Genomic DNA, 121,896 nt, shown 5'->3' with positions numbered 1-121,896 from the left:
GCTGGGATTAAAGGCGTGCACCACCGCCGCCGCCTGGCTATATAGAGGATTCTAATCAGCACATGAGAGGATGCTCAACATCTCTGCTCAGAAAAAAACAAATAACACCAACAACAGTGGAGCCTGGCATGACGGCACATAGGAAACTGAGGCAGAAGGATTGTGAATTCAAAGATATTCTGAACTCCCAAGACAAGCCCTATTTCATAAACTAAACAAACCGGAGCCCCTGGGAGCCACCGTAATAAGGTCCTGTAGAGCCTGCCTGGGCTGCCTTCCTGCATCAGAAAGACAATCCTTCCCTTTCTTCTTCTTCTCCTCTGCCTTTCTCTTTGTTTGCTGCTGTGGTTTGAGACAGGGTCTCTGTGTGTAGTCCTGAGTGTCCTGGAGCTCTCTCCGTAGCCCAGACTGGCCTCGAACTCACAGAGATCCGCCTGCCTCTGCCTCCCAAATGCTCGGATTGAAAGCAAGTGCCACCACATCCGGCTTCTACCATTTTCTTTGAGGGGCTGGCCAGCGCTTAAGTATGACTTCTCTGGTACTTCCAGCCTTTCCACTTCCTCTAAAGCGCCTCTCTCTGCCGTATGGCTGTTTGTCCACCCTGTGGCTGTCCTCCACGCCAGCTTAACTCAAAGGGCAAGGCTTCTTCTTTATCTTCTCTACCTCCCTCCTCCTGGCAGCTGCTGACATTTACAGTTGCCTGCTCTAATGAAGCTGTCCCCTGTTGTACCCCAACACCACAAGGAATTTATTGGCTTCTGTACAGAAGGGCAAACTCTGCTCCTAAGAGCAAGAGCTGCATCTTACTGCAGCCCCATGAGGGCTTTTAAAGGAAAACCCCACAAAAGCCATAAGATTACAATTCCCATACATTTCATTTCACAAGATCATGGTCTGGTCACAGAGTGATCACAGAGGGGGTACAGTTACATCAGTGTGCACGTTTTTCCTGAAACCTCAAGGGGGGTATCAGGGCGGGAGTCGAGTTTACACAAAAGTCACAGTGGTCCTTCCTGGAACACTTGCAACTATCCCAGTCACAGTTGAGCACATCTCTTAACAGAAATCTTTTTACATTGTTATATTGTTACAGGGGTGATTGAGTAGTGGCTGAGTCAGGTGGCCCTTGGAACTAGATTTTTAGTTTCTCATTTCCTGGTGCTTGAAGTTTCTCTCTTCCTGAGGCTTGGGGGTGTAAGCCTGAAGGGCTAGGGTCTTTCATCCCCAACATGAAAAAAAGAAAGAAAGAAAAGTGAAAATCTCAACAACAATGAATGAAATATTAAGTTGTGAATTCCAGTGCTGGAGAGATGGCTCAGTGGTTAAGAGCACTGGCTGCTCTTCCACAGGACCTGGGTTCAATTCCCAGCACCTACATGGCAGCTCACAACTGTCTGTCACTCCTGTTCCAGGACTTTGGATGCCCTCTTCTGGCCTCTGTGGGCACCAGGCATACAAGTGGTGCATGGATGGATACACATGCCAACAAAGCATCTATACACAAAATTAAAATAGCCTCACTGAGATGTAATTAATGCGTGGTAAACTGCACACAGGAGCTAGGCCTGCAGATAGAGTCATCCCCAATACTCAGGAGACGGAGGCTGTGCATTTGCCAGCTCAAAGCCTACCTGGGGTAGACAGAGAGAGTCATAAGGCCAGCCTGTCCCAAAAATACAACGTAAAAGGCTGTGCATGTAGCCTGGTTGACAGACTGTTTCCCAGCATGCCCCAAATCCTGGGTGCGTTCTCTGACGACACACAGACCTGCTGCGGCATTACGAACTTGTAATCCCAGCATTCTGAAGGTAGGAGCCAATATGAGACGTCCAAGGCTATCCTGAGTTACACCAGTCGAGAGCAGACTGGTCCATACGATACCGTCGCTCACTCACTCATCAATCAATCAAAAAAAAAAAAAAAAAAAAAGAAACAAAACCAGGACTAGGAACGGATAGATGAATGGCAGAGTGCTCTCTAGCCTGCCTGCACAAGGCCTTAGGTTCAGTCTCCAGCACTAAGAAAAAGAAAAACACTGATAAGCAAGCAAAACCCAAACCGAACCGCACAGATGTCATTTGTGGAATTTGATGAGTTTAACCACGTGTGAGCATCCAGGAACCCACGAGCACCACCGGGCTCCATGCACGTTCCCTAACTACTTCTCTGTGACCTACCCCTCCCTTCCCTGTCACCACCATCTTCCCAGGTAGCTGCTCTTTTCCTTTCAGAAAATACAAAGGAGTCTGCATTTTCTAGAATTTTCTATCAAACAAGGGATCAAGAGATCTCCCAAGATGGCACAGGCTAGACTCAAACTATCAGGCCTCCTGCCTCAGCCTCCTAACTGCTGGATGCTGTGGGATGTCTTTCTGTATGCTGTAAATATGTGTTACTCCCATTGGCTAGTAAATGACGTTCTTTTGGCCTATGGCAAGGCAGCTTAGAGGCAGGCAAGAAATCAAGCAGAGAGATAGGAAGAAGGTGGAGAAAGACGCCATCCTGCTGTCCAGAGAGCAGCATGTAATGGCACACAGGTAAAGCCACAGAACACATGGCGACATATAGATGAATAGAAATGGACTGAGTTTAGTTATAAGAGCTACCAAGCAAGAAAATTGATTCAAAGGCCATGGCCATACAATTTGTAATTAATATAAGCCTCTGTATGTTTATTTGGGCTAAGCGGCTGTACAGCCCATGCAATCCTTTTTGTCATTGAAGATTCACCAATATTAGCCACGTGTCAGAGCATTTTTTTTTCATGCTGAGTAGTAGTCCACTGTATGACAAACCACGGTTTGTTTATCCATTCATATATCATAGAAATATTTCTGGTTTGTACTTATTACTAATAAAGTGTCTATATATGTTTGAGTACAAGTCCCTCTCTCTCTCTCTCTCTCTCTCTCTCTCTCTCTCTCACACACACACACACACACACACACACACACACACACACAACATCACATTCTTGAATAGCAAATAGCTCCCAGAGAGAGTAGCTTTACCTTCTTTAGGCTTTTGAAGACTCTGAAGATTCTAGTGTAGATGTCACTGGACGTCAGCGACATCAGATCTCACTGGTGCTGTAGTTGCAGGTGATTGTGAGCTGCTAGACATAAATGCTAGGAACCAAACACCGAACTACCACAAGAGCAGCACACACTTTTAATCACTGAGCCATCTCTTCAGTTCCCCAAAAGATAGCCCTCTTCTAAATCAAATTGTAGATTAGTATGCAGCTCTAAGAACCAATAAAAAGAAATCCTGAGTATTCTTTTTGTTTGCTTGGTTTTGTTTCGTTTTGTTTTTGTTTTTGTTTTTTTTTTTTTGGTTTTTCGAGACAGGGTTTCTCTGTGTAGCTTTGCGCCTTTCCTGGAACTCGCTCTGTAGACCAGGCTGGCCTCGAACTCACAAAGATCCTCCTGGGTCTGCCTCCCGCGTGCTGGGATTAAAGGCGTGCTCCACCACCGCCCGGCTTGTTTTGTTTTTGATATAAAGTCTTGCTAATTAGCTGTGGTGGTTTGAAAGAAAATGGCCCCCGAGGGAGTGGCACTAGTAGGAGGTGTGGCTTTGTTGGAGTGGATGTGGTCTTGTTGGAGGAAGTGTCATTGTGCAGGCGGGCTTTGAGGTCTCATATATGCTCAAGCCACACCCAGTGTCACAGTCCACTTCCTGTTACCTACAAGTCAATATGTAGGACACCTGGCTACATCTTTCCAACACCATGTCTGCCTGCACACCACCACATTGCGACATGATGATAATGGACTATACGTCTCAAACTGTAAGCCACCCCAGTGAAATGTTCTTCCTTTATAACAGTTGCAGTGGTCATGGTGTCTCTTCACAGCAATAGAAACCCTAACTGAGACAGTAGCCCTGGCTATGCCTGAGCTCCAGGCCATCCTCTTTCCTCAGTCTAGGACATAGATAGGCATGCACCACCATACATGTCTTATGTGTCCTTTACCATTTCCCCCAATTGGAATCTCGAAAAACTTCTAAAAAACTACAATAAGACAAGAGAATGACACCAATGTAATGATCTGATTTTGCCAAATTTTTGCACATAATCAATTATTGTGGTTTGAGACGGAGTCTCTCTCCCCTATGTTACGTGGGCTGGCCTTCAACTCACTATGTAGCCTGAGGAAGCCTTGAATTGGGGCAATCCTCCTACTTCACCCTCTCAGGTGCTAGGATTATAGATGACATGCACTCATTTGTGTGTTTGTACATTTGACAGTCAGGACCTCTTTCTAAAATGAGAATGGTTTGCTTTGCTCCTACTGTGTGCCATTCAGCAGGATTCTGCTCCTACTGTGTGCTATTCAGCTGGATTCTGTTTCTATTTTTGTGTTTGAGACAGGGTCTCACTGCATAGACATGACTGGCCTGGAACTTGCTATGTAGACCAGGCTGGCCCGGATCTCACAAAGACTCCGGGGTGTGGAGATTAAAGGTATGGGCCCACCACATCTGGCTCAGCTGAATTCTGGAAGCACAGTTTAAGACAAAGTTCTGGGCTGGAGAGATGGCTCAGTGGTTAAGAGTACTGACTACTCTTGCATGAGATCCAAGTGGTGGTTGGAAACCATCTGTAACTCCAGTTCCAGAGGATTTGATACCCTCTTCTGACCTCCATGGGCACCAAAGCATGCATATGGTGTACATACATACATACATACATACATACATGCAGCCCAAACACTCACTTATAAAATAGAATGAGCCTGGGAGGTGGTGGTGCACGCCTTTAATCCCAGCACTCGGGAGGCAGAGGCAGGAGGATCTCTTTAAGTTCAAGGCCAGCCTGGTCTACACAGCAAGATCCAGGACAGGCACCAAAACTACACAGAGAAACGCTGTCTCAGAAAAACCAAAATAAATAAATAAATAGATAGATAGATAGATAAATAAATAAATAGATAGATAGATAAATAAATAAATAAATAAATAAATAAATAAATAAATAAATAAATAAAATAGAATGAGTAGATCTGGGGGGGGGAAAGCAAAAGTTCTTAAGTCACAATCTCTTTGGGGAATAGACCTTTTTAAAGCAGTGTGGCTGAGCCAGTTAATTGAAATATTTAAAGTATTGTGGGAACTTGGAGGTACCATTTTTTTTATAACTTATTTATTTTATATACATAGATGTTTTGCCTGCAAGTATGTCTGTATGGGAGAATCAGATCCCTTGGAAGAGGAGTTATAGGCAGTTGTGAGCAGCCATGTGGGTGCTGGGAATTGAGCCCAAGCCCTCCGGAAGAGCAGCCAGTGCTCTTAACTGCTGAGCCATCTCTCCAGCCCCCAGTAGTTTTTTTTTTTTTTTAAATGTGTGTGATCATATGTGTGTTTGTACACGCGAGAGTGTGGCTGTCAGAGGACACCTCAGGGATGCACCTGTTTCTCTTGTGCTGGTACAACACGATTGTGCCACCACCCTGGACTGTACCTTGGTTTTGGGATCCAAGCAGAGGTTCCTGCTTGGCAAACACTTTACCGACTCAGCTATGGCTACAGCCATTAATCCACTTTATTTATTTATTTACTTATTTGTTTTGGTGGATCTAAATCTACGGGGAAGGTTGTCTGGCTAGACCTTAGTTTAGATTTGCTATTAGCCAATGTTCCATAAATATGTGAAATTGAAAGCTAGATCCATCCCACTCTCCACTGTATTCTCATGCAAATCCTCACGTCCCTGAGGGCTCTATTATTTTCATGTTCATTTGGCAGGTGGAAAGTGTTCTTTTCAGTTCCCTAATATGCTTGGCCTAGGATCACGCGGCTAGAAAGTGACAGGAGCGAAGGCTGCCCAAGCTCTCTGACTCCAAGTTCAAAATTCTCTCTCCTTTCCGATGGGACCTGGAGCGCCTAAGCCTTCTGCCTACTTGGAATTTTGCCTCCAATTCTCATTTTTCTTGGCTGCCTTGCCCGAGAGGCTTTCCACGTGGCGACAGGGGAGAGAAGCAAGCCCTGTACAACAGCGGTCACTCCGGAGCGCCACCGCCCCTGCAGTTGCCGGCCACGCGCTCAACACTTGTCCGACCGGTGCGCAGGGAGCCACACACGCGCATGTGCACACTGGGTAGGCTCGCCTAGGATCCTAACACCGCCCGGGGGAGGGGAGGGACCGGAAGTCAAACTTTGTCTCTGGGTTGCTAAGAGACGGGGCCGCCACAAACTAGGCGGAGGTTCTCTCCAGCCTCTTTCCTTTTCTGGATCCGCTTCAGAATCTCCAAAAGTCAGATGACCATGTCCGATGGCGAAGCTGATACCTTGCGAAGCACCTTTCCCTCCTACATGGCAGAGGGCGAGAGGTTGTATCTGTGCGGAGACTATGTTAAGGCCGCCCAGAGCTTTAGCAATGTGAGTCGCTCTTGAACCTATCACTGCTTCGCCTCCCTCCTTCTCCCTCCTTCCCCCTCCTCCCCTTCTTCTCTCCCTTTTTTCTGCCTCCTTCTGCCACTCCTCCTCCAGCTCCTCCCTTTTTTCCTCTTCTTCCCTCCTCCCTCCCTCCCTCCCTCTCCTCCTCTTTTGAGATAGGGTCTTGTTCTGTAGTCCAGGGTGGTCTCAAACTTGCAACAGCCTGAGTGATGACTGCCGGTGTGTGACACCTTTGGAAGTTGGTCTCCTTATGTACTCTGGAGGCCAACTCCCTATAGTTGAACTTGGGCGTGCTGCAACTCCACTTCCTGGCTCAACACATTTTTTTTTTAAAGATTTTGTGTGTGTGTGTGTGTGTGTGTGTGTGTGTGTGTGTGTGTGTGTGTGCGCGCGCCGCGCGCACTTGTGTATGAGCAAGTGCCTGTATGTATGCATATATGTTTGTACATATGTATAGCACATGCATACATGCATGCCTGGTGCCTGTGGAAGCCAGGAGAGGGCATTGGATCCCTTGGAACTGGAGTTACAGACAGTTATGTGCCACCACGTGAGTGCTGGAATCCATACCTGGGTCCTCTGCAAGAGTCGTAAGTGCTGTTAACCAATGAATCATCTCTATTTTAAAAATAGCCCCCATCACCATTTTAAACATATTTTTATGTGTTTTGCCTACGTGTATTGTTGGACCCCAAAGTTTAGGGTCTCAAGTGGGCGCCCCAAGAACCCAGACTCCAGTCCAGTTGATGCAACAGCACAAGGAATTTATTGGCTTCTGTACAGAAGGGCAAACTCTGCTCCTAAGAGCAAGAGCCACATCTTACTGCAGCCCCATGAGGACTTTTAAAGGAAAACCCCACAAAAGCCATAAGATTACAATTCTCATACAATTTCATTTCACAAGATCATGGTCTGGTCACAGAGTGATCACAGAGGGGGGACAGTTACATCAGTGTGCACATTTTTCCTGAAACCTCAAGGTGGGTATCAGGGCGGGAGTCGAGTTTACAAAGGTCACAGTGGTCCTTCCTGGAACACTTGCAACTATCCCAGTCACAGTTGAGCACATCTCTTAACAGAAATCTTTTTACATTGTTATATTGTTACAGGGGTGATTGAGTAGTGGCTGAGTCAGGTGGCCCTTGGAACTAGATTTTTAGTTTCTCATTTCCTGGTGCTTGAAGTTTCTCTCTTCCTGAGGCTTGGGGGTATAAGCCTGAAGGGCTAGGGTCTTTCAGTATATGCATGCAACCACATCGTGCTTTGCTCTTGGAGGGCAGAAGAGGACTTCAGATCCTCTGGAACTGGAGTTACTGGGGGTTGTGAGCTGCTATATGAATGCTGGGACTTGAACCCAGGTCCTCTGTAAGAGCAGACAGTGCTCTTAATTGCTGAAACATCTCCAGCCCCACGCCATCACTAGCAATGTGAGGTCCTGATGATGCCTGATAATCTCTTTTGTGTCTAATATTACTGGTTCCCGTGATACACCGCTGTCACAGAAGTCCTGGCCTTTTCTCCCATTTGTCATTTATGTCTGCCAGTTGGTGGCATTTAAATGTTTCACGATTACCTTTCTCTTGATAAACTCAGTTTCCCATTATTAGCTGCAGATTGCCTGAGAGGCTAAATGTGGAAGCCACAGAGTCTCTGGCGCAGGCTTGCGTGTAAGAAATTGGTCATTAGTGAAGTTAGTGTCTTGTAGGAACCTTGCTAAAGATTGCACCATTGCATCCTAAAGGGGTTGGGAGTTGTTTTAGGATACTAGACAAACCGCCAAGCACAGTGCATGCCTATGAGGGAGTTACTATTGCACTCCACTTTATAGATGAGGAAGTGGATATAGAAGTTAGGTAACACGCCCAAGGTCACTGCACTGAACTAGCAGGTGGGGGAGGAAGATCCTCCAAGCCAAACATTCAGACTCCAGTTGCCTGAGGTGCCAACCTCCACACTGTAAAGTGTTCTTACAACCTTTTCCTTTTGCTGGAAACGTAGTTTAGTTGGTAGAGTGTTTGCTTCCTATGCATGAAGCCCTTGATCCTGCTTAAAACTGAGCACCTGGCAGGTAGAGAAAGGAGGAAGAGAGATTTAAGATCATCCATGCTACTTTGCAAGTTCAAGGCCAACCTGGGATACTGGAGACCCTGCCTCTAAAAGAAAATAACAATTTCCTTTGCTAGAAAGCACATACTGTATTTTCCTGCTGTGGTACTGGGACGCAGACCCTCCCACATGCTAGGCAATTGCTCTTCTACTGAGGAACATGACCAGCCCATAGCCTGCATCTAACTTCTTTTTGTTTGTTTTTCAAGACAGGGTTTCTCTGTTTAGCCCTGGCCATCCTGGAACTTGCTCTGTAGACCAGGCTACCTCAAACTCAGAAATCCACCTGCCTCTGCCTCCAGAGTGCTAGGATTAAAGGTGGGCGCTACCATACCCAACTCTCCTTATTTCAAATGGCATAGCAACAGGGCATGGGGGTACTTGTAAGCTCAGTACTCAGAAGACTGAGACAGGAGGATTTCGAGTTTGAGGCCAGCCTGGTCTACAAAGCGAGTTCTAGGACATCCAGAGCTGTTACACAGAGAAACCCTGTCTCGAAAAACCAGAAAAACAAACGAACAAAAATTCTTAAATGGGAGCTGAAAAGATGACTGCTCTTCCAGAGGACCAGGGTTCAAATCCCAGTACCCACAACTGTCTGTAACTCCAGTTCCAGGGGATCTGGCATCCTCACACAGACATGCATGCAGGCAAAACACCAATGCACATAAAATAAATTTTAAAAATTAATTAAATTAAAAAAACCCTTAAATGAAGTGTCAACCTACTAACTGAACCCAAGATTTCCACAAAGTTGAGCTTCTCAGCTGTTCCCAGTCTTCTGCCTCTTCTCCCTAGTCACACCCTTCAAGAGAAATGATGACCAGATAGGCAGATTGAGTTCAGGAGCCCTGCCCCTGCCCATTCCCCTCTTGCCCTAGAGCTGTCTGGTCCTGGAGCAGCTGAAACAGAAAGCGGAGTTGACCCCACGGGCAGGTAGCTGTGGGAGAGAAGCCCTCCCATTCTAGGAAAGATAATAGCTGCTTCCTCTTCATAGAAAAGAAGGAAGGTCCCAGAGAGGGCAGACCCAGTCTGAAGCCCAGGGACGCCTGTCTGGTGCCTACCTTTCCTAGAATGGGAGGCCACCTCATACACAGCCACCTTCCCTCAGGGCAATGTTCTCTTTCTGTCCTGGCGACTCCAGGACCAGGACAGACATTCATTGCAGCTGTTATGGTCTCAATCAGAAGGTGACAGGACATAGCTGGGTGTGATCTCTCTCTCTCTCTCTCTCTCTCTCTCTCTCTCTCTCTCTCTCTCTCTCTCACACACACACACACACACACACACACACACACACACACACACACACACACACACACTTGTAGTCCTAGCACTTGAGGGAGGCTGAAACAGATCTAGAGTGCAGGGGCAGCCTCGGCTACATAATGAGTTTGGAACAAGCCTGGACTGTGTGAGGCCCTGCCTCAAGAAAACAAACTGGGAGGGGGAGAAAGGCACTTTTGGCCAAGCCCGAGGAGCTGAGTTTGATCCCACACCCACCTGGTGGACGGAGAGGACCATGTCTTGCAGGTTGTTCCCTGACCTCCACGTGCACATTGTTGCATGCACACGGGCAGACGCACACAAAATTAATTAAAAAATAAAATTAAAAAAAAAAAAAACAACAAAGATGGCAGGACACAGGGAGCGAGGGGCGTGCCCATCCTTACACTCGGGACCCCAGACAGCTTCTGTCTTCCTCATGTTTCCATCTTAGTCCCCCCAGATAGTGATAGTTTCACTTTGCCACATTGAAAAAAAAAGGTGGGGGGGCTCAAGCCAGGTGTGATGGCACACATCTATAATCCCTGCTACTGGCGAGAGACTGCAGAAATGAGAGAAGGAAGGGCTGGGTATGGGGGCGCATCCTGTAACTCCAGCACCCACAAGGGTAGAAGCAGGAAAGACGGCAGAGTGCTTGAGGCCAGCCTGGTCCATCTACACAGCTCCAGGCCAGTCAAGACTACAGTGTGAGATCACCTCTTAAAACCAAACCAAACAACAACCACAAAACAACTAATGTGGGGGTGGGGGGTGGCAGTGAGGGGGAGAGACTTGGGCTAGGGGGGTAGAACTCAAAGGTAGAGAACTGGCCGCAATATTCATGAAGTCCTGGGTTCTAATCCTTGCACACAAAAGCTAGTGGGTGAAGTTTTTAGATGGTCCTAAAATCTACTTCGTTTGCGTTAGACTTTGCCATTTTCATTGCCCATGGTATGCAGCCAACTGAGGTTTGCTATTGAGCTTGGTATACACAAACCATCTTGAAGTTGTATTGCTGGAATGAACTAGAAGGATTTGGCAGAAAATCAGATATCTACAGCATAGCCGATTCCCACGTCTCAACCAGTGGCTTCCTTAGTAGCCGAGATTCAGCTTTCTCCAAGATCAGCCAACATAGATGTTCGTGTTCACTGAGCAAAGATTGGGTTGGACTGCTTGCGACTGATGAGACTCGGAGGCCAGTGTACTGACAAACTGCAGGAGCTGTGGGCTGCCCTTTGGGGCCAGGATGCTGCCTTGCTCTTCCTGGCATCTGCCCATCAGAGCGCTTCCTTTGCCAGGCTCTTCACCTTCAAAGCGGAGATAAGAACTGCCTGGTTGCCCGCTCCAAGTGCTACCTGAAGATGGGAGACTTGGAGAAATCCTTGAATGATGCCGAGGCCTCACTTCAGAGTGACCCAACTTTCTGCAAGGTGACTGCTGGGTGGGAGGACTCAGCCTTGCTTTCGCCATTTCCATTACAGCAGACTCTGGCTACTGGTAGTTGAAGAACCAGCTGGATCACTTAGTGTCTGATGCCCTTTTCTCTTCAGTACTTGCTCCCTGCCTCTTGTATTCCAACCTTGACCTCCAATCTAGGACTCTTTCATTCTACCATCCAAGCCCTTTGAGGTCTTGTCTCTCCACCTGGATTTGACTTGTCTTTCATTCCAGGGGATTTTACAGAAGGCTGAGACCCTGTACACCATGGGAGACTTTGAGTTTGCCTTGGTGTTCTATCATCGGGGCTACAAACTGAGACCTGATCGGGAATTCAAAGTTGGAATTCAGAAAGCCCAGGAAGCCATCAACAACTCAGTGGGAAGTGAGTGAGCATGGGGCTGTGTCCTACCCAGGAAGGTGTGGGGAAGGTCTGGGGTGCAGAGTGCAAGCAGCTACCACCAGGGAGTCTCACACTTGGATCTGGCTGTTGCTGAGGTCACAGGTTAAATTCTGTCCATGGAGTGACCTCTTAGTCATGCTAGGAGGGCTGCTCTGAAGTTGTCCTTTCTAGAGTCTGAAGTCATACATAGACTTGAATAGGATCCTGAGTGCAGCTTTTCTGAGGCTGGCTCCTCCCTCACTGTACAAGTACCAAGGGCTGGCTTTACCCATCAGCCCTACGGCAGAGGGAGGAGGTAGATGAGCGAGACTTTGTCCCTGTGGATAGCAGAACATGGAAATGGCATGTGACAGTGTCTTCCTCAATCCCAGATCTCCCTTTATTTGCAAATCTGGCTGCCATGGCCTTGGGCTAGTGGGACTGTCTAGTGTCCAAGAGACACCTTCTGTGTGTGAGGGTGGCTCAGAGCCAGCTCTGCTACAGCCTCCGCCGTCTCCTTGCCAAAGGTAGCCATTTCCACATCAAAGTATGTGCTAGGTCAAGCCTGAGAGGTTTGGCCCAGCTGAGTTCCGCCTCTGTCCTCCAGGTCCTTCTTCAATTAAGCTAGAGAATAAAGGAGACCTCTCCTTCTTAAGCAAACAAGCTGAGGTAAGGGGCCTGGTTCTGAGGCCACGTGTACCTTCCAAACCCTACAGCCTGGGAGCATTCCACTTCCTCCCGTCATGGGCTGCCATGAGATTCTGCCGCAGCTCCAGAGGTATCTTGGGAATCCGGCTGTGCCCATCCACGCATATTTCATGGTTCTCAGCCCATAGAGAGTCCTGGAGGAGCAGGACGGCGGAGTCTCAGACTCTCAGTCCATACTGCATACTCTCCGCTCCCTGTTGAGACTCCATTGGCTGTTGCTCCGTTTTCCAGAGTAAGAAAGCCCAACAGAAGCCTCCACCCGTGAAGCAACTCTCCTACAACACCAAGCACGAAACCAAGCGAAAGGGCTCTCTCAAGAGTGAGAAGACCGTCCGGCAGCTGCTCGGGGAGCTGTACGTGGACAAGGAATACCTGGAGAAGCTCCTTCTGGATGAAGGTCTCAGACCCATTGTGGCCAGCGGGCCTGGGGCAGTTGAAATCCTGGGTGGATGCTTAAGGCACAGCCTGTCTCGGAATGCAACTGACACGGACCTGTGCCTAGGTCGGTCTTAGGGTGTTCTCACCTGACTCAAGTCACATGAGACTAGGCAACAACACGACCGCTCATATCTGAGCCCAAGAAGTCCACATTCAGGGTCACTGCTTTTAATTACATGGGCTCCTTTGCCAACTTTCTATCACTGTGACAGAGCACCTGAGATAGTCAACCTGTAAGAATGAAAGATGGCGGTCTGACAGGGTGGCCCATACCTTTAATTGCAGCAGAAGCAGGTGGGTCTCTGTGAGTTTTAGGCCAGCCTGGTCTATGCAGCAAGTTCTAGGACAATCAGGGATACATAGTGAGACCCTGTTTCCAAAAAAAAAAAAAAAAAAAAAAAAAAGAAAGAAAGAAAGAAAGAAAGAAAGAAAGAAAGAAAGAAAAAGAAAATACTTATTTTCGCTTAAGTTTCAGAGATTTCATAGTCGGGAATTCAGGTAACTCTGTTGTTTTGGGGTCTGAGGTGAGGCAGAACATTGTAGTGGGGAGCACCTGGTAGGATAGAGGTGGCCAGGAAGTAATGACAGAGGAAGGAGCAGAGATTCCAATATCCCCTGTTCAAAGGCATGCCTCCCAACAGCCTAACTTTTTTCCAGTAGGTTCCACCTCCTAAACGTTCTTCTACCATGTCCCTTAGTACACGGGCTAGGAACCAAGCCAATACACGAGGTCGAGGGAGGGACATTCGAGATGCAAATCATAACCACCGCCATACGCTGTGCATGGGTAAAGGAACCTGACGGGCAGGTGCTGGGATCTGAGCACATTAGTACTACATGTTCTGAAACGTCACCTGGTCCATCCCCCGCATTTCATAGATAAGGAAATAGAATTCACTGAATGTCCAAGGTGACAAGCAAGCTTGTGGTGATGTCATCACTAGAATCCAATCCAATACCCTTCCCATCACACTGTGCTGACAGAGCCCTAAAACATATAGTCCCCACTAACCTGGGGTGGGGGCATTGCTGTGAACTGATAAGCCTGGGTAGGGGTCACCTTGGAAACAAATCCCTTCTCTCCAGAATTAGTTTTTTCCTAAGATCATCTGTAGGGTTCTCTGCGGGGTTGTGGCACACAGCTTTCCTGCTGGCACATCTCCTTGGTAACAGGCCTGAAGGCTTCCTGCTCTCCAGAGGACCTGCTGTGGAGGGCAGGAGTGGCCTGAGCAGTGGCCTTGCATCATTGCTATTGGCTCTAACCTCTGGCCACACAGTAGATAGAATGAAGGCACTCCCCAACAGCTCCCAGCATGCACTTGGCTAGCTTACTTGGCTCCTGACTACTTGGTGAGGACTGGCAAGTTTTACATTCAGACTCCCCTTTTTTTTCCTGAGGACACAGCTTCTCAGAGAGTTGTCCAGGTGACCCTTCTTGTCCCTCCTATTTTGCAGGGAAAGGCTTGTCCCAAGAATGTGCCTTTGACCTCCTCCGGGATCAATTAGACCCTTTCCGCCCCACTCGCAAACTCCCTCCTTTCCTCACTGTTACCGCGACTGCAGGCAAAAGTCCTCCCGGGGCCCTACAGCAGGGACTCCCACCCTTACATGTGTGATCTCAGCGATGCCCCCCCTCAAACCCCTTCCCCCACAGACCTCATCAAAGGCACCATCAAGAATGGCCTGACCGTGGAGGACCTCATCATGACCGGCATCAACTACCTGGACACCCGTAGCAACTTCTGGAGGCAGCAGAAGCCCATCTATGCCAGGGAGCGAGACCGGAAGCTGATGCAAGAAAAGTGGCTAAGGGACCGGAAACGCAGCCCCTCGCAGACAGCCCACTACATCCTCAAGAGCCTAGAGGACATTGACATGTGTGGGTAGTGTTCTCAGGGCCGGGGAGGAAGCAACAATGATAGCCTGAGCTCTGGGGCTCCGCTGACCCGTGGATGGAAATTATCTGGGAGGAGAGGGGTCAGCCCATCAACAGCGAGGAGGCTGCCCTCACCTCCATGTCGCCTCTCTCTCTTCCCAGTGTTGACCAGCGGCAGTGCTGAAGGGAGCCTTCAAAAGGCAGAGAAAGTACTTAAGAAGGTTCTGGAATGGAACAAAGACGAGGTGCCAAACAAGGACGAACTGGTTGGGAACTTGTACAGCTGCATCGGCAACGCCCAGATTGAGCTGGGGCAGATGGTGGCCGCCTTGCAGAGCCACAGAAAGGACCTGGAGATCGCCAAGGAATAGTGAGTGGCCAAGGTCCCTAGGCCTCCGAGAACCTTTGCCAGGGCTGCTCAGAGCTTCGTTCCTGTTTTCTGTCCTGCAGGGCAGGCCTGAGGTGGAGCCCAGTGGAAATAGGAGTCCAGTACTCAGGACTAAAAGTAGAAAGCTAACCTACACTGGTAGCTTTTTTTTTTTTTTCTATACACTGGAGCACAATGGCTCAAAGTTCCAATGAGTCCCCAGGGGTCTAGTTCTTGGGGATTTCTTTTTTCTTTTTAATTCTTGTATCAGGCCGCAGACATACCCGATGTTTCTAGCATTGGGAATATAGCAATGACTAGATATAGGTTTGGATATCTGACAAAAAAAAATGGCCTAGCCATTTAATTTGTAATTGTGACCATATTAAAAAACACATTGATCGCTTCTCGGCCTTTTGGCTAAGATCAAGTGTAGTATCTGTTCTTATCAGTTTAATATCTGATACGTCCTCTATCCGAGGACAACATATTAAATGGATTTTTGGATTTGGGAGTTGGCCTAGGAGCTTGCTCCGTCCACTCCACGCATCGACCTGGTATTGCAGTGTCTCCGGGAACGGTGCACCCCTGGGGGGAGGGGAGTAAAAAAAAAAAAAACACATTGGAGGATTCTAGGGCAGGGGTGTTAGTGCAGCATATTGGCCCTATGGGAAAGGCTGAGGCTGGAGGAAGCTTCAGGATGGAGTGTGAGACGGGCCAAGAGGAAGCTGGGTCAAGTCAAGCGGAGCTTTGTGGACCATGTGGTGACCCGGAGGATAAGGCTGCAGGCCAGTAGATCTGGCTGGGCAGTGGGATCTTAGGCAAGTCCTTCAGCGGCTCCGCCTCAGTGTTTCCACTCAGTGGAGTGGGCGAGGCTGTTCCTGACCTGGTGTGGAGGAGAGGACAGATGTAAAGGTACAGGCCAAGGACTTGAGACAATAGGGCTGGGGACGTAGCACAGTGGTAGAGCAACTGCTTGGCATGTTCAAGGCCCTGGGTTCAGTCAGTTCCAGTTGACACACAGACACACACACACAGAGACACACACAGATATACCATACACATGCACAGACACACACATACACACCACACACACGGACACACCATACATATGCACAGAACTACACATAAGAAAAGAAGAACAGAAACCTGACACTGTACCTAGTATTCATTTAACAGTGTTGTCAAGTCTTGCTGAAATAAGACGTTCTCAACCTGAAACTTCCTGACAGGGCCATCACTTTCCGGGCATCCTGGGGTTGTTGTTGTTTAATTTGTTATATATTTATTTATGTATTTATTCATTGTATATGTGCACTCATGTGCACATGCGTGCCAGAGAATTCGTGCAATCAGAGGACCAGTTGTTGGAAATCAGTTCTCTTCTCCTACCATATGGTCCAACAATCAACCTCAGGCCATCAGACCAGCAAGCGCCTCCACCCACTGAGCATCTCCCTAGCCCTGAGCATCCCAGTTCTGCGTCTTGTGGGGTCATTCACGGCTACGGTGTCCACTCACCCCACAGTTCTGAACTCGTCTCAGTCTCCTGTCACGCTGTGCACCCTGCGTGCTGTTCAGTTGTCCTTCACTGTGACAGAACACCGGAGATAGCTTAAGGGTAAGGACTTATTTTGCTCCTGGTGTTGGAGGTTTCCATCCATTGAAGACCGGCTCCATTGCTCTTGGGCCAGGCTAAAACATCAGTGTGGAGAGACATGGAAAGCCTCTCTCTTAACAGCATGCAGCCAGTGAGCAAAGAGAGAAAGGATAAGAGACTCAAAGGGATGTTCCTAGTGGCCTCCTTCCTCTGGTCAGGTTCCACCTCTCAGCAGCCATTCCGGAAGAACCCATCAGTGATTGTTGGCGCTCTGATCTAATCTTTTCTCTAGAGTGCCATCAAGTGGTGACCAAGCTTTAACGCCTGAGCCTTTTGGGGAAACACTTCATGTTCAAGTAGGACCACCGCATTTTTACTCAGTGTCTCAGGTCTTAGCCACAGCTGCTGCTGCTCTCTGTTTTGGTGTCTCTCTCTTGCTGTCCCCACAGATTTCCAAAGTCCTTTGTCTGAGGACTCTCCTTCCATGCTGACCCACAGGGAAGTACCTAGCATGCCTCGTAACAGTACTGTCAACATTCCCAGAGATGGGCTCTTTCCAAGAGCCATCACTTCCTGGGACATAGCCCCCAGTGGCCTGTGGTGCCACTCCCAACCTTGGGCACAATGGCTCCTGCCCTCTCCTCGCTTAGGCACACCCTCAGTGCCATCCACTCCTGGGCAATGTCTTGTGTGTCCCTAAGGGCTAAGGAGGAGGATCACATATTAGCCATTCTGTAATGGAGCGAGGGGTGGGATAGACCCAGAGCTGGAGATAGCTGTGTCCTTGACTCCCGGCTCTGTCACTCAGAGCTGTGTGGATTTAAGTTGCTCCTCCCTTGCTCCTCCCCTCAATTTCTTCGCCTATACCGAAGGTCTGATAATACCACCTGACAGGGGTCACGGAGGGTAAATAAGGCTTGTGTGTTCTGAATGTCTTAATCCCAGCGCTCAGAAGGCAGGTGGATCTCTGTGAGTTCTAGGTCACTCAGGACTGCTTAGTCAGGGTCCGTCTCCAAAAGAGAAAAGGGCGTGTGAGTAACACCTTGGATGCAGCCATCTCCCAGAGGTCTTTTTACTTCTTCCCTCACAAGTCCCAGACCTGTATGTTTAACAGCCTCCAAGGCATTCCTCTTGGAATGTCCTGGAGCAACCCCACATTTAACCAGCCCCTTCGTTCTCTCCCACACATCTTGCTCCCGGAGTCCCGAAGCCTCAGGCGGCCACTCCCTTGAGGAAGTCCAGGAGGCTCCTGGTATCTCCCTCTGTCCTGTTCATGTCCTGGCCACCTGCCCTGGGCTTCCTGAGCTGGCCTCCCCATGAAGGAACAGCCCAGTGCTCAGAGGCTGCTCTTCCTCACTTCACTGTCACTCGACCCGGCTTTCTGGCCTGAAGCCCTTGGAAGGACCCTAGCTGTGAGCTCTGCTTTTGCCTCCTTTGGCAGGGTGTCCCTTTCCTCAGAGCTCACTCTGCCAAGCCACTACCACTCACTCTTCAGCTTTTAAATTAGGGTCTCACTCTAGGGTAGGGGTAGCCATGGGGGATGGGTATAGAAATCCCACCCCAGTGCCTCCCTGTCGGCTAGTATCATTTATTTATTTGTTTGGTTGGTTGGTTTTGTTTTTTCGAGACAGGGTTTCTCTGTGTAGCTCTGGCTGTCCTGGATCTCACTCTGTAGACCAGGCTGGCCTTGAACTCACAGAGATCTGCCTGCCTCTGCCTCCTGAGAGCTGGGATTAAAGACATGTGCCACCACCGCCTGGCATCCGCTGCTATCCTATCGGCTCTCTGAGACATTGGACTTTGGGAAGAGGGCCATTCTCTTGCTATCAGCCCTCACATAACAAGAGTGCTAAGTGAGGGGTACACAGCAGTGTTCTTGACTATGTCCCTTCCTTTTTTATTCCTGTTTATTTTGAGACAGGATTTCACTTTGTAGCTCAGGCTGGCCTCCACCTCCTGATCCTCCTACCTCTCTCTCCCAGGAGCTGGGATTACAATTACAAGCACAGACCGCTTGGCCTGGCTAGTTCCTGCCTTTTCAGCATCTACAAACAGGGCCTTACCTGGCAACTCTAGTCTAGGTGAGTTCTATGTGCCCCTCCCTCATTCTAGCCTCTCACCAGCTACCAAGTGACTTGTCCAAGAGGCTTTTCAGTACTCCAGTCCTCGTTTCTTTCTTGGGTGGATGAAGACTTAACCTATGTGCCTTCTTTTTTTTTTTTTTTTTTTTTTTTTTAGGTTTTTCGAGACAGGGTTTCTCTGTGCAGCTTTGCACCTTTCCTGGATCTCGCTCTCTAGACCAGGCTGGCCTCGAACTCACAAAGATCCGCCTGCCTCTGCCTCCCAAGTGCTGGGATTAAAGGCGTGCGCCACCACTGCCCGGCCTATGTGCCTTCTGGATGCTGGTAGTTTATTGTTATTCTTGTGGTTTTTTTTAAATTTTTTTTAATTGAGATAGGATTTCTTTTTTCTTTTCTTTCTTTCTTTTTTTTTTTTTTTTTGGTTTTTCGAGACAGGGTTTCTCTGTGTAGCTTTGCGCCTTTCCTGGATCTCACTCTGTAGACTAGGCTGGCCTTGAACTCACAAAGATCTGCCTGCCTCTGCCTCCCGAGTGCTGGGATTAAAGGTGTGCGCCACCACCGCCCGGCCAAGATATGATTTCAAGCAGCCCAGGTTAGCTTGAACTCACCGTATAGCTGAGGATGATTGTGAGCTCCTTAATCTCCTGACTGTTGGGGTTATAGGTGTGTATCGTCATACCAGGTTTATGCGGTGGCTGGGGATCAAACGCCAGGCCTTGTGTATGTCCCCAGCCCTTGCTATTAGTTTTTTTTTTTTTTTTTGGTTTTTCGAGACAGGGTTTCTCTGTGTAGCTTTGCGCCTTTTCTGGGACTCACTTGGTAGCCCAGGCTGGCCTCGAACTCACAGAGATCCGCCTGGCTCTGCCTCCCGAGTGCTGGGATTAAAGGCGTGCGCCACCACCGCCCGGCTTAGTTTTTATTACTTAAAAAAAAATTTTTTTCCGAGACAGGGTTTCTCTGTGTAGTTTTGGTGCCTGTCCTGGATCTCACTCTGTAGACCAGGCTGGTCTTGAACTCATAGAAATCTGCCTGGCTCTGCCTCCCGAGTGCTGGGATTAAAGGCGTGCGCCGCCGCCATCCAGCTCCTCTTTTTTTTTTTTTTTTTTGGTTTTTCGAGACAGGGTTTCTCTGTGCTCTTTTTTTTTTTAAACAGCGTCTCACTATGTAGCCTTGGCTGACCTGGAACTCACTGTATAGACCGATCTGGCTTCACACTTAGAGCTCCACCTGCCTCTGCCTCTGTAGTTCTGGAATTAAAGACATAAAGCTATGTACCACCACTCTTGGCAGCTCTCATTAATATCAATAATAAATTAAGAAAGCACAATGTGTTTACCTGTCACACCACAGCAGAGTACCCACTCTTTTAACTTTTTGGTGGCACTGGAGATCTGACTGGGGCCCTGTGTATTCGAGGCAGGCTCTAGCACTGAGCCATACTCCCTAGCCCCTAGGGGACCCACTCTGGAAGGGGAAACCTATCTTAGACAGACTGTGAGAGCAGCTAGTGAAAAGTGTTCTTGTTACATTATCGTGAGGTAAATTCTAGATGGGAAAATTGTTGGACCAAAGGGACATCTTTATAGGCTGTCAACTCTGGAAAGATCCTTATGATGTCCATCTCAGGCTACCGGCACAGATGGGCCTGTGTGCCACAGCCCTGCCGGCCTGGAGATCTTCTGCCTGGAGCCCTGAGTTCCTGAAGCCAGGATCCCGGTGTTTGCATTTTTCACCATAATACCTGATTTCTACTTAATGGCTGTTTTTGCTGCTTCCCCTCAGTGATCTTCCAGATGCAAAATCGAGAGCCCTTGACAATATTGGCAGAGTTTTTGCCAGAGTTGGGAAATTCCAGCAAGCCATTGACACGTGAGTAGCATAGACTGCTCCTTCCCCACCCGGGGCTGGGACTTCCCTCCCTCACACTGGGATTCCAGTTTGGGATCATAAAGCCAGGCAAAGGGGCATTAGTAGCCTGGGAGTTGATGATGCCAGTAATCCTAGTTACTTAGGAGCCTGAAGTAGGAGTATTGCCAGGAGTTCTGTGTCAGATAGAGCTACATAGCAAAATCCTATCTCAAGGTGGGGCGGTGGTGGCGCACCTCTTTAATCCCAGCACTTGGGAGACAGAGGCAGGCGGATCTCTGTGAGTTTGAGGCCAGCCTGGTCTACAGAGTGAGTTCCAGGACAGCTGTTACACAGAGAAACCCTGTCTCAGAAAAAAAATCCTATCTCAAAAAGAAGAAAGAACGAGGGAGAGAAAGAGGAAGAAAAAGAGGAAGAGGAGGAAGGGGAAGAAGGAGGAGGAGGAGGAGGAGGAGGAGGAGGAGGAGAAGAAGAAGAAGAAGAAGAAGAAGAAGAAGAAGAAGAAGAAGAAGAAGAAGAAGAAGAAGAAGAAGAAGAAGAAGAAGAAGGTGATGATGACCAGAAGCAGGACCAGACTCCTGGCTCTGCTGGGTGACAGTTGACGTCCTAGTCTTTGGTCCTTTCAGTGCTGGGAATCAAACCCATGGCATATGGAACACCAGTACTCATCCAGCATGTCAACCTGAACAAGTTCTTTTTTCCCCACCCCTGAGCCACCCCCTGAAATGACCGGCCACTTGAAAACATTTCTTCTTTTAAACTGTCTTAGGTCTGTAGGTGTTTTGCTTGTGTGTCTGTCTGCACATGCACGTGGTGCCCTGGAAGGCCAAAGGAGGTCATAAGATCGCCTGGGACTGGGGACAAATGTGAGCCGCCATGTGGGTGCTGGGAACTGAGTCTGGGTCCTCTGGAAGAGCAGACAGTATTCTTAACCACGGAGACGTCTCTCCATCTCTCACTAACCACTTTTAAACTCTAGATTTAAACTCTTCTCATTTTTTTCTTTTTATTAATGGAATTTTTTCATTTATTTTACATCCCTACCACAAGTTTCCCCTCCATCCTCTCTTCCTGGGTTGTCCTAACCTTCCCCAAGCCCCACCCCGTGGATCTTCTCATTTAAATGAGTCAGTGGAAGAGAACCAGAATTTTCTCAGCATTTCCAAGCTATCAGAAGTGCCCTGAGTTCTTCTCAAGCATGAGAATTACTCGGCCTTGGGTGGATGAGATAAGATAGGTCAGAGGGTAAAAGGTACCTGCCACCGAGCTTAACAACTCCAGTTTGATCCCTGGCATCCACGTGGAGGGAGGGAAGAACCAGCTTTTATCCTCTTAGCTCCACATCAAGCCATGGCATCTATGTGTGTGTACACACACACACATACACACACACGCACACACACACACACACACACACACACACACACACACACACACAGTAACAATGTGAAAAATAAATAAAATTAAAGCTAAGAAGGTAATTCCTTGGTCTTGCCCCTGAAAATTCTAATTCTTTTGTTTGTTTGTTTTGTTTTGTTTTTTGAGATAGGGTTTCTCTGTGTAGCCTTGGCTATCCTGGTACTTGCTCTGTAGACCAGGCTGGCCTCAAACTCACAAAGATCCACCTGCCTCTGCTTCCTGAGTGCTGGGATTAAAGATGTGCACCACTATTACCCAACTGGAAATCCTAATTCTAAGGTGAAGGTCAGGACTCAAGAACTCACTTTTTTTTTTTTCCGAGGCAGGGTTTCTCTGTGTAGCTTTGCGCCTTTTTTGGATCTCGCTCTGTAGACCAGGCTGGCCTCAAACTCACAAAGATCCGCCTGCCTCTGCCTCCCAAGTGCTGGGATTAAAGGCGTGTGCCACCACCGCCTGGCTAAGAACTCACTTTTTAAAAATACTTATTTAGTATTATTTATTGTGTGTGTGTGTGTGTGTGTGTGTGTGTGTGTGTGTGTGTGTGATATGCATCTCGTGGGGCTGGGGAGAAGGCATGTGTGTCCCACTAAGTACATGCGTGGCCAGAGGACAACTTTGTGGGGTCAGATCTCTCCTTCCATATTTACACTGGTTCTAGGATCAGACTCAGGTCACCAGGCTTGTGTGGCAAGCTCCTTTCCCATGGAGCCGAGTCAGCAGCTGGGAACTCATTTCTAGGTGACTCTTAAGTTTGGAGCTGTAGTAGACCAAGCAACCTTGGACACTTCCTTAGAGGCTCTTCCGTGACTCTTTGTGACTGTGTCGCGTCTCTGGGAACAGTATCTCAACTCTCCAGATGAGGTCTAACCTGGGGTTGGTTATCTACTCAGTGGGGTGGGCGTGCATAGCCCTAGGGAGCCTCAGATGTGGCCCAGACACAGAGCCAGCTCGCTGGGCGCAGCTACTCTTTCTGGAGAGACTCTGTCCTTCAGACCTCTGACACTTGGTCACCAAACATCCTTCCACATCACTTGACTTGGTCTCTTGGTGCCTTGGGTGTCTGTGTGCTGAAAGAGGAGTATGAGAGCCCACCTACCTTCAGTGTTTTCTTTAATAGTGTGTTTCATAATAAATGCACGCTTACTGTTAAAATCCTAGTTTGGAAAAAAAAGGTAGAGGGAAAAAATTAGAACCGCCATCCAAAGATAAATATCTGTTTTATTTATTTACTGTGATTGAAGTCTCTTGTAGCCCGGGCTGGCTTTGAAGTCTCTTTGTAGTGAAGGATGACCTTGAACTTTGGATTCTCTTGCTTCTACTATCAGATTGTGCCGCCACTCCGGCTTTCTGTGGTCGTGAGGCTGTACGCAGGGCTTCATGTGTTCTAGACAGGCATTCTACCAACTGGGCCACAGCTCCAGCACCGTGGCTTTGGAGACAGGCTCTCACTATGCAACCCATGCTGGTCTTGAACTCGCCTTGAGGCTGAGGCGGCCTCAAGTACTGGGGTTATAGGCGTGAGCTACCACCTGACCATTACTTCTTTTCCTTCCAATCTTTTTTTTTCTGTGTTGCTTTTTCTCTCACAAGATTTTTTTTTTTTTTTTTTGGTTTTTCGAGACAGGGTTTCTCTGTGTAGCTTTGCGCCTTCCCTGGGACTCACTTGGTAGCCCAGGCTGGCCTCGAACTCACAGAGATCTGCCTGCCTCTGCCTCCCGAGTGCTGGGATTAAAGGTGTGCGCCACCACTGCCCGGCCTCTCATAGGATTTTATTTAGCTTTTTTCTCTCCAGTACTGGAGAGCTTGAACTTAGGTCCTTCCACATGCTAGGCAAGTGCTATGCCGCTCACTCAGATCCCCAGCCTTCTTTTTCCTTTTGATTTTGAAATACGTCTGCCCTGGGATTCATATTCTCTTACCTTCTCACCCTCAGTACTTGGATTACAGGTCTGGACCACTGTGCCTAACCTAGTAATTCTGAAACATTATTTTTGTGTTATTTCAGTTGCTTTAATTGTTTTGTTTTAATATGTATTATGTATACAATGTTCTGCCTGCATGTACACCTGCACACTGGAAGAAGGCACCAGATCTCATTATAGATGGTTGTGAGTCACCATGTGGGTGCTGGGAACTGAACTCAGGCCCTCTTAGTCTTCTCTCCAGCCCTGGTTGTTTTCTTTCTTTCTTTCTTTTTTTTTTTTTTTTTTTTGGTTTTTCGAGACAGGGTTTCTCTGTGTAGCTTTGGAGCCTGTCCTGGACTAGCTCTGTAGACCAGGCTGGACTCGAACTCACAGATCTGCCTGCCTCTGCCGCTCCAGTGCTGGGATTAAAGGTGTGCACCACCACCACCCGGCCTGGTTGTTTTCTTACTGTTTGTTTTTTGTGGCTCTGGAATTAGTCTAGGGTCTCATGTGTACTAGGCAATTGCTCTACCGCTAAGCTACATCCCCAGCCCTCGGGTACTCTTTTCAAACATTATTTTTCAGTGGGCCAAATTTGATCCCACACATGTTACCAAAATAGCTTTGGAATTTGGAAATAGGTTGGTATTCACTGATTCCACTCTGGACAAGAAAGAATGAGTTTTGTTCTGCGCCCACAGGAAGCCCGGACTTGCGGTGGCCGAGCACAGAGTTGGGCGGGAACTAACCCTGCTTCTTCTCTCCCCAGGTGGGAGGAGAAGATCCCTCTGGCCAAGACCACGCTAGAGAAGACCTGGCTGTTCCACGAGATTGGACGCTGCTACCTGGAGCTGGACCAGGCGTGGCAGGCCCAGAGCTACGGTGAAAAGTCCCAGCAGTACGCCGAGGAGGAAGGGGACCTCGAGTGGCAGCTGAACGCTAGTGTTCTGGTGGCTCAAGCCCAAGGTACGGACTCCGAGGCTACCGGCTCAGAGACTCCCATCCTCCGTGTCACGCCTAGCTACTGCCTGTGGAGGAGAGTCCTGAGGGCCGAGCCTGCCGCCTGCATTTCCATTCTTACCTTCATTTTGAGAAGGAGGCCAAGCCACTCCATTTTTTGTTTGTTTGCTTCTCTATTTGCTTGCTTTAATGAATTAATTAATTTCCTTTTCCAAGGCAGGGTTTCTCTGTGTGGCCCTGTTTGTCCTGGAACTCACTCTGTAGACCAGGCTGGCCTCAAACTCACAGAGATCCACCTGCCTCTGCCTCCCGAGTGCTGGGATTAAAGGAGTGCGCCACCACTGCCAGACTTTGTTTTAATTTTTTTTTGTTTTGTTTTTTGTTTTTCGAGACAGGGTTTCTCTGTGTAGCTTTGCGCCTTTCCTGGAACTCACTTGGTAGCCCAGGCTGGCCTCGAACTCGCAGAGATCCGCCTGGTCTGCCTCCCAAATGCTGGGATTAAAGGCGTGCGCCACCACCGCCCGGCTTGTTTTAATTTTTAAATAATATTTTTATTAGTTCTTTCAAGATTTCACACATATATTTTTACCCCCCCCTCCTCCAGTTCCTCACAGATCCAATGCCATTTCACTCCCTATCCAGCTGTGTGTTGTCTTTTTATTCTTAACCCACTGACTCCAGTCTGTGCTGCCCAGCTACCTCCCGCGTAGGGCCTGCCCTAGAGTGTGACCCACCCACCAGGGGCTCACACCTTTAAAGAGAACTGACTTTCCAGTTCCCAACAGCTATCACATGCCAGTAGCTCCCCAGCTAGGGATGGGACTTCATGCCACCTCTCTCCCTCCACGCTGGGGTTTTGTGTGGCTTGTGCATGCTGTCTTAGCTGCTGTGACTTTATCTGTACGACTGTGAGTGCCTGTGCTTACTTACCAGTCACCTGATATGGCCGCGAGGAGTGAAATCAGGTCAGGTTGGTGGGACCACTGCACAGCTGAGGCTGTGACCATTTTATTGAGAGCAATCAAGACTTTTTATACCTTTATCAGAAACAGAATGTAATGCCAATTGCCAGGATCCATACAGCTGTAGTTGCCAAGAAGCAGTGAAGTCCACAAGCTGTACAGGGTGCACAAGATGAATGTCGAAAACCAATTATCCTGTCAAGCCTTCACGCTTCCCAGACTACTAAGGGAACACACAGAGAAACACAAAACAGCCTGAACACTTCACTGCCTGGGGGACTGCATCGGTCTCTCAGGAACTGGAAGGCACATTGCCCCAGGAGCCATGGACTCTACCCTGAAAAAACTATGACGTACGCCTCCCAAGGCAGCTAGGTCAAGCCAACTCCATGGTTCCCTGCATGCAACTACCCTGTTGTATCTAGAAAACACTGTTTTCTTGAAGTCACCCATCTGGCTCCTACAGCCTTTCTTCTCCCTCTTCTGTGAATATCCTTGAGACGTGGGATGATAGAGACGACTCCCATTTAGGCTGAGCACCAGTTATCTGTAACCTATTATTCTGAGCACAGGTCATCTGCAACCTGTTGTTCTGAGCACAAGTCCTGTGCAATCTGTTGCCCTCGTCACGTTGACCAGTTGTGGGTCTCTGTGTTAACTGCCATTTGCCTCAGGAGGAGGCGTCTCTAATGAGAGTCGAGAGACATGCTGAGCCATTAGGAGTCAGTTGAAAGCTGCGCCCATTTAGGTGCCCTCCTAGGGTGCTGTGGTCTTTCTGGATACAGGTTCCTGGCCCCATTAACAATGCCAGGTGTTTGATCCATCTTGTAGACTGGGCCTTAAATGCCCACCCCTTTGAAGAAGTGGTTGGTTACTCCCGTAACGGCCCTGCCACTACTGCAGCAGCGGGCATGTCTTACCAAGTCAGTCAGGATTGTTGCTTTTGGGGTTTACAGCTGGGTAAAAGTGACGATTACTTTGTTCCTCTGGTAGTGGGCGTCTCTGCTGAGCCATCTCTCCAGGACCCCAAAATGGAGCTCTTTTTAAGGGCACAGATCTTTCCCTCTGTCATTCAGTGAATCAGTCCAGTCTCAGCTCCAGCGCTAGCTGGCTGGGCGAGCTCTGAAGAGGCACTGTTCTCCATTCTATCAGAGGAGGGAAACGGAGGCTCCAGCAGCTGTCCGCAGCACACACCCACCTCTCCACGTCACCCTTCTTTCCAGTGGTTGTTTATTATTATTATTATTATTATTATTATTATTATTATTATTATGTTGTTGTTGTTGTTGTTGTTGTTGTTGTTGTTGTTGTGTGCACATGCACCTATGCACAAATATGCAGAGGCCAGAGGAAGATATATATTGTCTTCCCCTCAGGGTACTCAAGCCGAATTTCTCCATTTAGGCTAGGTTGACCAGTGAATGAGCCCCTGGGATCTACCTGTATCTGCCTCCCATGCTGAGGCTACCGGCATGTGTAGCACCTTTTTCATGGGTACTGAGGATTCGAACTCAGGTCCTTGTGCTTACATAGCAAGTGCTTTCCCCTTGAGCCGTCTCTGCATCTCCTCATCTTGTTTTGTTTGTATTTAAACAAACAAACAAACAAACAAACAAACCAGGTTCTTTTGTGTCCCAGGCTGGTCTTGAACTTGACATAGGCAATAAGGACCTTACGCTTCCTCTGCCTCAACCTCCCCAAGTGCAGTGCTAGGAGTCAAACCCAGGGCTTCGTGCATGATGGGTAGGTACTCTACCAACTGAGCCATGTCCCCAGCCCTGTGTAGTGTTTTCAGAAAACTTAAAAACTATCTAAAAAGTGTGGATTGCCTCTTCGGGAACCATCTCCAGATGCGGTTATATTCCCTACCCTGGAGATACATGTTGTGTGCATCGATCTCTCCCCTTACCCACCCTTTTTTCGGGGCCTGGGATCTACAGTGTTGGCCTGTGTGTCCCCAGTCCTTAGTGCCACGCAGACCAGGAGTATGCTTCAGAGATGGGACAGAGCAGCTCAGTGGTCACCTAGGGCTGATTCCAGCTCACACACAAACTTCTAATGGGTCCCGGGAGTGGTCTGGCTGACCAGGGACTCTGTCAAGCTCCCTGGAGCGTCTCAGTTTGTCCTCTACCTTCTCCCCGGCTTTCCAGTGAAGCTGAGAGACTTCGAGTCAGCTGTGAACAACTTTGAGAAGGCCCTGGAGAGAGCCAAGCTGGTCCACAACAACGAGGCACAGCAGGCCATCATCAGTGTGAGCCTTTGTCACCTGTTGGACTGGGGGGACGTGGAGTGGGAGTGGGTGGTTGGGCCCTCGGCTCCCCTCAGCCTTTCCAGCTGCTTATTACCCACCTGTCACAGGACACGTGCTGGCAGGGCACTGGTTTTGACCTTTGCCTCCGCTGTCCATCTGTATAGCAGCCCATCTGAGTGGTTGTACTTGAAACAAAGAAACAAAACTTTTTCCAGATGTATTCACCTCTTCCATGTACTATGCACCCTGATACTTAACTATTTGCTTATGAGTTCTTAATTAATTAATATGAGCGCTCTTTACATCGCCCAGACTGACCTCAACCTCGTAGACTCAAATGGTCCTCCTGCCTCAGGCTCCAGAGTAGCTGGGACTGTCAGACTATAAGCGTATGCCTCTGCACTTTGCACGTGGCTTTCCATTTCCTTTTGTTTAATGCTGATTGACATTTCCTCCTCCTTCTTTTTCTATTTTCCGTGTATGTGTGTGTTGTGGGAGGCCAGTTCCCCACCTTTTAAAGGGGTCCTGTGAGGAGGAGAGGGGGATAAGAAACTTTTAGATAGAAAGATAGCAGAGGTGAGACAGACAGACAGACAGACAGACAGAAACACAGGATAGCTTTGGGAGGACCTGGGTCAAAACCCAGCGGCCCCTTCTGCCTCTTCAAAAGAGCTTTTTATAACAATGCCAAGGGGCAGGGCAAAAGACCTCTCCATTGCTAGATCAGAGCACACTGTACAGCCAAGTGTAGACCCTTCCAAGCACCTGGTAACCTCGCCCGTGTTCAAATCATCCCCTTATGCAGCCCTGCTGGGTAAAGCAAGCTCAGATTCTCGGACCCTGAGTAAGTTCTCACTAGGAAACCTCTGTGGGTCTCTACAGTATATGTGTGTGCATGCATGTGTGTGCATGTATGTCTGTGTGCACACGTGTGCATGTGGCGGCCCAAGGTTGACACTGGGAATCATCCTTGAAGGCTCTTCCCCGTAATCATCGAGGCAAGGTCTCTCCAGCAAACCCAGAGCTCGCTGCCATGACTAGTCTCACTAGCTGGGAGTCTCACTCGCTAGGATCCCCTGTCTTTGCCTGTTGAGACTAGAATTACAGAAGGGTGCCACACCCACCTGGAATCTCGGGTTCTGGAATCCAAACTAGTTCCCAGGATTGTGCAGTAAGCGCACACACACGTGTCCTCCGCACTGTGTCCCCAGCCCTGACTGAGACATTCCAAACTGATTTTAGGACGTGCAGTTTGAAAACTACTACCTCCTCCAGGGGCAGCTGGAAGCACTCTGATTCCCTTTCTCTTGCATCAACCCTGGTGTCTGGGAGAAGGCTCTGTGGGGCCATGAAGGCCTTTGGTAACCTCCCCGTGGGGCTCTCCAACCTTCCCATACTCCAGCCAAAGCCTCTGCCTTTTCCTGAGCAGACTGTCCTGTGCTTTCATCTCTTGTGTAGAATTTTCTAAGTTCTCCTGGGTTTGCCTCCTCCAGGAGGTTCTCAGCCAGCCCTTAAGTTTTGGCTTGGAAACCCATTTTAAAAGGACCTTCTCAGGGCTGGAGAGATGGCTCAGAGGTTAAGAGCACTGGCTGCTCTTCCAGAGGTCCTGGGTTCAATTTCCATCAACCACATTGAAGTCCTCTTCTGGCCTGCAGCCATACCTGGAGGCAGAATGTTGTATACGTAAATAAATCTTTAAAAAAAAAAAAAAAAAAAGACCTCACTGTGCGGTGGGGGCACACACGTTTAATCCCAGCACTCAAGAGGCAGAAGCAGGAGGATCTCTTCGAGTCTGAGGCCAGCCTGGTCTACAGAGTGAGATCCAGGACAGCCAGGACTACACAAAAATGAAAATAAACAAAAAAGGACCTTCTCTGACCCCTCGGTTTGGGAATCGCCTAGCCTGCTCAGGAGGCAGCTGCTAACCTACTTAGGTTAAAGTGAGTTAAAAGTAGTGAGATGTAGAGTTCAGTTTCTCAGTCATTGGCCATGTTTTCAGTGCCCAGGAGCCCCATGCAGGTGATTGGACCACACTGCGCAGATCTAGAATCTTCCCATCGTTGCAGACATTCCTGTTGGGCAGTGCTAGCCTAGACTGAAAGTGCCAGGGGCAGAAGTGGAATGAGGGAAAGCCAGGAGGTATTTCAAGCTCACGTAGCCCACCCCAGTCTCCCCTCCGAGGTCTTGCTCCAGGTGAATGTAGGACTTCAGTCAAGTCAAATGCTGCCCACCTCAGGAATCCCCCCCCAGTCATCTGCCTCCTACTGGCCGCCAGACTCCTCAGGCACTTCCCATCGTGAAATCCTGAGGGCACACAGGTACAGGCCTACCCCCACTAATCATCTGCTAGAGTGGAGAATCTCAACGCGGGCTCCTCTCCTCTGAAGCAGGGCCCTGGCTGGGAGGCCAGAGCACACAACCCAGCAGCATTGGTATAGCAATTCAGGGGCCAGACTGGAGATGCATGTAGCCGGAGCTCGAGGAAGGTACAGGGCACCTGGGCAGTGGCACCCTTGTACTGAGCTTTGGAGGACAACCATGCAGGACTGGTCAGGAATAGCAGGGCTCTTCCTGCCCCGAAACAACCATACCAGAGAAGATACCAGAGAAGAGGCTTCGGGGAGGAAAGTTTGTGGTGATAGTGAGGCCAGTACTTCCCTATGGCAGTGGGAAAATCCCTCCCAAGAGACCCCAGTGAGGGCCCCTGCTTCCATATTTCTCCTCCGGGCAGCTTAGGCCTGCCCTATTGATGCCCAGTTCTTGTTGAGGGGCAGCCCTTGTGATTACACATCTCGCCCCTGCCTCTGTCCTGCGGGAGGGGAGTGCCTGCCTTCCCTCCAGCCCTGCTATGTACTTCAGGTTTTCTGTCAGGGCCTCTCAGATCTGATCCTTTCCCACGTGTCCCCGCTACGGAAAGCACAAGTATTTATGAGCACAGTTAGTGTGGACAGCCGAGTCCACATGCGGCTGGCTGTGGTCCTGGTCCATAAGCAGCTCGGTGTCTGTGGGGAAACTGAGACAAAAGCATAAGCCTTGGTTTGTAACCAACATCATAAAGGACCAGGGAGGTTCAGAGTGAGAGCCCTGGTCTCCTCAGAGTCAGGGCTGGAGGCTATCCCAGAGGCAGGGTTGAAGTTACCCCAAGGCTAGGCAGTGTTTCATTAATTGGTCCTCAGTGGCTCTTTGTGGGACCAGGTCTGAAGCCGCTCACTGTAGCTGGAAGGTTTCCCCAGTCCCGCCCGGCCCCGAGGTCCTGCCGCCGCGTATGAAATGATCACTCAGAGGCTTAATATTATTTACAAACTGTATGGTCTATGGCAGGCCTCTTGCTAGCTAGCTCTTGTATCTTAAATTAACCCATTTCTATTAATCTGTGTTTTGCCACATGTTCTGTGGCTTACCGGTCTGCTGGCATGTTGCTCCTTGGACGGCAGGCTGGCGTCTCCTCTGCCTCTGCCTTTCTTCTTCCTGTCTTTCTCTTGGATTTCCTGCCTGGCTATAACCTGACTCGCCATAGGCCAGAGCAGCTTCTTTATTAACCTTCACAGCAACACATATTCACAGTATACAGAAAGACATCCCACAGGGCCTCACCCTCCCACATTGCCATCTCCAGACACAAAAGCTCACAGGGGTCCTAAAACCATGCTGCAGAATAGCCATGCCCACCCGGCATCCGGTGCACACATCCTAAAGCTGCAGTGCTGTGCCCGGTGACAGCCTCTGAGACGACTATGACAAAGATAGACCCTCCACAAGACCCCACAGAAAGCAGGGTCTGGGGGATGCTTGTCATCCCAGCTGAGGCAGAAGATTGTGAACTGCAGGATGACCATGATTTTGAGACCAGCTTAGACTACATAATGAGAACCTATTTCAAAACAAACCAACCAGCCAGGTATAATGGTGCATGCTTGAAACCCCAGCACTTGGAAAGTAGAGACAGGAGGATCAGGAATTTTGTTTGTTTGTTTGTTTTTGTTTTTGTTTTTTGAGACAGGGTTTCTCTGTAGCTTTGGAGCCTGTTCTGGAACTCACTCTGTAGACCAGGCTGGCCTCAAACTCACAGAGATCCACCTGTTTCTGTCTTCCGAGTGCTGGGATTAAAGGTGTGTGTCACCACCGCCTGGCTGAGGGTCGGGGATTTGAAGCCAGCCAGGGGGATAGAGATTGAGACCCTGTCTCAAAAAGAAAAAAAAAAAAAAGATTCACCAGCTCCTCTGCCCTTCACAGGCCTTGGACGACGCCAATAAGGGCATCATCGAAGAACTTAAGAAAACTAACTACAGGGAGATACTCAGGGAAAAGGCGGAGAAACGTGAGTCACCATGACCCCAGTCCCTCCTCTGCGCTTCTTGCCTGGTAGTCCTGCCAGTCACTCCCAAGGCCAGGCTGGCACTGCTCTCCCAGCATGCTCACTGAGTTGCCAGCAGCAGCTGCATCCTCTCCCAGGCCAGGCCAGGGTGAGGATTTAGTTCACCTTGGCCTGCCTTTGCCTCCAGTCCAGCTGCCCCATGAATCCATTCAGCTCTGTCCTCAGGTTATTCATGGACTTGAATCAAGCACTCGCCACAGGCCAGGTCAGAGTTAGATTCTCTGAAGACTGGGGCTCTGCTCTGCAGGAACCCACAGGCCGGCAGGAAGGCAACAGAGTGGCCAGCACTGGCTTCTACCAGGCAGGGCTCAGCAGAGTGGGCGTGCGCTGTGTGAACACACAGGCTCGGGGTGACCCTGGGGAGCCAGGGGGAGCCTCTAGGGGTAAAGGGTCTGCCTCTAGTTCCCAAAGAAGCCCAGCAGTTTTCCAGGCAAGAGGTCGAGGGGGGAGGAGGACCATTTCCAGCAGGACACAGCAAGGGCAGACACTGGCCAGATGACAGGTCACATCCAGGGCCACTACTGCCGGTCAGGTACAGGGTGACATACCTGTCCGGCTCTTTCTGTCCCTTGTACAAGATGGGAAGCTGTGCGAGGTTGGTGACTGCCAGGTCCCATGCTAGGGAGAGTGCCTCCTAGCCACTCTCCCAGCTGGGCCGTCTGGTGTTGCTCATCTGGGACTTCTGCACTGCTTAGCAGCTTCACTCTAGACCTCCAGGGAGCAAAAGGGACTTTGACCCTTCAGGCTCTGCCTGTCCACAGAGAAGGCCTGAGGGAAAAAGAGTCAAATTATGGGCAAGCTCAGAAGAGCTGGTTTGAGAAGAGCGGCGGCTGGTCTCCATTGGTGCCCAGCTGCTGGACATTCTAGGGGTGCGGTAGGCACCATTGCCCCTTTCCGGGGACACTGTCAAGGTACTCAGTTTTACTAAGAAGTGCACTAAGGTGGAGGACTTAGAAATCCACAGTGGTTTTCAGTATGGCCATCTAGCTTTAGATCGGGGGCCTCAAACGTGATTCCATACTGGTTTTGGTGACAAATGGCCTTTGTCTATCTCCCTCTGTAGGACCCTGGCCTCAGTCATGATGCAGTGGGTGGGGTCCAGGAGCACAGAGCTCAGTGTGGACTCCTAGCTAATGCCCTCCAAGATTCAAGGTCAAGTCCTCTCTAGCAGAGCAGCCAGATGACAGTCCCCTTTTTGCATGTGTATGTGGATAATGTGTGTAGTATGTATGTGGGTTGATACACAGGTGTACACATGTATGTGACCTCTGACCCAGGCCTGTCTGGCTAGTCACATTTGCACTCCAGGGATCACCTGATTCAACCTCCTGAGAGCTGGGATGACCGGCAGGCCTCCATAACTGCTCAGTTTTTTTTGTTTTTTTTTTTAAAAAAGGCAGCGTCTCTTGTTTCCCAGGCTGGCCTCAGATTTACTCTGTAGCTGAGCATGGTCATCAGCTCCTGATCCTTTAGCCTCTACCTCCCAAATCCTGGTGTGGCCTTCACTCCCAGGGATCAGGAATCCGGCTTATCTGCTGAACCGTCTCAGTAGCCCACAGCCCTTTCTTTTCTTTTTCTCTTTTTTATTGGGGGGGGGGGGTCGTTTTGTTTTGTTTTTCGAGACAAGGTTTCTCTGTGCAACAGCCCTGACTGTCCTGGAATTCGCTTTGTAGACCAGGCTGGCCTCGAACTCACAGAAATCTGCCTGCCTCTGCCTCCCGAGTGCTTAAAGGGATTAAAGACGTGTGCCCGGTCAGCCCTTTTTTATGAAGTGCCTACTATAAAGTAGCTGATTCCCCCAAAGAGAGGCCAAGTCGCTGGTTGTACATGGCATGGAGCAGTGAAAAAGCCACTGGACTGGAGTGTCAGGTGTGAAAAAATATGGCGGGGGGGGGGAGTGCAGCTGCTCCAAGCAGCCCCACCCCACCCCCCCCCCACCCCCCCACCCCGCCGCCAGCCCCCCCTCCTCTGGGCCGGCCACATGCTGGGCAAAGATTCCTTCTGCCTTCTCGTGGGGCCACTTCCTTCTCTGGACAGTAGATGGCAGTGTTGTTCATCTTTTTCCCTTGGGATGGCCGTGAACCTGTTAAGCCCCGATTGACTTCTACAGGAACAGCTTCCGGGAAGAGCATGAAGGAGATCCAGGAGGTGATAGTGACTTTTCTGTGATTACCAGAGACAAGGAGCAAGAATCCCCTTGGTCATAAACAGCAGCCCTCCCGCAGCGCCTCTTGCTTACTACAGCCTGCTCACATGTCTACAAGAGAACTCAATGCTGCCTGTCTCCGAGTGGAATGGGGACACTGGAGAAAAGAACCCTGTCACTTCCCAACACCTAGGCCGTTTTTGTTGAGGGAGGAAGGATTGCCTTTTGCATCCGGCGTGTTTGCGGGAGCAGAGCGGCATGCAGCAGCAGGGGCCTGTGGCGGGGACTGCCCAGGCGGCATGGACCAAGAAACAAGCGCCTTTCCTGCAGGGAAAAGCACCTGTGCTTTTGGGCCACACTATCTTGGGTTCAAATTCTGGCTTCGCTCTTGCTTGGAGGGGATTGTGGTGTAATATCCTTTGTGTCAGTCCTGGGTTCCTGTGCGATCTCACGATAATCAAGTGGTAGGATGCCTGCAGCATCCCACTGGATGCCAGAGCAGGGCTGACCTCAGGCCCTGAGGAGTGACCAGCTCCCAGCTCCATCCCTTTGGAAGCGTATGCTGTCACACCCTGTGAGAGAGCTTGTCAGGGCTCTGCTCTCAGAAGCACAGGCCTCCAGAGGCCGAGTCAGGGTAGATTTTCACCCCGCCCCCGCCCGCCCCGTTCTGTCTTTCAGAGGAGGTCACTGCCCTGATGGAGTTGTCAGGAACATCATCAGAGAAGGAAGCAGCGAGACGCGCTCGCGAAGAATCCGAGAAGGGTGGAAAGGAGCCGATGGAGAGCGAGAGAGACACCACAGACGAGGAGAGTTCGAAGCAGAGAACGGAGGACCAAGACACTAAAGACTCGGGAGGACTTACCAGGAAACTGTTAGGGGACAGTAGGGCGTCCAATGAATTGAGCAGGAGGGAGTCGAAGGAAAGTTACAGGAGGCTCTCAGAAGACTCCAACCACACAGTCTCAGAAAGTTTAAGCCTAAAGGATCTAAAACAAGAGAAGAAAATGGCAGAAGTAGCCAGAGGGGAGGTTGAAAGGTTGGAGAAAACAGAGGGAGAAGACAAAGAGAAAGACTGAGGTGCTTAGCAAACGGCAAAGGACTGGAGACTTGCTTAGTAGGCATTAGGTTCAGGAGGACAGTGTTCCCAGGCCAGACGTTTTTGACAGGAAAAACTGGGAGTCCGGCTCCTACCAGTCACCTCATGTGCCCCGTTTTCTCATTAAATGTCTTAATTTTTACAGATCCTGAGTGAGTCATTGTGCCTCGTCTGTCCCCCTCGTTCTCAGTAGGGAGCTAGTGGAAGAAATGAGAGGGGTGGGTGGAGAGGCGGGCGGAGCCCAGAATGCTCGAAGAAGAGGTAAAGAAAGCCCTGAAAAGAGGTGTTTCTACTTGCTTCTCGGCCATTCGCTCACTTCCCCCAGGACGTACTAAGTGGAGGGTACTGGGATCGGGGTGGTGTCGGGGTACACAGAAACCACGCCCTAAGCTTTTCTCAGGGTGGACGACTTCTAAGCAGAAAAAACCCACCTCAGCCGGAAGCAGAACTACAGACGCCAAAAAGCAAGGTCAGTACATTTAGGGACTTTTCCAGAACTACGGACTTGGATGGATTAGGTCTTTGTTTTTGTTTGGGCAGGTGGTGCTGCCTAGCTGCCTGGTTTCATTAAGAGTTACATTTTTCTCCTCGAGAAGTGGCCCACATCTTTAATCCCGGCACTCTGGGAGCCAGAGACAGGCAGATCTCTGTGAGTACCAGGCCAGCTCGGTCTACATAGTGAGTCCCTGTGTCAGAGAGAGAGAGAAAAAAAAGAGTTAATCTTCAACTTTGGCACAGAGAGGCCAGGTGTGCCTTTGCGCTCAACCAAGGCTCAGACCGCTGCTTCCCAGCACCCTGGTTTCGATTTCCCGGGAGCGCGTGCGCAGAGGCCCGGGCTGACCCCGCCCCGTCCGCGCGCCCCGCCCCCGGGCTATGAAAGGCGCCCTGCGTGTGGTCCTGACACCCCAAGACGCCGGTGTCCCTCGCGCAGGCGGGCGGTCCCGGAGACAGTGCCCGCAAAGGCGGCGACGGCGGTGCGCCCACTCATCATGGTGAGCGCAGCGCACGCGTGGGGGCCGGGCGGGAGAGAGACTAACAGAAAGCGAGAGTCTTGGGAACGCTTGGGCAGAAGTGGCTTGCAAATTGGGGGCGCCAGGTTCTGGAGTTGAAGTCCAACATCGGGGCCCTCCAAGGCAGCTCAAAGGCAAGGGGAGCGGGGAAGGTTTTGTTTTTGTTTTTGTTTGGGGGTGTGTGTGTCTCAAAGCCGCTGGAGAAGGAAATCCCTGAAAGATGAAGTTGATGCTTCCTGGGGACACCAGCTGGCAAGTGGGTCTGGGCCCCGGGCAGCACCAGAGCTTAGGGGTGTTTGGGAGCTGGCGCTAGGAGTGGGTTCCCAACCACCGCCTCCTGCACAGGCCATAAAGAAGCCAGAAGCCAGCTAAATTCTCTGCGTGCACACCAAAGGCGGAAGCCAGTGTGGCTGACAGTTGAAACTGCCATTGCTTGTTGCTTTTGTTAGAGAGGTACTGCTAACACGCAGCAAAGTAGGGGGCAGAAATTCCTGAATACAGGTGCCCTGTGCCGCCTAGTCCTACAGACCAGGGAGGGGGGAATGAGAGGGCAGAGGAGGAGGTGGCTCTGAATGAGGCCCTTTGTCCAATGCTCTCCTGCCCTGCCCCCCACCAGCCCTCTGTGGGACCATTGTCCCCCCACACCCAGACAAGAGAGTATTATCTGCTGATGCCATTGTTGGGTGGAGGGAGGCGGTCTTTGGGTCACCCTCCTCTGCCCTCACCCTCCTCTGCACACCCAGAGAGCCAGGGCAGCTGTGGCTTTGCCCATACATAGCGCCTCAGGCCTACAAATAGGGACATCCTTAAGAGGTGCCAAGAATATATAAGTTGGGGCTGACAGGGAGCAACAGGCATTCGCTTCCCTTGCATTCACTGCCACTGAAGGGCAGCAGAGAGTGATCCTCGGAGGCAGGAGAATAAGAGGTTAGGTGGTGTCACCGCCGAGGTTCCCTCTACCCACCACAGCCCTGCTGTTGAAGATACTGAAGGACCTATTGGGAGAAAAAAAGCCACCGCTCCCTGCTGAGGAGAGCACCCGCCACCCAAGGGTGCTTTAAGTTCAGCCTGGGGGTTCCTGAGCTGGCAGCCGGTCCTCCGCCGGGAGAAGCAGGCCAAAGACTAGGGTTTGGTGCTTGTGGGCTGACATCTCTCCCCTCCTTACGCAGAACACAAGCTTTTCCCGAAAGAGTCACACGTTCCTGCCCAAGATCTTCAAAAAAATGTCATCCTCGGGAGCCAAGGACAAGCCCGAGCTGCAGTTCCCCTTCCTCCAGGACGAGGACACGGTGGCCACGCTGCACGAGTGCAAGACGCTGTTCATCCTGCGTGGCCTGCCAGGCAGCGGCAAGTCCACGCTGGCTCGGCACATCGTGGATAAATATCACAACGGCACCAAGATGGTATCTGCCGACGCTTACAAGATCAACCCTGGCTCTCGAGCAGACTTCTCCGAGGAGTACAAGCGGCTGGACGAGGACCTGGCCGCCTACTGCCGCCGGGACATCAGGGTTCTGGTGCTTGATGACACCAACCACGAGCGGGAGCGACTGGATCAGCTCTTTGAAATGGCCGATCAGTACCAGTACCAGGTGGTGCTGGTGGAGCCCAAGACAGCATGGCGACTAGACTGTGCCCAGCTCAAGGAGAAGAACCAGTGGCAGCTGTCAGCCGAGGACCTGAAGAAGCTGAAGCCCGGCTTGGAGAAGGACTTCCTGCCACTCTACTTTGGCTGGTTCCTGACCAAAAAGAGTTCCGAGACCCTCCGCAAAGCTGGCCAGGCCTTTCTGGAAGAGCTGGGAAATCACAAGGCTTTCAAGAAGGAGCTTCGACACTGTAGGTGGCTGTGGGGAGGGAGCAGGGCAGCTAAATCCTTGTTGGCCTGTGTCAGAGAGCCCACTTTGCCAGGCATCCAAGGATGGGGTTGGAGGGGTGGAGGATACAGGCGGGGCAGCTGCCACGCATAGCCAAAGGCAAGGCTTTAGGGTAGAAGCAGGTGGCACTATGGGGGGGTACCCACAGCACCTCTCTTGCAGCCTCCCTCTTCTCCCGGGCACCACTCTCCCAGCCTGGATGTAGACCACCATCCGAGTCTGGGAGGTGGGAAAACTAAGGGACTCAGCAGAGGAAATGTCACTATAACCTTGGAGGGAGACCCTGGCCCAAGGCTGTCAAACTCATTTTTAGCAGCAGAAAACATTTTTTTTCCCCAAGCAAAAGATAAGATGCCTCAGCTACAAAAAGTACTAAGATCAAGCCTATTGTGACCTCCCCGGGGATGGTTCGCAGGCCTTCGGCTCCCCCTGGTGCTACCATGGCATTCCCAGGGCTAGAGAACTCAGCTTCATGCCTTCCAGAACATTCCACACAAGGAACATGCTCAGAGAGGCTATGAGTTGCTACCTGTACTTAGGTAGGATCCAGCAGCGTTCCCTCCTGGCAAGGGCTGTTGGCTGGAGTAAACAGGTAGCTTTGGGGTAGGGAAGGGTCCTAACCCCTCAGTGTCCCACAGGCTGTCATCCCCTAGCTCATCTATGCCTTTGAGTCTTTGTTTTTTTGAGACAGAGTCTCACTATGTAGCCTCCCATGGCTGGCCTCTGACTTGCAGTAATCCTCCTGACCTGCCTTCTCTTTACCATGCCTGGTCTCTTTAAACTCGTTTTTTAGTCTCTCGATTCTAGCTGGTCTGCAAACTTGAAATAACTTCATTCTGTTGTTAAATCACTCAGAGGCCAGCAGGTCCTTTATGCCCGTGTGAGTTCTCAGAAAACTTGTTTCCGGGCTCCTGAGGCTCCTTCTACAAGGAAGATGCTGGCAGGGAGCCAGCCCACTTCTTGTACAGAGTGAGGGGCAACCCCTAGAGCCAGGGTTTCGGGCCAGAGCTGGGGGTCCTGGCTTGGGCACGATCGCTGCTTGATGCTGGCTTTGACCACAAACAGCAGAATGCTTTTCTGCTCAGGGTGTGGCAGGAGACATCAGAGACTCATAAGGCACACTCAGAATAGAAGATCCCTGGAACAGTTAGTCTTCGGGGACAAACAGGGAGGAGCCAGACTGAATACAGCCACAAAGCCTGGAGTCTGGAAGATCGGCTTTGACATTCTCGTCCTCAGCCCCTTGTCCCACTGTCAGGACCCTTCCTGTTCCAGGCTCTTGGTATGCTCTCCCCCAAGCATGCCAGCAGGGCACTGGAAGGTATGGTCACCCCTGGGTGAAATGGTTGCTGTAATCTCAGGCCCTGAGGTACCTGGAGGGTATGGCACCTGGAACTGTGGCAGTGTTTGCAGTGGACTGGCAACAGTCAACCACGTATCTGTCCCACGTGGCTAGTAAGTGGCAAGATGTGTTCCATTTTCCCCCGTACCACCTTCTCATCCTGCTTTCCCTTTCCAGGTATGACGCCGCTGCTGGCGGCCTTTGGCTAGAATTGCCTAGCGCTATTACATATGCCTTAGAAGTCAGAGATGTAAAGATCTATACGCTGTGAAACCAGCATGGTTAGAGTGTTTAAATTGTTCCCCGCCCAGCATTGAACCCAGGACCCTATGCATGCTAGGCAAGCACCCCCGCCCCCCAGAACTCCTGGTCCTCTTGCATCTACTATCCCAGATGCTAGGGACTCAACCCAGGGCGATGTGCACGCTAGGTCAGCACTCTGCCAACTCAGCTGCATCTCCAGCTAGCAAATGAGCCAAGCTCAGTGGGGGCCGTTTCCCCCCTCGGGGCCTGCAGTTTCTGTGGTAGGTGTTGGTAGCCCAGCTCACTGCCTCACTGCCATGACTGGATCTTCTCTTCTGCAGTTATTTCTGGGGATGAACCCAAGGAGAAGCTTGAGCTGGTCAGCTACTTTGGGAAGAGACCCCCAGGCGTTCTGCACTGTACAACCAAATTCTGTGACTACGGGAAGGCCACCGGGGCAGAAGAATATGCCCAGCAGGATGTGAGTTCTCCCCAGGGAAACCCTGGTGAAGGAGGGGAGGGTGAGTGGGTTCAAGTATCTTCTGGAGCTGCGGCATGGGGCAGAGATACCACACAATGGCTGGAGAAGCGTGGCCTCCTGTCTGTGGCTTAGTCTCTGCTCTTGTGTTACCCTCTTAGGGACTTACTAGTCCATCTGTCCCCAGAACCTGCTCAAGGGCCTTTTCCCTCAAGTAGATTAGTGGAGAATGCCAGGCAGCAACAGGCTCCTTCTCTGGCCTCTTGAACCCATGTTAAGTCCCGGAGTCCCCAATGCTAAGATTCCTGGGTTCCAGAGAGCCTGCTGCACTGGGGCTCCAGTCTACTGAGGGAAGGAGTGACTCAGGAGAGTGAAACACCCATTCCTGAACGGACGGACAGCACACAGTCCATAGCCAGATGCAACCGTCCTTAACTCCAGGCATGCCCAATTCCTAACCTCCTTCACCACTGCCTTCCCAGCCACCATTGCCGCTTCTGTACGGGCCAAGCCTCACTGAAGTGGCAGCTCCCTAGGACCCAGGTGTTCGTAGCTTCGGGTGACCTCAAAGCCTAGTCCAGTGGAGTGGCTGAATATAGACCCTTGCTCCTTTCTGTGGTCCAGTTAGCAATGCTAACCAAGCACCTGTCCCACGCCATCAGGTATGGCCAGTGGTGTAAGCAGATGTCAACCACAGTGCGTTGAGTGAGTGGAGGGAGCTGTGAAGAACAGTAGTAGCTGATCCAGGCTCTTCACCACCGTTAATCCTGTCTCCTCGGAGGTAGACTCTAGGGTTACCCCTCTCTCACAAGTGAATAACCAAGGCCTAGAGAGGCTAGCACACTTAGCACCTTGGGCCTGGTAAGTGGGGCTTGTGTCTGGTGCCTGAGAGCCTTTTCCCAACATTAGCTTGAGTGGCTGGTGTCTATTTGATCTGTCTTTTAAAAAGACCCCCGCACAGGCGCACTCACTGTCTCCTCTGGGGGTGGCCCTCCCTTGTCAGCTGTCCCTCTAACTTGGGCCCCCCCTCTCTCCCCAGGTGGTGAAGAGATCTTATAGCAAGGCCTTCAAACTGTCCATCTCGGCCCTTTTTGTGACACCCAAGACGGCTGGGGCCCAGGTGGTGTTGAATGAGCAGCAGCTGCTGTTGTGGCCGAGCGACGTGGACAAGCCCTCTTCCTCCGAGAGCCTGCCCCCAGGGAGCCGAGCTCACATCACCCTCGGCTGTGCTGCCGATGTGCAGCCTGTGCAGACAGGCCTTGACCTCTTAGAGATTTTGCAGCAGCAGAAGGGGGGCAGCCGAGGTGAGGAGGTGGGGGAGCTCTCCCGGGGCAAGCTCTTTTCCCTGGGCAAAGGGCGCTGGATGCTGAGCTTGACTAAGAAGATGGAGGTCAAGGCCATCTTCACGGGGTACTATGGGAAGGGCAAACCTGTGCCCATACATGGCAGCCGGAAGGGGGGTGCCATGCAGATTTGCACCATCATCTGAGGGTTCACGCCACTCTACCCCTTCTCTCTTTAGAAGGCAGGGGGTAGACAGGGCAACATGCCTTCCATTTGATTTTTAAGATTTTTTTTTTTTTACTGGAAGCTAACTTACCTGTAACTTTTTAAGAGTCTGTAAAGTAACTGCCAGTCTCTTCCTGCCCACCCTCTTCCCCTTAACACGTGAGCTCTCAACACAGGCGGGTGGGTAGAGGAAGACACCATTCAGGAACCCGTGATATCAGTGGTGATAAAAGACTGGGCTATTGGGCCTGGAGCCACATCTGCCCCACGTCCAGGAGCTGGTTAACCCTCCCTTGACCCCTGCCTGATGCCCATCTAGAGCTGGGCACACCTCAGAGCTGCACACATCATGCTAAGGACAGTGCTACTGCCACAGGAAAACAGTGGTAGCTTTGAGAGGGGTCAGATCCCTGGGTACCAGTCTTATTTTTAATCACTATAGTGCCTAAGAAGGCCTGGGCTATTTCCTGGTGAGTAAAGGGGTTTACCTCCCACCTTTGGTCATTCCTAAGTCCCTGCCACCTCCTTCACACTGTGACTAGGTGAAGAGTGTGATCACTAGGGGAGAAAGTGGAATCACCAGAAGCCACATCTCTGGCCTCCCACTGGCCACCCACCCTTCACAGTAGCGTGCCACTGCTGTGTGGACGGGCACTGAGGTCAGACAGACATGGCCTGAGAAGCTCCAGCTTTGCTTTCTGCCCATCCCATCCTGCCTCCATGGTGCCTCTGGGCCTCCTCTAAAGGAGGGTGGTGGGTACCAAGAGCCAATGGAGGGGGCCCTGAGCTGGCCAGAGTGTGCTCCATCTCCTGCTCTGGGGAAGTTGAACAAGATCATGTGTGTGGTTCCTGGAACACCTCACTCTGCCTTTGCTCAGTAACAGGACCCTGCTAATTGGGTTGTCACCCAAGAATCTGGGATTTATGTTCCTACCCTGGTTTTGCCCACCTCAGCAACTTCTAAGACATACTGAAATAAATCATGTTAATCCTAGCTGTGTGTAGTCACTCTTGGCCTTCTATGTCCAGCTCAGTATTCCCTGGGGGCCAGGGCTGGGTACATTAAGACTAGCTTTGTCCCACAGCTTGGGGCCATCGGTCCTGTCTCCCTTCTGCTGGCTGGGCACAGCTGTGATGAGGCTGGGCAGCTGAACAGTGTTGGCTTTCATGAAGCAGAAAGGAGAGGCTGGCTTCAGACTCATGCAGAAGGTGGGGGTTGGCTGGGAGCCAGGAACTTGGAGCACAAAGCCTTTATCTGACAGCTAAGGCGACCACATGCAGGTGTCCTTGGCCCAGTCAAAGACCTCTCAGCAAGGCCTAGAGTTTCCAGCGTGGGCTTTGCAGGGTCTCTGGGGAAGGCCACCTTAAGTCAGTGTTCTTCAAACATAAGAGAGGACCTGCAACAGCTCCCCCAGGCTCACAGGGCCCGGCCTGACCATCTGGCCACTCTGGTTCAAGGCCTCTCTCCGTGGCTGTCTGCACTGTCGGCACCTGCAGTCTACCTCAAAGCCTCACGCGTCTGCCCGGAACAGTAACCTGACTGAGCAGTGTGGCAAGGCTACAGGGCCCTTCTCCACTTTGCCTATCTCAAGCAGGAAACGAGACCAGTCATGTATTCGCAGCTTCCAATAACACGAGCCTTTAGAGCCAGCAACGGCCTGAGCTCTGGAGTTGCCTGGCAAACTTTAAAAGAGCCTGGAGGTCAGGAGCAGAATTTTGTTTTCCTGTCCACGTCCCTCGAGCCTACAGTGACAGTAAGAACAATCCGAGCACGACAGTGTCGTCGCTCATATTGTAATCCCAGCACTGGAAAGGGCTGAGGCAGGAGGACTGCCCTGCTCCAGAGCAGCCCAAGACCATCTAAACCAAACAAAAGCAGAGCGCGCGCATGCATGCGCACGCGCGCGCGCGCGCGCGCACACACACACACACACACACACACACACATGCATACCAGGCACCTGTGCTCGTGGATGAACTTCCGGTACAGAGAAGCTACCAAAGCTAAGGACCAAAAAAATGGTCAAAACATTTTATTTTCTTTTTTAATAAAGTTAAACAATACAACAAAAATTCACAAGCTGCCTCCCTGTCTACCCCTGGCTTCCCTCCCCTCCCCAGTCCTCAGCGCTGGCTCCCTTTCCTTCACCCCACTCATACAGACAAAGGGCACCCAACTGAGAAAACGAAACTGCTCTAAGTACACGGGGACATGATGGAGGAGGTGAACCGTCCACATTCATGGTTAAACTGAGCAAGTCTGCATTTTCTGGGTTCTGAGTAGTTGCCCTTCATTAGCCAAACTGAAAGAAGAAATTCCCTGGGCCAGATGCTGAAAGGGAAAAGAAAGGCTTGTTAGTTGCTCTGTGGATTTCCTTAGGAAAACCATAGTTGTTACAGAAGTCTTCAAGGGCAGCTTAATCCAAACACAGAGACTCCAAGGGTACCAAATAGTCTGAGCCATGAGTGCAAGGGCCAGCATGCAAGGCACACCCTACCACTGGGCTGGAGGTGCATTCTGTGTGTAGCTTCTGAACACATTTGCTCTAGTGAACAAGGCTGGATACTCAGGGCCTTGGTGATGCTTCTCTGACCCTCTGGCCAAGTGCACTGAGAAAGGTTCCAAGCAAGACAAGCCTAGGAGTCTCCTCAGCCACACTAGAGTGCATCCATGTTCTGGTGACCAAGGATCCAGCTGTCTCCACTCAGACTGAGGGAGGGGTCACTGTTGGCTTAGCGCCTGGGAGCTCTCAAGAGCAGCAGGTATACCCACCTTCAAAGCTGAAGCCCCCAGGGCCACCGAAGAATGCCTTGAAGATGTTGTTTGCATCAAAATCTGGTGAGAAGCATGGAAGGGACAAAAAAGGGGGAATCAGAAGGGTCTGAGGGACCAGGTGCAGTAGAATTCTGAGTATCACTTCCATCATTTCAGCCTAGATGTTAGCAAACCTTTCCCCCACCCCAGTTCTGGCATCTGTTCCCCTCCAAGTGCAGTCCGCAGGGGAAAGCTTGCTCTGCCTACTGTCTCCTTACTTAGAAACGTCACTTGCACTACGCTGCCTTCCTCTAACGCTGGGCCTATTACTGAGATGGCTCCCCTTTTCACTGAGTGTCAGCAAGCTCAAGGCAACAGACTGCAGACCCCGACTCCGGAACTAGCACTGGGCTCCTTTCCGCCAAGCCCCCGCAGTCCCGATGGCTCTGTCCTAGCTCATCTTTTACAGCCCGCTGTCTCACATCACTGGCTGACCACTTACAGACTTCACCTCTGCAGTGTCTCAGCCCAGCTGCCTGGAGGGCAGAAGCCGTGGTACCAACAACAGGGCCTTTTCTGGTGCCTTAGGAAAAAAAATGTTTTACAGGGACCATCTTCATTCCAGGAGGCCAAACCAACTTACCGCCCATGTTCATGCCCTCCTCATCCAGGTCCTGTCCACTGTCATAACGAGTCTTTTTCTTGGGATCAGAGAGGATGGTAAAGGCCTCTCCCACTTCCTTGAACTTCTTTTCTTCCTCCTTCTGAACCTCGGCGCTGGCCCCACTGTGCCGATCTAGAGAATTCAGTGAAACCAGGGTCACAGGAAAACAGTCTGTTTATGTCCCAGTTTGGAATGTGGCACCTCCCACAATCTGTAGGACAGGGAGCTCAGCACCCCCTTCTTCCCACTGAAGAGCGAGTCTCCTAGGTGCCCATGCACCTGCCCTGTGGTTCTTCCTGCTGTTCTCCTCTGCAGAGCTCACCTGGATGGTGCATCAAGGCCCGTTTCCGGTAAGCTTTCTTGATCTCATCCTCAGAGGCATTCTTGTCAACTCCCAGGATTTTGTAGTAATCTTTCCTCTTGCTCTTCTTCAGTTCCATCTGTGCATTCTTAAGGAGCTGTTTGTGTTCTGAGGGAGACAGGTGACATCAACAGACAGATCCAACTGCTTCCCTTGCTGGGTCCCAGCCCAGCTGCCCAGAGGATGGAAGCCTCAGTAACCACAAAAGGGTCTTTTTTGGTGCTTCCTTAGAAGACAGAGGAAGTGAAAATGACAGGGAGGAGGAGCTAGAACCAGAACACAGGTGCCTAAGCAGGAACCCTGTTGCCTGCTGCCAGGCTAGTGATCAAATAAGCTCCAGGTCCACTCCTAAGTGCAACATCAAATCATCCCCCATTTTAATTTAGGACCTACAAGAAGCTCCCCGAGTCCGATGGCCCTTTGTTCTCATACCTTTTGTTTTCTCCGTCTGATACACTTTTTCATAGTCCCGTACAGCTTCTTCATACTGCTCTGTGTCCATGTAACTGAGAAGGAAGTACAGGGTAATACAGCACTCAGACACAAAAGGCAATGGCCTATGGGACCTTCTAGGGAGAAGGCACGGCTCATGCAAGAGATACACACTTTCCATAGGATGTTTCATCCAACAGTAGAAGCCCTTATCTAAAAAATGAATTAACTTTCAGTTCCTCAAGGCAAAGAAGCCTCGTGGCATTTTGCACCCAGCCAGCAATCCTCTGCTAGAAGCGGCAGTGGCTGGGGAGAAAGCTCTCGGTGACACAGCACCGCCCACCAGCTGGGCCCCCTGTGAAAGGTCATGTGAAGGCACCTACTTGACTACCTTGGACTGGCACACAAGAGAAAACTGCTGTGAAAGAGCTTTGAAATCTTCGGTGCCACAAACATGCAGGGCCAGCTCCAACCCAGGCTACAAGTGGGGTTAGTTGAGCCACTAGAAAGATCAAGGTCAGGGTGGAAGCTGCCGATGAATGCTTCCACTAAGATCGATCAATCTCAGAGGTAGAGGTGAGACAGAAGAAGGGATTCTCAACACAGTCTTGCTTCGATTTCAGTAGCACAAAAGCAGAGGGATCCCTAGGCCAAAATGGGAGGACTGAAGGGAAAGGCAGGGTATTAGGACTTTGAAAGTGTTTCTCACAGAACTAAGCCGTCGTCGTCGTCTTTTTTAAAAATAATTTATTTTTATCTTGTGTGCACTGGTGTTTTGCCTGCATGTGTGTCTGTGTGAGAGTGTCAGATCTGGAGTTACAGACAGTTGTGAGCCGCCATCTAGGTGTGGGAATTGAACCTGGGTCCTCTGGAAGAGCAATCAGCACTCTTAACTACTGAGCCACCTCTCCAGGCCCCCAAGTTCTTATGACCAAATGGCACCAAGTCTGTCCTCTCCATCTATCAGACACAACATCTGCTACACACCCGAGAGACAGTTGATACTTCTATCATGCCAGCCCATCTTTACACACATCAGCTTTGGAGGCCAGGGCAGGGAGACTGATACCAATGTGGCTGGCCAAAAAGAGGTTTGACATCTTAGGCATCTCTGAATTTCTGGAAACATATTCATCTATGACTTTAAAAAACAAAACAAACAAAAACAAACAAACAAAAAATGCCCACAATGTCCTACAGACAGAGGGTACTAGGAATAAAGAGAAACAATTCACAGGGCAAAGCGTCAGATAACCTGAAGTAAATTATAATATTCATTGTCAGGTGGTGGCACAGGCCTTTAATCCCAGCACTCAGGAGGCAAACGCAGGCAGAACTTTGACCTCGAGGCCAGCCTGGGCTACAGAGTGAGTTCCAGGACAGCCAGAGCTCCACAGAGAAACCCTGTCTTGAAAAACAAACAAACAAACAAACAATAAAATCTGACGCATTAGTAACCCTGACATGATCTCTAGGCCTGTGCATAATGTATTAAACAAGTACCACGACACTGACTTGCATTCTTTTGTTATTTTTTTTGAGACAAAGTCTTTCTTCTTCTGTAGCCTGGGCTGGATTGGAATTTACTATGTAACCCAAGCTGGCCCTGAACTGGCTATCCTCCAATCTTAACCTCTGAAGTACTGGGATTACAGGTGTGATTGCCCATCAGGATCTGCATTATTTTGCAGTTTTAAAAATCAAAAATACCCTTCCAAGTCTCTTAAATGTTGAAGAAAAGGTAGAAAATGAGGCTTTAAGGGGAAGAGGAATCGCTCTGGCTTGTGGTAAGCGAGGTGGCAAACATCTGCCATCTGCCCAACTTTAAGGCTGAGTTGAGCCCAACTGTACAATGGTCAGGCCTCCAGGAAGGCTAGAGCTAACTGCTGGCATGTTTTAGCAGTCCACCTGCTTTAGGGGACTGTTACTATATTCTCAGCCAACGATGTCTAAGTGTCCACCGCCCCCCAACTCAGGTGGAGTTTCAAAGGCAAAAAGTCACTCAAGAGCAGTTCTATCCTTAACACAAAACAAGGACTTGTCAGATAAAGCAATTTCTGATTTTTGCTGACTATAAGCACACATACAAACAAAATCATCTTCTACTCCATTGTCTCCTAGCAGACTAAGAATGTACTACTCTTCATGTTTCCCTTTCCCACAGTGCAGAGCATCAGGTGAGTAGATACTACAGGACGCTACTCTTTTTGCTGTTAGAGAAAACTGAAAAAAAAAAAGCATCTATATAGCATATTGTGCTGCTTAAAGTCTTTAGTTGGGCCAAAGGTTTTTTGTTTTTGTTGCTGTTTTTAATTTTATTCATTTTTTGAGACGCAGTCTCATGTAGCCCAGGCTGGCCTTGAACTTGTGAATTTTTGATTTTTTTTTTTTTAAATACATTTACTGGTGGGCAGTGGTGGCACACACCTTTAATGGCAGCACTCAGGAGACAGAGGCAAGTGGATCTGTGTGAGTTGGAGGGCAACCTAGTCTACAGAGTGAGTTCTAGGACAGTCAGGACTATACAGAGAAACCCTGTCTCAGAAAAAAACAAAACACATTTATTGCGTACGCTCTTGATTATGGATAGTGTGCATAGGTCAGAGTTGCTAACTCTTGGGAGTTAGTTTTCTGCTCCCACCATGTGAGTCCTGTGGATGGAGTTCAGGTTGTCCAGCTTGGTGGTAGACTCCTTTACCCAATGGCCATCTCTCTACCCCAGCCTTGAACTTCTGATCCTCCTGAGTGTTGGGATATAGGCATGAAACACCAAGCCCAATTTATACAGTGCCAGGGACTGAATCCAGGGCTCTGTGCATGGTAGGCAAGCAGCCTACCAACTTCCACTCTCTTTTGTGGGGTAAGGAGCAGGGAGATATTAAACCCAGGGCCTCACACATGCGAGCGAGCGAGGCAGGTTCTATACAACTAAGCTATACCTCCAGCCCAGTCTTCCATTTCTGTCTGACAGTGGGGTGTGACAATGGAATGAGTAAGAGCCAGTTTCCCAGAATCGATAACACAACTCTAGCAGTTTTCCTATCGCAGTGGTGAGAATCCAAGGTTCTGGACTGCTGATGAGGGAGTTTCTGGTTCAGACACCAGTAGCTGTGCAATCAGACTTTACAGTTTATAATTAGGAATGAAATGGGCAATGGGGGAATGACACCCAAGGACTTCATTTCCCTTTTCAATCTTTAAAACCAAAACCACTGCCCCAGGGGAAAAAACCCTGTCACAGGCCTGGGGATGTAGCTCAGCCTGTCCAGTGCTTTCCTAGCACGTATGAACTACATACAAAAGGTGTTGATGCAGGCTTACAATCCCAGCACCTGGGAAAGGTGGGGACAGGAGGATAAGAAGTTTAAAGGCATCCTGGTTATATACATAAGTCTGAGGCCAGCCTAGCCAATCTTAAAAACAACAACAATCAGGAAGTTCTCGATTAGAGAGTAGCAGGAAATGACATGACTTTTTTTTTTCCACTGTGCCAGGTGTTAAACCCAGAGCTGTGGTGTGTGCAGTTTCTGTGTGAATGCAGGCTCACACTCACCAAGGAACACACACAGAGGTGAAGGGACAACTGAGCAGCGTTGTCTCACTCCCACGTGGAGACAGGATCTCTTGTTTACCACCCTATAATAGGCCAGGCAACCTGGCCTGAGAGCTGCTGGGGATTCTCCTATTGTAGGAGTGCTGGAATTGCAGACATCTGAATGCATGTGGGTTCTAGAGATCTGATCTCAGGTCCCCACTGGCTGACATCTCCCCACCCCTGTTCTATTTTTTGGTGAGTCTTACTCTGTAGCCCAGTCTGGTTTGGATAACTATGTAGCCCAAACTGGCCCTGCTTGCGCTAATGGTGAGTCTCCTGCCACAACCTCACAAGTGCTAGAGTTCTAGGCACATGCCACCACACCTAAGCCAGAAGAATACTTTTGAGACCTCATTCTAGCCCTTGACACTGTTCTGTCTGAATAAAATTCTCCAGGGAAATGGATTCAAGAGTAAAATGAACAAAAAGGCCGGGGAGCACCTAGCATCTGGGACAAAGAGGAGTAGGCACGATCCTCGTCACAGGGCCCACTGTGCTTGGAACACCTGGCATGGACTGTTTATCCCGAGTCTATCAAAAGCTGTTTTTTTATATAGCTGCACCACTGAGCCAAGTGAAATCGCCTTCCACTGTACTTTCCCTGCCCATGACAAACAGGCAGGGACAGCTCAACTGTCTCTAAGAACACTTCCTTCTTTCCTCTTCCAAGCATCATCCATCCATTCAACAAAACACTCACTGGGTGAGCACTGATGTGCCAAGCACTGTGCCAAGTTAGAGCGGAAGTGAACACCACAAAAGAAAGTCTCCAAAGGAAATGGATTCACATGTTAACAAAAGGAATTTGGGTCAGGCATCAGAGGAAACTTACTGACCGTGAGGGGCGTTAGACACAGGCATGGGAGACTGAGGGAGCGTGTGCAATCTCCTCGGCTGGAGGTCTATAAAGATAGTCTAGGGCTGGAACAATCCCACCTAGAGGCACGGGGAAGGACCAAATGACCTCACAACATCCCTGGGTCTGTTTCGTCAACCACAATGCAATCCCCTAGTTGACCAGTGGCAACCCTGTCCCCCCGTCCAGCGGCACTTACCACTGAGCTCTTCTCAAATAGGCTTTTATGTAGGTGTCGTCGAGCTTCACCGCATTCGTACAGTCGTCTATGGCATCATCTAGTTTCCTAAGCTTCACGAGAGAGAGCGAGCAATCACACTTCACATCGTCACTGATGAGGAAGTCCAGAAACTGGGAACATGGCTAGATCCCTGTCTTACTCTGTTCTTGGTCACTGGCAAAATCAGAGGACTAAGGACACCAAATTCCAAACTGGTTTCTTTACTATGTGATAAAAGCCAGTCACTGCTAAAGTTCCTTAGCAGGTCATGTTAGTGCCTAACCAAAACGATGGGTCCCAGGGTCCCACCCTTCACTCTTCCACAGGTCAACTACAGGGACCAGAAAGACTGCAATTTTTTTTTAAAAGATTTATTTATTTATTATATATACAGTGTTCTGCCTGCATGTATGCGTGCACACCAGAAGAGGGCACTAGATCTCATTATAGATAGCTGTGAGCCACCATGTGGTTGCTGGGAACTGAACTCAGAACCTCTGGAAGAGCAGCCAGTGCTCTTAACCTCTGAGCCATCTCTCCAGCCCAAGACTGCAATTTTTAACTACTAGAATTCTACAAGAGCAGAAGCCTAGCCTTTCTCATTGTGGATAGGGTCACAGGACGATTTCGGTCACTCTGTTATACATGGTGACCATCGGTTACTTGGGGATTTTAAAAAGCCCTATGAACGTTGTTAATTTCCTCTATCTCACTCCTGAAGAATAAACAAACCCTAGCGCCAATGTAAAGAGGAGACACTTGTTCAAATGGAAAGAGACAACCGAGGAACGACAGACAGGAGGGACAGCCTGCCAAGCTGCCCCACAAGGTCTCAATGCCACAAAATAGGTAAGTTTGCACCTCAGAAGGTGGTTCCTTACAAGACAGGGACATCGTTCCCTCTTTATCTGGCTTATTCCTGCTGAGCAGATCTCCGAAGACTTCTGATATCCCAGACCAAACGCTTACCTTGGAATTAACCGTACCCCGATTACAGTAGAGTTTAGCATTTGTTTTTATGTTGTTGGGGTCTATCCCCAAGGCTTCTGTGTACAGTTCATATGCTAGCTTGTAATTTCCTTCCTTAAATGCTTTATTCCCATCTTCCTTTTTGGCTTTCAGGGCTTTGGCATTCTAGAGAAAAGCAAGGTGTGGTCAGTTCAACCCAGAAAGCCTCAGTTCTCTCAGTGAGGATAGTATTTTCAATTTCTTCAACCCCAGCAGTCTGATAGGACAGTCCCCCACCACCTAGACTGCTCAGGGATGCTCTGACAAAGTGACAAATGGAGCTGTCACAGTCCTTCTGAGTCTCAATTCTTCCAGTCTAGCCAGCATCATTATTCTCCTCTCTTCCCACTTAGTACCAGGGATGGAACCCAGGCCCCCAGGCATGATAAACAGACACCCTACCACTGAGCTATAGCCCTAGTTTCACTCATAACTTAAGATATGAAAGGAAGCTTTATTCCCACTCTGATTCTTAGGTCATCATGCCAAGAACTTACTCTGCAAGCAACACAAGCCTTCTCGTGGTCAGGAGCCATCCTGAGAGCCTGCACAAAAAACTGAACAGCCTTCTCAATACAATCTTCATAATAAAGGCAAAGACCACGGACATACAGAGCATCAGCATTGGTGGAATCCATTCGTAAAATGTCACTGCAATAAAAAGAACACATTCAGCTGTGATTTGGAATGTCCTGACCATTCCTACCATCTGTGGTCAGACTGTTCCTCGATCATGGCTCTAGTATTCAAAACACTCACAGGTAAACAGATTCCTAAGAACTACTCCCAAACCTTGTTAAAATAAACTACCTGTAGTTATCGTCAATAAATTTTTCTTTCTTCACTCTCCCCACCTCCAGCAGTACCAGGGATTAAACCTAGGACCTTGTATACGAGAGGCAAACATTTTACCTCTGAGCCCAACCTCTCTCCCCTACCATTCTCACCCAACACATTTCTTGTGTCTCATGATCTTTTCTTTTGTGTTTCCAAGACAGAATTTCTCTGGGTAACAGTCCTGGCTGTCCTGGAACTCACTTTGTAGACCAGGCTGGCCTTGAACTCAGAGATCCACCTGCCTCTGCCTCCCAAGTACTGGGATTAAAGGCATGTACCACCACGACCTGGGTGTGCCTCACAATCTTTTATTGGACTAGAAGATGGGTTGGAAAACTAATGCCCACAGGGTAAGTCCTTTCTTTTAATATTTTTTATTTCCTTTTCCCCTTATAGTTTGGTGATAGGTGTTTGGTAATAGGGACTGAACTAAAGGCTTAGCGCACGCTAAGCACAAGGTCTACCAATGAGCCACCACACCATGCCAGAACTTCTGCAACTGCCTCCCTACCACTCCTATGGTACTGGGACTGAAGTCAGGCTACACAAGCACTTTACTGCTGAGCTATATCCCTAACCCTGCCACTGGATCATGTAAATAAAATTTGATTTATACCAACTCAGCTATTATCTGTGGCTGCTTCTGCACTATAATGGCAGAGGGCAGAGCTGAGCAGTTGCAATAGAGACCCGGGACCTGCAAAGGATAAAATAGTTACTATATGGATACCTAAAGAGTTTCCTAGAGTAAGCCGGGCGGTGGTGGCGCACGCCTTTAATCCCAGCACTCGGGAGGCAGAGGCAGGCGGATCTCTGTGAGTTCGAGGCCAGCCTGGTCTACAGCGCGAGATCCAGGAAAGGCGCAAAGCTACACAGAGAAACCCTGTCTCGAAAAACCAAAAAAAAAAAAAAAAAGAGTTTCCTAGAGTAGAAAGGACTGCATTCAAACAAACAAACCCAGGCCAGTGAGACTTCTCACCGGCTAAGAGCATTAGCTGCCAAGCCTAACCACCTAAATTCAATCCCCCAAACCTTCCATAGGTGGAAGGAGAGAACCAACTCCCCAAGAGTTGTCCTTCTACCCTAGATATACATGAAATTAAAGGTTAAAACAAAGACACTCATTAAATTCTTTCACATATGCTCAAGCACCTGCTGCACCACTACATCCTTTGTACCTTGTGGGTCTTGGATCTAATCTGATTTAACCTTTGGCTTTAGCTCCAGGAAGGTCTGAACAAGCCTAGCTGACACACCCACAGCTCTCATGCAGATGTAGAGAGCAGCCAGCACCTGCAGTCCTATCTGCATCTCAGTGGTGAATTGGCCAGACTGCATACCTGGCCACAAACTGTGCTTCTGGGTATCGACCCAGCATTGCTAAACATTCTGCTTTGAGGATTTTGAAGCGATGGCAGGCAGGGGCGAATTCTAGGGCACGGTCCATGCAGAAAACAACCTAAGGGAAGAGGAAAGCAAATAAGCTCTTCATCTTGGACTCCAGAAATGTCTTCACTTGAGTTTGGTCACAACAGACTCAATGCTCAGACATTACCTGGGTTCACTGCTTAGTGGTAAAGTAATATCAAAGTTTATACATATTCAATGAAAACAATGAGAACAGCAGGGTCATATAATGACAGCTAACAATAAGTAAGTACTTTATTAGCCCAAAGAATTAATAAGTGATATCATTACCTTTATTTTAGTGATGAGAAGACTAAGAAATAGAGAACCAAGCAAGGTTCTAGGTCACCCAAGTTCTACCTTACATACAGCAGGACTCAGAGCCTCTAACCTCAACCAAGCTAAGCAGCCTCCATGGTGAACCACAGTGACTAGGATCAAAGCTCACATTCTTCTCACAGACACTGTTATTTACTACTTTCAATGTTTGTAAGGCTTAGCCTGCTAAGCAAGACAAGAATGGCAGGAATACCCTGGCACTGAATCCGTGTTGCACACGTTATAGAAACTGCTGTCTTCCTTCTTTTCCTGCGACAACAGCTTCACCTACTTAAAAGATTGGGGGTGTGTGTGGGGGTGTGTGATTAAGAGCACTGGCTGTTCTTCCAGAAGACCTGGGTTCAATTCCCAGAACCCACATGGTGGCTCACCTTCTTCTGCCTCCGAGGAGCTAGGTTTAAAGCAGTTTGCCACCACATCCATCAAGTTTCACAGCTAACTATTGGGTTGGCCTTTCTTACATTTATCTCAGTATAGAAGTTGCTGTGAAAGTTCATTCAGAAGGACTCTAACGGCTGTCACATTTCTACCCCCTACAGGCTGCTGTGTGTAAATCTCAAGCCCAGTATCTCACACATCTACCAAAGCTGCAGTGAGTTCACTCTTTCAGCCACATAGGTCTCCATGAGTTCACGCCCCTTTCTCCTTTCACAACTTTGTTCTCTGAGCTTTCATTTCTATTTAGAAGGTATTCCTGGGAGAGCCTCACTAAATCAGTCTCGCTAAGAATAGCGGACCAAAGGAGAAATCTGGGGACACCACTACCTCTAAGACTCGGAATATGAATTCTAAAAGCAATGAAAGATAACTTTCATCAATGTACACTGCTATAATGGTATACTCTATAACTCTAAAGTAGAATGCACAAATGTTCCATGTACTACTGTGGAAAGACCTCCAAGACCTATTCAGTGGGGAAAAAAAAGTACAGAATATGAATAGTATACTACCTTTCATGCAAACAAAACTAAAAATCTGTATCTGATGTATGAACAAAAACATGGTACAAGAAAATGGAAGATACATGAACTGTGGATAGGGCTCAATGGTAGAGCTCTTACCTACCATGCTTGACACTGGGGCCAGGGAGCAGAGAGAGGAGTAAAAACTAAGCCAATCAGAGGGCCTGTTTGAAGGGACACTCATCACTAAACATTTTTTTCATACTTTTTAGCTTTTGCACCATGAATAAGACCTATTCGAAAATTAAGATTAAAAACCCAAGTAAGATGGGTACAGTAGCAAGCACATCTGAGTTCAAGGCCAGCCTGGTCTACAAGGTGAGTTCCAGCACAGCCAGTGCTATATAGAGACCTTGACTCAAAAAACAAAAAAAGGCAGGCAGTGGTGGCACATGCCTTTAATCTGGGCACTGGGGAGGCAGAGGCAAGCAGATCTCTGAGTTCCAGGACACCCAAGGCTACATAAAGAAACCCTGTTTCAACAACAAAAAAGAAAAACCCACAAGCAAGAAAATAAATACTGAAACACTGGGCTGTTCACTAAGACCTTTTGTGCTGCCAAGACAGCACTGATAAGATGGCCTGCCCCTTGGGTGGCACAGGTCCCTGCAAGTTTCAGGGACAGTTAATGACCACTGAAGTATCAAGGAGGTGGAGCTGTGGCACCGATTTCTTCAAACAGAAGGAGAAGGAGAAGGAGGAGAGGAAAAAGCGAGTCACCATTTCGGTGGCCACACCCTCTGGCTTCCCGAGGACAGCGTTCTATGCAGAGCCGGCTCTGCCCGTGGTGCGGAGCATCAGCTGGAGGCTCAGTGCTTCGCCTCCCACCCCCACGCGTCCCCAGTGGGGACAGCTGCAGGCAAACAAGATCTTTGTTTCTTCCAAGTTCATCTGTTTCCCCTGCCAGGATCATAATTCTTCATTTGTGACATCACCATGAGCTACAGTGGGGGGGCTGGGATGTCAGAGACAGAGGATTCTGTCACAAACTCAGGACGCTGGCTCCAGAGTAGGCAAGAGAGAAAAGAAATCCAAAAGACTGCTTTCAAGACAAAGCTTTGGCCTATGTGAGCCTCAGAAAAAAACGTGACAGTAGTTAGAACTGCTCTCCAAACACACACACACACACACACACACACACACACACACACACACACACACGCCAACCAGCAGGAGGATGACAGTGAGTATCCGGACCCCGCACAAGCTCGTCAGACGTATTAATCCCGAGTAAAGGCCCTCACAATAGGAGGGTTAGGACGGATGCTTCCTTGTTCCCCAAAACATTTACCACTGAGAGCCCTGAGCAATCTCCTACATTTGAGGCAACAACTTCCTCCCTTGGACTGAAAGCTCTTCGTCAAATGGACCCTAAAAATAATCTCCCGATTAGGATTTTTGGTATCTGCTGGCCTTCCACTTCCTGCTTTGATTCTTTAGTGAAAGCTAGTTCTCTTTAGCATCTAAGAAATAGAGGGACCAATACTTTATGCTTAACTCCAAGATCTAGAAAGATCCTGGAACTTTCATACTAAATTTTCAGACACATCAACCCCCTTTAACACATAGGTTGTCAAAAACTACCACATACTGTAATGTTTATTAAAGTCTAACACCAAGCTGGGTATAGTGGCAGCAAGAGGGCTGCCAATTCTCAGGCAAGCCTGGACTACACAGCAAGACCCCAAATGCCATCCGAAAGACAGTGGTGGCTCAGGCTGCAGCGCAGCACTCCAGAGGCCGAGGCTGGGAGACCGCTGCACAACGGTGTGGCAACAGACTACACACACTCTCCAAAAACATAAATAAGGGCTTCTCCACACTCTGCTCTATAGCACCTATTCCACAGAAGAAAGAGTTTAACTCTCATAATCAGAGAAAAATGGATTATTCAACCCCTGTATTTATTTCCAAGTGGCTTTTCCTTCATTAATCAGTACAGTCCTGAGATACTACCTTACGTAATCAATGAGAATAAGCAAGTTGATTTTTGCTTTTTATCAAAAAGCTAAATATAATTAAGAAAATAAACAACTTTTAAGAGAGAAAAAATTAAAAGCCAAATTCAAGTGACACTGTACCGTGCTAGGTTTTTCTGTACTAGAACAGTACCGAGGAGGGGAGGCTCCTTCACTTCTACCTTACCTTCCGGAAATCTCGCTTTTCAAAATCCACTTCTGCTATTTTCTCATATTCCATGACTGCATTGGCGTTCTTAAACTACACCGGGAAAAAAATACATTAAGTTAGGTTGACCAATCACACAAGGCACTAAGACCTTGATGAATTTGTTCTTTCAAGAATATCAGTGAGGCCAGGTGTGGTGGCACACATCTGTAAACCCAGCGCTGGGGAGGCAGAAGCAGGCAGATCTCTTGAGTTTGAGGCCAGCCTAGTTTATGTGGCGAGTTAAAGGACAGCCAAGGCTACACGTTGAGACTGTCTCAGCAACAATAACAAAATACCTGAAGCTGGGCATTGTGGGAGATGCCTTCAATCCGAGCACTTAAAAGACAGAGTCAGGTAGATTTCTGAGAGTGTGAGGCCAGTCAGAGCTACATAGCTACACAATGAAACCCAATCTCAAAAGAGAAGGGGAAAAAAGTCACATCAAAGAACCAGGCATGGTGTACATGTCTATAACACCAGTACTCAGGAGGTTGAGGCAGGAGAATATCAAGTTTGAGGTTAGCCTGAATTACACATTGAGTTGGATAGCTTGAGATACAGAGAGATCTTGTCTCAAAAATCCAATTAAAAGTGGGGGAGGCATGGAGTGGGATAAAGGAGCGATGGCTAAGTGGTCAGGGGCTCTTGCTGTTCTTCCTTAGAGTACTGAGTTCAGTCCCAGCACCCCTGTTAGGAAGCTCACAACTTGTAACTCAGCTCCAGGGGATTTGACGCACTCTTTTGGCTTCTGTAGGCATGAATATACAGGTGACATATATAAACAAACAAAGCAAGGTTAAGGAGATGACTCAGTGTGTAAACTGAGATCAAATCCCAGAACCCATGCTAAAGCAGACATGGCTGTATGCACATGCAAACCCAGCGCTGCTATGGCAAGGTGGGTGGGAAAAGTGGACTCCCTAGTAGCTGGAGTGTCGGCTAGCCTGGGGTGAGGATGCAGAAGCAACAAGAGACTCTGTCTTTCTGGGCATGGTAATGCACACTTTTAATCCCAACCCTTGAGACCCTTGAGAGGCAAAGGGCAGCCTGGTCTATATAGTGAGTTCCAGGCCAGTTAGGGGTACATAGCGAGACCCTCATCTCAAAGACAAAAACTGGAGACCCTGTTCCAAACAAGGTGGAAGGTGAGAATTGACCTTTAAGACAACAACCCTGATCTCTAACATGATTACCAAAGCGAGTGCAAGCCTGCCCTCATACAAACAAGAACATGTACACACATTAGTTTAAAAACAAAAACAAAATAAAACCACATAACACACTGATTTCTAGTACACACATAAACACACACACACACACACACACACACACACACACACACACACACACACACACACTAAGGAAAATTAGAATTAAATTGAGTATTTCCTAAAAATGCTGGTGAAAGATGAGGCCAGTTAGCCTGGGCTACATGGAGACATGCTTTTTTGTTTGAGACAAGGTCTCATGTACCCTGGGCTAGCCTTACACTTATTATGTAGCTGGGATTCCAAACCATGCACCACCATGTATGGGTTTATTGGGAATGGGGATTGAACCCAGGGCCTGATCCATGCCTGGCAAGCACTCTGCCTGCTGAGCTACATTCCCAGCCCTGAGACCCTATCTTTTAAGAGAAAATAGGAAAGAGCATGACCAAACTTTATGCTTAATTTGAACTTCTTGTTAGGAAGACAGAAGCCATACAACGAGTTACACAAAATATAGACAGTGCTGGCTAGGAGTTGGGCAGTTTTGAGATGCTCACTAAAATGCATCTAGGCACCAACTGAATGAAGGCAGAACTGAAAGATGTGTGCTACCAACTTAAGCCAGATTTGAACACACTCTAATTCTTTTTGACAGCACCAAGGTCTGAACCCTGGTCTCAGAACATGCTAGACAAGCGCTCTATAACTGGGCTATATCCCAGCCTTGAATTTACTCTAATGCTTTAAACTTTACTCAACTTAGTTCCTTGAAGCATTCGATAGCCAGTCATCTCAAAAACCTTTCACTTTTTACAGACTCAAAACCCATTCAACAGTTAAGGAAACAGTCCCAGAGACGATGAGATTTGCCGTAAGTCAGCTAAGTGTGGCTGCTGGTGAAGGGGGGCTGTCAGTCCTGTCTTCTGGGCCACTATATTCCTTCCAGATGCACCACACTATCACCTCTCATACTAGCAGATAGTCAGACCTACCTCCTGCTGTGCCTGGGCATTTTTATGATCCAGTTCTAGGGCTCTTTGGAAACTGCGACATGCTGCCATTGCATTCCCAAGTGAGAGGTGGCATTTGCCTTCTCGGAGGTGTCCCTAGAGAAAGAGTCCAGAGGGAAGGAAAGGAGTATGACTGCAGAGGCAGAAAGAAATCAACACCAACAACAAACACTCCATAAACCAACACACGGTGAGAAGGCTAGGGGAGTGGTTCTCAAGGGGAGCACTTGCTCTTCAGGGGACATTTGTCACAATTAGGAGATGGTTGTGGCTGTCACAATGGATACTGTGCAGTATCTGCACTTCAGGACAGCACTCGAGAGAACGATCTGCAGACCTGGGAAACCCTGGGCTAGAGGAACACAACGGTAGACACTTAGCCTTCACCAAAGAGCCACATTACATACCCGGACAAAACTGTCATCCAATCTCACTGACTGCTGTGCATCTCCGAGAGCCTCCCGGAACCGTCCAAGCATCATCAATGTGGCTGCTCGATTACCATAATAGCTAGCATTTTTAGGACACATATCTATAGGAAAAGTAAGAGAACACAAAAAAGTTCAGCACGGAGGGCTAGAGAGATGGCTCAGTGAGTAAGAGCACTTGTTGCTCTTACAGAGGACTCGGGTTTGATCCTAGCACCTATATGGTGGCTCACAAGCACCTGTAATGCCCGTTCCAAGGGATCTGATATGATACCCTCTTCTAATTTTTGTGGGGACCATGTACATACATGGTGCACAAGCATACAGACAAAACACTCAATGCACATAAAATTTAAAAATATAAAAATATGTGCCGAGTGGTGGTGGTGGTGGCGGCGGCGGCGGCGGCGGCAGCGGCAGTACACGCCTTTAATCCTAGCACTTGGGAGGCAGAGGCAGGCGGATCTCTGAGTTCGAGGCCAACTTGCTCTACAGAGCGAGATCCAGGACAGGCACCAAAACTACATAGAGAAACCCTGTCTCAAAAAACAAACCAACAAACAAAAAGTTGAAAAAAAAAATAAAGTTCAGCTGGGTATGGTGGTTCACATCTTTAATCCCAGAACTCCAGAGACAGAAATAGAAGATCTATTGAGTTTAAGACCAGCCTGGTCTATGGTAGCCAGTTCCCAGCCAGCCAAGGCTACATAGTGAGGCTGTCTCAGATAAAACAAAACAAAAAGTTCAGCCTAGGCTACTGATTTAAAACTAGAGGGCCATGTCTCAGAGAACTATTTCAAGGGAGGCCTGGAGAGCTGTCTCAGTATTTACACTTGTCATACAGTGAGAATCAGCATCAAGATGTCCAGAACCCAAGTAAATGCTGGGCAAGCATGGTGACCTGCGGGTAACTCCAACCTCAGAGGGCACAGACAGGGGACTCCCTGAACAAATTAGCTATCAACTAGCTCTAGATTTGACTGAGAGACTCTGCCTCCATGACTAACGTGGAAAAGCAATTGAGGATGATCCCTACAGCAAAGAACTGAGATAAACCTCGATGTCCATAGAGATGGGATTCTGTTCAGTTAAGGAAGATGCAATCACAAAATGTGCTGCAAACCGAGGGACTTAGAATGTGTAATATTAAGCGAGATCACATAATCTCAGAAAGAAAAAAAACCCTACATGGTCTCCCTCATGTGCAAATCCTAGCCTATAACTTCTATATACATATAAACAAATGAACACACATGTAAGTATAGTGCAACACGCAGAAAAGAAACAAGAAAGGGTTAACTATTTGGGCATGAGTAAAGACTAAATGCAGATAATGGACATAAGTTATAAAAGAGGATATAAACCTAAAAGCTTATCTAGTTCTCATTCTGTCATGAAGTTTTTTGATTTTAGTGGTGGATAAGTATATTAAAAATATATTTGACAGTAAAAGTGTAAAATCTAATGTAATGCTCCACAGCTTCAAAATGCCTATTCTAACTGTAAAGTCTCACTAATTTAGGCATGTGGTTTTTTTTTTTTTCAATAAAGTAAATTTAAAAAACAAACGGGGCTGGAGAGATGGCCCAGTGGTTAAGAGTACTGGCTGCTCTTCCAAAGGTCCTGAGTTCAATTCCCAGCAACCACATGGTGGCTCACAACCACCTGTAATGAGATCTGGTACCCTCTTCTGGCCTGCAAGGACACATGCACACAGAACACTGTATGTATAATAAATACATAAATCTTTTTTAAAAAAAGAAACAAACAGGGCCAGCCTTAGCAGATAAAGGCATTTGTCAAGCTCCATGACCTAAGTTACATTCCACATGGTCCACATGCTGAAGGACAGTACCAACTCCAGCAAGTTATCTTGACTTCCACATGTGCCACAGCAAGCACACATGAATGAACACACACACTAATAACAAGAATAAAAATAAAACGGCTGAGGGGGTGAATGAGAAGTAGAGAGCAAGCAGAAACCCTCAACTGCATGTAATCTCTTCCCATGCTGACACACTCTTTCTAAAGGTCACAGCCAAACTTCTATTTGTGGAAATGGAGAAGAGCAACGATGCATCCAATTTTAAAAGTTATGGTTTTAGGGGCTGGCCTGTAGTACAAAGGTAGAGCCTTTCTACACAGGCATTCGGAAAGATCTGATTTCATCCCCAGCGCCTCAACACGACACAACAAAACAAGAGTTCTTGCTGTGTGTGTGTGTTCAAAATCATCTTCAACCACAAAAGCAAGTTCAATGCTGGTTTACATGAAACTGTCATAAAAATAAAATATGCTGGCAAATTAAAGCATGGAGATAAGATTCAATTTTACCCTCAAAGGCCATTTCCTAAGACAGAAAAAGGAAGCACCAACAATCAGATGCATGTGCTGGGCATCTCAACTAGAAAAAAAAATCACCAATCCCAAGATGATTGATTAGTCATGAGCTCACCACTCACTAAGCAAAAGGTGCTTCGTAGGCAGGAACCACCTACAGCAGTGTCTGGCAAATAAACCTATCTACTGCGGTTACCAGGTCCTTCTCACCTATGGCTTTTGTGTAGTAGTTGTAAGCTTCATTGTAGTCCTTCTTAGCATAGTATGCGTTCCCTTGTTCCTTGAAGGATTCTGCTTCCCTGGAAAGGAAAAGGAGTCACATTACTATACTTCAGGATGATCCCTATAACCTCACTGGAGCAGTTTTAGGTCTAGGGCCAAGCTTCAAGTTAGTATGATACTGGAAGTGATTTATAGATCTGTCCAACAGGCTGATGGACCAAAGGAGTGCAAAAGAAATAATCCAGCCTGTTTACATTCTATTCAGAGACATTCAAACTAAATTAAAAGGACTCCTTTCAGATAGGCATAGTAGTTCACACCTAAAATTCCTCAATTTGGGGAGGCTCAGACAGAAGGAACTGCTTCGAATTTGAGGATACCCTGTGCTACACAGTAAGTTCCAGGCCAGCCTGGGTTACAAACTGAGACTGTTTCAAAAGCACAATACAATACAACAAAGTCTGCCAGGTATGGTGTCCAAAGCCTGCATCCTGCACTTAGGATACAGAGTCAAGAGATCAGGATTTCAAAGTCATGCCTGGTTACATTAAGTGTGAGGACAGCCTGCACTATCTGAGATCTACTCTCAAAACACCAAACCAGGAGCTGGAGAGAAGGCACAGTGGTTAAGAATAGTTGTTGCTCTTGCTTCCAGAGGACCTGGGTTCAGTTCCCAGCATCTACATGGTAGCTTGCAACCATCCAGAACTCCAGCTGCAGGGAATCCAATGGCCCCTTCAGACCTCTGAGAGTACCAGAGTGGTGCACACCCATACTTGCAGGCAAAACATTCATACACATAAAATAAAGTAGAAATAAATCTTAAAAACAGCCGGGCGGTGGTGGCGCACGCCTTTAATCCCAGCACTCGGGAGGCAGAGCCAGGCGGATCTCTGTGAGTTCGAGGCCAGCCTGGTCTCCAAAGCGAGTTCCAGGAAAGGCACAAAGCTACACAGAGAAACCCTGTCTCGAAAAACCAAAAACAAAAAAAAAAAAAAAAAAAAAAAAAATCTTAAAAACAAAACAACAAAAGCCCACCAAAACAGTAACAACAACACAAACTAGTTCGTGCTGTAGCCTTTCATCTTGCTTGTTATTCCAGCCTACAGTCATCCTCCCACAGGGGACATTTAGACATTCCCTCATACAGCCGGTTTTCCTTTGCCTCTGCTGTTGAGAGTGCAAACCTCTAGGGCCTTGCACACACCACACACGTGCTTTGTAAGTGAGCCACTGAAAGCCAACACTGAATTTTTTCCAGTATGTCACAACTACTGTCTCTTTTGGTTTTGGTTTTGAAGGGCTGGGTTTGAGAGTTCAGGACTGTGTCTTAACATGGAGGCTATCCTTGAATTTATGGCAGTTCTGCTGTCTCCTCCCAAGCGCTAGGCTTGCAAGCTTGTGACACTTCTAAATTTGCAAACTTCCAGGAAAAACATTTTCAGGTAATCCACTGAGGGCAACTGACTTCTCAATACGAAACAGGTTACAGCCTTCAGATCTTAATAATATAGTCTCCTGAAAAGTGTTTCCCCATGTGTCACTGTGACAAAAGCATATTGGTGTGGAAGGTGGAATGGAGTGACAGCAGAGACTCAGAATGCTGAAGGAGGTCCTTATCTCCCAGCGTTCCCTCTTCACACCACGTTCATCTGAGGTGCTGGCTGGCCTTCTCACCATCCACCCACTACCTGGGTGCAAGTCAAGACACAACAAACAGCATTTGAAAAGAGCAAACTGCCACACGCCTTTAATCCCAGCACTTGGGAGGCAGAGGCAGGCGGATCTCTGTGAGTTCGAGGCCAGCCTAGGTTACAGAGTGAGTGAGTTCCAGGAAAGGCACAAAGCTACACAGAGAAACCTTGTCTCGAAAAACCAAAAAAAAAAAAAAAAAAAAAAAAAAAAGAAAGAAAGAAAAGAGCAAACCAAGGCTGGAGAGACAGACGGCTCGGTGGTTAAGAGCACTGGCTGCTCTTCCAGAGGACCTGGGTTCAATTCCCAGCACCCCCAAGGCAGCTCACAACTGTCTGCTGTCTGTTAACTCCAGTTCCAGAGGATCTGATACCCTCACACAGACATACATGCAGGCAAAACACTGGTGCACATGAAATAAAAATAAATAAAATTATTGAAAAAAAAAAAGAACAAACTAGAAACCTCAATCAAAAGTATCCCAAAGTAGCCAGGTGTGGTGGTACACATCTTCTTTTTGTTGTTGTTGTTGTTGTTGTTTTTCGAGACAGAGTTTCTCTGTGTAGCTTTGCGCCTTTCCTGGATCTCGCTCTGTAGACCAGGCTGGCCTCGAACTCACAGAGATCCGCCTGGCTCTGCCTCCCGAGTGCTGGGATTAAAGGCGTGAGCCACCACCGCCCAGCAGTGGTGCACATCTTTAATCCTAGCACTCAGTAGGCAGAGGTAGGTAGGTGGATCTCTGACTTTGAGCCAGCCTGATCTATATAGCACATAGTAGGGGATATATAGGAAGATTCTGTCTTGGAGGGAGAGGGGGGAAAAAAAAGCTTCAAACATTCTATTTCCCAACTCAAATGATAAAGATGATTCTTTACTGTAACATAACTAAGTATATTTCTTTTAAAGATCTTTGTTTCCACCGGGCAGTGGTGGTGCACGCCTTTAATCCCAGCACTCAGGAGGCAGAATCAGGGGGAATCTCTGTGAACTCGAGGCCAACCTGGTCTACAAAGTGAGATCCAGGACAGGCACCAAAACTACACAGAGAAATCCTACCAAAAACCAAAAACAAAAAAAGAAAAAGATTTTTGTTTCTTTTCCTATTCTCCGTATATGCAAAAGGGAAATCAATTCAGGGTTGCCTGGAAGAAGGACAAAAGTCAGTTTTTGGTAGCCCGCTCTGGTACTGGGGATTAAACCCAGGGATCTGTATGGGCTAGGGAAACACGGACACTAAGCTACATCCCCAGCAGTACCAGTTTAACACTGGCGATGCTACAGGAGATTGCAGCTTGAGTCTAGGACATGGCATGTGAGGTTCATGGTTCGTTTCTGACATATTTTAAACTGCAAACTGGCAAGGCTGTTCTCCCTTTTCATACTTCCCCAACACTGTCCTGGTAAGCCCCCCCAACAAGGAAAGACTGCTAGAAGAAAGGAGAAGGAAAATGGAGTTACCTACTTGTGCTGACAGACTGAAACTGTACTGGGTGGAAATCTGCCTGAAAAGTCTTCTTATACCAACTGTCACAATGCTGTAAAAAGGCCACCTACTATTAAAAGAATCCAGGAAAGACCTCCCTCACTTGCAGGACTTATCGAATCAACTTGAATCTTTCAATGCAATACACAAAATTCCTTTAAATATAAATTAAGCAAATTAAGTGCTATAAAAACTCCAGGAAAAGCCTATGTTTTAAGAGCAGACATGCCAAGAGATCTCAAGGGCTTCCCCTAAACTGGATTCCAGAAGCTGAGAAAAACCACTTTGAAGAAATGGAGTAAACTCTGGAGTAGATACTGACCCATCTGCAAATAAGATCTACCTTCTTCAATCAGCAGTGACTAAGAATAAATAGCCAGATCCTTGAGGAAAACCAAAGGCATCCAGCCACTGAGCCAGCAGCACAAAGCTTATTAGTAACAAGGGCTACTGAATGGTGGTTTTCCTCAGCACTTCTCCCATGGAGTGTGAGTGTACTGCTGGCTTCTAACATAAACCCAAACCATTTCAGTGGAAATCACTAACAGGTATTTTGGCCAGGTTCTTTCCATGCACAACTAGCCAAGTAAGGTTCATTGTCATCCCCCCTCCCCCTCCCAAACAACAACAACACCTCAAGTCTGCTGGAGAGTAAGTAACTTGCCCAAAGTCTGACCATGCTTGTCAGAATCCAAAGTCTGCATGTATTACTGCCCAAGCTTTCTAATGCTCACTTCTGTGATGCTGACAAGCACTTTAAAATTGATCTGTACTACTGGGAACAAGGCAAGGACAATAAATAAAAATCCCTTTAAACTAAGACACAAAACAGCTCTTTCGTGAAAAACTTGTCCCAAGACTGAAACCTGGATTTAATCCAGTTAAATGAGATCTCTAAAACCACCAGTTAGAGAGAGAGTGGGGCTCCTTTCTCTTTAAGATGTAAGACCCAGTGAACTGGATTTTGCCTCCCCCAAGAAATGCATTTCAATTTAGTAAATGGTGAGTAGATTCCATTCTAGAGCAAACAAAGCAAGTAATGTAGAGTCAGCCCACAGCAAAAAGAACAAGAATTGTGTTGTGACACGTTGCCATGTTTTTAACCTCACATCGCACATCAGACCAGAATTAGCTATTCCCACAGTTTCATGAAAAGGACTTAGTTTCATAGAAACATAGCTGATTAGCAGGTGCATAGACAATAGACTTAGGCACTCGGTGCTTTTAGGCCAAATGTTTATTTATTTTTTGTAACCAGGTCCTATGTCCAAAGTGCAGCCTATCTTCATTTTGGACCTCCCTAAACACACAAGCTGTAACCAATGGGCCTGACCCTCTGAGACCAGCAGAGGAAAAAGTGGATCTTTGGAATCCACCAGGCTGTACCAGGAACAATTCCAGAGCTAAATCATTCAAGTCCTGTCTTGAGAGTCTGAGAAAAGCTGAAGCTGTTCAAGCTGAAGGATGAGGTGTCAAAGACGTGGGACTGGAAAAGGAGAGAAGGTGGCACCTGTCACTACTGCCAGGGTTAGTAATTCATTTGATAGCTAAATGAGGTTTCAATGTGTACCTGCTAAAACATCAATGCTGAGAAAGGAAGAGTTGAGATTATTTTCTGTGGGTACAAAATTAAATTTGCAGCACTCAGGAGGCAAAGGTAGGTGGATCTCTGTGAGTGTGAGGCTAACCTGGTCTACACATAGGAAGTTCCAAGCCAGTCAGGGCTATCTAGTGAGATCTTGGCTCAAAAAGACAAATGACAACTAACACCTCCAAATTAAGTTCAGACTAAACCCTAAAATACTACAGCAAAATATCCATATGCAGAACTGGCTTGATGGTGTTATTAACAACTATAATACATCTTTTGTGCTTTTCATCCTCTCAGACAATTCCAGTCCAGAGGTGTGCAGGCCTTCTAAAGCAATGCTGTGGCAATCCTTCCACTTGTCTGTCAACTGAGGAAGCAGCAGTGATGTGCAGCAGTGATGCAGTGATGTATCATAGTGATGTACTGCAGTGATCCCGTGATATATGGTAGTGATATGCAGCAGTGATCCAGTGGAGTATCATAGTGATGTACTACAGTGACTGCATTGGTCTCCTAACGTCTAGAAGCCTTTGTAGGTCCGCTGTTTTTATTTGCTTTGTCTGGTTTCACCCAGGCTGACCTCAAATTCAGTACAAAAGCACGAATGACCCTGAACTTTTGGTCCTCCTACCTCAACCTCCCAAACTGAGGGTTTACAGAGAGGTGCCGCTATACTCAGCTTCATGGGTGCTGAGGGCTGAACTCAGGACTTCGAGTGCATTCCTAGCCCAGCCTATAGTTTTGTTTTGTTTGGTCTGTCTTTGAAATTTTTACTTTTTTAACATTTTACTTTTTCTCCTGACATAGCTATATATTAATGAAGTATAACATAGTAATTCAATGTATTTATATATTATGTAATGACCATAAAATGCTTTACTTTCTTACTGGGAACTAAAATATACTTGTCAGAGTCAGGACCTCACTAAGTTGCTCAAGGTTGGCCTTGAACTCACTGTAGCTCAGGTAGGCCTTGACCTCCTAACTCAGCCACTCAAATAGTCTAAGATTACAGGCTTGCAACCACTAGGCCTGGCTACATAAAATTAGTTTATCTAATCCCCCACCCAATCCTTGGGTCAACTCCTAACATCTTAAGTACAGCAGCTCTGATTCAATAAGGATGCTGGGAATGACTCTGACTTGAATCACTAACAACCAATTCTTGCAAAAATAGCTACAGAACAATTAAAAATAAAACACAGGCCAGTAAGAGGGCTCACTGGATAAAGATGCTTACCACTAAAGCTTAACTACCAAGTTCAATCCATGGGACTCACAGGGTGGAAGGAGAGAAGCAATTTCTAAGAGTGTCCTGTGACTTCCATACTGATGCTACAGCTGACAGCCCCCCCCCAACACAAACACACACACACACACACACACACACACACACACACACACACACACACACACACACAAATGAGCAAACAATTCCACTCCATCCCACCCCACGCCACCCGCCGCTTTGAGATAAGGTCTCACAATGTAGCGTTGGCTGGCCTTGAACTTGCTATGTAGACCACTCCCAAACTCAGAGATATCTGACTCTGCTCCCCCAGTGCTGGGATTAGAGACCTGTGCCACCATGTTTGGCTGCAAACAGATCCTTTTAAGATTGTCTTTTTTTAGCCAGATATGGTGGTGCACGCCTTTAATCCCAGCACTTGGGAGGCAGAAGCAGAGGCAGGGGCCAGCCTGGTCTACAGTTCCAGGATAGGCTCCAAAGCTACACAGAGAAACCCTGTCTTGAAAAACCAAAAAAAAGAAAAGAAAAAGTCCTTTTTACATGCATGCACAGATCAGCACCCTTGCTGACAAAGGTGGACAAGCAGAACACATTCTTCTTTTGTTATATATTGCTGTTTTAGAATGCATTTGTTTTTTTTTTTTTCATCAGTCAGAAAACTGCAGCCTTGAAAATCCGTTCTTCCACACCACGCATGTTAACATCTGTGTCTAAGCTTGCAGGTATGCCCTCTCTGAATCTGCTGCTCGTTCACTGCTGCTACTAATTTCTACCACGAGCACTGCCAAGGACTCATTTGGCATTACACAAGTCTTAGCAGGATCATGTGATCAAAACAGACAACTTGGGGTTACGATCACCAGTCAAATTTGCACATTGACAGCTAAATTAAAAATACATTAAAACATCATAGTTGACGCTGCAATGTATCCTAACTCAGCTGTCCTATTAAAACGTCCACTTTCTCTCTAAATACCTAAACACTTAAGCAAAGCTTTCTGCCTCAGGCCAACCAGTTAACTTCTTAGCAATTACAGAGGCATTCAAAAACTTCAGTCAGCCTCTGTCAGGTGCTAGATTCACTGGGTGGCAGTTTTCAAAAATCTCCTTAGGTCAGGGGGTAAAGATACTTACCACCAAACCTGGGTTTGTTCCCTGGGACCCTCATGGTGGAAAGAGAAAACCGACACTCCAACGTTGTCCTCTGACTTCCACAAGTGTGCCAGAGTGTGTACACAAACAAAAATGTTTATACACACCCAGGAGTTAAGAGTCTTTTTTTAAATTTTGGTTTATCGAGACAGGGTTTCTCTGTGTAGTTTTGGTGCCTGTCCTGGATCTCGATTTGTAGACCAGGCTGGCCTCGAACTCACAGAGATCTGCCTGCTTCTGCCTCCCGATTAAAGGCGTGTGCCACCACCACTCGCCAGCCAGTGCTTTTTAACCACTGAGTGCTTTCAACCACTGAGCCATCTCTCCAGCCCCTAAGGGGTAAGATTTCCACCCCTACCAAGGGAGGAAGGAAGGGGAGAAAAAAATAACTACTTCATCCATTGTATGAAAACTACTGTGCAACATTTGTAACCCAAGAAATACTGATCAGATTTCTGTATGACAAAAAATGGCAACACTGCTTTTACTTCAAATATTTGGTTAGAATATTGTACCAGTCAGTTTGTGTGTGTGTGTTTTTGTTTTTGTCAACTTGATACAAGCCAGGGTCATCTGAGAAGAGGGAACCTTAATTGAGAAATGGTCCTGTAGGCAAGTCTGTGAATAGTAACACTGCTGGGAAGGTGGTCTTGGTTTTATTAAAAAAAAAAAAAACAAGCAGAGCCGGGCAGTAGTGGCGCATGCCTTAAATCCCAGTACTCGGGAGGCAGAGGCAGGTGGATCTCTGTGAGTTCGAGGCCAGCCTGGTCTACAGAGTGAGTTCCAGAACAGGCCCCAAAACTACACAGAGAAACCCTGTTCCGGGGGTGGGAAGACACAAGCCGAGCATGCTAGAAAGCAGCATTCCTCTGTGTTTCTGCTCTGACTTCCCTCAGTGACAGTTATAAGAGGAAATAAACTCTTCTTTCCCAAGTTGCTTTTGGTTAGGTGTTTAGGTGTTTACCACAGCAACAGGAAGCAAACCAGGTGGACATCTTTTCAATCAAGTTGAACTTTTCCAATAGTATTAACAATAATTTAGATCAAGAGAGATATGGTAGTTTGAATGAGGTGGGGTCCCAAGGTTTTATAACCTGCTTGCTTTTTGCATTCCTTGGTATATTTTCTAGTCTTGTTAGGTAGCTGAACGGACATTAGCAAGCTTAGAGGTCATTGAAGACGGGCCTTTTTCCTAATGATCAGCTTTGCCTCTCCTTAAAAATTAATACCACATGAAAATGTGAAGTTATCAGAGCTTAGATGAAACCATTAAAGGAAAACTACTTCCTCCCCCAGGTCAAAATAGGATTTTTGAGTTCTATCAAGACATGGTTTGGTTTTGTTTTTTTGGGGGGAGGGGGGTATTTCGAGACAGGGTTTCTCTGTGTAACTCTGGCTGTCCTAGAGCTCCATTTGTAGATCAGGCTGGCCTCGAACTCAGAGCTCTGCCTGCTTCTCCTGAGTGCTGGGATTAAAGCTGTGCACCATCACCACCCAGCTAGACTTACATTCTAAGTTCCTACACTACACTGCTAACCCTTCCCTTAGGAGTTAATCCAACAGGGACCACCAAGAGACCACTCCTCAAGAAAGCTGATTCACTGTGACACACTAAGAAGGTGGGAGGAATAATTACCCCCTTAGACAGTATATTTATCCTACAGAAACCCCAGTGCACTATGGGTTTTCACTACTGACCTGTCTGCTTTTCTGAGTTCTAACTTTAAAAGTCTAACTTTTCCTTTTCTTCCTTCTTATCTCTTCTTTGCGTACTGGTAAGGCAGCTCGCCCTCACACTTTGGACACTGTCATTCTGTTTTCGAAGACCCTCCACCCAATGCCTTGCAGCTTCTTGCCATCACCCACTGCCAAACTTGCTGGCTTTTTTGGACCTTGATGGAAAAGGCATGACTTTCTCTCTTGCTCTTCTCCGCTTTCCTCCTCCTGGAAGCTTTAGAGATTTTTGCTATTGTTGTTTTCTTCTCTGAGACAGCTGTGTATCCTGTACTATGTAGAAGAGGCTGGCCTCAAGCTCACAGGTTGTGCTCCACCACGCCCCGGCTAGCTTCAGAGACTTATTTTGTATCTTGCCTACCCTGTGTTTTCTGCCTGACCTATTGTTTCTCTCTCAAATTTAAAGCTTTTTTCTGAGTCTGTTTTTAAATTCTTTTATCTAGAGACCAAAAACCAACAAAAGGAAATCTCAATTCTCAGGTAACATTCTTAAGTAGAAAAGAATCCAGTTTTGCTAAAATTACAACTGAGGACAAAATGCTCTAGTTTTCTTAGAGTAGTGTCCTTAAAAAAGGCTTTGGTTTTAGAGACTATTTTACTGGCGGGAAAACCTTTTTCTTCTCCCACAGTGTGCACCACAGGCCTGGACATCAGGACTCCACAGGTGCTTCTATTATGTTCACTATCTCTACAATATATCTTGCTCTAGACTTTGGCGCCTCATTTCTTCTATTCAGTCAAATTTATTTGCTAACTGCTTGTTGACTTAGAAATGTCCTCCACCCTCCAGAATTTATGAGATCTTGGCCATCTCAGAGTAGAAATTCTTTCCTCCTCCCCCTTCCCCAGACCTCTTGTCCCCAGTGGCATGTCACAAGGCCTGTTTCATGTTGTACTCTCTCTGACCTTCATGAGACCAGAGCAAAAGGGGCCCAAGAGCCTCATGTCTATCCCATCCTGCCAACAAGTTAGTCACTCCATTTTTCTTAAAGATATTTAAAAATTAAATAAATTCTAACCTACAAATAAAATGTCAGTAAGTGAAAGCCATATGACTTGTGAAAAAGTTTGTAACTACTGAGCACCTTTAGGTACTGTGTGCTGGATGCTAAGCAGTAGAGACAAGGTGAGCTCTAGCCACTGCAAAGCCACCTGCTACCCAGTTCCTTCACCCAGTACTGTCTACCTTCCTTTTATCCCCCCACCCCAACCCCAAGGTTCTTTATTGTGCTTTCTTCTCAGTCCTGGGGATTTAACTCGTACATTTAAATAATAAAAATTCTGTCCAGGTTCAGTAGAGAGGCACTGAGATGAATTTTAGGTGTCAGGCAACTGTCAGCGTGGGAAGCTGGGATGGATTCAACAGCAACCCCATTTTTTCTTTAAAGCACAATTAAAATCCCTCAGCTAGACATGGTGGCTTATACCTAGAATTCCAGTACTTAGGAGGCTGAAGCAGACAGACTACTACAGAGTTAAAGGCCAGTCTGGAGTATATAGTGAGTTCTAGGCCAGCCTGGGCTAGGGTGTGCAATACTGTCTCAAAATACAAAAACTCGGGGTTGGAGAGATGTCTCAGTGGTTGGGAACACTGGCTGCTCTTCTAGAGAACCCAGGCTCAATTCCCAGCACCTACATGGCGGCTCACAGCAGTCTGGAACTCCAATTCTAGCGCATCCAACACTCTCATACAGACATACACACAGGCAACACACCAATGCACTAAAAATAAATAAGTTTTAAAAATCCACCTTAAGGCTGGGTGGTGGTGGCACAAGTCTTTGGTCCTAGCACTTGGGAAGTAGAGGCAGGCAGATTTCTGTGAGTTTGAGGCCAGCCTGGTCTACTAATTGAATTCCAGGACAGCTAGGACTGTTACACAGAGAAACTGGGGGGGGGGGGGGCGTGGGCGGAGGGGACACCTCAAAAATAATCTTCCACTCCCGAAAAGAGGGAAGGTGGCAAACAAAGATGATGAAAACTTCTGTCCTTACTGGACATTCGAGGGAACCTCAGAGGGGCAGAACCAGAGGCCAAGCGCACTAAGGGAGCTGTGATAGAGTCTCCCAAGTCAGCAGCACTCTCTACTGCTGGCGTAGGGAAGGACACCAGGCACACATGTGCTGCCTACGTCTCTGGGGAAGCAGAGCTGTGATGCTCCAACCAATCCAATCCCAATCCCAATCCTGACAGAAATCCCATCACTGCAGCCATAACCATAGTCACAGAAACAGCCTCCTCAATTGTGACCTTCGGGCCTTAACTAACAGGTGTCAGTGTTCTGGCATTTGCTTATCCTGTGCTTACCCCTGGGAAGAAGAAACCAGACTATAAGGCTGTTTCTAAGTAATAAGCCTCTCTGAAGCCACTCTGAGAGGACATGTCATTGGCTTTCAGTGTTAGCCTGAGGCTGATGTTCATATCTCTGAACCCACACTCCATCTTTTGGTTTTCCTTTCTATGACAATGCAGACATCCTTGAAGGAACGAGGACATTCTAAAGAGATACCTGTGCTCCTCCTTTTGGCTATCAGACTATTTGGTGACACATGGTTGCATAGACTGGAATCCCCCGGGAATCTTAAGCTGTGGGAAGGAACAGGCTAAGGTCTAGTGCCAGCCAGAGGGGAACTTATCTCTCAGAGTCAGACTGCTTTGTAGGAGAGACTAGCATCCAACCAGTGATGGGTCAACTTTGGGAAGGATCATGACTTAATCAGGACTGCTTAGTTATGCATACCTCTTGCCCTCCACTCAAACCTAAACCTCAGATCATGACCTGATAGACAGGGGAGGGGGAGGTGTCACTGAACTTCTTTATCTGTTCCTCTTCCCAATAAAGCCACACTGAATAAACCTCCTTTTTCTGCTCTTCACTGTGACTTGTGTCTTTAACTGGCCTACTGAAGATGGTGGCTGAGCTCAGCTATTAGCACAGCCAGGGCCCTGGCTTACCCTAACAGCTCCAGTAACATCTTTCATCCTGATAGAGACAGTGGTATCCTTCAACAATCTAGAACTAAGGAACTACAATTAAGAAAAGGCTGTTTTCAGGGCTGGCAAGACGGCTCAGTGAGTAAAGACATTTGCTGCTGAGCCCGAGAACCTGAGTTCCATTGCCCAACTCACAGAGTGAAAAGAGAAAACTGACTGCCACAAGCTATTTTCTGATCTCCACATGCACGTACACACACACACACACACACACACACACACACACACACACACAAGAAAGAGAAAGAGAGAGAGGGAGAGAGCACTTCCTGATGTTTAGAGGGATATGGACAGGAGGTATGAAAACTAAAGGGGGCAGTACGGACTCTTCAGTGGCACTCTTGGGCCCTCAATTTAACAGGTCTTAGATCAAACTACCCAAGCAGGAACTTTCAGGCAGAAACTACAGCAGAGTCCTGCTTGTCCCTCATACTGTTCTCAAAAGTAATGCAGAGTCAGAGAGGGTCAATACTGCGGCGTATCTGACAACCAACTTCCTCACATGTCACACATTAGTAAAACAGGTCTTAAAACAAAACTGGAAAAGCCACATCCACCACATACTACTATTCTCAAAAGCCCATCCACGCACACTTCTGCCCATCCTGGTGTAAAATAAGAACTATGGTTTCTGTCTGGTTGGGGCAAGAAAGGAACTATCACACCAGTACTAAGAGTGGCCCCTGGAAAAACCACTCTGAACCCTGTTCCGAATGATGAAACTCAGCTTCAAAGAATACCTGGACCGTCGTCTATGTAACTTCCACATCATTCAACACTGGAGAGTGAGGAGGAGTAAACATTAGTGAAAGAGGGGACAAATGGCTTCTCAACAGGACTTTGTATCAGGTGATAAGGCACCTAGGCAGCTTCTGATCACTGTTCTCTAAAGTCCTAGAGAAAGAGACCAAAGGCAAGCGTCCAGTACTCAGTCTTTTTAAAAACTAGCTTCAATGACTAAGCTAACTCCTTATTGGCTGGAATGTACAATAAGGTTAGGCTTCAGGCCAATCAGAATTCCTGTTGTTAGCAAGTGACTAGGCACCAGAGCAACTGCCACTCACTTGGCCCAGGATTTAATTTCCCTAAAATTACTGTTTACTCAACATTGCTTAATATGAGTCTGAACTACATTAAGGAAAAGAGACTTCCTATATCCTATCTCTGTTCAACTAATGACTATTTAACAAATTTCTATGTGTTATTATCAGGGTTCAATTAATTTGCTATATTCAGGATTCTGTATTCCTAAGTTTATCCCCTTCCTTAGCCATAACTCATTTCTTCCATCTGCCATATCTTTACGTCTGAGCCACACTTAAAGCATACCAAATTGAAATGTTTCTCATTAATTTGACTTAAAGTCGAAGATAAATTACCATTCAGCTTTCAGACTTACTGAAATGTCTAGTTGCTTGCCCTAGAACTCTGAGAAGGTGGACAAATTCATAATGTCAATCAGGTTGAGGGCATGGGTTCCCATCAACTCTGATTAAGCAAGGCTATGAAGTTTAAAAAGCTGTAGTAAACAAATAACTACAGCAAAGCCTAGGACATGGACTCGGCAATGTGGACAGAGAAATAAAACAAAAATTCCTAATTCCCAAAGGAACTAAGATCCCTAGATAACAAGAATCTAATAGGAATGGCCCTTCCAATGCCAGCAGAGGCAGAGGCAGGCAGATCTCTGTGAGCTGGAAGCCAGACCGGTCTACAGAGCAAGTTTCAAGTCAGCCAAGGCTAAATAACGAGGCCTTGTTGAAGAAAGGAGGGAGGGAGGGAGGGAGGGAGGGAGGGAGGCTGACTTTTCTGAAAAGATAGCTCAGTAGGTAAAGCAGCGTGCCCCCAACCCTGACAATCTGAGTGTGATCCCTGGAACCCATAGAGTAGAAGGAGAAAACTGACTCCCAGACTGTCTTCTGGTACGTGTACACACACACACACACACACACACACACACACACACTCAGAGTAAATGGAAAGGAAGGAAGGAAGGAAGGAAGGAAGGAAGGAAGGTTCTTGTATACATAGGAGAACAGATACAGAAATATTTGCTCAGGAGATGGCCAGTGGTTAAGAGCAGACTCCTATTACAAAGAACTCAAGTTCAATTCCTAGCATTCAAATGGTGGCTCACAACCATATGTAACTTCAGTTCCAGGAGATTCAAGCCCTCTTCTGATCTCTGCAGGCACTACACATACCTGGCACACAGACATATATACAGGCGAAACACCTATAGATATAAAATAAAATACAAACATATGTAAATATCTGATCATTAGGGCTGGAGAGATGCCTCAGTGGTTTAGAGAACTTACTGGTCTTTCAGAAGACCTGGGTCCAATTCCTATTAGCCAAATAGTGGCTCACAATTGTCTGTAACTATAGTTCCAGGGATTCAATGCTCTCATCTGGCCTTCATGGACACATACATACATGCAGGCCAAACACTCATACATATAAAATAATTAAATCTAAAGAAAAGAAATATCAGCTCAGGGAAGCAAGCAAGGATGTCCTAGTTCCCAATCTGTGGTTCCCTGATGCTTTTGCGTCTCTATGTCCAGTCACACCAGACACAAAATGAAATAAAGACATGCTTCCTATTTAATGAACTGCTTGAAATCCATCAATAATAAAGGCTATCTACAGAGACCAAGCAGCTCCTGGATTCAGACACTTTAACTCACAACAGGCACCGCATATTAGGACAAGTGGCCAGCAACTTCCCAGGAACATCAAAGGCCTTAAGTCAGCTGAACCATTGAAACGTCTCACCTTTAACCCTTTATCTATAAAGTGGCAGACAAAGAAAAACAATGTGGGGGCCAGTAAAATGGCTCAGCAGGTGTAAAGATGCTTGCCACCAGGCCTGACAACCTGAATCCAATCCCTGGAACCCAAATGGTGGAGAATCAATTCCACAGTTTGTTTTCTGGCCTCCAAAGTTCACACACACACACAAAGAAGCAATTTTCACACACAAAATTCTATTTTGGAGTGTGCTAACATCCAGCTTAGGCTACCTGGAATGATGCAGACGTGGCTTCCACAGTCAACACTGAAGTAAGAGGAGCAAACAGTGAAATAATGGGACTTAAGAGTGTATATGCCGAAAAACCAAACCAAACCAAACCAAACCAAACAAAAAACAAAACAAACAAACAAACAAAAAAGCTGGTTGGTGATGGCGCACGCCTTTAATCCCAGCACTCGGGAGGCAGAGCCAGGCGGATCTCTGTGGGTTCAAGGCCAGCCTGGTCTACAGAACAAGATCCAGGACAGGCACCAAAACTACACAGAGAAACTCTTTCTCGAAAAAACAAAAAAAAGTGTGTATGCATGGTGTGCTCATGTGTGAATGCACATATATGCACATGTAGGTGGAGGCCTCTCATTCCTGGATTGCTCTACACCTTTTCAAGATATCTTTTACTTTAATTTCTTCGTTGCTGTGGGTAGACTTGTGACAAACTAACGGGTTCAAACACTGAGGGTCTCCTTATCTCTCGACACATTAAAGCTAAAGAAAAAGAGTAGTCACATAAAATGTTGCAATCATGAGATCCTGAAGTTCCTCTCATCTTTTTTTTTTAAAGATTTATTTATTTATTATGTTATTATATTACAGTGTTCTGCCTACATGTATGCCTGCAGGCCAGAAGAGGGGGCACCAGATCTCATTATAGATGGTTGTGAGCCACCATGTGGTTGCTGGGAATTGAACTCAGAACTTCTGGAAGAGCAGCCAGTGCTCTTAACCTCTGAGCCATCTCTCCAGCCCAGTTCCTCTCTTCGTGTCCCTCTGTGGGACTGTAACAATTCAGTAGCAGCAGGATCCATTTAGAGCCAAGATGCAAGGAAGGAAGAATTCCTGCTGGGCCTCACAAAAACACCCCAAGGGACTCCTAGACCCGATGTGTCCCTATGTGAGCTAGGAGTAGAAGGAAGTACATAGACAGGAACTTAAAGAGTTCTAACAATGCTAGGCAGTAAAGGGGCACTTCAAAGGGATGCTCTTCCCCATCACCAAGGAAGAAGAAAAATGTAAAACCACCTCTTCCCAAAACTTCCAAATCCCTACTCCAGCTTCAACAATGGAAAAACTACACATCAATAACACTTTTTTATACTAACAGATCCTAATGCTTACTCTGCTTTTATTTGTTTTTTTCAAGAAAGGGTCTCATTATGGAGCTCTAGATATCCTGGAACTTACTCTGCACATCAGGCTGGCCTCGAACCCACAGAGATCTGCCTGTCTCTGCCTCCTGAGTATTGGGATTAAAGGCATGCACCACCACTGCCCAGCTAATGCTTGTTCTTCTGAGGATGCCTTACACAGCAGATGTCAAAGTGATTTAAGTTATTTTCTTTGTGGTTTGTATACAAAACTGGCATATAATGAACATGAAACTCAATAATCGGCTTTAGCATGTCTAAAATTTGAACTCCATAAATATATATAACACATTTGTTTAAGAAAACATTTTCAGATGGGTGTTGGTGGCGCAAGCCTTTAATCCCAGCACTTGGGGAGGCAGAGGCAGGCCGATGTGAGTTCAAGGCCAGTCTGGTCTACAGAGCGAGTTCCAGGACACAGAGAAACCCTGTCTTGGAAAAAACAAAAAACAAAAAAGGAAACATTTTTCACCTTTATTTACAATTAGTTGACTTGGTGGTATGTTGTGGAATATTACTTTAATTATGTAAAGATGTGTTGCTGTTTCACCTTGCCTGCCTAAGGCACCTGATTGGTCTAATAAAAAGCTGAACGGCCAATAGCTAGGCAGAAGAGGGACAGGCAGGGCTGGTGGGCAGAGAGAATAAGGGGGAGGAGGAATCTAGGCTTGAGAGAGAATGAGAAGAGGAGGGAGAAGGAGAGGGAGACTGCTGGGGCCAGCTAGTCAGGTGGCCACCAGCTAGCCAGAAATAGAAGAAGCAGGAAAAGTAGGACATACAGAATGACAGGTAAAAAGCCCTGAGGCAAAAGGCAGATGAAGAGAAAAGGGTTAAATTAGGTTATAAGAGCTAGCAGGTCAAGCATAAGATAAAGCCGAGCATTCATCACTACTAATAAGTCTCCATGTCATGATTTGGGAGCTGGTTGGTGGCCCAAAAGAAAGCCTGCTACAATGGTTGATAACTGTTTTATAATCAATGACATATTAAGTTCCACAAAAAGGGCAGTTACAGTTCACAAAAAAAGTAGTTAATCACAAACACCATGGTTCACATGATGTTGTTGCATTATAACAACATTATTTTACCATTTTCTTTTTCTTTTTTTCCTTTCTTTCTTTTCTTTTCTTTTTTCTTTTTTTTTTTTTGTTTTGTTTTTGAGACAGGGTTTCTCTGTGGAGCCTGTCCTGGAACTTGCTCTGTAAACCAGGCTGGCCTCGAACTCACAGAGATCTGCCTGCCTCTGCCTCCCAAGTGCTGGGATTTAAGGCATGCGCCATTTTACCGGCTATTTTACCATTTTGTACATCCCCGCCCCCCCAAACACACACAAAGAATCCTAACATGTAGCCCTAGCTAGCCTATAACTGTGTAGACCAGGCTGCCTTTGATCCTACAACAGTCTGCTTGCCTCTGCCTCCCAAATGCTGGATTATAGTGAGCACCACCATGTCTGGCTTGTTTCTTTTTTTTTTCCTTTCTTTCTTTTTTTTTGGGGGGGGTGGGTGGGGGGTGAGGGGCGTTTCGAGACAGGGTTTCTCTGTGTAGCCCTGGCTGTCCTGGAACTCACTATGTAGACCAAGCTGGCCTTGAAATCACAGAGATCTGCCTCTCTCTGCCTCCTGAGTGCTAGGATAAAAGCTGTGGGATACCACTGCCCAGCTTTATTTGTGTTTTGAGGCAGACTCTTATTATAAAACCCAGAATGATGAATTCTCATTCTTTCTGCCTCCATCTCCCAAGTTCGGGATTACAGATGTGTGCCACCACAGTCAGCCTTCTAGTTTCCTGATACATCTCACCACATTTATTTACTATCACTTCATGACAAACACCCTCGAAAGCTGTTCTGTTTCACTTTAAGGAGAGGATGTGCTTTAGAGAGGGGGACACAGAAGTGAAATCTAGCCAGGCATGACGGTGCACACCTCCAATCACAGCACTTGAATTCTGTGAATTCAAGGCTGGCTGGTCTACACAGACGCTGTCTAAAGTCCAAACAAGGGACACTCCCTACAGATTTACACTGAGTACAATATCGTCCTTAAATGACGTATGGCCAAAATCCCTATTTATATCAGTAAGAAGCACCAAATTCTTCCTAAATACAAGGAAAATAATTTAAGCTGTTTGTGTTAGCAAAGGGCTTCCCTTCTCATTTTGCAATTCCTTAAGATATGTATGAGCTGATGATACCTCCAAATACTGCAATGATGTGGAAACTCGAAACGAAGGAGGCTAGACTAGACTGGTATCTCAGGGATCTACCACGTTGTGTCAAGCCTCTCAGCTTCCAAGGAACTACCCACACACTTGGTAACTACGATATTCATTGTAGCTCCCCAAGTACCCTCTTGTATTTCTAACTTGGACAGTAAAAACCTCAGTATCCTGGTTTGTAGATCTCCTGATTTAATTCTCTCATCATCTCAAATTATTCCGACCGGAAACGTACCCCACAGGCTTAGTATGAACATATGAAGCCCATGGTTAGAAGACTGAGGGCACTGACCTCCACCCTGAACAAAAGGATGAAATTAATGTGCAACTGATAAAGAAACCGGTTCACCTCTGGTATCAGCACAAGTATGCCTGCTCCCATCTGTGTTCCAACCCACTTCAAAAACCTGTCCTTAGCTGGTGCCAGAATTCACGGAGCGTTCTCGAAAACCACGCACTCAGCAGCTCCCTAGGCTAGTCCAGACTGGCAATCGCGCGCTACTGCAGCTGCCCAGCGGTGCCAACTGCATCTAAACAGCTGTCCTCCTTGAGCTTAATAATGGTCCTGGGAGGAAGGGTGAAGAAGCGTCTGAGCAGCACAGTAAGAGACGAGTTCCTCCTTCGTCCTTCTGTCTATCCATTTTTAATTTCTACAGTAATCGTTGGGGGTGGGGGAGCGACCAGGTCAATAACTGGAGGTATACAGTCTCCTCGGACCCATACTAATGACCATCGAGTGTAATCACTGAGGGACAGGAGGTGAAGAGGCGAACGAGGGCTTTGGAGACACACAGTGAGGCCAGATAACAATGCACACAAGTTAACCAGAGCAGGCGGAGGTTGGGGCTGTGTTAAGGAAGTCGTCATCGACGCCGCGACGCCTCCCCCACCCTGCAGCCGACCTCTGAGATTCCACCCCGGCCTCTACAATGAGGACGACCTTCCTCTCGGCTGCAGAACTAGGCCATGCCTCGGCTCCCCCCGAGGCGGAAGCAGAAGGGGAAAACGGACCCCCCAAGAACCCCCCTTCAGAGGGTCTATGTCGACTCCAGCTCAGACTGGGGGCGGGGGGGAGGGCTGTCTGCAAAGTCTCTACATTTAAGGGGCTGCCTCGCTGCCGAGTCGACCTTCCCCGAGCCACGAACTCCAAGCTTGCCTCCTCCATGAGCCTACCACCCGGTTACCTCTTTGCTTCTTCGTCCTCCAGCAGTTCAGGCTCGGTCCCCGCCATTACCACATCGCACTCCGCGGTAGCCGCCATCTTACCGCCGGGACCAGAGAGCCGGGTGGGAGGCAGGCGGTGAAGAGCACTTCCGGTCGGAGCATCGAGCCGCTCAGCGGCGCCGCGCCCAGAGGGACTACCTCGAGCCCGTCTACCAACGAGAGGCTCCGCTTGGGGCCAGAGCGGCCTCCCATCCCTGGAGGTCCACGGTGGTCTCCGCCCGGGGGCGGGGGCCCAGGGACGGCTCCTGTGCGTAGGGGGCGCCACTTTACCCGCGGATAGGAGGAGGGTACCGAAGGATGTTGCCTCTCTAGGCCTCGGCTTGCCTCAGTATCCCGACAGCCTGGTTGCCATAACAACTCGCAATCCTAGAGCGTCTCCTGCGAAGCTTGGGAGTCCCGGGTGGGTGGAGACAGGTCATCCAAGACTTGAGGAAAGAAAGCTGTTGTCTGCGACTACCTTCCCGACCTCGGAGTGTGTCCACAGCCTCCTCCCCGGAAAGGCATGAAGAGCTACTTTGAGCCCAGTCCCCCAGCTTTCATCGGTGACGGGAAGCCCTGCCCAGCCAAGCGAGGGGGAACGCAGGGCGTCTTCACCCTGCGCCTTTCATCCTCCACGGATCTCCAAGGTCCATCTGGTTCATCACCCCTAATGACGCGAACCCTTTTATGAGACCGCTTTCATGTCAGCCGCTTGGGAGTGCCATCTCAGCATTAAGTCTAGAGAGGATGACATGGCGCCCCAGCCCCTGCCCCGGATTTATAAGGCAGCTCATGGGGTGAGGTCCCTTTTCCTTAGTGTCCCGTGTCCTCCTACCTCTCATAAACTCTACCCAGCACGCTTGTCTGGCCAAACGCGGTCTGGATTGGGAAGACAGCTTAATCATTTTGTAGTACCCACTACAACACCCGTCAGTATTTGTGGAGTTGAGTTCAGTTGGGGCCCTCTGAGGTTAAAGGTGTGGAGGAGAGGACTTCGAGGTTGTAATTCAAAGCCAAAGGGAACAAAAATAAGAAGACAGTGGAATTTTAACAGTGTCTATGCCCCTTCCCTTAAGGAAAACTGTGTGAAGGCCCCTAATCTACTTTGTAGGTCCTTATCTTTACTGCGGGAACTGGAACCACGGGGGCCACTAGAGAGAAAATGAGAGAGACCTATGGTTCAGTGGACCGAGAGAGGCCATTCAGCCTCTACCCGCACTGTTGGTTGGGGGTGGGATGGCAAAAACCTCACCACCTGCCCTGCCTGCCTGTGGCTCACCTCACAGTATACAGTCTAATTCGTGGACCAATCTGTTTTTTACTTTCTCCCAACTTTCTGTCGTTTTAGCTGACCCTAACTCATCTACTCTTACAGCTCTTTTTTTTGGGGGGGGGGAGCGTGTTTCGAGACAGAGATTCTTCGTGTAGTTTTGGTGCCTGTCCTGTATCTCTCACTGTAGACCAAGCTGGACTCAAACTCACAGAGATCCACCTGCCTCTGCCTCCCGGGTGCTGGGATTAAAGGCGTGCGCCACCACCACCCAGCTTTAATTTCATCCCAACTATCAATTCTTCCTGTTGCCTAGACATTTAAAAAATTATGTGTATGTGCATATGTCTTTGTGAGTGCACGCCACATGTGTGCAGATGTCTACAGAGGCCAGAAGAGGGTTTCAGATTCCCTGGAGCCGGAGTTAACAGGTAGTTGTGAACAGTCCAACACGGTGCTGAGAACAGTGTCCTCTAGAAGAGCAGCTAGTGCTCTTCGCCACCAAACCTTTCTCTTCAGCCCCCTCCTAGTCTTTTTCCGACTTCTACACTTCCATCACCAGTTACCTATCATCTCTTAGGTGTTTCAAAAATCCCCAAAGCTTAACCTATTTGTTAGTTTGTTTTGAGACAAAGTTTCATGTAACTCAGTCTTTCCTCAAACTTTCTATGTAACCTTGAACTTCTGATCCTCCTGCCTCCACACAAGTTGGCTGCCACATGAAACATGGGGCAAATCATGCAGTTCTCGGTGTTGTTCCTGAGTTTCAATCTGTCGTCAACACTTCTTGATTCACTGGCCACACATTCATAAGTCTCTTTTTCATCCCAGAATCTTGCCATTAAAGGCAAATAAATAGCTGGGCAGTGGCGGTGCACGCCTTTGATCCCAGCACTCGGGAGGCAGAGGCAGGCGGATCTCTGTGAGTTCGAGGCCAGCCTGGTCTACAGAGGGAGATCCAAGACAGGCACCAAAGCTACACCGGAGAAACCCTGTCTCAAACAAACAAACAAACAAACAGACAAATAAGCTTAGAGACTACACTAGTCTCTTAACTGTCTCTCAGTCTCATCTCAGTCAAGCCTCGGTTCTTCTAAAAGAATGACCTTTCTTGCAAAAGTGGATGGATCTTGTCATTGCCCTGGTATAAATCTACCAATGGCTTTCTATTACTGTGAATTTGGTCTCTGACTTACCACACATCTCTGTTAATTGGCTACTCCCTGTAGTCAATATTGAACTCCCAGGGATTTGTGGCTCCAGAAATGTCATGGTTCTTGCCGTATTTCCTCTGCTTTAGACATTTTTGTCCTCCTCAGTCCTTCAAACCTGAACATAGGCATGTCCTCCTCCTCCTTTGGTGTCTTGCCCCCAAGTTAAATGCCCCTCTGCTGGGCCCATAGCATCCCACCTCAGTAACCGCATTCATCATAGTGTGTGGTAATTTTTGGTTTAGATGTTTAACTCTTCTAGACAGTGAACTTCTGGGCAATCACTCTATCTAACTTCTTTTGCATATGACCCTACACAAGGCACATGTGATATTTTGTTTGTGCTCTAACAAGTAAAGCTTGCCTGGAGTGCAGAGCTAGCCACTAGTTTGCCATAGAGGCCAGGCAGTGGTGGCTCACACCTTTAATCCCAGCACTTGGGAGGAGTGAGCAGGAAGATCAGGAGTTCAAGGCTACCCTGGGCTACATGAGATTGATCCAGTCTAAAGGAGAAACAGAGCCAGGCAATGGAGGCTCACACCTTTAATTCCAGCACTAGGGAGGATCATACCTTTGATCCCAGCACATGGGAAGCTCACACCTTTAATCCCAGCACTAGGGAGGTGTCGACCATAATATAAGGTGGGAGGAAACATGATCTCAGCCCCCTTCGGTCTGAGGATTCGGTAGAGGTAAGAAGTCTATCTAGTGGCTGCTCCTGTACTTCTCTGATCTTTCAGCATTTACCCCAATATCTGACTCCGAGTTTTTGTTATTAAGGCCAATTAGAATTCGAGCTACAGGCAGAGACAAGAAAAAGTAGGGCTTTTGTTTTGTTTTTTGAAACAGGGTCTCTGTGTAGACTATGTTGTCTTTGAACTCAAAATCATCCCACTTCATCCTCCAAGTGCTGGGATACAAATGTGAGACCCATTCTAGGTTCAAAAAATGCCAGGTTTAGGCAGGTGTGGTGGCACACACCCTTAGTCTCAGCAATTGAGAGGCAGAGGCAGAAAGGCTCTCTGTGAGTTCAAGGCCAGCCTCGTCCATAGCGTGAGTTCTAAGGCAGCCAGGACTAGAGAAACCTTGTTTCAAAAAAAAAAAATTCCAGGTTCAAAGAGCACTTTCCTCATATATGAAAGATCCTGGGTTCCATTCATAGCACTGCCAATAAAAGAAAAAAAACTTGTCTAATAGATGATAGGATTAACGAAGAATTATTGTTCTTTAGAGAGAGAACATTTCGGTATCAGAGCCCGGAAGCATCAGCTTGGTATCCATACACAACCACAAGTTCTGGCCGTCATTCCCCCGCCGACCTCTGGGGGCGCTGTGCAATCAGTGCTCGCTTTGCGCCGCCGGAAGTTGTCTTGAAGGCCGGACGTTGCGGGGGGGCGGGCCTCCAGGGCAAGTACTTCCACCCAGAGGAAGAGGGGCGTCCTTACAGTCGAACAGCTCCTCCCATGGTCCGGCCCACTCCGGGGGGCACCTCAGCGGGAGTGCTGCGGGGACCCCGGAGGTATGGAGCTGGGAGGCGGGGCTCAGATCGGCCCCTGACCCTGGTTCACTTCGCTTGTCCTGTCTCTGCCTCTGATAGTTTCTGAGGGGTGCCCTTCAGGGGAAGTCTGTGGCGGCGGCCTCTGGCAGCCTCTCGAGTCTGGCTTACTAAAACGCTCAGACCATGGGTGGAGATGGTTTCAGGAGACGCTCCTGGAGAGGTTTTTGCTTGGCACCCCTTGGGGGCTGGATCTCTGCTTTCTGCGGGACAGGGAGGGGAGATCACTGGAGCTCCCCAGGAGCCTGTGTTTGGAAGTTTCCCTTTAGGAGACCTCTCTCCGGAGTCTCTTCAGAGTATGAGCTTTCTCTCCGTGCCTGTCAGTCCAAGGGCCGTAAAATCCCTTTCCGAAGCTCCTTTCCTATGATTCTACCACTCACTTCTTATCTGATGTTCTTTTTTTTTTTTTTTTTAACCCGTGGATTTGACTCGGAATGGTTAGTTTATTCTCACCCAATTAGTCATTCAGGAGCAAGCTATTCTCTGTATTTGTACACTCTCCCCGAGAAGATGACTTCAGAATCTTAAGTTGTGCTTCTTTCTTCGTGGGGGTCCTAGTTAAAGCGAGAAAACAGCCTGGTGTGCACATGCCTGTAATCCCAGCACTTGAGAGGTAGAGGCAAGAGGATCAGCTCAAAGCCAGCCTCAACTGTTCATCCTCTGGAAGCTGGCTTGAGCTATATGAGGTCCTGTCTCCAAAATACAGAACACAAACAGACAGAAAGAGCAAGAGTACTTGTGGAACTTCCTTCAGTAATTGGTGTCCTGGACCTCCTGTGCACCGGGTAGAACCTGGCCAGCTCTTTTCTTAAACCACACTCTGGGCCTCTCCCTTTATGGTGGTGTGCCAAATCCTGGGCCACTCCTGGGACAAGTAGGTTAATTACAGTACAGTTCACTGCTCAGTAGTGCATGTAAACACACCAAGGTGCAGCTGAAACCCTGAAGCTTCCCCATTCTGTTGTCTCTCTGAATTTTGTCTTCCCTTACCACACTACCTCTGTTCTTCAAGGTTGAAACCTAAACATGGGGAAGAGCTGCAAGGTGGTCGTGTGCGGCCAGGCCTCTGTGGGCAAAACTTCCATTCTTGAGCAGCTCCTGTACGGGAACCATGTTGTGGGTGAGTGTTGCCGGGGCTGTTGGACTATTGGACGATGTTGGATAATGCAATGGATTTGATCACCATAGGAACACAAAGGGCTAAAAAAAGGGCACCAGCTCCTTTTACATCCTCAAAATTGGGGCTAGGGGCGTGACTGACTGCTAGAGTCCTGGTCTAACGTGGAGTAGGCCTTGGGTTTGAACCCCAGCAGTGGAGAAAAAAAGTAAAACATTGTACTCCCAGTTCTACAACATCGAACAAATCTAGAAGGAAGACACCCAAAGCCACGATAGGAAAAAAACCCACATGGCGCTTCTGTGAATGTGCATTTCTGTGCATGCATGCCCATGTGTGTGCATATTGTGCAGAGGTCAGAGGTAGATGTATGGTGTCTGCTTCTACAACTCTCTACTTTGTTGTTATTATTATCATCTTTGAGATGGCCTCACCATATAGACCAGGCTAGCCTGGAACTCACAGAGATCAACCTGCCCCTGCCCTTGCCCCTCCAAGAGCTTTGATTCAAGGTGTGTGGCACCATACCCAGTTTTGTGTTGCACTTTTGTTTAGTGTGATAATGACATGACCTTCATTCCCCAGGTCATTTCTGTCCAACTCTCTCAAGTCTGGCCTCTCCTGAGCCCCCTTCGTCCTTATGCTCCATGGCTAGTCAGCTCATTAGGACGTCTACCTCTCTCACATTTCCCATCTCCCTTGACTCTTAATCAAGTCTCATTTTAACCCAGGTTCTGAGATGATTGAGACCCAAGAAGACATCTATGTAGGCTCCATTGAGACAGACCGAGGAGTGCGGGAGCAAGTGCGTTTCTATGATACTCGGGGTCTCCGAGATGGGGCCGAGCTGCCCAGGCACTGCTTCTCCTGCACCGATGGCTACGTCCTGGTCTACAGCACAGACAGCCGAGAATCGTTTCAGCGCGTTGAGCTGCTCAAGAAGGAAATCGACAAGTCCAAGGACAAGAAGGAGGTACATGTCCCGGACTCCTGCTGGGAGCCCAGTGTTAGGAGAGCACAGGGCCTTGGCCGGCTTTGGGGTGCTGGCATGATTCCAATTGTGATCATTTGCCAAGGGGTAGTTTAGGAGCTAGAAGACTGTGAAGGTCATTGGAGAGGGTCTTCAACCATCTCCATATAAGAGGTGGCCTTGTGAAAGAACAGTTGAAAGAGACTTTTCTTTGGTTTAGTAGGGTCCCCTCTAATACACGAAGCTCCCCATGATCTTTCTTCCCTGTGATTCCATGCTCTTGGCAGTCCTCCAAAATTCCGTAAGCTGCTGACCTCTGGGGACTGCAGCTGCCAGCTACTCCTGATCCTGAGCCACTGCACAGATACAGCCTCTACCCCCCCCTTTTTTTTTTCTTCCAAAACAGAGTCTCTCTGTAACACCTCTGCCTGTCCTAGAACTCACTCTGTAGACCAGGCTGGCCTCGAACTCACAGAGACCCTCCTGCCTCTGCCTCCCAAGTGCTGAGATTAAAGATGTATGCTACCACCACCCAGCCAGCCTCTACTCTTGTCTCCCTTCTCCAGGTTACCATCGTGGTCCTTGGCAACAAGTGTGACCTGCAGGAGCAGCGTCGTGTAGACCCAGATGTGGCACAGCATTGGGCCAAGTCAGAGAAGGTGAAACTGTGGGAGGTGTCAGTGGCCGACCGCCGTTCCCTCCTGGAGCCTTTCATCTACCTGGCCAGCAAGATGACCCAGCCCCAGAGCAAGTCTGCCTTCCCTCTGAGCCGCAAGAACAAGGGCAGTGGTTCCCTGGATGGCTGAAGAGCTTCCCTTCTGTCTTCACCATTCCAACCCCATTCCAGGATGGGTTGAGGGCACAGGGGTTCAGAAGCAAGCTGTTCTTCCAATCAGTAAGGGAACGACCCTCTAGGCCAGGAAGCTGGGCTGGCCCAGGCCAATGCCACTTTTGTCCCCTCTTAACTCCAAGAAGTGCAAGTGAACTTGATTGCTGGCCTTCCCCGTGACCCTTCCATGATAGTCCCCACCCCACCCCCAGCTCACATCACATTTTCTCCACTGTCATCTGGACACTTATGGTACATAGTGTCTCTTCCATCTGCCTGGGCAGGAAGCAGGGCTGTCACGCCAAAGTGCCCAGTCCAGGGTCTAGCTCCTATCAGGGATTCCAGCTCTCTAAATTTCCTGCCAGTAACCCAGCACCAGCCTGGTATTGTGAGCTCACGGTTATATGTGCTGGCCTTAGGTTTGGCTCCTCGTCCCTCACCCTGACCTTTCCCCTGGCCTGTCCAAGGCTGGGGAAAGCCAGGCTCCCGGGAGTGGCGTGTTCTGTTTGACCTCCACCCATCTCTCAGCTGTTTCACTTCCTCCTCCTGCTCTGGGAGCAGAGGCCTCATTGGTTGCGGTGGAGTGGAATGATGACTGGGGTGTCAGTCACCCTGTGACCTACCAAGGCCATTCTTCTCTGGGCGTCAGTTTTCTCATCTGTGAGTTGACAGGAGCTTGGGTGATCACTTGGAGCCTTGGCAGCCCGGTGATTTTCTAAACCAGGTGGCTTGGGCCTCCTGTGTCTCTCTCTGCCCCTGCTTCACCCTCTTCAAGGTGCTATACCTACCAGCCCTGGAGGCTGGACCAGCCTCTGCTAACCACCAGGGGGCAGGAGTGCACTCTGGGCGCCGAGGAGCACCGTCTGGACCTGCCCTTAGGGCTGGTGCCCATCCCTCTTGGTTTTCGGCTAGTAGCTGGATTTATATTTATATTCTCTGTATTTATCTGCCTGCTACCCTGGTGAAGGTGGGATAAGCCGCTCCTCCAGCCCTTCCTTCTTACCTCAGATGCCTGAACAGAACCAGGCAAACCAGTAGCAGCTTCCTAGGAGCTGACAGGCCTTGCATCGGGGTTGTGCTCTCAAGTGAGCCCATAACCCACAACTTCTGGTGCCCACCTTGAGCTTCTGATGTGCACACCTCACGTGAGTTAGACCTACAGCCAGGCCACCTCCAGTACCAGCCCTCCTCTCCAGAGCAGCTGAGAAGGGCTGGTGCCAGGGCTGTGCAAGGAGAGTCAGGGCATCCACAGGCTCAGGCTTGAAGTTCATTTATTAATATTAAGTTCATTAATTAATTGTTGGACACAATAAAACCACAACTGCTGTTATCAAAAAGTTTCCCTCCCCTGAACCCTTTCTTGTCCCATTGGAAATAGCTTTCCAGGAAAAAAAAAAAGATACAAGTAGCGACACTGGCGAAGTCCCATATTGAGTGGGGGTGGGACTGGCTTTGGCAACATGAAAGTGGATCTTGAGGGCATGTAGGACTGTGTACCAGCCTTGAGCTCCACAGTTGGAGAGACTGGACCCCAGTCTGGAGTGGAGAGCCCTCCCTTAGAGGTGGGGTTCAAGGGAAACCACTGAAAGGTTAAGAAGGACAGCTGTGGTAAGACGGGTCACTTCTGTTAAAGCCAGGGCCAGGCAGGGTGGCGCACGCCTTTAATCTCATCACTCAAGAGGCAGAGGCAAGTGGATCTCTTGAGTTTGCCAACCTGGTCTACTGAGTTCCAGACCAGCCAGGGCTACACAGTCAGGTCCAGCCTGAACACCATTCTCACCTAGCCTCACCCCTACAGAGAAGGTGGAGCTTCCCTCAACTCTGCCTCACTTTTACAGTACTTTGAAGGACTTTGGGGGCCTCTTATCTCCATGGTCCTGTGCCATACTCCATGGTCAACTTTTGTGTTCGTTTCGAAACAGTATCTAGCTATATGGCCCAAACTGACTGAACTCATGGTCCAGATACCAGGATTGTAGGCATGCACCACCACACCTGGCTACCACATGATAAACAAGGCTAATAAGTTCCAACCCAGTCAGTGTGAACTCCCTTTTTCCAGTGGTTGTTCAGAGGGCCCTAGAACATGGCAAGAGAGGCTGGCTTGTGGGAGCTAAGATGTGGAGTCTGCACTGTGAGTCTGGTTGGGGTGGGGATATGAGAGCACCATGTGGCTGGGACTGTGATTTTGCATAGATCTTTGGGATTCATGGAGCCATAGATGCAGGGTAGCCCAGGACTGGCCCAGGAAAAGAGAATAGGGACAGTCCTCAGACCCAGGGGACTGGAAAAATCCCAGTCAGTGAAGAGCAGTTACCCCCAGGTTGGGTGGGAACCTACAAATGGCCAAGGCAGTCCCTGGGATGTGGAGACAAGTGCTTGCCAGGAAGAGAGAGAATGTGGCCATCCTGGGACCGCTAATAGGGGGCAAAGAGGATGGGTCCTGCAGCAGGGCGGACGGCTCCTGCTGGAGTACGGAACAGAGCTGGACCCAGGACAGGAGCTGGGAAGAGGGTGGCAGCTGCTGTTGCGGCAGGCCGGAGGGCCAGGGGCCCGGGCAGGGCACAGATGGCAGCAGCTGTGGTGGGCAGCGGACTGGGCAGGAAGCGGGCTGCCAGTGTCTTGGTGAGTTGCTTCTGCAAGGCCAATTTAGACTACAAAAAACAGAAAGAGAGAAATAGGGTCTCCGATACCAGAGAAGCCCACCCCCTCCCGGGGACGTGACTTTTAGAGTCTAGCCGCCTCCTTCCCACCCCCAAACAGCCATTCCAGAGGCCTTGCTGGGCCACCTGTCTTCCTGCCCAGCAGGTGCACGACCTCAGGACAGGCAGAGCCAGGACACTGGGAGGGGGAGGAAGACATGGTCCCTAGAATAAGCACACCCACCCCTGGCTTTTGCCCCCATATTATGACCTTAGCCCACCCCACCCACCGGAAATTACTCTGGGCATAGCCCAACCCCAACCCTAACCCTGTCCCTGCCCAGGCAGCTGCAGGGCTGGCACCTTCCTGCCACGCCCTAAGCCTTTCAGCTGGCCCCTTCTCCTCTCTCCCTCGTAGACCGTTGCCTAGAGACAGGTACCTTGAGGACACTCACAGCCAATGCTGCCTGTTTCTGCAATTTGATGTGCTGGCTGGAGGGCTTCGGGGGCTTCCCAGCCAGGCGATCTTTGTGCCTCCGGCTGCTCATATGCTAACAGACAGAGTGGGAGTGACATGAGGAAGACCACAGAACCCCAAGTTAGTCTGTTGCCCAGACTATCTTCGACTTCCTCTAACCCACAGATCTCACATTCAACACACACATGATGGGTTCTCACGATGGGGCAGCCCCAGGCAGCCTTCTTGCCCTGCCACATCCACCCATCAGTGGGCATCAACCCTTCCTCCCTTGCTCTGATGCCCACCCAATCCCGGTCTTCCTTCTCCTACCTGCTTGAGTTGGGTCTCTGAATTGACCTGGAGCTGACAGAGGGCACAGTGGAAAGGAGGGCTAGGTCCCTGCCGACCCCCACGGTTTCCTATCACTCTCTTTGTCTTGTGTCCAGCCCCTCCCCGGGACACAGGACGGCCCCGGCCCCTTCGGGGAGCCCCTTGATGTCCTTCCACCATCCATCGGTGCTTAGCTCCTGGAAGGAAAGAAGTCTGTCGGTACAGAAGGCAGGCCACGGCACCAAACGAAGTTAGCGGGCCGCCCCTTGCAAACCTTTTACTCTGCACACACACAGCGCTCCAGCCATGTGGGCTTCCCTTCCCAGCATGCCTGGCTTGTCTGTGGCTTCCTGTGGACATCCCCAAGGAAGGTCTTATAGGCACCTGGGCCAAAGCCCTTTCCTTTTGATCCAAGAACGGAAGAGGGTACTCCTGTCCTTAGCAACCTTCAGTTCTGGTTGCTGCAGACTTCTCTTCCCAATGCCCCCTCCCTTGGGATCAAGAGGAGAACCCAGTAATGCCTGCTTAGTAACCACGGGTAGGGTTCCTCTGTCACCCAGCCATAGATGCCCTGGAGCCTGGGGAGCACTGACCTGTGTTGTGAGCCTGAAGCTGAGAGGCTGAGTTTGCTGTCACTTTACACGTAGGGCAGTAGAGGCACCCTTTTTCACGCCTGCCTTCCCCATGCACTCCACTTCCCACAGCCACTTCTGCTGGCTCAGGCCCTGGTGCTTCTCTGCCGGGATCCGGGGAGCAGGGTGGGCAGGAAGAGGAAGAAGAGGAAGAGGAAGCAGCGGCATCCGAGAGGTCTGAGTGGGCTGGCTCTCTGGCTGATGTGTCTGGGGTCGGTGATAGCTGAAGTGAAGGGCCGAGAGGAGGGGATGCAGGATCTGCAAGGAGATGGGACATAAGGGGAGATTCCAGCCCCTGAGGCTCAGCATTGATGGTGGAGACAGTGTGGGAGGGTGGAAAGCTTCCCAATGCAAGGAAAGCTAGGCTCACCTTGCCACCAACTCTAGGCAAACTCGGGCCTCAGTTTCCCTGTGTAAAAGTCATAAAACTGGAAGGAGTAGGGTGCCCTGACATTCTAGCACCTCAGCATTAAGTAAGCAGAAGTCTTAACCAGAAAGATGTGCTAGAATGTCTATAAGATATTATTCATAATAGCATAGAACTGGAAATTGCAGAGTCCATCACACAGGAGAATGGTGGCATATCCTTGCACTAGAGTAACACACAGCAGCGAAAACCAAAAACTACTACATGTAAACTCAAACCCATGATGAATGTTGGCGGGTTTTTGTTTGTTTGTTTGTTTGTTTGTGGTCAGGGTCTCGTGCATCTCATGCTGGTCATGAACTCACTATGTAGCTGAGGATGCCCTTGAACTTTTAATCCTCCTGCCCCCACCTCCCAAGTGTTGTGATCATGGGTTTGTGCCACTATGCCCGGGTTTGTGTTGGTGCTGGGATCCAACCCAGGATTTCCCATGTGGTATGTAAACACTCTACCCACTGAGCTACACACCCAGCCCCCTGTCCTTTGTTTTCTGAGACAGGGTCTTTGGAACCTAGGCTAGCCTTGGACTCAATGCATGGCCCAGGCAGACCCAGAACTCTCAGTTCTCCCTCCTTGGTTTATAAGGAGTGTGGAGGACAGTGGTGCAGGGGCTGCTCCCTCTGGCCCTCAGGAAAAAACAAACAACCAAACATAGCCACATTTGTTTGCAGACCACTGACCTCTGGACTGTGGAGAAAATATGTTTCTACTGTTTCAGCCACCTCCTTGGTAGCCGTTTGTTCTGCCAGGGTCAGGGAACGAACACAGGTAGTAGTTACGAAGGAGCCTAGCCCAGGCCAGGAGTGCCCGGCAGCATGTTACCTGGTCCAGATGAGCCCGAGCAAAGTCAGTAAACAGTAGGTGTCTGCCCCTGCCTGTGTATACAGAATCATTTCCCCGCAAGAAAGATGGTGAAGGGCAGGCTGGAGAGATGGCTCACCGGTTAAGAGCATCCGCAGCTCTTGCAGCGGATGATGACCCCCAGCACCCACACTAGACCCCTCACAACCACTTGTATGTACTCCAGGGATTGTATGCCCTCTTTTGGTCTCTCTGTTCCACAGGCACACACACACACACACACACACACACACACACACACACACACACACACACACACAAAACAACACAATAACAACAACAAACACAACCCAAGTTTGAAAAAAGAAAAAAGAAAGCTGGTGAAGAGCCAGAGTCACTTAAGCCACTGTCAGAAGCCAGCCTCGATGGGGGACACGAGTTCAGGACTGACCTCTGCTCTGTGGACTTCTGGGACCTCCACTGGCTGGAGGTGAGGCTGAAGATGCCACCGTCCCATTTGGGGTCAGGTTTCGAGGCCTCTGCTTGCTCTTGGCAGCCTCGACAGCCTTGAGTTTTCTGGCATGTCTGTGGCCCTTGTAATGAGCTTCTGCCTGGTTCTGGAAAAGGGAGGGGAGGTCACATGCCACATCCAGGAGTGATGCTGAGCAGGGGGACAGGCCAGAGGGATATGGGGTGACAGGGGCACAAGGCTTGGGCACAAGAGCTGAAGTCAATGTCCCCATCATCGCCACATGCATCTGGTCCTGAGGTTTATAGAATGCATCCTCACAGGAACTCCAAAGCCTCTGCCTTCAGAACCAAGCTCAGCTGTTTATAAGCTGTGCTTCTTTAGGTAAGTCACAGAACCTCACTGAATTTCCCCACCCATAAGTGTGTGTGTGTGTGTGTGTGTGTGTGTGTGTGTGTGTGTGTGTGTGCTGAACTGGGAAGTGAACACAGTCTCATGGGAGCTAGGCAGATGCTGTCTCCACTGGGGCCGCATCTCCGACCCTGTTTGCTTCTACTGTGTGTTCCCAGATCCAGAAGGGTTGAGTCCAGGGACATTCACCAAGTGATTCCCTTAGTGTCTGCCTTTATATACAGAACATTCTGGAAGTGGACTACTTATTGTGTGCTCTAGGCTGGCTTTAAACTCCTGATCCTCCTGCCTCAGCCTCCCAAGTGCTGGCATCACAGGTGTGCAGCACTGTGGCCAGCTTGAAGCTTTGTGACTGTCCAGGTTAAATGGGTTAAATGGAATTGTAAATCCAGTTTATAAAGTAGGGGCTCATGAATGTTAAGGGGTACACATATGGAAAGCACAGAAGTACTCATATTTGGGGCTTATGTACTTCAAAAACATTCATCCCATTGTTCATTTTTTAAATTGAGCATTTTGAAGTTGGCCTAGCCATTCTGCCAGGGCCTAGGTATGGAGACATGTCCCTTCCAGCAATTCTCTTTGCCTTCTTTTTGTGGAATAATATGACCTAAGCAACTGGAAAGAACACAGCTGGGCTATCAGCATCCTCTCTACTTCACTAAGAGTCTCTCCTGTGGCTTCTCAAGTCCTATTTCCCAAAGGTGGGGAAGACAAGCCTCCACAGCCCTTCCTTGAACTCTTCGGCTGCAGTCCACAGTGGTTTTGACATCTAACCCAAACCCTACGGTGAGGATCCTCCTCTCCCCCAGGACAGGCTGCGGTAGGTGTATGCAGACCTCAGGGTCAGCCAGGACTGGGTTCAAATCCTGGCAATGATAGTTCCCAGCAGTGTCCTCAGGCAAGCTGTTTACTCACTCTGAGACTGCATCCTCCTCAGAAAAGTGGAGGTGGTAATGTGCCTCTCTGCCTCTCACAGATGCATCATGGGAGTCCATTAAGACGATGAAGTGTAGTCGCGCATACCTTTAATCCCAGCACTAGGGAGGCAGAGGCAGGCAGATCTCTGAGAGTTCGAGGCCTGCCTGGTCTATAGTTCCAGGATAACTAGAGCTACATAGTGAGACTCTGTCTCGACAGCAACAACAAAATTCACTGAACTCGGACATGGTGGCACACATATTTCATACCAGCACTAGGGAGGCACTGACAGGTGGACCTCTGTGAGTTTGAGGCCAGCCTAGTTTCTATAACAAGTTCCAGCCAAAAGATACTGGGGTGAATACATGCTTTAAACATCTCAGGTCAAAAACCAGGAGCTCATACTATGACCTCTGGGACATCCAAAAGATGTGTGTGAAGCAGAGGAGAGAAAATGGAATCCCAGTAGGCTACATGTGGGCAGCAGGGGTTATGAGAGGGGGCAGGAGTCAGCAGAGGGTGGGGTGTCAGAACACAGTTCCTTTACAACAACCCAAAGGAGGCCCAGATCCCTCCCACCCCCGTTTCCATGACTCCCTCTCACCGCTGAGTTGAACCTCAGGTGACAGATGTTACAGGAGATGAACAGCTTCTTCTTCAGAGGGGAGGGGACCCCAAACGTGTGGCTGATGACAGCTTTCTGGACGGGGTCCATCTGTGAGGGTGAACGATAGGGCTAAGTTCCTCCTGCACGCTCCAGAGAGGTGCGACTCCAAATCCGGTCAGCCTCCCAGACCTCTCCTGCCCTGTAGCTGTAACCCAGACAAGGGGACAGCCTAATCCAGGCAGAACCGATCCGTCAGGCGGCAAGGGGATGGCCAGGGTGACCCGAATACTTAGAGTCATGGCCTGACTCTCGCAGGATCACCTTGGCATCTCTTGCTGCCCTTCTGATCTTAGTTTGGGGGTTCCGTTTTCTCTTTTCGAAGGGGTGCAGCATTGGGTCAGAGTTGAGCGCAGACTGCAGCGGGGAAGGGACAAAGATGCTGTGGTGGGATTCCCTTTCTCCCAACCCAGCTTTTGTGTCTGGCCCTGCTGGTGGGGGTGAGAAACCCTACCTGACTGGCTAGCTCTGCGACTGTCCCAGAGTCTGATGTCTACTAAGGAGAGTGAAAGCCATGACCAGGGAGGCGAGTGGCCAAGCAGGACAGCACAGGGAGGCCTGAGGTCCCCCAAGTAATCAGGATTGTCCCTTTGGAATATGAGCTTGAGTGTTTTCTTTTCTCAATTTTAAGTTTTGTACATTCTTTCCATTTATCTATCTATCTATCTATCTATCTATCTATCTATCTATCTATCTATCTATCTATCTATCTATCTAAGGCAAGGTCTAATCTAGCCCAGGCTGGCCTTGGATGTCCTGTCTTCCTGCCTCTGCTTCCAAGTATTGGGACGATAGATCTGCAACATCATGCTATTTTCTTTTCTTTTTTTCTCTTTTGAAATAGAGTCTCAAGCAGTCTAGGCTGGTCTCGAACTCACTTTGCACTTTGTAGTTGAGGGTGACCTTAAATTGTCCCTCCTGCCTCTACCGCCCAAGTGTTGAGATTAAAGGCATGTGCCACCACATCGGATTTATGTAGCGCTGAGAATCAAACCCTAGCTTTGCACATGCTGGGCAAGCTCTCTACCAACTGAACTATACTCTAAGCCACTTCAACCTTATTTCTCTTCTCCTGTTGTCTTTTCTCAGGGGCCTAAGTTTTGGGGTTTTCTTCTGTTTTGACACAGAGTCTCATCACACAGCTCAGACCGGCCTTTAACTGACTGTATAGCCCAGGTTGTCATTACACACATTCCTTCTGCCTTACTCTCCAGAGCGCTAGCATTAAAGGTAGGGCCACCGTGCCGTGCTTTAGGGGCCTAGGTTGCTGGATTCAAACCAGAAGTTGTCTGGGTTAGTCACAAGGAACTTCCCAAACCTTTCTTCCCACGGGAGGGAACCAGAGGCAGGGAGGAGAATATGCTGGAGAGACTGCCCTGAGAACAGGTTCCAGCCTGGACAGTGCCAAGGTAGAGCAGAACCAGCGTCAGGACCTTAACGGGAGGTCTTGGCAGTGGGCCAACAGTGGTGTCACCTGCTTTTGAGAGACAGCGCCTTTGAGCATCTGTAAATGACAGTAGGGGCTGAAGCCCATAGACCCATGCCCAAATGTCTCATACTCCTCAGGACTTCCGTTCAACCCTGGAGGTGACAAAAGGGAGGGCGACTCCTACAGGTTACTGGGAGGACATGTGACATAGTCTCCTCAGGACGGAGTGGAGTTCATCCACGATTTCATCTGATTTTCAGAATGAAAAAATCACACCTCATGGAGTACTCCTAACATTTGTCCTATACCCCCACACACATAAATGACTGCACACCAAACACACACACACACACACACACACACACACACACACACACACACACACACACACACCACACCACACAACTGAGTGCATGCACATGAGAGAGAAATATACAGACACCAAGCACGTGAGCTTAGAAGCAGTCACAGACTCACAAGCAGAAAGCCGCTCTCAGACACAGATATTATACAACCACGGATGGTCTCTCAGTCACCTAAAACACATACATACCAGCACACAAGAGAAGGTACAAAGACGTCCAAAGCCCTCAGATTCACATGCACACATAGTACAGACAACTCCCTAGGCACACACACAAAAGTCCTCACAAACAATACACAAATTCACACCCACCCATAACACACAGACCTCCAGAGACGCAAGCTCCAACACAAAGACATGACTCAAGATCTGGCGTGGTGGCTCAGCAGTGAAAAGCACTTGCTCTGCAACCACGAGGACGGGAGTTCAGATCCCAGCACCCACACAACCAACCAGGTGGCCTGGCAAGTCTGTAATCGCAGCTCCAATGGGGATAGAGGCAGGAGGATTGCTGGGTCTTGCTGGTCCCTAGCCTCACTGAGAAAACAGGAGCTCCAGGACATCCAATGACCTCCTTCTGGCTGCTGCCCACGCACAGGCATGTGTACCCACACATGGGGACATACAGTGACTCAAACACATGACTAAATAGAGAAATAATAAAATAATCTTTAACCCAAAAATCAAAGACACAACCCAAGTGTACAGAGACACATCTGGATCAGCCACAGAAAAATCATCTCTGGGCAGTTGTGATAGTGGGGTGGGGAATGATATCATCTCTAGCTAGGAGACAGCTGGGTTCTGGGTCCCTATTTGGCAGCACCTAGGGTCCAGCTGAGTCACCTTCCTTGCCCACCCCCACATTTGCATTCATCCCCACCCTCCTGCCCAGCCCATACCGTGCTGAAGTTGGGGAAGAGACTGAGCGGGGCGGTGCCATTGAAGTGGAGGGCGAGCAAGTGCTTGAAGTCCAGCGGGGTTTGCAGAGGCCGGGTGGGCAGGGTCAGGGAGGCCAGCAGGGGGCTGGGGGCGCTGGAGGCCGGGCCTGCTGCAGGAGGAAGAAGGGCAGGGTCTGAAGTGAGGAGCCAGAGGGCTCTCTCCCACCTCTGCTGCCGGAAAGAAAGGCTGTTTTACAGCCAGGACAGGAACTCCTGGCTCCCTCTTTATAACTGCACCAGCCGAACCCAGTTGGGGGAAGCAGAGTCAGAGGGTCTACAGCTCAAGTCTCCTAGGCAGAAGAGTGACCCTCTCTCACAGACAGGGTCAGCACAGTGACCCAAATAGACACCCAAAGGGAGTCCAGCCAAGAGAGGGGTCGGAGGAGTCAGGGTCGACATACACACAACTATGTTGACAGCCTGGTGTTCTGTGTTCCCGCTTTATCTCAAAGCACCAAACTCAAGGAGTGTAGGGAAAAGTCAGTTCCCTTTCCTCTCACTAACTGTCCCCTCTCTCCCTTTAGGCTCCACACCACTCACAGAAGGGATGAAAACAAACCCACAGCATGGGGCTGGAGAGATGGCACAGTGGTTAGAGCACTGGTCATTCTTCTACAGGACCGAGGTTTGACTCCCAACTCACAACTGTAACTTCAGTTCCAGCAGATGCAATGCCTGCTTCTGACCTCTGCAGGCATCAGGCACACACATGGTGCCCATACATATATGCAGCAGGCAAAGCATTCATACATATAAAATAAATCTAAAAGGTCCCAAAAAATTATATAAGAAAGAAACCCACAGAATTCTGAAGGTTTGGGTCTCCAGTTCTGGTGAGACCCCAAACCAGTCCTCAGGACCCCCAGGAACAACACTGTGGTTTTGCAATCTTTAGTCTTAACAGTGTAAAGCGAAGCAGGAGAAAGCTGGGAACCAACAAACCAAGTTTTAAGGAAGGAAAGAGAGAGAGAGAGAAAAAAAAAAGCAGATATCAATCCAGGTTATTGGAGACTTTCTTGGGACCTGTAATTGCAAAACCAAAAGAAGTCCTTTTCAATTCTTGGGTGTTAACCCTCTGAAACATAAAATGGGTTTATTTAGCATCTGTAGATGTATGCCTATAAACACAGTCATTACAGAAAAGCCACAGGCAGCAGAGGGGAGGGGGAGGGGGAGGAGGAAGGGGGTGGGGAAGCAGGGCAGGCACCACTGCCTCCCTGGAATCATTGTGCACTTGGCCTATTAGTTTGTGCCCAGCTAGTACTGTGCCGTGGGAGAGAAACAAGCACTGTCATTTGGATGGCAATCTCTTGGGAAAAGAGACACTGCAAAGCATGGGGCGAGGAAATTCTCAGGGACTCAGTCTTCTTCACCTCTGTTCCCCCAGTTCCTCAAGCCCAACAGAGAGGAAAAGCAAATTCTGAAAGGCCAGAAGGCACTGGACTGTCCAGACCCTAGCTAGCACCCTCTACCCCTTGCCCAGGCTCCTCTTTCCTTACCGGTCAGAGGTCTGGTCTGCTGAAGAGCGGGCACAGCACAGTAGGTCAGCTTGGGGCTAGTATGCTTAAGGCTGTGTGTGCTCTCCCTTCAATTTCCACTGCCGCGGGCTAAGGGGAGGGGAGGCCGCCCCCGGGTGAAGTGCCACCCCAGGAGTCCCTCTTCCATTTATTTTCTAAGAGCTCCACTCATGCAGTGGGGGGCGGGGGGCGGCATCGATCGCGATCTTCACCACGTGGCCACCATGGCCTGCCCGGGCCACCGCTCTGTCCCCACCACGCAACTTGCGGCGCTGCCCACCTTGCCCAGCAGCCCCGCGTCCACGGGCAGCACCAAGACTAGGGAGGCGAAGTTAGGGAAGAATTCGTGCTGCTCAGAATGTATGCGCGCCAGCTTGGCGCACTGAGCCCGTGGGCAGAGGCGCCCGAGGCTGCGTTTGAAGAACACGAAGTCGCCCAGCACGCTGGTGCACCAGTGCCCGGCAGCAGCACCCGCAGAGCCCCCTGGCCTTGCGCGCCCCAATTGAAGATCATCGCCACCGCGGCCACCGCATCAAAAGAGAGTCTGGGGAAGGGCACACCCCCCGTGTGCGCATGGAACCCCGGAAAGCTTCCTGGAGGCGCTCCAAGCCTGGCAGAGAAGCCCTGGAGTTGCCTAGCAGCTCCAGCAGCAGCCCCGCGTTGGGGTCAGGCTCAGAAATCGCCAGTTACTGCAGGAAGCCCTGGAGCCGCACTGAGCTTGCAGCGAAGCTGCGGCTGCCATCACCACCGGCTGCAGCAAGACCAGGTCCGGGTCTTTGTGCTGCAGGACCAGGGCAAGCTTCTGCACCGAAGGCAGAGCGTAGAGCAGCGGGTGGTTGAAGGCTACAGAAAGTGAATTGGGAACTGGCGCATGGACGAGGCCAGTGCAGCAGCCGTCCATCCGGGGAGGCCAGGGCAAATGGCTCGCGGTGCGCACCAAGCAAGGCCAGGCCTCAGCCACTACTTCCACAATGGGCAACAGGGAGGACCAGTGTACTGGCCGAGGACCCGCCAAGTCAATAGCTGCAGGGTCCAAGGCTGCACGGAGCTCAGGGACCATGTGGGAACTGGGGTCACCATGCAGATAGAACAAAGCATCCAATCTGCTCTCATATTCACCCAGATAGACAGGGGGCTTAGGGTATGTCGGGCCAGGGAGACAGTGAAGATCCATGAGCAATGGGCAAGTGGCCCTGAGCTGCAGGCCAACACTCCCCAGTACGTTACTGGGGAGGCTTGAATCGAGCCAGGCCAGTCTGGGTGCAGAGATGCCAAAAACCCGTAGGATGTCTAGGAGTTGGCAAGCGATAGCCTCACCCTCCTGTTGCTCTACACTGCCCAAGAAAGTGGTAGCAGGCTGGCCATCACATGGGGACACCAAAGTGGCCAACAGGGACAGAGTGTGGGACTCTGCCCAGTCCCTGGTCTCTTCTAACACCAACCCCACCTATGGACACGCCTTCAGGTGCTGACAGGCCTCTGTGTGCAAGACACCAGCAAACAGCCACCTGCGACAGCCACAGAGAAAAAAAGGAAGGGCAGAGTTAGGCTTATCCTCCAGGCTTTGGGGGAGGGGGCACAGGCAATGCGGGGTTGTCGGAAGAGCACAAGCTTGGGGCCAGACAGACTCTTTGTCACTTACTGACTGTGCTATCCTGGGCAAGTCACTTTATCTGTCTGAGCTTCGGTTTTCTCAGCTCTAATACCTGCCTGCCCTCATCTCCCTAAAAGGCTACCATGAGTTAGCAATGTAAATCTTTGTTATTGCATTTATGAATGTAAAGCGATTCACAAACCATAAAGAATGCTAGGAAGGGTGGATTGCTGTTACTTTGGGTTTTTTTGTTTGTTTGTTTGTTTTTGATGTTGTTGTTGTTTGGTGTTCTTTTGGCCCCAATCTGCTTTATTCCTGCAGGGGCAGGGCTTACCCTTTATTTGATAGCTCAGGGGCTCACTAATAGTCATATTCACTAGCAATTCCCAGCCATCCAAGGGTCTCAGCTATGTGGGATTTGTCTCTATAGAATGAATCCAACCCTCACCCCCACCCCAACTCATGCAGCTGAACCCAGGCAGAGCTGAGGATTCACAACTCTAGGAGCCGCATGGGTGGTTTATAACTTGAAGTGGAATCAGGGATAAAAGTGGGAAATCCATGGAAAGTCCAGGCTCTGGACTATACAATACCCTACCCTGGAAGTAGGAAGACTTCCTTTTCCAGTGGATATCACAAAGCCAGATCTTGACCATCTCCTGGTTTTTTGTTTTTTAATATATCCCAGGCTGGCCTCCAGTTCACTATGTAGCTAAAGATAACCTTGACTTCTGGTCTTCCTGCCTTACTCTCCCAAGTGCTGGGAGTACAGGCGAGTGCCACCACATCTATTTCTGAATGTTTTGTTTTGTTTTTGGAATTCACTTTGTACACCGGGCTGGCCTGGAACTCACAGAGATCCTTCCTGCCTCTGCCTCCCGAGTGCTGGGATTAAAAGATGTGTGCCACCACACCCAGCTGAATTTTTAAAATGGAAATTAAGTTGAGTTTTTTAAAAACTCATCAAGCCCAGTGATACGTCAATCAGGGCCCCAGATCACCAGTTTCCAACCTCTGGCCCAGGGAGTGAAAAGTATGACTGTTCACCCAATGACAGGGGCCAACTCTGGCTTCTTCACTGTTGTGCTCAATGTGGCCGACCCAGAGCCAGGCCCGTAGGCAGCCCTTGGTCAAGGTCTGACATAGTGGGGGTATGAATGAGGTGTGGTGGTTCCCACCCAGGGGCCTGGCATACCCAGGTGGCTTAGAGCCTCCCTCCCGCTTAGTCCTGCCCTTATCTCTGGCTGCCACCCACCTGCATATCCCTCACCCTCATGGGGCTGTAGGATTCGCCATGCTCTGTGCCCAGCAGTGCCTGGCACAGGTTGAACCTCTGCAGCTCGGGCAGGGCAGAACATTGGTTATCAGGCACATCCTCTTTAGCCACGTAGTAGTACACAGTGGTCGGCACAGCCACCTCAGCTAGGTCTGCCTCCGCCTTGATGGCCCCAGAGGTGGGAGTGGTTGTCAGGCTGCCATAGGTCCCTTCACCCTCAAGCAGGGCCTTCCAGAGCGGGCTGACCCTGGTTGACTGCCAGAGGCTGGCGGTGAGCGCCTGAGGTGACACGATGCAGCAGGGCATGGTGTTGGACGTGTTAGTGCCCACCGCGACGGCATTCCCGGCTTTGCCACGCTTGTTGCACACCAGGGCCTGGCGACATTCTGGACGGAGCTTCACTTGTCGTCAGAGTTCAGTCAGGGAAACGCCTCCTTCCACAGCTCATTGGCTTGCACTTCTCGTTGGAGTGGGATGCCTCTCCAGCGGGCTTCTTCCCAGGGGGCACCATGCCTGCTCTCAGGGCAGGGGACCCAGGACCCCCTCCTGCTCATGGCCTCCTGCTTCCCTTGCCCACACAGCAACTCCCTAGATAAGGAAGCTGGTGGAGAGGCGAGAGAGGGACAACCCACCAAGCCAAGGGGGACCAGCCACCCAACTTAGCTTGGAAAATTTATTCCAGTTCTGCCATAGGAGGCCGGAGATGAAAGAGACAAGGGAGAGATGTTAGGGGGGAGTGGGGACTATACTGTCCACGGGGATGCATGCAGAGTCATGCATTGAGCCACACTGGGGAGAGGGAAGGGACCCCCAGCTCCCTCTAAGGGCCTCCCTCTACCCAGGACAAGGAAGGTACTGATTGGCAATGGCTGCTGTAGCGTCTTAAAACATAGTCGAGATTTTTAAAAGTGAGTCCTGGAGACAGATGTGATTCTCAGGGCTCCTGAGTATTTTGTAGCTGAGCCAGGACTACAACACAGACCTCCTGATTCCTAACCCGCAGGATGTTGTCCTCAAAGTCCATAGACGCCTGTATTATCAGAAGGAAGTCAATACACAGCTGAGCATCTCAAGGCCATCTGCTTTCCCCTAGTACATCTGTCCCTACACATACAGGTGCTGGCTCATACTTAGGAACACTAGCGTGTGGTCCTGGGGAGAGTAGCTCAGAAATAGGCCACAGAGTGAGGACAGACTATGGGATGGGTTGCAGACTGAGTATAACCAGCTGGGTAGCCTCTACCTTCCCACAGACATGAGGCCAGGATGAGTCTCTTCTGAGATCTGAAGTTCTTGTCCGGTTGGGTTGTACCTCCCAGGGAAGTGATGTTTGTCTCCTCTTGTGCCAAATAGCAGCAGCAGCAGCAGTAGCAGCAGCAGCAGTAGCAGCCAACAGCTACAGTTTATCCAGTCAGTGGAAACTGAGCCAGGCCCTGGGTTAAGACCCCACACGATTCCCCAAGAAGACCAAGATTACTACTGTCTGTGGGTGGGGAAACCGAGACACCGGACTAAGTCACTCCCCAAGGTTTCCCAAGCATCAAGCAGCTGAGGTACAGTCAGAAACGCTCAGCTTCCTGCTGCCATAGGCCCGCACAGCAAACCGCGGGCTGCATGCCTCTCCTCCCCGCAGCTCTGCCTAGGCCCAGGTCAGGCTGTCACCCTCTTGTACTGATCACTGGAGGAGTCTCTGATTCTGTACTGTTCCCCTACAGCCAGAGAACAGCCAGCTCACGCCGATCCAGCTGTGGACCTCCTTTGCTTTGCCTCTTCAGTGAGACCTTACGACTTAAGTCAAGCACCGTGCCAAGAGCCGAGACTTCCCCAACCTCTCAAATATCTCTGGATTTTTAGCGCTCCTGTCTGCCTAGCCACCTCCAAAAAGGCTATTTCAAAAAGCTGCTGAAGTTGTTACTGTGTTCCGTCTCTCTGTCTCTCTTTTCGTCTCTGTCTCTCTCTCCATCTCTGTCTCCCTGGAGATTGAACCCAGGTCCCCGAACACTCTAGGCACCCTCATCCCCTGAGCCTAGAATTCCCATTCTTCTCTCCTTGATCAGTATCCCCGCCTCCACTCCTTGAGACCATCTCAGACATCCCCTCTGCTACCCTGATCCCGACAGCTGGGCTGGCATCTGGCCTCCTGTCTGAGGCAGTTCCCCATGTGCAGTGAGCTCTCTGTGTATCTGCAACCGAACAACGCCGTTATCCAGGAAGTGCCGCCATTTTCCGTCACCGCCCCTGCTGTTCCCTCCAGTCCACCCCTTACACATTTCTGGTTCTGCTGCCTTACGTCACTTCCCTCAAGTACGTTCCCCAAGGACAGAAAGACAACCAGCTTCTCTTTTCTTTTTTCTCTCTTTGAGATAGGGTCTCACATGTAGACCAGGCTGGCTTCAAACATGCTATAAAATGGATGACCTTGGCCAGGTGGCACTGGCACATGCCTTTAATCCCAGCACTCGGGATGCAGAGCCAGGCAGATCTCTGTGAGTTCGAGGCCAGCCTGGGCTACAGAGTGAGATCCAGGAAAGGCACCAAAACTACACAGAGAAACCTTGTCTTGAACCTCCCCTCTCCTCAAAAAAAAAAAAAGAAAAAAAGAAGCCAGGTGGTGGTGGTGGTGGCGGCGGTGGCGGCGGTGGTGGCGGCGGGTGGCGGCGGTGGCGATGGTGGCGCACGCCTTTAATCCCAGCACTTGGGAGGCAGAGCCAGGCGTATCTCTGTGAGTTCGAGGCCAGCCTGGACTACCAAGTAAGTTCCAGGAAAGGCGCAAAGCTACACAGAGAAACCCTGTCCCGAAAAACCAAAAAAGAAAAAGAAAAAAAAAGATGACCTTGAACATCTTATTCTCCTACCTCTAGCCCCTGATTACGGATGTGTTCACCACATCCAGCTCTATACATGCTGGAGCTCAAAACCAGGGGTCCCTGCATATTAGGCAAGAACGCTCCAAGCTGAGTCACATCCCCAGACCAGTAACTTCTTCATGTGTGAACTCCAGATAGGGCAATAGTACCTGACTTCTAAAACATGTATCACAAAATTTGTAGAAAGAACTTTAAAAAGCAAGCTAAGTGTGTGTGTGAAGGGGGGTGAGGGGGTTCAAGCATGCGCATATGCAGCAGATCGACCTTGGGCACCTGCTAGTGGGTTAAAACAGCTTCCTCCCTCACCTTTTCTTCCCAACAGCCTGTGATATCAACATTTTATCTTGCCTACCACCCAAAGGATGGAAGAATGGGAGACAAATGCAAGACCAAGATCAGGTGACAGATTCCTCCCGTATTCCTAGAACCCAAGTATCCCATCCATCCTGCAGCAGGATGATGAGAACCCTAAAATGGAAACACTAAGACGTTTTCAATCAAAGATTGTGTGTGGAACCTGGGAAGGTGAAGGACAAATTGACACTGTTCCAGACAGTGGTCCTTAGACCCTGGGGATGCTTCATTAGAATTCAGGGGCAGGAGAGTGGGCATCTTAATGGAATAACATCACCCTGACTGCCACCCAACAGGTGGCAAGGGTCCAAGGAAACCACATTTTGTAGTTGTACCATAATTGGAAAAGATCGATGCCCACCTCCGAGATCCAGAGGTACCCACCCTCACAGACAGTGCTAGACATAGATGCCGGGCATGTGTGCACATACGTCTCCCCACGGTGAAACCAAGCCTAATGTCTAGGACATGATGCTCATGCGGTGACACACATCCCCTCAGGCGCCCAGTGTGAGCCTGCATGTATACACAGATGGGCATGATCAACAACAGATCAGTGGACACAGACCCTTCCAGATGTCTTTAGATAACTAGAAACCATAAGCATGAGCTGAGCGGCATGAGCTGAGTGGCACGAGCTGAGCGGCACACGCCTTGGCAAAGAAAGATGCAGACACACTGAGGTGGGGACCCAGGACAAGTGCATGCGCACGCTTCCCTACCAAACCAGATACATCTGACTCATAAGATCATCCGACCAAACAGTCCCCTTTTCCTCTCATGGCACTACAAGCCATAGGGCAGAGCTAGAGACCTCTCAGAGGCACACATGTGTGCCCACACATGCACATATAAAGGTAACAATACTGTTTCTATCATAGATAAAACAAAAACTCAGAGAGAGAGGCCCATGAGGCCCTACATCTCCCTGGGAGGTCTACAAGCAGCTAGTGCTTCCTAGGGGAGGGAGAGGCATTTTCTATAGTGGTATAGCCATGGGTCAGGCACCCACAGTCCTGTAAATAACCTCTCCTACATGCATGCTCCAGCAAGCAACCTTAATGAAACTCATTGGCTCACCAAGAAAGAAAAGAACAGCAACAAACCGTGGACATAGAAGGGGGATTATTTGGGAAGAGGAAGGGAGTCCGCAGGAGCAGACAAGGGAGGATGATGGGGATAGAACCAACATATAGTAAATAGCAAGTATGAAAATATCATGATTAGTCAGGCAGTGGTGGCGCACGCCTTTAATCCCAGCACTCGGGAGGTAAAGCCAGGTGGATCTCTGTGAGTTCGAGGCCAGTCTGGTCTACAAAGTGAGATCCAGGACAGGCACCAAACAACACAGAGAAACCTTGTCTCGAAAAAAACAAACAAACAAACAAACACAAAAGAAAGAAAGAAAAGAAAATGTCATGATGAAACCCATTCATATACATAATTAATATATGCTAATGACTTTTAATATGCAAAGAAAAATGGAAATCCAGAGGGAGGGCCAAAGGTGAGGTGGGGTGGAGAGTGGCAACACAGGGGCGGGGGGGGGGGGGGAGGGTGCAGATTGAACTGAGACCCAACTCTTGCCCACTCCACTCCCGAGTAGGATTCTAAGTATGGCCAAGGGTCGCTCCTCACATTCACCAAAGCCTCTCTCCCACTTCTGGGATGTCTGGAGTGTGCTGATGCTTCAGACCCTGTCCAAGCGAGAGAAACTCCAAAGCCCAATAGCTAGAGAACCCCACTATGCCCCCTTTGACCCTCTGCCTCCAGACCCCTGTCCCTGGAAGAGCTTTCCAGAAACCTCTGAGAGCCGCCTTTCTCCAAAAATGCCCCGAGAGACGGGTGTGGCAGTGCATGCCCACAATCCCAGCACTGAGGCTGAGATGGGATGGTGAGTTTAAAGCCATCCTAGGCTACAGAGTAAGTTCAAAACCAGCCTGGGTTGCAGCAAGACTTGGTGGGAGCCGGGGTGGGCGGGGTGTGTGTGTGGGTGGGCGGGGGAGACAAAACCAAAAGACCTGACAAGACCCTGTGTGGGGAGGTAAGGGGCGGGTAGGGACACAGTAAAGCGGGGTGTGAGGGTACTGGTCTGGCCCCCGTGTCCAGTTCTGTCTCTCAGCTAGGAGCTCTCTCTCCCCATCTTGTCTTCTCTGTCTCCCTCCATAGAGGAGGCAACAGCTCTTCAGCCCCTTCCAGTGCCTCCCCTCCCTCGGCCCTTCAAGGAGGGGAAGGTAAGATTTCCTAGGAGTCTTTAGCTCAGGGTCCCCCCCCCCCACATTTACCCAGATGTGCAGCACCCTGGAGTGCTCAGGGCACACTCTCCAGCTGTTCCTCCTCTTCCTCATCCTTTGTTCTCAGCCACAGTCCAGGCTAGATAGGACTGGGGTCAGGGAGGGGAGTCTACTGACTTTGGGGTCCCCGGCAGACAACCTCTGGGGGTCAACAGTAGCAGGGAAAGGATGGGTGGGGTGGGGGAGGTGACCACCCTTTCCTGGAAGCCTCTGAGCCCGGCCCCCACTCCCCACCCAGCTCAGGCGACCTCAGCACTCACCCAAGAGCATTCTGAGCCTTTGGAGACACCACACAGCAGAGAGCAGAGCAGGAGCAAATGGAATCCAGCCAGAGTGACAGAGGGAAGGGGGATGTGAAGGACAGGAGGGGAGGGCTTGGGGGAGGGACTCCCAGTTAGGCTGGAAAGCCCTGTTCCCCTTTGCCAGAAAAGAAGTGCCCAGTCCCTGATTTCTGAGTCCCAACCATGGGGGACTGAGCGGAGTACGATCTTGGCCAGTCTGCAGGAGTGTGAGGGAATGTGGGAACCAGGGACCGAGGAGAGAGAGAGTGGAGTGCATCCTACTCACCCCCCTCCTGTGCCCCAGGGTCCCTGCCTTGTGCCTCTTGTGCTGAAACAAAAGGGTGACTTTGTCCACAGAAAACCTCCAGGGACAGAGGTACTACCCCCCCCACACACACACACTTCACCCCTGCACTGCTGCCAGGCTCCCCTGCTTCTGGACTTGCTGAAGCCCCTATTCTTGCCACTTCCTTCTCTCCTGGTTATCACCTCATATTTACCTGCTTTCACTGAAGGGGAAACAGAGAGGTGTCACAGAGGGGCTGGCACTGAGGTAGGAAGGGAGTCCAGGTTAGCCCCTTAGACCTGTTACCTCTGCAATGTCAGGAGGGAAGTGGAAGTAGTCTGCCAGATCAGCTAGAACTTCTGACACCTGGCTGGGGGTTCCCATCCCTCCTCTCTGCCCTTGCTCCTTCCTCCCCGTCCCGGTGCTGAAAGCTGGCTCCCTACTCATCTGAGAGCACCTGGTTGGGGGGGGGGGGGGCGGGAGCGTAGTGCTGGTGGTAGTGTGGAAAAGAGGAGGCAGTCAAGTCACAGCTGGGATCCAGTCTCGAATTCCAAACCCTGTCTACACTCAGTGTGGGGGGGGGGGGGCACCAATTCAGCATCCTGTCTCCATCAGACAATGACCAGACTCACTAGCAATCTCAGGGCAGCCGACACCTGCCCCACAAAGCCTAGGGAGGAACTGACCATGGCTGCTTTTTGTTAGGAAGGGGCTCTGAGGGGAAGGAGCTGTCTGTGTGGGCAAAGAAAAGAAACTCAAGCCCAGAGTTAATGAACCCACCCAGAGACACCGAAGTTCTGCCTTCTTCCAGGCAGAGATCTAAGCTAAGCCCCCTAATTCTCTACCCAGACAGCCTCGCCTCTCTGGGTGGTCTGGGGGGCAGGTCTCACCTGGGGAAGAGGATGTTTTGGCTGTCTTGGGAGAATGTAGGAGACATTTCTGTCACCTGTCACCAAACGAGGATGCAGTAGGAGACAGTGGCTGGGCTCAGTGGTCTGGAGGGGAATACTATTTCTTTGAAGCTTGCACCTGAAGGCCTCAGGATAATGGGGATGGGGGGGGGGGCTGGAGAGGGGGCGGGGGGGGGGTACTTCAGTGAAGAGGAATCAGCAACCCAGAGAGATGGGAGGGAAGGGGGGAGGTGGGGGGCTGCTTCCGGAGCCTCCTGGCGGGACTGAAATTAATCCATCTGTGGGGAACAGTGGGTGAGGAGCGCTCATCAAGCCGGTGACTCAGGCATGACCCACACCTTTGATGTCCAGGGCTCAGGGGACAGCCAGAAGCTTCAAAACTCCAAGCTGGAGAGGAGAAAGAGGGCTGGGGGAGCTCTAAGGTGTCGGGACCGGTGGAGAGTGTGGAAGACTCCACTCTGCTCTCCACAACTACGGTGGTCACCTTTGACTTCCTCTGGCCCGACTCCGTCTCCCGTTTGCCTGTCCCTCCCCGTGTCTACCTTACATACTCCCTCCAGGGCTCCCCTAGCCACTTCAGGAAGTCAGAGCTTAAGACATTCCTGAAGTCCCTTCCTGTTCCTTCAGGTTTCTGTTACAATGCACGGGATGGATGGTGAGGGAAAGGGCCTGGCCTCATTCTCAATTAGATAGTGCCATCTACCCAGAGTCAGAGAGGGGGTGGCTGGCTTTAGGAAGCTACCCTTCCTTAGTCATCTAGAGAGGCAGGAGATGGCTGGTGGTTCCCCTTCCTCCCTCCCTCCCTCCCTCCCTTCCTTCCTTCTTCCTTTCTTTCTTTTATTTATTTATTTTGAGACAAGGTCTCACTAGGTAGCCCTGGCTGTCCTGGAACTCCCTGCGTAGACCAGGCTAGCCTTGAACTCACAGAGAGATCCACCCGCCTCTGCCTCCTGACCTCCTGAGATTAAAGGTGTGTATGGCCACCATGCTGGGCCTGGTTCCCCACTTTAAGTGGAGGAAACACAGAACAGAGACATACATGACTGGAGGTTCATGAGCATCTGTATAATCGTCTTGCTGGACCTACTTCCTCAGGCCAACCCCCTTTCTCTCTCTCTCTCTCTCTCTCTCTCTCTCTCTCTCTCTCTCTCAACAAGGTTTTACTATATAGCCCTGCCTGGCTAGCCGGAAACTCTCTACATCTACCAGGCCTCGAACTCTTAGTAACCCTCTTGGCCTTGCCTCCCAAGTGTTGGGATAACAGGCAAAGGCCACCATGACCAACTCTACCTCTCCTCATGTATTGGTTGCTCTCCTCAGCCAGGGTAGGAGTGTGAGATAGGAGAGTCAGACACCCGGGATCAAAACCCAGCTGGCTGGCTGTGGGTATCTTATTTTCTCTGAGCCCCCATAGTCCCGTGTACAGAGTGAGAGCTGAGCACCCTCATCTGCTGGGTTGGGATGGGGCTGCCTGCTTTGTGAGCAGTTTGGCTCTGTAATAATGCTCTATGGGGCAGGGGAAGGCCACAGCTCCTCACCCAGGTCTCCCAGCTCACTGTGCTGCACCAACATCTGGATTGAAGCCAGGAAGCTGCGCCTACGCCTTTGTGTCTGCAGATGTTGAAGAATCAAGTAAGTAGTTTAGGGTGGTGTCTGTGTGTGGTGAGTACGGTCACTGGCTTCAGCCTCAGTGTTCCTGGTGCCCACATCCCAGTCCCCTGAGAGCAGAGTAAGGGAGTAAAGGCTAGCCCAAGACACATTCCTCCAGACTGAAGGGACCTCCTGGCTGGCAGACAGGTGACAGCAGATATGGAGGCTTGGGGGAGTACCAAGAGGTGGAGATGGGGAAGTGTAACCCAGGTTTGGCTGTGAGAGTTCCTGCAGCTGGTCGTGGTTAAGGAAGGAGGCCTCAGACCTGAGCCAGAGAGGAAGCTCAAGGAGGGAAGGGCCACGCCCACCTCTGTAGCTCCTCCTACATGCCACCTCAGGAAGGACAGCAGGAGAGGGTCCTGGCTTCACTGCCTGTGACTGCCTGTCACTAGGGAAGCCTCTAGCCCCAAAGGACCCTAATCAAAGTGACAGCTGTGGTTACACGAGACAAGGACCTTGGGTCTCCTTGTGTGGTGTGGCATCTCAGTGAGTGCCTAGGAATTAAGCAGCTTGTTGAAGGCTCCCCACCTCCAGCTTCCCTGAACTAGGTGGGGATCTCTCCACTTCCCTGGGGAGCTCCAGCAGCCCCAGCCTGATCCCACAGCAGGCTGGAACCAGTTTTCAGCAGGACTCAAAGCGCCATGGCTTTTCTTCCCCCAACTGACTTCCACCTTGGGCTCCTGCTAGCTAGCATCTCCCTATCTAGGGAGACGTACCTGAGGCCACGACCCGGTGAAGGCCCAGAATTAACCAGGCCAATGAAGACGGCAGCTTCTCCCACCAGAGCTTCCGAATAACATGGTTATTAGAAATCCGAGGCCTCGGCCGGGCGGTGGTGGCGCACGCCTTTAATCCCAGCACTCGGGAGGCAGAGCCAGGCGGATCTCTGTGAGTTCGAGGCCAGCCTGGGCTACCAAGTGAGTTCCAGGAAAAGGCGCAAAGCTACACAGAGAAACCCTGTCTCGAAAAACCAAAAAAAAAAAAAAAAAAAAAAAAAGAAATCCGAGGCCTCACATCCTGGCCCTAAGCACAGCTGTCATCCTGTCTGCTCCTACCATGCTGGCCATACCTCTCAGCATGGCCAATGGGAGAAGGTCTGGTTCCGTACCTGCCTCCCCTGCCTAGCTGTAAGTGCTGAGAGGCAGGCACCAAGCATCCCTCTGAGGGTATCTCAGCATCTTGCATTGGGCCAGCCTAGGACTTCTGATTTCTTGACACATCCTGGATACATACATGGTCTGGAGTGGAGTGCTAGGCATCACATTTCTCGGTGACTCCTAATTTGGTGATCTCCCACACCAACCCCACCAACACTGGCGCTCTTCCCTTTGGGTACCTCTTTCTAACCACTGAACTGCCCTACTCTCCCCCTCCCCAAGAGCCTGCCTACCTGAAGTCATCCATGCCTCTTCCCTCTCCCTTGGTCCTTAAAGCCCATCAGTCCCCAAGCCTTGATGGTTCTGCTACATGAAACCGTTTTCCTACATGATCTCTTTCTTCACCGTGTGTCTCTAAGTTTCTCTCATGTCCTTTGCTGGGGACCTCTGAAACAGTAAATACGCCTGCCCACACTGCTGCTGTGAAGCCCATCACCTCTGAAACAAAGGTCAAAGGCTAACCTGGTGGATAGCCCCTGCAGAGTTTACCAGCTTATCTCAACCAAGCTCAGCCCATGCCCTGCACAAGGCCCCACTGGCCACTGCCCAGCAAGGCTTTCGGTCCCCTCCCTGGTATCTTTCCACTACCCCTTTTCTTTTCTTCCTCTGGTACCAGGGATTGAACTCAGAGCCTCATGCAGGCTAGGCAAGTGTTCTACCTCTGAACTATATCCCTACCTTCGTTACTTTTAATATGAAGACAGGATCTCACTAAGTTGCCCAGGCTGTCTTTGAACTCACTCTCTAGCCCAGGCTAGCCTTGAACTTGAAATCCTCTTGCCTCTGCCTTCCAAATAACTGGGATTACTGACCTGTGTCAACAGGCTCAGCTTTCTCCTGGGTTCCCTTGACGCTCCCTTCACTCATCTCTACAAAGGCCTAGTACTATCTGAGAATAAATTAATCTTTATATAGAGTGAGTTAGACAGCTTTTTTTTTTTTTTGGTAGATTTGAAAGCCTTAAAAAATGTGAGTCCCCCACCCTCAAGCTGGGTGGTGGTGGCACACGCCTTTAATCCCAGCATTAAGGAAGCAGAGGCTGGCAGATCTCTGGGTTCAAGTCCAGCCTGGTCTACAAAGCGAGTTTCAGGATGACCAGGGTTACACAGAGAAACCCTGACTCAAACAACAACAAAAACAGTGAGCCCCCTGAACAGCAGCCTGAACCTCAAGAAATAAATAAATATATTTGATGAATAAATGTTTGATAAATAAACGTGTGACTTTTTAAAAGACAATCTTGCTATATAATCAGGCTGGCCTTGAATTTACAGCCAGCCAGCCAGCCCGCCTCAGCATTCTGATTACAGACATGCACCACCCACCCAGCTTAAATGAATGACCTCTGAACCCCCATCTTGCATGCTCCAGAAATATTGATCCATCAGATTGCTTAGTCACACAGCCTTGAGAGCTCGACTCTAAGCGCCTCCTTGAAGGAATTAATTCCCACTACCAGTCTTCCTGTCACTTGCTGTGGGTGTGACCTCTGCCTGAAACGCTCCCCACCTGTCATGGTCATCGCTCTCTCCCTCCAAGGCCTTTGTGCCCCTGAGGGAATGTCTCAACTCCTACCATGCTAAGGGGACACTGTATAAATGTCACCCAATGACTAGGAGCTCTCAAGGTTCAGAGTAGCCTCTAGCAAAACCACCCAGCTGGACTGCAAGGTGGGTTTCTCCAAGCCACCTCCAGGATCTGGGGTACCAATGCCCCCTTCCTCTCCTTCCTAGGCCTGCGTGTGGATCTGTCTTCCCTGCCAGCCTGCAGCTCGTGACCCCCATGTGCCTGTCAGCAGGCATCACCCTCACAGAAGCATTCACCCATCTCCCCCAGAACACAGCATTGCAGCCAGCTGCCCCTCCAGCATTGGCAGCTAAACCCTACAAAGTCACCCCAGCCAGGGAGAGGCAGAAATCCTGGCTGGGAGTCCGGCTGCCACAGGAAGAGCAGCTCCTGTTGTTCGTTGGTCGGAGTGCTGTGCACTGTGCTGACCTCAGCCTGAAGAGCAGGAGTTTGGAACACCCTGAAGGTGAGGCCATTGTCTGGAAGACTGTCCCTGCCAGGATGCTCCAGGCTGGGGAAATGTTATGAATGTCCTAATCACACACACCACCCACAGGGAGAGCTCCTAGAACTGAAGGGACCTCAAGAGGAGACCTGAAGACTCTCCTGTCCCAAGAGATCCCATAGAAAGCTGTCCAGAAGCAAAACAAAACTTTCTTTGGTTTTGCCATGCTAAATCCAGAGCACATGCCGGGCAGGTACCACGCCACTGGGCTACATCCCCAGCTCAGTAAATAAAACCTGACAGTATCAGGGAAGCCACAGACCCAGTCCCCCTTAAGGGACCCAGATCCAGTTTTTAGGAAGGGTGCTAAGTTCAGCACCACTCCGCACTAACCTGGCCCTGTGGAGGTCTTGCCCAGGCTGAGCTGCCGAAGCCTCCTCTGGTGGGCACGTCCCCCACAGTGCACCTGGGCCTGGGCAGCGGAGTTCAGCTGGATGTTGCAGACATCGCAGAGTGTGTAGGAAGGTCGTTTCCTTTCCCGCTTAGGCTTCGATGACTCTGGAGAGTGAGGGGGGCACTCGGGTGTTGCAGTGGTAGGGGGCTCCTTCTCGCCTGAGGGGGACGGGCTCAGGGGCCTCTTCATACCTGAGCAGATAGAGAGAGGGAGACAGATATGTGACGACTGAGTGGTTGCGAACCCACAGAGCAGGAGAGGTTTGCAATTTGAAGACGCTGGTGGGCATGCCAGGTGACCCCCACCTGACTTCCAAGATGTCAAGAGGAAACATGGTGGGGGTGGCCTGTGTTAGGCAGAGCAGCACTAAAATACGGGAGTACTGGGGCAACTGTAAGACATGGCTGCACGCTGGGAGGCCGGTGGCTCACAGGGTCTCAGGGCCCCGAGAGCAAATCTCAGAGAGGAAGATGGGGTCTTGGAGACAAGCGGCACTGCGGGAACAGCAGGAGACCAGCAGAGTCGTGTTTGGGGACGTCATTGTCTTGTTCTCAGCCTCGAGGCAGGAACTGACAATCGCGTGACAGACAGGCATGTGGTACGGTGCTTACTGGAGACACAACAGTCCTCTGGCCAGAAACCCAGCCATCTTGTGCCCTCTGCCTAGCCGGGTGACATTCACCAAGAGTGACAGCCTGCAGAGACATCCCAGCCCCTGTCCCACACGGCTTGAGATGTCCCACTGTCTTGGTCACCTGAGCTGAGGCCACCATTGGCCATTTGGTTGAGACAATCAGAACACACAGCGTCCCAGCCTGGACACCCCAGCCTGGACACCCCAGCCTGGACACCCCAGCCTGGACACCCCAGCCTGGACACCCAGCCTGGACACCCCAGCCTGGACTCTCAGGTCCTCCTTTCAGGCAGTTACCCCCATTTCCCAGACAACCTCTCCTTCCTCCCTCATTTCTCGGGGACTTCCATTTGTCTGCTTCTGTTTCTGCTCAGGAGCTGGCTGCCAAATTCCCTCTCTCAGACAGAACTTGTGATATTCACTTCCTTCCTGGTGTGTGTATGTGCCTGTTTACAATGTGTGTGTGCATATGTATGTGTGCATGTGCGTATGTGTGTGAATTTACACATGTGTGTGCATATGTGTCTGTGTATACACATGTGTGTGTTTCCTGCCTCAGCTTCACTGGGAGACTTCCTGAAGTCACTGCCTGTTCCCCTCAGACTTGAACAACCCCAAGAAGGTTTGGGGAAAGCATGGCTGAGCCCATCTCTCTAATCACAGATGAACTGTGCAAACTTTTTTCACTCATGTTGAAGCCCTAACCTTAAGTATACCAGAATGTGACTGCATTTGGATAAAAGACCTTTTTTTTTTCCCCCAGGCAGGGTTCCTCCTGGAACTCTGTAGCCCAGGCTGGCCTTGAACTCACAGAGATCCGCCTGCCTCTGCCTCCTGAGTGCTGGGATTAAAGGAGTGGCCCACCAACACCCTGCTCAAATACTGTCTTAATAAGAAAGAAATTTGAACGAGGCTATTTCAGAAGAAATCAACCCTGAGCCTGGGTGTTAACACACACCTGTTATCCCAGCTTTAGTGGAGGCTTAGGCGGGGGATCAGGAGCTGGAAGCCAGCCTGGGCTACATAGCAAAATGTCTTTAAAAAAAAAAAAAAAAGAGTAGACGGTTGGTCTGTAGCTCAGTTGATAGAGTTGCCTAGCATGAGGGAGGTCCTAGGTTCAATCCCCAACATTACGGGGACCAAGCATCGGTGGCATATGCCTGTGATCCCGGCGCTTGGAGGGATGAGAGGCTCAAGGTTATTCTTAGCTACATAGAGAGTTTGAGGACAAACCTAGGGTACACCAGACCCTGTCTATGAAGTAATTAATGAAAATACTAAGTAAGGAGAGAAGCCACCACTGCCACTGCCAACCCTGTGACACCGTGAGTCCTTAGCTCCAGAACGAAGATACAACACATTTCCGTTGTTTAAGCCCCGGTCTTGCACGGCTCTGTGTGGCAGCTGGAGAGAGCTAATACTCCTTCCTCAAGGTCACTTCCTGCGTCCTTAGCCACTGCGTATCAGCTCAGGAAATACCCCAAGGTTCTCACAAGAGCACACATCTAGTGGGGAGGGGGTCCACATCTGAAGAGGAGATTGATTACCCAAGTCCATGGCCATGAACCTGCGCACATTTCCTGAATGCTCTCCGTGAGCTGTTTGATGTTTTTGTGGGCAATGGTCCATGAGACGTGTCTGTCATTGCTCGTGTGGGGACTGTGGGTGGAAGAGTGACTTAGCTTAGAGGAGGTGTTCCCTGATGGTTCACACCTCCAGTCTCAGTTCTGGCCACACGCCACTCTCGATGCGTTAGGTCACTGCAGGTGTCTCTGTTCACTGTGGGTGGCTAAGGTGAATCTGTCACATTCACCCTGTGTGCACGTCATGTGAGGATGGATACAGAGATCAGGCTATGCATCTACAAGTCAAGGGATCCCAAAGTGTACCAGATATCCCCTGTAGTTTAGGGGAATGACATGGGACAGATTCCCCTTCACAGTCCTCAAAGGCACCAGCCTTGAGAACCCAGCTCTGTGAGACAATCAATTCTGTTGTCCATTTTGTATTATTCTGTTACCCCTACTCTATTAAATTAACACACTGTGGGTTTGACCCTCATATAGCCACAGATGCCTGAGAATTTGAAGCTCCCATCCCGGGTTCAGGGGGGTGCCCCTGGGCTGAAGTACCAGCAGTCACTTCCAAGTGGTCCAGTGGGCATCTATTGGGAAGATAAGAGGCAGCTACCCTGAGCAGGGATACATCACTCTTCTAAATGCATGAGGCATCAAAGTCACCCCCTCGCGGCTATGCCAGGGACCCAGAACACTGCCCTCCCCACAGAAGCCACACTGGAGGTCACCCCCATCACTCTGAGCAGGTCCCCAGTGCTGCGTGGAGTCTCACTAATACTTAGTCCTCTTTTGGCCCTAGGTGGCAGGCCTTGTGGCCCTTCGGCCTTCTCCAACTCTTCCTCGACTCTCTAGCAGGAGACAGGAAGGAGGTCCCAGATGCCAGAGTTAGAAGAGGTGGCCCAGGTGTCAAGAGCCAGGTGGAGACCTCAAAGGAATAGGACTTTCTTAGCTGTCCAGGAAGAGCTCAAGGGGACAGGGATATTTTGAAATCTCGGTGCAATTTATGGCAGACTGGACGGGGACATGGCTCAAGAGAGCAGACAACTATGTGCCACACTGCTGCTTAAACCTCTGTGATATACAACCTCTGGGCTCGCAGAACTGCTGGGATTCTGGGCTAACGTGAGTCCCCTGCCAGGACGCTGGGCCTGCTGTGGCCTGTCCTGCTTGACCCAGCCTTCCCAGCTGTCCCCTCCTGAACAACACTGTCCCAGCTAAGCCAGGGCTCTCAGTCATATGGAGGCATGGGCAAAGTGTGGGGATGCATACAGCTTGTCTAACTCTACATGAACATCACGGATGTGCGTGCACATCATGACTCACTGCTCTCCTGTGACCTCCCCCTTCAGTCTCAGTGATGTGCCAAGAGAAGAAATGGAGTCCAAGAGCAAGGCAGTGGGCTTGATTCAAAGACCAGGGAAAACTAGGGTGAAAACTGGAGAAAAAAAGTCCCAGAAGCTTCTCTGGGCCTAGGGCAATAATAGCTCAGTTGCTATTGTTGCCTGCCTAGAATGCATGAACTTCTGGATTTGATCCCTAGCAGCACACAAAACCCAATGTGGTGGCACATGCCTGTAGTCCCAGCATTTGGGAGAGGCAGAGGATCAGAAATTCAGAGTCAGCCTTGGATAGGTAGAGAGTTCAAGGACAGCCTGGGCTATGTGAGATCCTGTCTCCTCCTCCTTTTCTTTTCTATTTTTTTTTTGTTGTTATTTGTTTTGTTTTGTTTTTCAAGACAAGGTTTCTCTGTGTAGTCCTGGGTGTCCTGGAATTTACTCCATAGACCAGGTTGGCCTTGAACTCACAGAGATCCACTTGCCTCTGCCTCCTGAGTGCCAGGATTAAAGATGTGCACCACCACCACCCAGCAAGATCTTTTTAAAACTCCACAACAGCTTCATGAGGTGGGCACTATTAGTAGCCTGCTGCACGCCTCCACAGGGTAGAGAACTTCAGGGTTCCCAGCTAGACCTGAACTGCACTTGTCTGACTCAGAGCCCTTAACCACTGCCCTGTCCCACCTCTTTTGACTGAACAGCCTGTGGGGAGGTTGCTCAAAGGCCCAAAGGGGATCATGGGAGGATATCAGCTATATATCCTCTATTAGGTTGAGAATGCTCTTGGGTGAGTGCTGAGGTCGCCTGAGCTGGGTGGGGAGTGGGGGCCCGGCTCAGAGGCTTCCAGGAAAGGGTGGTCACCTCCCCCACCCCACCCATCCTTTCCCTGCTACTGTTGACCCCCAGAGGTTGTCTGCTGGGGACCCAAAGTCAGTAGACTCCCCTCCCTGACCCCAGTCCTATCTAGCCTGGACTGTGGCTGAGAACAAAGGATGAGGAAGAGGAGGAACAGCTGGAGAGTGTGCCCTGAGCACTCCAGGGTGCTGCACATCTGGGTAAATGTGTGTGGGGGGGACCCTGAGCTAAAGACTCCTAGGAAATCTTACCTTCCCCTCCTCGAAGGGCCGAGGGAGGGGAGGCACTGGAAGGGGCTGAAGAGCTGTTGCCTCCTCTGTGGAGGGAGACAGAGAAGACAAGTTGGGGACAGAGAGCTCCTAGCTGAGAGACAGAACCTGGACACGGGGGCCAGGCAGGGAGGTGCCACACTCTGGGTGAGAAGAGATAAGGCCAGAGCCAAGGAGGCCAGATGGAAGGACAGGATGAAAGAGAGAAAGAGCATGCATGGATCCATCTGTCCAGTGTACCCAGGAAGGGGGTACACCTCCCTGTTCCCACCTTCCCTGAGAGAGGGCCCAAGGCTGAAGCAGAGAGAAGGGGTGCGAGTATGATGGGGGCCAGCCTATGAAAGAGCTGTATGTGTCCACATGGAGCTGATGGGTGGGGTGGGGGAGCACTCAGACACAACCCCAGGGTCCCCTCTCCACAGTTCTCGATGGATAACGAATGCCCTTCAGAACCCTGGCTTTTAGTAGATTTCTCAGCTACTGCTCGCCAGTGAGACCCTCTGCTTGCCTATGCAGAGGGTGAGAGGGTCAGGGGTCAAAGGCCAGAGAACATGCAGAGAAGAGGGTTGTCTCCCAGAAGGCCAGGGAAGATGTCCTCTTCCAAAGGGGTAACTGGAGGAGAAATTTCTAGGCCTGTTCCCAACTTCAGCCCGGCATGGAGACTCCCTCAGCAAACACTTAATGAGCCCAATTACACTCTGGCATTTCC

General features: G+C 49.5%; 5 protein-coding genes and 1 non-coding gene across 15 annotated transcripts; 4 read left to right on the top strand and 2 right to left on the bottom strand.

Moving 5' to 3' along the window:
- The first annotated feature begins 6,137 nt into the window (after positions 1 to 6,137).
- Positions 6,138 to 35,788, top strand: Odad4 (outer dynein arm docking complex subunit 4). Of its 4 annotated transcripts, XM_052759756.1 has the most exons (12): positions 6,145 to 6,381; positions 11,073 to 11,204; positions 11,446 to 11,596; positions 12,201 to 12,262; positions 12,533 to 12,698; positions 14,394 to 14,618; positions 14,778 to 14,985; positions 20,446 to 20,532; positions 24,622 to 24,818; positions 27,925 to 28,025; positions 32,259 to 32,343; positions 35,225 to 35,788. In XM_052759756.1, the coding sequence occupies exons 1-12, from the start codon at positions 6,262 to 6,264 to the stop codon at positions 35,620 to 35,622; spliced, it is 1,932 nt and encodes a 643-aa protein (XP_052615716.1). In that variant the 5' UTR covers positions 6,145 to 6,261; the 3' UTR covers positions 35,623 to 35,788. The 4 variants fall into 4 exon arrangements, 3 of the variants coding, with proteins under 3 accessions (XP_052615716.1, XP_052615718.1, XP_052615717.1); XR_008222659.1 differs by lacking the exon at positions 27,925 to 28,025 and having other exon boundaries at positions 6,138 to 6,381; positions 35,225 to 35,340; XM_052759757.1 differs by lacking the exon at positions 11,073 to 11,204 and having other exon boundaries at positions 6,146 to 6,381.
- LOC128123597 (U2 spliceosomal RNA) lies at positions 15,383 to 15,573 on the top strand. The gene has a single exon (XR_008222767.1). It is a non-coding gene; the product is annotated as a U2 spliceosomal RNA (small nuclear RNA).
- A 713-nt stretch (positions 35,789 to 36,501) lies between the features above and the next one.
- On the top strand, positions 36,502 to 43,092 carry Cnp (2',3'-cyclic nucleotide 3' phosphodiesterase). 2 transcript variants are annotated; one of them, XM_052759765.1, is made up of 4 exons: positions 36,502 to 36,634; positions 37,822 to 38,488; positions 40,453 to 40,592; positions 41,629 to 43,092. In XM_052759765.1, exons 1-4 carry the CDS (start codon positions 36,632 to 36,634, stop codon positions 42,076 to 42,078), a joined length of 1,260 nt encoding a protein of 419 aa, XP_052615725.1. In that variant the 5' UTR covers positions 36,502 to 36,631; the 3' UTR covers positions 42,079 to 43,092. The 2 variants fall into 2 exon arrangements, with proteins under 2 accessions (XP_052615725.1, XP_052615726.1); XM_052759766.1 differs by lacking the exon at positions 36,502 to 36,634 and adding an exon at positions 36,700 to 36,786.
- A 1,024-nt stretch (positions 43,093 to 44,116) lies between these two features.
- Positions 44,117 to 82,598, bottom strand: Dnajc7 (DnaJ heat shock protein family (Hsp40) member C7). The gene is made up of 14 exons (XM_052759759.1): positions 82,402 to 82,598; positions 62,906 to 62,994; positions 60,332 to 60,456; positions 59,907 to 60,020; positions 57,680 to 57,754; positions 54,167 to 54,285; positions 52,487 to 52,640; positions 51,951 to 52,115; positions 50,961 to 51,052; positions 46,311 to 46,384; positions 45,840 to 45,986; positions 45,497 to 45,649; positions 44,872 to 44,934; positions 44,117 to 44,430 (listed from the first exon to the last, which is right to left on the bottom strand). Exons 1-14 carry the CDS (start codon positions 82,476 to 82,478, stop codon positions 44,393 to 44,395), a joined length of 1,485 nt encoding a protein of 494 aa, XP_052615719.1. The 5' UTR covers positions 82,479 to 82,598; the 3' UTR covers positions 44,117 to 44,392.
- Positions 82,599 to 82,956: 358 nt separating this feature from the next.
- On the top strand, positions 82,957 to 89,533 carry Nkiras2 (NFKB inhibitor interacting Ras like 2). Of its 3 annotated transcripts, none has more exons than XM_052759769.1 (4): positions 82,957 to 83,067; positions 87,469 to 87,576; positions 88,305 to 88,546; positions 89,110 to 89,533. In XM_052759769.1, exons 2-4 carry the CDS (start codon positions 87,483 to 87,485, stop codon positions 89,347 to 89,349), a joined length of 576 nt encoding a protein of 191 aa, XP_052615729.1. In that variant the 5' UTR covers positions 82,957 to 83,067; positions 87,469 to 87,482; the 3' UTR covers positions 89,350 to 89,533. The 3 variants fall into 3 exon arrangements, with proteins under 3 accessions (XP_052615729.1, XP_052615728.1, XP_052615727.1); XM_052759768.1 differs by lacking the exon at positions 82,957 to 83,067 and adding an exon at positions 83,106 to 83,217; XM_052759767.1 differs by lacking the exon at positions 82,957 to 83,067 and adding an exon at positions 86,290 to 86,420.
- A 1,238-nt stretch (positions 89,534 to 90,771) lies between these two features.
- Positions 90,772 to 116,704, bottom strand: Znf385c (zinc finger protein 385C). Of its 4 annotated transcripts, none has more exons than XM_052759760.1 (8): positions 116,455 to 116,704; positions 99,825 to 99,973; positions 97,070 to 97,180; positions 95,116 to 95,281; positions 93,398 to 93,694; positions 92,805 to 93,001; positions 92,455 to 92,565; positions 90,772 to 92,026 (listed from the first exon to the last, which is right to left on the bottom strand). In XM_052759760.1, exons 1-8 carry the CDS (start codon positions 116,702 to 116,704, stop codon positions 91,790 to 91,792), a joined length of 1,518 nt encoding a protein of 505 aa, XP_052615720.1. In that variant the 3' UTR covers positions 90,772 to 91,789. The 4 variants fall into 4 exon arrangements, with proteins under 4 accessions (XP_052615720.1, XP_052615724.1, XP_052615723.1 ...); XM_052759764.1 differs by having other exon boundaries at positions 92,470 to 92,565; XM_052759763.1 differs by having other exon boundaries at positions 95,116 to 95,275.
- Between the last annotated feature and the right edge of the window lie 5,192 nt (positions 116,705 to 121,896).

This window comes from Peromyscus californicus, unplaced genomic scaffold (assembly GCF_007827085.1).
Source record: "Peromyscus californicus insignis strain IS unplaced genomic scaffold, ASM782708v3 Scaffold_3__1_contigs__length_106647218, whole genome shotgun sequence".
Taxonomy (NCBI): Eukaryota; Metazoa; Chordata; class Mammalia; order Rodentia; family Cricetidae; genus Peromyscus; species Peromyscus californicus.
The sequence above is the reverse complement of the archived record's forward strand: the minus strand, read 5'-3'. Positions and strand labels throughout refer to the sequence as shown.

Coding starts and splice junctions, on each gene's coding strand:
- Cnp (XM_052759765.1), top strand. Junction 38,489..40,452: donor CAAGAAGGAGCTTCGACACT/GTAGGTGGCTGT, acceptor TCTCTTCTGCAG/TTATTTCTGGGGATGAACCC. Junction 40,593..41,628: donor AAGAATATGCCCAGCAGGAT/GTGAGTTCTCCC, acceptor CTCTCTCCCCAG/GTGGTGAAGAGATCTTATAG.
- Dnajc7 (XM_052759759.1), bottom strand. CDS start 82,478: ATGGCGGCTACCGCGGAGTGCGATGTGGTAATGGCGGGGACCGAGCCT. Junction 60,457..62,905: donor CTACTACACAAAAGCCATAG/GTGAGAAGGACC, acceptor CTTTTCCTATAG/ATATGTGTCCTAAAAATGCT. Junction 45,650..45,839: donor GGCCTTGATGCACCATCCAG/GTGAGCTCTGCA, acceptor TGAATTCTCTAG/ATCGGCACAGTGGGGCCAGC.
- Nkiras2 (XM_052759769.1), top strand. CDS start 87,483: ATGGGGAAGAGCTGCAAGGTGGTCGTGTGCGGCCAGGCCTCTGTGGGC. Junction 87,577..88,304: donor GTACGGGAACCATGTTGTGG/GTGAGTGTTGCC, acceptor ATTTTAACCCAG/GTTCTGAGATGATTGAGACC. Junction 88,547..89,109: donor AGTCCAAGGACAAGAAGGAG/GTACATGTCCCG, acceptor TCCCTTCTCCAG/GTTACCATCGTGGTCCTTGG.
- Znf385c (XM_052759760.1), bottom strand. CDS start 116,704: ATGAAGAGGCCCCTGAGCCCGTCCCCCTCAGGCGAGAAGGAGCCCCCT. Junction 93,002..93,397: donor GCTTCAGGCTCACAACACAG/GTCAGTGCTCCC, acceptor CTTTCCTTCCAG/GAGCTAAGCACCGATGGATG. Junction 92,566..92,804: donor CAGAGACCCAACTCAAGCAG/GTAGGAGAAGGA, acceptor TCTGTCTGTTAG/CATATGAGCAGCCGGAGGCA.
- Odad4 (XM_052759756.1), top strand. CDS start 6,262: ATGACCATGTCCGATGGCGAAGCTGATACCTTGCGAAGCACCTTTCCC. Junction 28,026..32,258: donor CACAGCAGGCCATCATCAGT/GTGAGCCTTTGT, acceptor TGCCCTTCACAG/GCCTTGGACGACGCCAATAA. Junction 32,344..35,224: donor CAGGGAAAAGGCGGAGAAAC/GTGAGTCACCAT, acceptor TCTGTCTTTCAG/AGGAGGTCACTGCCCTGATG.